At 43.1% G+C, this 116,868-nt stretch overlaps 9 protein-coding genes across 20 annotated transcripts; 7 read left to right on the top strand and 2 right to left on the bottom strand.

Annotated features, from left to right (window-relative positions):
- Positions 1 to 306: 306 nt before the first annotated feature.
- On the top strand, positions 307 to 29,411 carry abca3b (ATP-binding cassette, sub-family A (ABC1), member 3b). Of its 2 annotated transcripts, XM_035947580.2 has the most exons (32): positions 307 to 500; positions 1,033 to 1,059; positions 1,139 to 1,210; positions 2,690 to 2,939; positions 5,591 to 5,718; positions 7,274 to 7,439; positions 8,651 to 8,910; positions 8,981 to 9,097; positions 10,444 to 10,564; positions 11,689 to 11,862; positions 11,939 to 12,120; positions 12,816 to 12,962; positions 13,115 to 13,244; positions 13,321 to 13,475; positions 14,276 to 14,431; positions 15,655 to 15,865; positions 16,582 to 16,732; positions 17,701 to 17,799; positions 18,958 to 19,156; positions 19,233 to 19,539; positions 19,902 to 20,175; positions 20,529 to 20,733; positions 21,827 to 22,046; positions 22,999 to 23,157; positions 23,594 to 23,766; positions 25,210 to 25,344; positions 25,422 to 25,616; positions 26,155 to 26,342; positions 26,418 to 26,588; positions 26,666 to 26,862; positions 27,070 to 27,143; positions 27,995 to 29,411. In XM_035947580.2, exons 3-32 carry the CDS (start codon positions 1,157 to 1,159, stop codon positions 28,124 to 28,126), a joined length of 5,130 nt encoding a protein of 1,709 aa, XP_035803473.2. In that variant the 5' UTR covers positions 307 to 500; positions 1,033 to 1,059; positions 1,139 to 1,156; the 3' UTR covers positions 28,127 to 29,411. The 2 variants fall into 2 exon arrangements, with proteins under 2 accessions (XP_035803473.2, XP_023124745.2); XM_023268977.3 differs by lacking the exon at positions 1,033 to 1,059.
- A 300-nt stretch (positions 29,412 to 29,711) lies between these two features.
- Positions 29,712 to 36,351, top strand: LOC111567713 (cytochrome P450 2K1-like; the record flags this gene model as incomplete). The annotated part of the gene is given in 11 exon segments (XM_023268994.3): positions 29,712 to 29,736; positions 30,763 to 30,842; positions 30,921 to 31,080; positions 31,240 to 31,380; positions 34,310 to 34,357; positions 34,393 to 34,505; positions 34,595 to 34,774; positions 34,869 to 35,010; positions 35,430 to 35,614; positions 35,686 to 35,827; positions 35,907 to 36,351. Coding segments are annotated over 11 exon segments (1,404 nt in total), but the record flags the coding sequence as incomplete, so codon positions are not given.
- A 527-nt stretch (positions 36,352 to 36,878) lies between these two features.
- LOC111567710 (uncharacterized) lies at positions 36,879 to 41,652 on the bottom strand. The gene is made up of 4 exons (XM_023268992.3): positions 41,514 to 41,652; positions 38,605 to 39,238; positions 38,433 to 38,537; positions 36,879 to 38,013 (listed from the first exon to the last, which is right to left on the bottom strand). Exons 2-4 carry the CDS (start codon positions 39,196 to 39,198, stop codon positions 37,144 to 37,146), a joined length of 1,569 nt encoding a protein of 522 aa, XP_023124760.1. The 5' UTR covers positions 39,199 to 39,238; positions 41,514 to 41,652; the 3' UTR covers positions 36,879 to 37,143.
- LOC111567712 (RNA-binding protein with serine-rich domain 1) lies at positions 41,619 to 46,134 on the top strand. The gene is made up of 7 exons (XM_023268993.3): positions 41,619 to 41,758; positions 43,686 to 43,832; positions 43,915 to 44,100; positions 44,192 to 44,297; positions 45,272 to 45,425; positions 45,499 to 45,640; positions 45,731 to 46,134. Coding segments are annotated over exons 1-7 (843 nt in total). The 5' UTR covers positions 41,619 to 41,756; the 3' UTR covers positions 45,837 to 46,134.
- A 2,422-nt stretch (positions 46,135 to 48,556) lies between these two features.
- LOC111567716 (arf-GAP with dual PH domain-containing protein 1) lies at positions 48,557 to 65,286 on the top strand. Of its 4 annotated transcripts, XM_035947578.2 has the most exons (13): positions 48,562 to 48,969; positions 50,108 to 50,238; positions 50,511 to 50,555; positions 51,143 to 51,234; positions 51,899 to 51,981; positions 59,996 to 60,108; positions 60,279 to 60,425; positions 60,590 to 60,673; positions 62,905 to 62,967; positions 63,049 to 63,120; positions 64,704 to 64,932; positions 65,007 to 65,064; positions 65,170 to 65,286. In XM_035947578.2, the coding sequence occupies exons 1-12, from the start codon at positions 48,879 to 48,881 to the stop codon at positions 65,033 to 65,035; spliced, it is 1,179 nt and encodes a 392-aa protein (XP_035803471.1). In that variant the 5' UTR covers positions 48,562 to 48,878; the 3' UTR covers positions 65,036 to 65,064; positions 65,170 to 65,286. The 4 variants fall into 4 exon arrangements, with proteins under 4 accessions (XP_054861311.1, XP_035803471.1, XP_035803470.1 ...); XM_035947577.2 differs by having other exon boundaries at positions 48,564 to 48,969; positions 65,007 to 65,286; XM_023268998.3 differs by lacking the exon at positions 50,511 to 50,555 and having other exon boundaries at positions 48,569 to 48,969; positions 65,007 to 65,286.
- A 1,019-nt stretch (positions 65,287 to 66,305) lies between these two features.
- si:ch211-195b15.7 (synembryn-A) lies at positions 66,306 to 78,971 on the top strand. 2 transcript variants are annotated; one of them, XM_023269016.3, is made up of 14 exons: positions 66,306 to 66,368; positions 66,672 to 66,763; positions 67,979 to 68,026; positions 68,996 to 69,013; positions 70,018 to 70,107; positions 70,245 to 70,675; positions 71,103 to 71,238; positions 71,962 to 72,150; positions 72,992 to 73,086; positions 73,973 to 74,123; positions 74,952 to 75,047; positions 75,362 to 75,506; positions 78,096 to 78,378; positions 78,449 to 78,971. In XM_023269016.3, the coding sequence occupies exons 2-14, from the start codon at positions 66,674 to 66,676 to the stop codon at positions 78,645 to 78,647; spliced, it is 1,971 nt and encodes a 656-aa protein (XP_023124784.2). In that variant the 5' UTR covers positions 66,306 to 66,368; positions 66,672 to 66,673; the 3' UTR covers positions 78,648 to 78,971. The 2 variants fall into 2 exon arrangements, with proteins under 2 accessions (XP_023124784.2, XP_054861309.1); XM_055005334.1 differs by having other exon boundaries at positions 66,330 to 66,368; positions 66,599 to 66,763.
- Positions 78,972 to 79,126: 155 nt separating this feature from the next.
- unc119.2 (unc-119 lipid binding chaperone B homolog 2) lies at positions 79,127 to 89,582 on the top strand. Of its 2 annotated transcripts, XM_023269014.3 has the most exons (7): positions 79,127 to 79,797; positions 80,251 to 80,629; positions 82,132 to 82,245; positions 86,456 to 86,546; positions 88,154 to 88,326; positions 88,539 to 88,672; positions 89,386 to 89,582. In XM_023269014.3, exons 2-6 carry the CDS (start codon positions 80,410 to 80,412, stop codon positions 88,661 to 88,663), a joined length of 723 nt encoding a protein of 240 aa, XP_023124782.2. In that variant the 5' UTR covers positions 79,127 to 79,797; positions 80,251 to 80,409; the 3' UTR covers positions 88,664 to 88,672; positions 89,386 to 89,582. The 2 variants fall into 2 exon arrangements, with proteins under 2 accessions (XP_023124782.2, XP_023124783.2); XM_023269015.3 differs by lacking the exon at positions 88,539 to 88,672.
- Positions 89,583 to 90,699: 1,117 nt separating this feature from the next.
- Positions 90,700 to 98,273, top strand: tspan4b (tetraspanin 4b). 6 transcript variants are annotated; one of them, XM_055005337.1, is made up of 8 exons: positions 90,700 to 91,013; positions 92,599 to 92,668; positions 92,740 to 92,931; positions 93,020 to 93,094; positions 93,613 to 93,708; positions 94,125 to 94,238; positions 94,772 to 94,904; positions 96,263 to 96,967. In XM_055005337.1, exons 2-8 carry the CDS (start codon positions 92,600 to 92,602, stop codon positions 96,484 to 96,486), a joined length of 903 nt encoding a protein of 300 aa, XP_054861312.1. In that variant the 5' UTR covers positions 90,700 to 91,013; position 92,599; the 3' UTR covers positions 96,487 to 96,967. The 6 variants fall into 6 exon arrangements, with proteins under 6 accessions (XP_054861312.1, XP_054861314.1, XP_054861316.1 ...); XM_055005339.1 differs by lacking the exon at positions 96,263 to 96,967 and adding an exon at positions 96,997 to 98,273 and having other exon boundaries at positions 90,706 to 91,013; XM_055005341.1 differs by lacking the exon at positions 96,263 to 96,967 and adding an exon at positions 95,266 to 95,806 and having other exon boundaries at positions 90,706 to 91,013.
- Positions 98,274 to 98,639: 366 nt separating this feature from the next.
- On the bottom strand, positions 98,640 to 107,317 carry bcl2l12 (BCL2 like 12). The gene is made up of 9 exons (XM_035950045.2): positions 107,226 to 107,317; positions 104,887 to 104,937; positions 104,233 to 104,428; positions 103,676 to 103,844; positions 102,688 to 102,907; positions 102,472 to 102,576; positions 100,541 to 100,617; positions 100,144 to 100,407; positions 98,640 to 99,323 (listed from the first exon to the last, which is right to left on the bottom strand). Exons 3-9 carry the CDS (start codon positions 104,415 to 104,417, stop codon positions 99,282 to 99,284), a joined length of 1,062 nt encoding a protein of 353 aa, XP_035805938.1. The 5' UTR covers positions 104,418 to 104,428; positions 104,887 to 104,937; positions 107,226 to 107,317; the 3' UTR covers positions 98,640 to 99,281.
- Positions 107,318 to 116,868: the final 9,551 nt, after the last annotated feature.

Genomic DNA, 116,868 nt, shown 5'->3' on the forward strand with positions numbered 1-116,868 from the left:
GTCTATATATATTATATATATATATGTGTGTGTGTGTGTGTGTGTGTGTATATGTATATATATATTTATATATATATATATATATATGTTTATTTCATTATTTTATTTTATTCTGTGGATATAAACCAGCTAATTTTCTCTTCTGTGTTTCTGAACTCAGTTTTTAATCAGAATTTATTGTTAGTGACCGAATAATGTTTAAATTATATATTAATACTTATTTATAACCGGATAAACCACCGGTCACCTGTCCAGGTAGCTTCCGGTGCGTCCAGATGCGGCGATCATGTGACCCGGACCACGTGACGTGTTGTGTTGACGCTGATTCAGATCCGGATCCTTAACGGCAGCTCACCGAGGAGCAGCTCCGGTACCGGGCCGTCCGTCCTGAACCCGGAGGAAGAGGAGGAACATCTGGAGATGGTTTTATTTCACTAAAAAACAACCAGAAGATCAGCTCGACGGGAGGAAGTTCCGGCACCGAAGCCTTCTAGTTACAGGTAAATCCTCCCGTTTCTGTAGCTAAAGTCTCTCCGGTGGAGGTAGTACCGACACACCGACATTTACCGGACATTTACCGGACATTTACTGGACATTTACCGGGTCGGTCCGGGCAGAATATTCGGTTTTCCAGCTCCGTCCCTCAGATCCATCATTAGCATTCGTTAGACTGCTCGGGGTATGACTGACAGCTGGATCGTCCAATCAGGACGGCGGAAAGCCGAGCTGGACCAATCAGAGGCGGCGGTGTAGAGCGCATTCAGTATTGTTTATTCCTGCCTGATCATGCTAAGAAATGGAGGCTGGAGAGAAAAATCAGTCTGGTATTGATTCTAAATATGAATCAGATTGTTATTGATCCTCTGATTACTTCTGGATGTTTTCTGTCTCATTTATCTGATCCAGGAACTGTTTTAGTTTTTATAGCAGCTGTTAAACTTTGTTCCATTTCCAGATGAACTCAGACATCTGATAATCATCTGCTGCTGATTTCACTTCTCCTTTATGTTTTCTGCTCTTAATGCTGGATAGAAGCTGAGGAACGTGTTTGACCTGAAGGTGACGATGTTTTTAACGTGTTTTTAACGTGTTTTAACATGTTTTAATGTGTTTTTAACATGTTTTTAACATGTTTCAGGATCAGCTGCTGGTTACCATGGCCGTTATCAGACAGTTTGGACTCTTGCTGTGGAAGAACTACCTGCAGCAGGTGAGTTCAGCAGGATTCAGGTTAAATAACGTCCAGTTCTCCTCAACAGGCCTCATAAAGACGGTCCAGGTCCAGATGTTTGTTGTCCTGGTCATCCTGATAGGTCCAGATGTTTGTTGTCCTGATTGGTCCAGGTCCAGATGTTTGTTGTCCTGATTGGTCCAGGTCCAGATGTTTGTCTTCTCTTCTGTCTCCAGGTGGTCCTGATAAGGAGGAAGTCTCTGTAATGTTTGGAATAGTTGTGAAATCGATCATGTGAGCAGAAACATTCCAGTCTGAGGTTTCTTTGTGTGGAGCAGCAGCTATCAACAGCTTCATGTTCTCCTTTACAGAAGACTGAGATGTTTTCCAGCTTCATGTCAGAACGTTCTGTTCTGAATAGTTTTAGTATCAGCAGAGGTTTCTCAACGCTGTGGAGAAATAAAGCTGCCTGTTTGTTCATCTCTCTCTGTCTGGAGGCTCCATGACGTGAAGTCCTGAAGGTTTCATTAAATGTGGTCTCTTCTGAACATCAGGACCTGCTAATGGAAGCTTCTCTCCTGCTTCTGGTTCTTCTTTTTTCTCGGTTCTGTCACAAACTTGGAGAACTTGTTGTCGTATTTCCAGTTGAGCTCTGATAGATTTACGTTTCCTGATGTCCTCTAACAGCAGGAGAACATCACAAAGAACCGGCTGGAGCTGCTGATTAGAGCCAGAAGAAGCTCTGGAATGAAGACGGAATGACTCCAGAGGCTTCAATTAAACAGCAGAACGTTGCAGAACCATAAATCCTTGGACACGGCTGAGTGTTCGACTCAAACCAGAACCTGAAGTTCTGTTTATGAATCGAAACACATTTAAATCAAAGTGAACTGAGCAGCATCCATCAGAACCTCAGGAGAACCTGGTCAGTGTCCAGTAGAAGGTTCAGAAGGCTCCTCACAGATCAGCAGGAAGTCATGAAGAACTTTAGGTCTGAGTCTCTTCATCCGTCATGACTTCTACTTTATTCAGCTTCCTGAGGAACATCTCGGTTCAGAAGAAGTCCAGCCTCAGACCTCGGTTCCACAGCAGAACGTTTGAAGGAGAGGTTGTTCTTTAGCTGCAGGTTAGAAATGCTTCCAGAGCTCTGAGACTTCAGGAGCATCCAGGTATCTGCTCTGGTGTTCCATCCTCCAGGCGTTCCTCATTCCTGCAGCACGTTTCTGTCTTCTGTTGACCGTTTTATACGTTCAGTGAAAATGAGAAGATGACGGACGCTTCAGCAGCTCGGATCATTTTAAACAGAAAGCAGCAGGATTCACAGGAACATCTCAGATCATCTCATCTATAAACCGTCTTCACCGTCTTTTGTGATTTTGTCTTTTGGAGGACTTGCAGGGAGTTTATTTAATTTTTATTGTGGTTGTTTATTCTCAGTACCGACCTGCTGCTGTCTGTGTTTAACCCTCAGTAACAGAATGTTTCTCTGACTGCTTCTCAACCTTCTCTGTCCTCCAGAAACGTCAGATCCTGGTCACTCTGGTGGAGATCCTGCTGCCACTGCTCTTCTCCGGCATCCTCATCGTTCTGCGTCAGAAGGTCTCCTCTAAAGACTTCCCCAACGCCACCTTCTTCGACAGCTACGCCGTGGACCGGCTGCCGTTGATGCTGGAGGTCCAGCATCTCCAGCTGGCCTACGTTCCTGGGAACTCCAGCGTGGTCCGTCAGGTGGCCGAGGACGTCCGGAGCAGCCTCTACCTGTCCTCAGGTGGGTCAGAGGAGGTCAGACGTCCAGAGATGAAGGTTCCTCAGAGGCATTTACACAAGAACTTTTTAGATTTTTGAAGTGTCCATCTTCACACAGATTTGTGTTTTTTATGTTTTTCTGAAGGAATAGTTCAACATCTCAGTGTGTTTATCTGCTGTCCAGCTCCACTCTGGTGACCTTCAGGCTGTTAGCTTAGCATCACAACTTCTCCTGAAGTTAACTCCATTCATTAAACATCTTCAAACACGTGGTTCTGTCCAGAACTCAAAATATTTAAAGAGTTCTAATGGAAGGAAGCAGAAAAGCTGCAGGATTTAATAATAAAGCTGCTGTCAGAGTAGAACCTGAAGTGTTTTCTTGAAGAACATCACTTTGCTGAAGGTCTTGAATTGCTGTAGGTTCTGTCTGAAGGAACCGTTTGGTGCTTTGATGGTACTTTTGGAGGTTCATTTAAGAATGAATGAAGAACCGTTCTGTACAGAAAGTGTTCTCTGGAGCTAGTTGAGATGTTCTAGCTGTTTTTATATAAACTGGAATGTTTCTGATGGTGGAGGAGAAACGGAGGCTCCATGAAGCCATGCTGGTCTTCGTCCTCCTGATTCTGGTGGGTCTTCATGGCTCAGATGTTGGACTGTTGTTGATACCCTCTTCATTTTAGTGTTTGCTGGACACTTCTGACAAAACGTTGGCAGACGAGCTGTTATTAGTCCAGAAAAACAAACAGATCTGGGAAAACTGGTTCCTCCAGAAATGGTCCTCCTGAGGGCCGCACCCACCAAACCTGGATCAGCTGGAGATTAGAACACCTGAGGAGCAGAAAACTCCTCATGTTTACCTCTCACACACCTGGTTTAATCCTGTTTCAGGATCTAAATGTGAGTCTGCAGGTAAATGGATATGTGTCTTTTACTCAGCTCAGCTCTTCATGAATAATTTACCTGGAGTCAGTGTTGGGGGAGGTTTAGCTCCGACAGGTGAACAGAAACCTGCAGTAAACGGTGTTCTAGTCGCAGTAAACGGTGTTCTAGTCGCAGTAAACGGTGTTCTAGTCGCAGTAAACGGTGTTCTAGTCGCAGTAAACGGTGTTCTAGTCGCAGTAAACGGTTTTCTAGTCGCAGTAAACGGTTTTCTAGTCGCAGTAAACGGTGTTCTAGTCGCTGATGGAGGCATTCACTGAGCAGCCCTGTGTTCGATTAGTTGGACTGTTACTGGAGTTTAATGGTTGATGTTGGAGGAGTTTGTTTTTAAAGTGTTTTGAGGAACGTCTGGTCAGATCTCTGCTGGTGTTGAAGAATCTGAAGGGTCACCTTTGATCTGTTAACGTCTGAAATATGAAAATGTTTAACCAGAGGACGGATTAGTTTAAAGACGTCTGTCAGCTGGACCAGAGATTCTCCATTATCACTGATGTCATGTATGTTCACTTCAGTAGGTTTCTTCATGTGTGTTCAGTAGATTTCTTCATGCGTGTTCAGTCTTTCCAGCTGATTATTGATCAGCTTAGATCCTGTTTCTTCTGTCGTGGATTTGAGGTTGGACCGTTTCAGCTTGGTGACTGTTTGAAGGATCTTTAGATGATCATCTAAACTGCTGAAGCTCCAGTAGAAGCTCATTACTGCCTCGGTTTAACTGCAACTCTTTTCTTCTGCAGTCTTTCAGTGTTGGTGTGCACAGATGAATCTCCTTCATGTACGTTCAGTCCTTATGGTGACCAGGAGAGTCTGAACATCAGGGTTTTCCCAGCTCCAGAGCAGGTCCATGAACATCTCAGACCTCCAGTCAGCTGAAGCTCATTCGCTGTGTTTAAATTTTAGAGTACGTTAAAAAGTCTGTAACTGATTAATGAGACTATACAATCATGATAATATAATAATAAATAATGATGATCTTGGTTTTGAAGATGAAACCTGAACAGATCTTTAATATCTGCAGTTTGCTGCGTTAGAACCTGAAGCTGATGTTGAACTTCATTAAGTCCTTCTGGTTAGAGATCATTTCTGACACGGAGGGGCTCGATCAGAGGACTTTCCTTCCTTCACACAGACTTTATCTGTCAGTAAAACTTTAATCTGTTTGTTCTGTTCTTTATGGCGGTTTGTGTTTGTGGAGCTTGAGAACGTGACCTCTGTAATCAGGACGTGTCCTAGAAACACCAGAACACGTTTATGGTCCCAGAAGACTCTGGACTGACATAAAAACATGTTTATGTTCCTCCCAAACCCTAAAGTCGAGACATTTCTGAGTCACTTATTTTTCCAGATTGTTTGAAGGTCCTGGTGGTGAACGTTTGAACCGGCTGCTGGTTGCTTCATTCTGTTTGTTCTGGGAGTGTGACCCAGATTTAACCCTGGAGCTGCTCAGAATACCTTCATGTGTTCCTGATAGAAGGAACCAAATCCAGGGAACTAATTTAACCGATGCCGAGGAGAAACCGGATCTTTATCTGTTATTTATCTGATGTTTATCTGATGTTTACTTTTCGGCCTCACAGCGTCTCTTAGTGTCTTCAGTTCTCCGTTTCCTCGTTTGTGTTTGTTTGTGTTTGTTTGTGTTAATGTTGGTGGTGAACAGCGGTGAGGTTGAATCCTCCGCTAACCTCCGCTAGCGTCGATGAACCCTCTGCTAACATCGTCTCTTGGTTTGTGTTGCAGTTCGAGGCTTTGAGACCGAGGAACAGTTTGAGAACTACGTGAGGACCGACCCTCGGTCAGGGAAGCTGCTAGCTGCCGTGGTGTTCCAGCATCCCTTCAGCCACGACGATGAACCCCTGCCTCTACAGGTAACAAACACACCTGGAGACTCCGTTCCATCTTTAGCAGACATCCAGGCTCAGCGGTGTCCTGACTGCTGCTGGTTCACTTGTTTACAGTCGAGGTTTGACTAGAAGGAAAATGTGAACCAACAGGTTTGTCTGAGTGAGAATGGAGGCTGAAGGAAGCAGAGATTCAGGTCAGACAGTTGGATCCTTCAGGGAAACAAAGAGTCGGTTTTATCGACTCCAGCAGCAGGGAGACGTGTTTTAGATCGAATCATGTTTTTAACCACGTTTCTGCTCAGTAATAAACCAAACCACTAAACCATTCGTTCCTTTCCTTCCATCAGCGCTTCCTTTCTCTGAGTTTTTATTCGTTCTCCTGCTCAGAAAATAGAAATATAGAAAATAAGAATGTAGAAAGTAGGAATTGTTTCACCCTCAGAACCACGAGAAGTTTAGAAGTATCTTTCACATTTTTAGTCACATTTTCCTCATTTCTGGAAACAGAACCAACAAAAACCTCTTTTGTTCTCCTCAACAAACTGTAATGCATAAAAACTGAGAAAGCTGAATCAGTTTCGTCGTTTATTTAACTGACTCTACATGCTGGACATATTTTACTGCTTCCTTTGTTCCATTTATTTCTCCACTCGCCTCTTATCTGCTCTGAGGAAACACTGCCTGCAGTTCAGCTGAAAATTTCCTCAACTTTAATCACAACACTGTTGGTTGCAGTTTTTACGACGTTTGGTACAAACAGTTTGTTGTACAGAATCTAAACTGAGACGTGTAGAATAAAGTGATTTTAATGAAATATGCCAATTTTAAGCTCCACCTGATGGAATGATGTCCAAGGACGGTGGGAAAGGTGAAAACTGACTCAGTATGCATGAGGGTCAGTCCAGAACTGAAGGACATTTTAAAAATCAGCCTTCTCTTTTACAGTTTTCTGCTCCATATTCATCAGTAATAGGTAATAAACTATCAAAGGCTTGATTGGCTCAGCTTCCACATCAATGGTAGCATTTTTATTCCATGTTTTCTGTGTTGTTTGCTAACCCTACTCTAATCACAGTAACAGGGTTGCTAATCCATGCTAATGTGATCTTTTTCTCAGCAGTAGAAGCTAGATATTTAGCTGCTGTTACTGCTGACCAAGAGGACAAACTGACTGATGGAAAACAGTCCAAAGAATTAGTCTGATCCTGATAATATGAGGTAGAGGGAGACATTCAATCAAGGCTGACAATGGGATGGAAAGATGAAAAATAGAAGAGAGGACATAGCTTTGCTCTACACATTCTTTAGGACAACTGTTGGATGATGGAAATGACAAAAATATCATCAACAGGTTCTGCTAACATGTTGTGGGACACGTTCCATCATAATAATTATTATAATTATTATTTAAAATATTATGTTGATTAAAAAATTTTTTCCACAATTACAGAGACATCAATGAAAAAAAAACTACTGCATGTTTTAGGATTTTCTACATGGATTATTGGACATAGAATGTCCTCCAGCTCTGGAATGACTCATGAACTGATGCTGTCCTCTCATTGGTCCTTCTGTCCAGGTGAGTTACCGTCTGCGGTTCACCTTCACCCCTCGTAACGCGCCGCAGAGGGAGAAGTCGGAGCTGAACCCGAACAGTGACCTGGACTGGCACACGCTCAGTCTGTTCCCACTGTTCCAGCTGCCCGGTCCGAGGGAACAGAAGGACAACGAGGGCGGCACACCTGGTGAGGATCTTTCACAGGTCTGGAGTTCAGATCACAGTTTTACTGGGTTAGTGATGCCGGCCGTCTGGAGGATTATTTTAGGTTTTGGCTCTCTTCACGCTGTTTCCATGGCAACTGCATCCCCGTCTCTATCGGTGTTGTCGGCTGTTGGCAGGATGCCGCGGGCCTTCACATCATCTGAGGGCCGTTTATGGCCCAGATTTATTAGAATGACACTCTGTCAGGGGCTGCCAGAGATGTAGTCGAGCTTCAGTCTAAAACCAAGTCCAAAACTGGGCCAAAACCAGTCCAAAACTGGGCCAAAACTGAGCCAAACCAAGTCCAAAACTGGGCCAAAACCAGTCCAAAACTGGGCCAAAACTGAGCCAAACCCAGTCCAAAACTGGGCCAAAACTGAGCCAAAGCAAGTCCAAAACTGGCCCAAAACCAGCCCAGAAACGGTCCAAAACTGGTCCAAAACCAAGTCCAAAACCAGTCTAAAAGTAAGTCCAAAACCGGTCCAAAACCAGTCCAAAACCAGTCCAAAACCAAGTCCTGTTTCTGGATGGTTCCTGGGAGGTTTCTGGGAGGTTCCTGTGAGGTTTTGGGGAAGTTTCTGGGAGGTTTTGGAGGTTTCTGGAAGGTGCCTGGGAGGTTTCTGGAAGGTTCCTGGGAGGTTTCTGGGAGGTTTTGGGGAGGTTTCTGGGAGGTTTTGGAGGTTTCTGGGAGGTTTTGGAGGTTTCTGGGAGGTTTTTGGGAGGTTTCTGGAAGGTTTCTGGGAGGTGTTAGAGGTTTCTGGGAGGTTTTGGGAAGTTTCTGAGAGGTTTTGGAGGTTTCTGGGAGGTTATTGGGAGGTTTTGGAGGTTTCTGGAAGGTTACTGGGAGGTTTTGCAGGTTTCTGGGAGGTTACTGGGAGGTTTTTGGGAGGTTTCTGGGAGGTTATTGGGAGGTTTTTGGGAGGTTTCTGGGAGGTTATTGGGAGGTTTTTGGGAGGTTTCTGGAAGGTTTCTGGGCAGTGTTAGAGGTTTCTGGGAGGTTTCTGGGAGGTTTTGGAGGTTTCTGGGAGGTTCCTGGGAGGTTTGGGAGGTTTCTGGGAGGTTCCTGGGGGGTTCCTTAAGGGTTTCTGGAGGAACAGGTCATGTATAGGTGTCCGTGACTCGCTTCTTCCAGGTGGGTGATGGTTTATTCGTGCTGTCTCCATTTCCTCTTTAATAATGTGCGTCTTCCCTCAGGTTATTTCAGAGAGGGCTTCCTTACCGTGCAGCATGCCGTGGACCGAGCTATCATGCATTCATACAACAGAACTGCTGCTGGTTCTCTACTGCAACGGACCAGAGTGGTTCTGTCCCGGTTTCCTTACCCCGCCTTCATCTCCGACGTCTTCATCCTGGCCATCCAGAACCAGCTGCCCCTGCTGCTGGTGCTCAGCTTCACCTACACCTCCCTGAATATCGCACGAGCTGTGGTGCAGGAGAAGGAGAGGAAGCTCAAGGTTGGTCTCTGAGCCTCAGTATGAGTTGACGGTGATGACGCTGTCCCACTGATCCTTCACCTCTTCTCAGGAGTATATGAGGATGATGGGTCTCAGCAACTGGCTTCACTGGAGCGCCTGGTTCCTCATGTTCTTCCTCTTCCTCTCCATCTCAGTCTTCTTCGTGACTCTGCTGCTCTGCATTCGGGTGAGTCAGTTGTTGTCTTCAGACCTCGTTCCAGTGGTGGACCATTCTTTAATCCAGAACCAAGTGAAGCATTTTATCAGTCAGCAAATGACTGTCGTCCTCGTCTAAAAATCAGCCGTTAACATTGGATAGTTTCTCCCAGTCCTGGACCACAGGATGAGTTCACTTATTATATAGTCCAAAACCAGTCCAAGACACACGCAAAACCAGTCCAAAACAAACCCCAAACCAGTCCAAAACCAGTCCAAGACACACCCCAAATCAGTCCAAGTCAAACCCAAACCAGTCCAAGACAAACCCAAAACCAGTCCAAAACAGCCCAAAGCTAGCCCAAAACCAGTCCAAGACACATGCAAAACCAGTCCAAAACAAACCCCAAACCAGTCCATAACCAGTCCACGACACACCCCAAACCAGTCCAAAACCAATCCAAGACAAACCAAAAACCAGTCCAAGACAAACCCAAAACCAGTCTAAAACCAGTCCAAGACAAACACAAACCAGTCCAAGACAAACCCAAAACCAGTCTAAAACCAGTCTAAAACCAGTCCAAGACAAACCCCAAACCAGCCCAAGACAAACCCCAAACCAGTCTAAAACCAGTCCAAGACAAACCCAAACCAGTCCAAGACAAACCCAAAACCAGTCTAAAACCAGTCTAAAACCAGTCCAAGACAAACCCCAAACCAGCCCAAGACAAACCCCAAACCAGTCCAAAACCAGTCCAAAACCAATCCAAGACAAACCCAAAACCAGTCCAAGACAAACCCCAAACCAGCCCAAGACACATCCAAAACCAGTCCAAGACAAACCCAAAGCCAGTCTAAAACCAGTCCAAAACAAACCCAAAACCAGTCCAAGACAAACCCAAAGCCAGTCTAAAACAAACCCAAAACCAGTCCAAGACAAACCCAAAGCCAGTCTAAAACAAACCCAAAACCAGTCCAAGACAAACCCAAAGCCAGTCTAAAACCAGTCCAAAACAAACCCAAAACCAGTCCAAAACAAACCCAAAACCAGTCCAAGACAAATCCAAAGCCAGTCTAAAACCAGTCCAAAACAAACCCAAAACCAGTCCAAGACAAACCCAAAAACAGTCTAAAATCAGTCCAAAACAAACCCAAAACCAGTCCAAGACAAACCCAAAGCCAGTCTAAAACCAGTCCAAAACAAACCCAAAACCAGTCCAAGACAAACTCAAAGCCAGTCTAAAACCAGTCCAAAACAAACCCAAAACCAGTCTGGAATGAGTCTAAAACCAAGTCCAAAACCAGTCTAAAACCCTGACCAGAAGCCCTCTGTATGAGTTCTCCATCCAGAGGTTCTAACTGTGTCCTGTGCTCCAGGTGAGTCCTAACGGAGCAGTGCTGACCTACAGTGACCCCACGCTGGTCTTCGTCTTCCTGCTCGTCTTCACTGTCGCCACCATCAACTTCAGCTTCATGATCAGTGCCTTCTTCTCCAGAGGTGGGTCTGGTTTCTGGGTCTGCCCTGGAGGTTTGTGGTTGAGATGTTTTCCAGCAGCTCATTTCTGAGATGCAGGTCGAAGTTTTCTGATGTTTGTTTGTTTCAGTGAAAGATGCAGAAATGAGACAGCTGTTTGTAGACGACCAGGTGCGAGGCTCTGAACGTTCACCTGCCGGGTATGAGGCTCTGAACGCTCACCTGCTGCTCACCAAAGACTGCTTTAGTCAGTCTGAGCTGTCTGGAGCCAGAAGAGATGCTCTGTTCAGTTTAAAGGAAATCACTCAGTTCAGGACTCTGAAGCTGGACGACCCGATGAAGGAAACTCAGTGAACTTCTCCCTTCATTCAGAGCTTCTTACTGGACCCAGCCGTCCACAGAAACAGAAGCTCAGATTCCAGATGCTTCCTTTTTTCTAACATTTAGCAGCCAGTCTGTGGTTTCTGTTGTTCTTCAGCGCCAGTCATTAGATTCTGATTCAGCCTCCTGTCCAGCAGCACTGAGTGGAGAAAAAACACTTTAAACCTCCTTTTTTTGTTCATCAGATGGTATTTCTGTTTTCCTGTTGAATCACCTCTTCCTGTCTCTGGTCCATGAATAATAACTGATGATAGTATTTGACTAAAACCACTGAATGAGCTTGAGAAACGTTTCGTCTGTGATTCTGAATATGAAGCTGCTGGAACACAAAGACGTCATTATGTCGTAACCCTTTGATGCGTAGACCACATGAGGAGATACCCATTTTCCATTGGATTTGGGTCACTTTTGACCCAGGTTATGCATCAAAGGGTTAACTGGGTTCCACAGATGGACGATGGAGGAGATGAAAACAGCAGAACGGATCTCTGAGCTGTTTTGTTTTCCTCTTTCCTCCTCCCTTCCTCCCTTCTTATTAACTAATAGTGGATTAATTAATGTTTGAAGCTGCTCAGAGTCATGTTGTCTGCAGGATCTTCATCATCATGCTAAATAACCTGAAAGTCTTCCATCTCTCAGCTTTGTTCCTCCACTCAGCCATCCAGGAAACGGTCACCTGCAGAACTCCCTCATTTGTCTTCGTCCAACCTGCTGTTCTTTGAAGCTTCTTAAAGTCGTGAGTCTCATCATTTCTTGTCTGTCTTCAGCCAATGTGGCGGCAGCAGCGGGCGGCTTCATCTACTTCCTGAGCTACCTGCCGTACCTGTTCCTGTGGCCTCGCTACGACCAGCTGAGCCACGCCCAGAAGACCTCCGCCTGCCTCATCTCCAACGTGGCCATGGCCATGGGCGCTCAGCTCATCGGGATGTTCGAAGGAAAAGGTCCGGAGGCCGGGTTTCTCTCGTTGTTGTGTGTTGGTGTTGAGTGGTGCTTCATGGAGGTTCCTCTGTCCTTTAGGAGCCGGGATCCAGTGGTCCAACCTGTTCGACTCGGTGACGGTGGACGATGACTTCTCTCTGGCTCAGGTTCTGGGTCTGCTGCTGTTGGACTCGCTGCTCTACGGACTGGTGGCCTGGTACATGGAGGCTGTCTTCCCTGGAGAGTACGGAGTGCCTCTGCCGGCATACTTCTTTGTGTTGGTACGCTGTAAACTAACTCCTCCAGACCTTCCTGAAGATGCCACGCAGTAGAACTAGAATCTGTCAAACCATCGCTCTGTTTCAGAGAACAAACTTCATTAGCAGATCAAGTGTTTCCTCAGGCTGGTGACCAGAACCACGTTTCAAACCGTGTTTTATCTCTGAACTGATTCCAGAACATATTTTATTTAATGTTTTCATGATTCCACAGTAACTTCTCTCCAGTGAACACGTGTTGAACCAGAACAGGTTTAAAGAGGCGAATGGTTCATGACTCACAGCTCTGAAAGGTCCAGGTCCAGGTCCGGGTCCAGGTCCGGGTCCGGGTCCAGGTCCAGGTCCAGGTCCAGGTCCAGGTCTAGATCCAGGTCCAGATCCAGGTCCAGAGGAAGTCTTCAGGCTCAGCTGTTAGAATAACAGGAAGTGCCAAAGAAAATAAAGTTTATCTTTATGACAACATTATGGCGTGACGTTACACAACCACTGACACAAAAACACACTGATGTCAGTCCAGGAGGTCAGGAGGATAGATGTTGGTTCGGACTGATGCTGCTTAACGATGGTACATCGACTGTTCTCTGTCTAGTTTTTAGTGAATGATCGGTTCTTCTGCTTCCTGGTTCATCCCAGCGTCCGTTCGGATGTTTCATGTGCAGCTCCTTCATGTTCTTCTGATTCCTCTCCCTGATCTGCAGCCTTCGTACTGGTGCAGCAGCCCTCGCATGGCTCTGGTCAGCGAGAAGGAGGAAGAGGAGGACGCCGAGAAGGCTCTGAAAGGAGAGTTCATCGAGGAGGAGCCGGCTGGCCTCGTTTCCGGGATAAAGATCAAACATCTGTCTAAGGTCAGCAGAACAACAGGAACCATCTGGAGCTCCTCAGGGTTCCTCTGCAGTACTCTGTAGTACTGCCGCCCCCACGGCAGTACTCTGCAGTACTACCACCCCCTACAGGATTCCTCGTGTCGTGCATTTAAACACCTGTTTTTTTTTGACAGGAATTCAAAGTGGGCAACAAAACCCGGCAGGCGGTGCGAGACCTGACCCTGAACATGTTTGAAGGACAGATCACGGTGGTTCTGGGACACAACGGAGCAGGAAAGACCACGACGCTGTCCATGCTGACAGGTGACTGAACACCTGAACACACCTGGAAGGGACCAGCTCCCGTTAAATGACTCTAACTGTCCTGGTTCCTGTCCAGGTTTGTTTCCTCCCAGCAGCGGCCGGGCCTACATCAGTGGCTACGACATCTGTCAGGACATGAACCTGATCCGACGCAGCCTGGGCCTCTGTCCTCAGCACGATGTGTTGTTTGACAACCTGACCGTGAGGGAACACCTGCTGTTCTACGCACAGGTAAACAGGAAGACACAGCAGACAGAACACAGCAGCTTTAGATGATGAGGACAGCTTTGCATCATCCATCCATCCATTATCTATACACCGCTTCATCCTCACTAGGGTCGCGGGGGGGGGCTGGGGGGCGGCTGGGGGGCGGCTGGAGCCTATCCCAGCTGACTCGGGCGAAGGCAGGGGACACCCTAGACAGGTCACCAGTCTGTCGCAGGGCTACATATATAGACAAACAAGCACTCACACTATAGACAAACAAGCACTCACACATTCACACCGACGCAATTTAGAGTAATCAATTAACCTCAGCATATTTTTGGACTGTGGGAGGAAGCCGGAGTACCCGGAGAAAACCCACGCATGCACAGGGAGAACATGCAAACTCCATGCAGAAAGATCCCGGGAAAGCCGGGACGCGAACCAGGGACCTTCTCGCTGCAAGGAGAAAGTGCTAACCACTACGCCACTGTGTAGCCCCGCTTTGCATCATCTCATATTAAACTGTTTAAAACAATAAAGGACAGAATCACTGGTAGTTCAAATGGTGTTTTAGACCCACAGAAGGATCTTAGTTTGAACCGTGTTCATCCAGTCTTTAATTCATCGAATTTTATTTATTTACAGTCTTTTATTACCAGGTTTCTTTTGGTAGCAGGATTCATTTTTCCACTGAATAAACTCTAAAGGTTTGAAAAACCAGCAGCAGGCTCCTTCAGGCTCTGCTCAGATGTTTGTATGACCTGATGCTGTAGATGATGATGGGATGTGTCTCCTCTTACTGTGATCTTCTGTCTCCTCTCCAGCTCAAAGGATTCTCCAAAGACAAGATTCCAGATGAGGTGGACCGGATCATCCGGATCCTGAATCTGGAGGACAAGCGCCGGGCTCGGTCCAAGACGCTGTCCGGTGGCATGAGGAGGAAGCTTTCTATCGGCATCGCCCTCATCGGAGACTCCAAGGTCAGCAGCTTCCTCCTCCTTCCTTCTCCTTCCTCCTTCCTCCTCCCTCCTCCTCCTTCCTCCTCCTTCCTCCTCCTCCTTCCTTCTACCTTCTCCTCCTTCCTCCTTCTTCCTCCTCCTTCATCCTCCTCCTACCTCCTCCTTTCTCCTCCTTCCTCCCTCCTCCTTCCTCTCCTACCTCCTTCCTTCTTCCTCCTTCCTCCTTCCTCCTCCTCCTTCCTCCTCCTCCTACTTCCTCCTTCATCCTCCTCCTTCCTCCTCCTCATCCTCGTTTCTCCTCCTTCCTCCTTCTTCCTCCTCCCTCCTCCTTCCTCCTCCTTCCTCTCCTACCTCCTTCCTCCTGCTCCTTCCTCCTCCTAATTCCTCCTCCTCCTACCTCCTCGTTCCTCTTTCTCATCCTCCTTCCTCCTCCTTCTTCCTCCTCCCTCCTCCTTCCTCCTTCCTCCTTCCTCCTCCTTCCTCCTTCGTCTTCCTCCTTCCTCCGTCTTCCTTCTTCCTCCTCCTTCCTCCTCCTCCTTCCTCCTCCTCCCTCCTCCTTCCTCCTACCTTCTCCTCCTTTCTCCTTCCTCCTTCTTCCTCCTCCTTCCTCCTCGTCCTTCCTTCTACCTTCTCCTCCTTCCTCCTTCTTCCTCCTTCCTCCTCCTTCCTCCTCCTTCCTCCTCCTCCTTCCTCCTCCTTCCTCCTACCTTCTCCTCCTTCCTCCTTCCTCCTTCTTCCTCCTCCTCCTTCCTCCTCCTACCTCCTCCTTTATCCTCCTCCTTCCTCCTTCCTCCTCCTCATCCTCCTTCCTCCTCCTCCTACTTCCTTCTTCATCCTCCTCCTTCCTCCTCCTCATCCTCCTTTCTCCTCCTTCCTCTTCCTTCCTCCTTCCTCTTCCTCATCCTCCTTCTTCCTCCTCCTTCATCCTCCTTCCTCCTTCCTCCTCCTTCTTCCTCCTCCTCGTCCTCCTTTCTCCTCCTTCTTCCTCCTTCCTCCTTCTTCCTCCACCTTTCTTCCTCCTTCTTCCTCTTTCTTCCTCCTCCTTCCTCCTCCTTCCTCCTCCTCCTTCCTCTTCCTTCCACCTTCCTCCTCCTTCCTCTTCCTTCCACCTCCCTCCTCCTTCCTCCTCCTCATCCTCCTTCCTCCTCCTCCTTCCTCCTCCCTCCTCCTTCCTCCTTCTTCCTCCCTCCTCCTCCTTCTTCCTCCTTCCTCCTCCTTCCTCCTCTCACCTCATTTCTCTGCAGGTGGTCATGTTGGATGAGCCCACGTCAGGCATGGATCCGTCGGCCCGACGGGCCACCTGGGACCTTCTGCAGGGAGAGAAACGAGGTCGCACCATCCTGCTGACGACACACTTCATGGACGAGGCCGACCTGCTGGGAGATCGAATCGCCATCATGGCCGGAGGAGAGTTGCAGTGCTGCGGTTCTCCACTGTTCCTGAAGAACAAATACGGTGAGAGAAGTTTAACTGTCAACCTCTCCAGCAGACACAAAACACGACATGCTGGTGGAACCGTAGGAGCTTCAGTAGAAACCAACTGGACTCCTCTGGGAGGTTCTTGGAAATGTTCCACCTTCATCCAAGGTTCTTCTTCTGTTCTGACTAATGAGGAGTTCCAGAGTTTATAGTCCCTCTATAGTCCCTGATCAGTGCAGTGAAGGAAGCCATCCATAACTGGAACATCACTCCACAGATTCTCATCCCTTATTGTGTAAACTGCAGCTCCACCACCATGATTGCTGCCGTTGTTGGTGGACCTCCTGGTTTCACAGCATTCACACCTGGAGACAGGTGAGTCCTGGTGGTTAATGGACCATTAGACAAATGAGCTGGAGGAACTATAAACTCTGGAGCTCCTCATTAGTCTGTTAGAACAGAAGAAGAACCATGGATGAAGGCGGAACATCTCCAGGAACCTACATGAGGAGTCCAGTTGGTTTCTACTGAAGCTCCTATGATTACCATGCCCTGAAGACTGGGGATCTACAGACATGTTGCTGTAATTCCTCCAGTTTCATCTGAACCCTGTAACACTGGTGAAATATGTTCACCTCTGGAGCAGATGATCAGATGCTGCTGGTCATGAAGCAGGTTTCATGTGACGTACCTGGACCTTCAGGTGATCACTGTCATCTGTAATAATCATCCAGGCCTGTTCTGCTCTCCAGGTGCTGGTTACCACATGGTCATAGTTAAAGATGCTCTCTGTAACGTGTCTGAGATCACCCGCCTCGTCCACATGTATGTTCCCAACGCCACGCTGGAGAGCAGCGCTGGAGCCGAGCTCTCCTACATCCTGCCCAAAGAAAGCACCAGCAGGTGAGTCAGCCAGGTGTCCTTTAGAAGGTTAACTCACCGCTGAGCTCCAGGACTGGATCCTAGTTCCTCTGAACAGCCTGAAAGCTGCCAGTAATTATGGAGGATCCCTACATGGATCAGTGGAACTATGAAGTAACACAAATGTGACACATTTATAATCAGTTCAGATCAGCAGCAGCTCAGTGCATCAACAGCAAAACACAGGAAATATCCCATAATTATCATCCATCTGTCTAGTTCTAACCCTGTTCTAGTTTACATACACAACATTCAAAAGTTTGGGTTCACCCAGACATTTCCATGTTTTCCATGAAAACTCCCACTTTTATCCATGTGCTAACATAACTGCACAAAGGTTTTCTAATCATCAATGAGCCTTTCAACACCATTAGCTAACACAATGTAGCATTAGAACACAGGAGTGATGGTTGCTGGAAATGTTCCTCTGTACCCCTATGGAGATATTCCATTAAAAATCAGCTGTTTCCAGCTAGAATAGTCATTTACCACATTGACAATGTCTACACTGGATTCATCATTCATTTCATGTTATCTTCATTTGAAAAAACTGCTTCTCTATCAACAATAAGGGCATTTCTAAGTGATTTTAAACTTTTGAACAGTAGTGTAAATTTATCTCAGTCTTGTTTCAGCTTTTCTTACTTTTTCTTACTTTTTGCATTTTAAGGTCACTGTTTTTTCTGAACAATATCTGGAGCAAGAATTTCTGTCGGTTCTCCTGTTGACTCTTCTGTTGGTTCTCCTGTTGGTTCTCCTGTCGGTTCTGCTGTTGGTTCTCCTGTTGACTCTTCTGTTGGTTCTCCTGTCGTTTCTTCTGTTGATTTTCCTGTTGGTTCTCCTGTTGACTCTCCTGTCGGTTCTCCTGTTGGTTCTCCTGTTGACTCTCCTGTCGGTTCTCCTGTTGGTTCTCCTGTTGACTCTCCTGTTGGTTCTCCTATCGGTTCCAGGTTTGAGCTGCTGTTTGCTGAGCTGGAGATGAACAGGGACGAGCTGGGCATCACCAGCTATGGCGCTTCAGTCACCACCATGGAGGAGGTCTTCCTCAGGTAGGTGTTGATGCTGTGAGGAATGAAGTCTCTGTGATGTGCAGCAGGTTTCATCAGAACCAGATTAAATAGACTTTATAAAATGTTTTCTACAGCAGGTTTCAGTCGTACAACAGCATTTTACTGACTTTAAAGTGGGTTCCTGAACACTGTAGAAGCCTCGGTATGCTTTTAGAGCCTAGAACTGGTTTAGTTTTTATTTGTGGAGCCTCTTATTGAAGATGTTTTCCTCCATTCTCAAACATCTCAGCTCCTTCCTGCTTCCCTGTAGGTCTAACTGGAGCTACCAGCAGAGAGTTCTGGTCTCCAACAGGACTCCATTAGAAGCTGCTGTTTGAACATTTGGTCATTTAGGATCCTTCAGTGAAGCGACTCGTTAGTAACTCTGCTGCCATTAAAGCTGCTGTAGGTGATTCTTCATCCCAGTATTATCGCTGAAAACACATGAAAACATCTGAGGACCAAAAATATTCAAATCCATGCTGTTGCTGTTTAGTTGTTTACATGTTGTTCTGCCTTAAGAACTTTAAACATTTTTATGCTCCATCAGGAGATAGGAGGTGTCTGGAGGACAGACTGAAGGTCTCCAGGATTGTTGGACCTGATCTTCAGCTGCTTTGGTTTCACTTCTAATTGGTCTGAAGTCCCTCAGATATCTTAGTTTACGAGCAGGACTGGATGTTTTCACTGGAAGGAAAGAAAAATGTCAGAATTAGATCCTCTGTTCTCCTCACAGTACATCGGTGTTTAAATTAAATGTGTTTTTTAAAATGGCTGCACAGTGGATCAGTGGTTAGTACTGTCGCCTCACAGCTAGAAGATCCCCGGTTTGTGTCCTGACCTTCCTGGGATCTTTCTGCATGGAGTCTCCATGTTCTCCTGCTGGGTTCTCCAGGTTCTCCAGCTTCCTCCCACAGTGCAGAAACATGCTGAGGTTAACTGGTGATTCTAAACTGTCTGTAGGTGTGAATGTGAGTGTGATTGTCTGATGGACTGTTACCTGTCCAGGTGAACCTGTGATAGGTTGTTACCTGTCCAGGTGAACTTTCACCCTTAGTCAGCTGGGATAGGCCCCGCACCTTCCTCCTCCAGAGGACTGTCTAGATGATGGATGGATGGTGCTACCTGGCTGAAGTCTCGGCTGGTTTGTGGTTTCAGGGTGGGGAAGCTGGTGGATTCCAGTTTGGACATCCAGGCGATCCAGCTGCCGGCTCTCCAGTACCAGCATGAGAGACGTTCCCACGACTGGACCACGGACGACGCCAGCAGCATCAGCGGTCTGACCGACGTCACGGACTTCACCGACAGCGGAACCCTGATCTCAGAGGACTGCTCCAACATCAAGCTGAACACTGGGGTGAGACAGAACAGATAAAGTCTTGGTCCTTTAGCTTCTAGTGCTCAGACTTCAGCTCCTGTTTGTCCTCCACTAGGTGCGCCTCCACCTGCAGCAGTTCTACGCCATGTTCCTGAAGAGGGCGCTGTACAGCTGGAGGAACTGGAAGGTGATGGTGGCCCAGTTCCTGGTCCCTTTGGTCTTCACTATAGTGGCCTTGGTTGTGGCGCGCTCCTTCCCCAGCAGCCTGAAGGCCCCTGAGCTAAGGCTGGCGCTGCACCACTATGGGGCCACCAGGGTCCCGGTGGCCCTGCAGCCAGGAGCCGGACCCCTGGCCTCGGCCCTGGCAGACGCCTACAGCTCCCAGCTGTCCGCCCAGCTGGGCCAACTGCAGAACATCACGGGTAAGAGAGGGGGCACGGACCAGGACCCCGTGGTAGTGATCAGTCTGTAGAGATTCTGTTAGACCCACCCATGGTACCTGCATCAGACAGGTGACCTCCTTTAAATACCTAGATGGACACATTGATAGCGCCCTCTGCTGGCAGGCGGTCAGTGGTTAACCCTAACCCAGAAGGGAGGTAATCGTGTGTGTGTATTTTAGTTTTTTCTATTATTGTATCTTATTTATTTATGGTTCTAGGGTTCTGTGTTCTGTGTTTTTTGTGTTTTATTAGTACCGGGTCTGTCCTATGTGTTGCGGTGCAGCTTGCTTTTTTTCTCCCATTAACGTGAACCTGAGTACTGATGGACCTCTTTGTTCCAGACCTCCCTGACTACGTCCTGACCCACGCCGAGCAGGAAGGAGGCAGCTTTAACGAGCGCTGTGTGGTCGGCGCCGCTTTCCGAGGCGGCAGCAGCCAGATTGCAGAAGCGACGGCGTACTTCAACAACGAGGGCTACCACACCCCGGCCACTGCCCTCATGCTGCTGGACAACGCTCTGTTCAGGCTCCTGGCTGGACCCAACGCCTCCATCCACACAGGAAACTACCCGATGCCCCGAAACCTGTCAGAGACGGCTCTGAGCCAGCTGACCGAGTGAGTGCAGGAAGAGCTGCTTTAGTAGCAGGAACGTAGAACATGGTAGACGTTCTAAAAGAGCGATCAGAAAGATCAGAAGTAAAAGCAGCACAGTGAGAATGACTGAAGGACTGGAGGGTTCCACAGATTCCGACTCTTTGCTGCCGACCGCACCCCAGTAATAACCTGATACCTGTACCTGTGGATCATAGAGAACATATAGAACCTGTAGATCATAGAGAACCCGTAGAACATAGAGAACACGTAGAACCTATAGAACCTGTAAAACATATAGAACCTGTAGAACCTATAGAACATATGATAGGATGTTCATCCATCTCTGCGGTTCTCCTCCTTCTTTTCCTCTCCAGGGGTAAGACCGGCTTCGCCATCGCCATCAACCTCATGTATGGGATGGCGTCTCTGTCCAGCACCTTCGCTCTGCTGCTCGTTACTGAATCCTCCATCAAGTCCAAACATGTGCAGCAGGTGAGCGGCGTCTACCTGTCCAACTTTTGGTTCTCCGCCCTGCTGTGGGACCTGGTCAACTTCCTGCTGCCCTGCCTCCTGATGCTGGTCAGTACCAACCTGGAACCTGGAACCTCTACCACTAGAACCTCTACCACTAGAACCTCTAACACTAGAACCACTGATACTAGAACCTCTAACGCTAGGACCTCTACCAGTAGAATCTCTATCACTAGAACCTCTGCCACTAGAACCTCTACCACTAGAACCACTAATACTAGAACCTCTACCACTAGAACCACTAATACTAGAACCTCTACCAGTAGAACCTCGAAGACTAGAACCTCTAACACTAGGACCTCTACCACTAGACCCTTTAACACTAGAACCACTGATACTAGACCCACTGATACTAGAACCACTAGTACTAGAACCACTGATACTAGAACCTCTAACACTAGGACCTCTACCAGTAGAACCTCTAACACTAGGACCTCTACCAGTAGAACCTCTAACACTAGAACCTCTACCACTAGGAGCTCTACCACTAGAACCTCTACCACTAGAACCACTAATACTAGAACCTCTACCACTAGAACCTCTAACACTAGAACCTCTACCACTAGGACCTCTACCACTAGGACCTCTACCAGTAGAACCTCTACCACTAGGAGCTCTACCACTAGAACCTCTACCACTAGAACCTCTAACACTAGGAGCTCTACCACTAAAACCTCTACCACTAGGACCTCTACCACTAGAATCACTGATATTAGAACCTCTAACACTAGGACCTCTACCAGTAGAACCTCTAACACGAGAACTTCTACCACTAGGAGCTCTACCACTAGAACCTCTACCACTAGAGCCTCTAACACTAGGAGCTCTACCACTAGAACCTCTACCACTAGGACCTCTACCACTAGAACCACTGATACTAGAACCTCTAACACTAGAACCTCTAACACTAGGACCTCTACCAGTAGAACCTCTAACACGAGAACTTCTACCACTAGGAGCTCTACCACTAGAACCTCTAACACTAGGACCTCTACCAGTAAAACCTCTAACACGAGAACTTCTACCACTAGGAGCTCTACCACTAGAACCTCTACCACTAGAACCTCTAGTCCTGAGCATTCTGTGGAACCCGTCCAGTTGTTTGAAGATGTGACGTGTCTCAGTGTGGTTCTGCTCTCAGGTGGTCTTCAAGGCGTTCGGAGCGAAAGCGTTTGTGGAGAACAACCACTTGGTGGATGTTCTGCTGCTGCTGCTGCTGTACGGTTGGGCCGTGGTTCCGCTCATGTACCTTCTCAGCTTCCTGTTCTCCACGGCGGCCAGTGCCTACACCCGCCTCACCATCTTCAACATGATCTCCGGCACCGCCACCTTCCTGGCCGTGACCATCATGACCATCCCAGGTGAGACGGGTTCAGGTGTAGGAGAACACAGATCCAGCAAGTTCTAGTAGAAATGAGAGGTTCTGATCCTTAGAAAGGTGGAACACGAGACGCTCCCTAAAGAACCGTCAGGTTCCACCCCGTACTGTGAATACTTTCAACTGGTTCTGATGTTCTCCTGATGTTCTATGAAGTCTGTTTCCATAGAAACCCCGGGAGAACCTCCAGCAGGTTACACTGCAGGAACTGGTTACTGGTTACTAGTTAACTCGTTTACTGGTTAACTGGTTTAGTGGTTAACTGATTACTAGTTATCTGGTTACTGGTTAACTGGTTAGTTGTTACTAGTTAACAGATTACTGGTTACTAGATAACTGGTTAACTGGTTAACTAGTTAACCGGTTTACTGGTTAACTAGTTAACTGGGTTACTGGTTAACTAGTTTACTGGTTAACTGGTTACTAGAAAACTGGTTTGCTGGCTAACTGGTTACTAGTTAACTGATTACTGTTTTTCTGGTTACTAGTTAACTGGTTACAGACTAACTAGTTAACTGTTAACTGGTTAACTAGTTAACTGGTTTACTGGTTCACTGGTAACTGGTTAATACTTAACTGATTAACCAGTTAACCAGTTTCCTGGTTAACTGGTTAACCGGCTGCCCCAGTCTGAAGCCATCACCTGACAGAGCGGTTTGATCTCAGCCAACGGTCCGTTTTCTGATGGCTGCAGCTGCGGGTGTTCTGATAAACTGAATATTTAAACTCTCCATGTGTGTTTTAAAATAAATGTTCTTTAGAAGTTGAGGAGTTGATGTGTGGAAGCGTTGGAGAACCGTCGGTCTTCAGTAGTACAACATGCAGTATCTGTGTGGAAGCAGGGAGTGATCAGGTTCTAAGGAGAAGGTTCTCCTGATTATTTCTGAATGAGAGGAGGATCCTGATTCCTGTTGAATTTCTAACTTCCTCCTCAGAGCTGAACCTGCAGGACCTGTCTCGGCTGCTGGACAAGGTGTTCCTGATCTTCCCTAACTACTGCCTGGGGATGTCCTTCAGCCAGTTCTACCAGAACTATGAATTCATCTCCTTCTGTACCCCAAACGAAATAACCAAAGAAATCTGCAAAAAATACAGTAAGTCCTGACCAGATGTTTCTCCTGTAGAGGTTTTAAATCTGTTCTAGTAGCTCTAGAACCGTGAACACCTGGCATCATCTGGACAGTCTTCTAGAGATGGAGAAGACCAGGAACCAGTGGAATGCAGGAGCTGCCTCACCTTCAGACTGACTGATGTTTCCTGTAGTTCCAGGTTTTATCAGACTTAAAACTTTATTTTCTCTCTCTATCCCAACACGTTGAACAGATGAAGTTCTTCCATGAAAGGAGGTCTTTCTGGTCCAGCTGATGGAGATCAGGAGATGAATGGAGTACACTCTGGATGACAATTAGGATGCACATTTTGTTGTCATCCTCCAGTTTTCTCAAATCGTTTGGTGTTCTTCATTTCCATTACCCAGATGTTCCCGTGTTGAACCTCCTGATGGTCTGTTGATCTCCATGTTTCCTCCAGACATCACCTACCAGATGAACTACTTCTCCCTGGAGGAGCCTGGAGTCGGCCGCTTCCTGCTGGCCTTCACCCTTCAAGGCGTCGTCTACAATGTCCTGCTGTTTGTCATCGAGCTGCGATGCTTCCACACGGCATGGCGACTCCTGGCCTCGCTGGGCCGGAGACGCAAACAGGTACGCCAAGACTCCGGAGGTTTCCTGTCAAGAACTATTCAGGTGTTTGGATCTTTAAAGGAGAACCAAAACCTTCTGAAGCCAACCTGAGCAAAGACACAAGCTGGATGTGTCGAACTGCTCAGGGAGAAGAAAGAACTGGACCCAGATGTAGGTAGAGACTCTGGTGGTCCGTGTCACGGGAAAACTAATTAACATTTATAAAATAATAAAGTCTATATTTACAGAGAACCTTTAAAACAGACCAAGAAACACGAGAAGAACAAAAGGAGACAAGAGAGACAAAAGTGGAGAAATAAAGATGAAGAAGATTTTCTAAATGAACCCAGACATCAGATAAAAAATAAAAGAACCGGAATGACCACATCCCAACTAGGACAGAAGATAAAACCATAATAATAACGACAGGAAGAGTAAAATAAAATGAAAATAAATGAATAAAATGTCACAATAAATCGATGATGATAGACTGAGTCCAGCAGGGGGCAGCGTTTCATCCAGAATCAGTAAAGATGTCCAGACTTCATTTATCTGTTTAATCAGATTCAGTGAAGCTGAACTTATACCTGATCAGTTTATGGACAGAACATTCATCTGTACGTCTTTAAACCGAAACCTGCTGGCAGATTTAAAGGACTGTTCAGTTTACTAAAGAACCAACATGAAACATTTATTAGAGCAGAAGCTGAAGGAATCTTTGGTTCTCCTCCAAGGAACCTGAGCTGAGAAGTAAAATCTAAAGTTAAAGTAATGAAGTTGATGTAAATGGAAAAATAATCTGGAAACATGAAGAACTGAGCTGCATTTTGGCTGAACTGCATGCAGCGTTTCCATGGAGACGAGGACGGAAACCAGTCAGACTGTCAGAAGTTCATGTCTGGTCTCGGTAGAACCACATTTGTTGGGAACACGTGGGGGAAACATTCTACTGGTTGATTCCAGGATTTTACATTTTCCAGACAATAATGAAAGAAGTGTAACACTCATTTAGTTCCTTCTCTCTGGTTCCATGGTTCTACTGACAGAAGACATCTCTGAGTTGTTCTTCATATTCTTCTGGTTCCTCAGAGCTGCAGGACTTTAAAATGAACCAGAAACAGCCAGAAAAGACTCAGAGGGTTCCTAAAGAAACCATTTAAAACTCTCTTTCAACTGCTTTGGTTGAAGATTCACTGGTTTCTGCTTCAGGCTGGCGTCAGATTGATCTCTGAAGATCTTTAGGTTCTGGAAATGATCCACAGATTCACTAGTAACAAGATGAATAATAGCTGGGACCTGAACCAGTCAGTGGAGTTCTTCCACAGAGTTTGCTTTGTTTTATTCAGGAGTTCTTTGCATAGACCGGTGGAACGTCTGATGATCATGGCTGTTGGAGCTGCTGGTCCTGGTTAGACCTTCTAAGACCTTCTAGCTGTGACGAGGTTAACCCTGATGTTGTTTCAGGTGCCCGTTGTGGACGAAGCAGCGCTGCTTCCAGAGGACAGAGACGTGGCTGAGCAGAGGAAGAGGGTTCTGGAGTGTCAGCCGATGGTGGAGTCCATGGTGGGAAGTCCTCTCATCCTGCAGGAGATCAGCAAGGTGAGGGTTCTTTTGAGCAGACAGCAGCTGAGGTGTGACATGGTGTCAGGTGTGAAGGCTGTTCCCTGTGCTGGCAGGTGTACAGCAGCGGGGAGTCTCTCCTGGCCGTGGACCGGCTTTCCCTCGCTGTGGGGAAAGGAGAATGTTTCGGCCTGCTGGGCTTCAACGGAGCAGGAAAGACCACCACCTTCAAGATGCTGACGGGCGATGAGAGCGTGACCTCTGGAGACGCCTACATCGACGGCTACAGTGTCCGGAGGGACATTAAGAAGGTGAGTTAGCAGAACTGCAGCTCTAGGGTTTAAGTTGAAGACATCTACAGCGTCCACAGGATCCGTTTTTCTCATGGAAACACTTCTGAAAGTCACCTCTTGGTGGATGGTCACTAGTGGGCCACCAGGAGGTCACATGACACCCTTCAGTCCGCTAGAAACGTCGGACCAACACGGCGGCTCGGTTGCAAACTTTCTCTTTAATCATGAAAACAGTTCAGTGAAAAGTGTTTCTGAAAGCTTGTGAGGAGAGAAACAAGCTTCTGGATCTGAAGCTGTCCTGGTTTTAGTTCATTGACGGCTGGTTTAGATGTTTGACCAAAGTTTCGCGATTTTTCGGACCTCCGCACTCCACATCGAATTTGCATAAAGTAGAAATGAAACTACTTTATGCAAATGAGCTGCGGGAGACGCAGCGGATCGCAGCTTGAAATGCAACCAGCATACAACACGGTGCGTTTCACATAGACAATGAATGGGATGCGTGAAACTGAGGGATCCTGTGGACACGAACCCTGAGCTCCATCTCTGCCTGCAGGTGCAGCAGCGGATCGGTTACTGTCCTCAGTTTGATGCCGTTCTGGACCACATGACAGGAAGAGAGACTCTGAGCATGTACGCCCGGCTCCGAGGAATCCCGGAGAAGTACGTGTCCGGCTGTGTGGAGAACGTGTTGAGGTCTCTGCTGCTGGAGCCTCATGCCGACAAACTGGTGCGCAGCTACAGGTAGGAGGTGTTTCAGGTGCTGAGCTGTTGTTGTGTGAACGTCGTGATGCTGATTTAAGATTTGAACTCGTGCAGCGGCGGAAACAAGCGGAAGCTGAGTGCAGGCATGGCTCTGATCGGGGGACCTCCGGTCATCTTTCTGGACGAACCGTCCACTGGCATGGACCCAGTGGCCCGGAGGCTGCTGTGGGACGCCGTGACACGAACACGAGAGTCTGGAAAGGCCATCATCATCACTTCTCACAGGTGAGTTTCTTTGAGGTTTGTGTTGGCCAGAGAGGCTGAGCTGCTCCGTCTGATCTTCTTCTACCTGCTGTTCCCAGCATGGAGGAGTGCGAGGCTCTGTGCACCCGGCTGGCAGTGATGGTCAACGGCCAGTTCAAGTGTCTCGGGAGTCCTCAGCACCTGAAGAGCAAGTTTGGCAGCGGCTACACGCTGCTGGCTAAAGTCCACGTAGAAGCTGAGCTGGAGGACGGCAACCTGCTGCTGTTCAAAGACTTCATAGAGAGCACCTTCCCAGGTAGGATGCTCTGACGGAGCAACAGTCCAGCAGCACCGCACAGAACACAAAGACAAGGTCATACGTGCACATTTACACACGTCACTGTGCACGTCAACAGGGTCAAACGTGCACTTCTTAGTAGAGCTGAATCGTTTTGCTGCTCTGCATGAAACAGTTCATCAAACAGTAACGGAGCAGATCTAATTGTGAATCTTCTCTGTGCAGGAAGTCAGCTGAAGGATGAGCACCAGGGCATGGTGCACTACCACCTGACGGACAGAACACTCACCTGGGCACAGGTACAGCACCTGCTCTCCACCTGAACCAGCTGAGTTAGAGCTCCCTCTGGTGGACAACTCAGAGCAGCTCAGTTATTCAGCGGGGCGTTTTCTTCATCCTCTTCCTGTTGTTTCCACGTCTTGTTCACCCACTTTAGCTGTTTTCATTTCACAGGCGAGTCGGTCAGGATCTGTAAAATAATCACACGTTTTAAAACTGCAAAGACTCAGACTAGTCATGAAGAGATCTTTGATTTCTAAGATTAAAACTCTTCATACCATCTGTTCCTCTGTCACATCTGACAACATGGCTCAGATGACATCAGCTCATTTGAGTTTGGATGCTGCACATTTATAAAACCCTGTCAAAGTCAGAGAGTGAAGACACACTGTGGTGCACAGATGCATTATGGGAAGTGTAGGATTGAGCCTCATATGAGGACTAAACCTTTTGGTATCTCAGCCTCTGCATCATCACTTCTGTTTCCTTTTTCTCTTTACTGAAGTGAACTTTTCATTGTTTCTAATAACCATCCCCAAAAGCTCAGATCTGCACAAATCAGCTGTATATTGTGATAGAAGAGAAAGAACTGGAGCATTTTACGTTAGATCCGTGCTGTTTGAGATCATAGAAGCAAAACTAAACACAGAAACATCCTTTCTAACGGTAATATTGAATTAATGGGAATCCATTCTGGGTGTTTCAGCTAAGTTCAGTTCCAGGAAGCCAAGTTTAGAGGAAATGACTGATGCTTTGGTTTGAAATGCAGCAGCTTTAAGAGGAAGCAGAGGCTGGATGTGCTCCTGATCAGGTGTATTTACTGAGCTCAGGTAGCCTCCAGTCACACCTGTCCTGTCCTGCTGTCCTCCAGGTGTTCGGGACTTTAGAGGCGGCCAAAGAGAAGTACCACATTGAGGACTACTGTGTGAGTCAGATCTCCCTGGAGCAGGTGTTCCTCAGCTTCGCCCAGTTCCAGCACTGCTCCCAGAGCGGCAGGAAGTGAGAGGAGAGGAACATCTTCTGCATGGACCTTCCAGGTGTGAACCAGGCTCCATCTGGGCCAGTCCGGCTCCAGCATCTCCTCGGCTGTCCAGTCATTTGTGCCGTTTGTTGTTGTGTGAATGTTTGAAGCTGATGATTGGTGAAGGTTCAGCGCTGCACTCTGAGGAGGACTCCTCAGTAGCCACCACTACTCTGGACTATGTTCACATCGTCCCTTTATTTATGACTTTTATTACTTTATTGTGCTTTACTTTCTTGGTCACTGAACCACTCCGACTGAATCACCTGAGAGCCTTATCCAGCTCCGAGGGCTCCGCTCTGTTCCTGGTCGGGAGGATTCTGGTGTTTCCAGATGTTCGTAGCCTTCATGGTACTAAAACCGTCTCCTTGTTGCAGACTGAAGGATGAAGCTGGAGATAGAATCCGTCCTTTGTATTCTGTCCTTTTGGTGAGGAAATGATTCTGTTGTTGCTCCAAACAGCAGCTGTTCGGATGTCAGATGTTCCAGTTTAGGAAGAAATCTGACGGAAAATCCTCCAATGTTAAATCAGAATATTTAAAATTCTCAAACTGAAAATCATGACTTCAAATCAGACTTCAGCTGATCGACTCTGACCTAAAAACCCCATTTGTCTTCTTGTTTTAATGCCATAAAGGCCCACCAGGCGGGGGATAATAAACTGATGCCTTGCTTTCATCAGAGCTGTTCTCTGGTTTCATCTGATGCCACTTTATCCCAAAGCCTTGTTCTCGCTTAAAAAAACCTGTAAAAAGATGTTTTCATTCTGTAGAAACACGTAGAATGACGTTTATGTTGATGAGAAATATATCCACAGCCTCCTGCTTTTCATCCAGATGAATATAAAAATGTGGGAGTAGTCATAAGACATTCCTGATCTCCAGAAACCACACAGGTGACATGAATGTATTCCTGTCAGGAAGACAACCTGCTGGATGTGATCTACAGATGTTCCACTGATATGTTGCTTCTTTAACTTTTTCATTTTCACGTTTCTTATTCATGTTTGTTTTTACTGTTTGTATTTTTGCACAATCCATCTTCTAGTACATGTATGACTTGAAATAATTCCAGTGTTAGACGCACAGTTGGAGAATAGTTGAGACGTTTGCTGGGGTTGGAGGTTGGCTGAAATGTTGTGTATCATATTTAAAAAGGGAACTCTGATCATTGTAATCGTGCACTGTACTGTACCCAACCATGGAACTGACCTGTCTACTCTGTATGTGTCCAAGTTCTTTTTAAATTAAATCATGCTCGATGCAAACGGTAGCAGAGTCTGGATTTAACACCTTACCCTGTTCCTGGACTTTAAAGATGCTTTTATTTTGAGTCCATCTGACCCTAAAACACAAACATTAGACTGTCTGACATGTTTAATATTAATCTGCTGACCTGGAGAGCTGCTGGAAGCCTGAAGAAATCAATCACAGACCTGAGGTCGGGTTCACCCGAAGGTTCACCCGAAGGTTCACCTGGTAGTAAAATTCAAACAGTGTGTAGACGAGCAAATCAAGTATAGTGAGGGTGATGCAGAGTAGATTGATGGAAATGGGCAGCTGGAAGCAGTGGGCTGGAGGAAGGTCAGCAGCAGCAGCATCCCACAGATGGAGATTAGGCCAGTTGGTGGGAGAACAACCACAGATCTGAAGCATCCAGCTCTGGGATCAGGGACACTCGGAGAAAGGACACAGGGAGAAACAGAGTGAGTGTAATGCAATAATGGTATATATATTAAAAATAATGGTAGATAGAGAAGGGCTCAGTGCATCCAGAGAGGTCCTCCAGCAGTCTAGGCCTGTAGCAGCAGAACTAGGGGCAGAACTAAGGGACGTCCAAGAGGAAGACTCCAGCTGACCCCCTCAGGGTCCCCCAGTCAGTCCTAACTATAAGATTTGTCAAAAAGGAGGAAAAGAAACTCTTAACTCTTCAATTTCTATGCCATAAGTCAGAACGAGGTCAAGGGTGTGATTAAAACTGTGAGTTGGTTTATTTACATGTTTAGAAAACCCAATTGAGTCTAATATTGAATTAAAAGCAGTCGTAAGGCTGTCACTGTCCACGTCAACATGAATGTTGAAGTCACCCACAATAATGACTTTATCTGAGCTGAGCACTAAATCAGATAAAAAGTCTGAGAATTGACATAAAAACTCAGAGTAAGGAGCAGGAGGACGATATACAACAACAAATAAAACTGGTTTCTGAGAGACTAAAAGACGTTCTAATGAGCTGAAACCAGGTTTAGGTCTGTGGTTCATTATTAAGCTAGAGTGGAAGATCGCTGCCACGGCTCCTCCTTCAGAATAGCAGATTCTTCCTGCTGTCTAACAGAACAAATCAGTCTGGAGATCAGTAATCAGATCATTCACTACCAGATTTAGACCAGAGATCTAATATCTAACAGACCACATTTAATGCTCCTGTTTCTTCGCTCTGATGAAATCGTGGAATTCATTTTTATAAATTTTTTATGGTTACTCTTTCAGGTATTTATTTTTAATTTGTTGAATTTATAGCAGAAGTCAATGCTCTTCTGGAGGACTTCCTCTCCAGGCCCACCACTGGCTGCTGGCTGCTGTTCTGCTGCTTCCAGCTCTAAGGAAGCACTGAAGGAACCTCCGGGCCGAAGCTGCTGCCTCTGGTTGGAAACCTGCTGCAGCTGGACCTCAGGAGGCCTGACAGAAGCCTGTGTGAGGTGAGGCTCAGATTCAAAACACTTTGTGGACTTTATTTCATGACTCCAACAAACTGGCTGCATGTTTTGCTCTTCCAGCTCTCCGAGAAGTATGGATCTGTGTTCATGGTTCACCTGGGACACGAAAAAGTGGTGGTTCTGGCCGGGTACAAGGCATTTAGAGAGGCTCTGGTCGGCTACGCAGAGGAGTTTGGAGAACTATTTATTACTCCTCTATTCAGTGATATGAAGCCAGGAGGTCATGATGAGAGCTGCTCTTTAAAACTCCTTTATCCTGCTGTCAGATAACCTCTGTTGGATCTTCAGGTCTGATCTGTTTCTCAGTCCTGTAAGTCGTGTTCTCAGGTAGAACCTCAGGATTATTGGATGTAATAATAGCATCTGTAGTATTTAACAGGAATCCTGTTTGCAAATGGAGAATCGTGGAAAGAGATGAGACGCTGCACCCTCAAAGACTTTGGGAATGGAAGAAGAATGTATGAGGATAAAATCTTGGAGGAATGTGGATATCTGATGGAAATGTTTGAACAGCATGAAGGTACAGTATTAATATTCTGTAGAATAATGGGATGCACAGGAAGATGTTTGTTTAGTGGACTGTTATTTGAAAGGACAACATTACTGAGTTCTTCACAGAAAACAGTCTGTGGTGAAAATCAGTGATTTAATCAAGTTTTTTGAAGCCAGGTTCCGTTAGGAGGTTTGTTTTATTGTCAGTAGATTCTATTATTTGTAGTAAAATGTTCAGAAATTAGCCTCTTATGGCTGCAACACACCTAACGGTGGAAACTAGACTTTATGATTAAAACTGCACTCATTAATTTAGTGACGGTCATCTGGTGGGTAGAAAGACATTTCCTGACCAGCTAGCAGTTTGGTAGAACCATGTTGGGCTGTTTTTTCTTGGTGGAATGAACGGCTGTCTTGGAGATCTTCAGTTTTTCTGCTACCTGTCTCTCATTCATGATGGCTGCCTTTGTGGCTTCACATAATTCTTTAGTTTTAGGCGTTATGTGAGAGCTGACAGCTTTGGAGTTGTGTTATGGCTTGAATGTCAGCAGGAAACCACTCTAGGCCTTTGGATGTGCTACTGATGACATGAAATGTCCTCTTATAGACCCTGGAATACAATGAAGCTGAAGCAGGTCAGAAAGGACATAAAGTATTATGGAATCAGCTGCATTTTTTGTCATGTTCATTGTATTTGTCAGGTAATGTACCTTTAGTGTTACCAGGTATTAAAATGAAGAAGAAATTGAAGAAAACAAGGGTGGTCTAATAATTTTTTCCATGATTGTATGTACATCCATGTCTAAATAAAACCCTTAAATAACATTTTAATTCTTTACTAAGTTCACAGATAATATTATATTAGCACAATAAGAGGTTATAGGTGGATTTGTAAACTCCATCAGCTTACACGTCAACTCAGTAAGACAAGGAATCTGACGGAGTTGACGTCTGATGGAGTTGACACAAGAACAAGTATTGTCCCTCCAAAACATGTATTGTACACTGCAGCTAGCTGGTTCTCCTCAGTTGCTAGCTGTCACAATAACCTCACTAAAATGCTTGAATTCAATCCACTATGGTTTAATAAAATTTAAAATAACAGAAAGATGGAATTGACATGGTCCAGCTGTGACCATAGGAATATTGACATTGTTTGTCTAAAATATCAAAAAGTTTAAAACTTTGCAGAGTATGTGTGGTAATGTTGCATTTAGCAAGCCAGGAAGACAAAAACAGGTCTTCAGGGATATGCTGACCATGCTATTGCCTGATTTAACGACGTTTATGAAAAAATCTGACAGAGTTGACTGAAACTGAGGACACAACTTTGATCGACAGCTTTTTATGGAAAATATTGTTTGAGTTCAAGTCATGTATTGTTTTACATATTTATAACCCTTCTATTTCATTTGATATATATGGATTCACAATTTTAGAGTTTTTAAATGTTTTTTGGGCAGATCACTATTGTGAACCCTTGCTGAGGACAAATACAATAACATGGACCTTCTAAAGATAGACCATACCATTTAAGAAAATTTCCCAAAAAAGATTAAAATGACTGCTACAAAATAACTAAGGTATACACAGTTCCTTTAGATTTAATTTTGTAAGTATAACAATCATGATAAATTTCTTGATTTTTGATGTAAATTAGACTTTTCTATGTAGGACATGTTTTGTCCCAACTCTCAAGAATTTTATATATATATATATATACACACATACACACACGTATATATGTGTGTGTATGTGTGTGTATTATTATTATTATTATTATTATTATTATTATTATTATTATTATTATTATTATTATTAATAATAATAATAATAATAATAATAATAATAATAATAATAATAATAATAATAATAATAATAATAATAATAATAATAATAATAATAATAATAATAATAATAATAATAATAAAATGGTTCCCGAGATCATAATTAAAGGTGGAAACATCAGAATAAACTTACAGATTGTAGACTTTAGGCTACATGACAGTAAATTCAAAACATGGCTAAAAATACAAGGAAATACTGTAGTGGCTATGTCCTCTACTTAGCCCTACTGGTTGTAGATAGCTGTTCCAGAGTTTTGACCTGTACTCAACCTTAAATAAACAAATGGATTCCTAACAGTCTAAATTATCCCAATCATTTATTATCGATCTTTACCCGTAACTAAAACTTGTTCATAAGCAAAATAATAAAACGCAACAAGTCGAGCACAGTCGAAAACTGTGTGCCTCTGTGTTTCTGTCCAACAACACCTGAACCAAATCATGCAATCACTTAAATACCTTCCTTGAGCCCAGGCCGTCAGCCTCGGGTAAAGAAATACAGCCCCCTGGAGTCTTGGTTGAGAAATTACAAAAACAAAATGAAATATGGCTCCTACAAATACATTCATGAATAAGAAAAATAAGACATGGGAGGTAAATATGCTGAGAGTGAAAACTCTTTAAGACTGTTGTCTGACGGAGAGAAGGAGGTGTTTGTATATCATGTGTGCTTCACAAACACTTCAGATTCCATGTGTGCTTCTTCCATCCTGGTCCTGATCAACCTATGAGTCCAGATCATCTCTCCAGTGATGCTGCATTTCCTTCATGTTCTGATTTAAACTTTTCAGTTCATTCCTGTATAGTAAGTTCTGTGTGTTGGAGATGGAGATCAGAAGGTCAGTGTGGTTTTCCTCACAGCTGACCCTTTATGAGCCTGATCAGGTCCTGGTGGAGGGAGGAGGCCTCCATTAGTGCTCCTTTAGTAGGAAACATCTGATCAGCAGATGTTCCATTTGGAGGTGAATTTTGGGTTAGCTGTCTTCTGGAATGGTGTCTTGTCAGCTTTGTGTTTGGGTCTTTGGATCTCTGTGTTGTTCTGGAATGTTCTGCTCCTCAGTCTGCTGCAGATTCATGTTGCACTAAATATATAAAGTTGTCTCTTTACAGGGAAACCCTTTGACACAGCTCGTCCTGTGAATTACGCAGTATCCAACATCATCTCTTCTATTCCGTGGAGAACATCCACAGATTCATCTCTTCTATTGTGTACAGAAGCAGATTTGAATACGAAGATCCTCGATTCATAAACTTGTCGTCTCGGGCCGCTGACAGCATCTCTGTCGCAGGTTTTGCATCAGTCCAGGTGGGTTCCATGTCGGCTTCTTGACCTTCGTTCAGTTTCACATCCAAGAATTCAGTCTGGGTGGAATAATCTTCTCTGTGCCTCCTCAGCTTTACAACATGTTTCCCAGAGCGTTCTACTGGGTGAAAAACCGTCAGGTGATTTTAAAACATGTTGAAAACAATGGAAGAGATGTGAAGGATTTAGTGAAGCATCTGAAAGAGACGCTGAACCCCAGCATGTGCCGAGGGTTTGTGGACTGTTTTCTGATCCAGCAGCAGAAAGAACAGGTGAGACTTTGATTTTAATGAACAATGAGCTCAATTATGGATTATTGTTGTTCATAATATTGAGTTAATGATAAATGGATGTTCTTTCCTTTAGGACTCAGGTGTTCCAGACTCTCTGTACTCTGTCCAGAACTTGGTGTACTCAGTGACTAACCTGTTTGCTGCTGGAACCGACGCCACATCCTCCACCCTGAGATGAGCTTTACTGGTTATGGCCAAATGTCCACAGATTCAGGGTGAGAGTTCAGAGAGGAGGTCCTCCTGAAGCACAATGTTTGATGAGATAATCTGTAATCTGGGAGCGCTTCACCTTCAATGTGCAGCCAACACTCTGCTACTGTTTCCACGCATCGCTTCATTTCCAGAATGTTCTCGATCTATTTACCTCCCAGATACACTTTGAGTCAGCAAACTGACTGATCTACTGAAGTCCAGCCATACCCCGCTGCACACTGGGAGCTTTGTGGTGAATTTCTAACCAAACTGAAGACACAGTAAGCTTCAATAAGACTCTTTACCAGAGTCTGAACATCCTGTCAGGTTCCTGTTCTCATTCAGACCCAGAAGAACCTCTGGTTTCAGCAGATCTTTGTTTTCAGCAGATCTTTGTTTTCAGCACAAGTAATGAAGGTGAGTTCTGTCTGGTTCTGTCCAGACCAGGTCCAGGAGGAGCTGGACAGGGTGGTTGGAGGTCGTCAGGTCCAGATGGACGACCGCAGGAAGCTGCCGTTTACTGACGCTGTGATTCATGAGACTCAGAGGATGGTGAACATCGTCCCCATGGCCATCCCTCACCAGACCAGCCGGGACGTCACCTTCCAGGGATACTTCATCAGACAGGTCTGCTGATGCTTCTCTGAAAGTTCCTAAAAGTGTTTGTGATGTGAGAGCTGCTCTCCTCCTCCCTGCAGGGAACCACAGTGTTTCCTCTGCTGACTTCTGTCCTGTATGATGACAGTGAATGGGAGAGTCCACACACCTTCAATCACGCTCATTTCCTCAACCAGGAGGGCAAGTTCATCTGGAGAGACGTCTTCATGGTCTTCTCTGCAGGTGAGTCCTGTTTGCTGGAGCTGCTTCTTTGAAGAGTTTGCAGCTGGTGGGATCATGTTGAGATGTTCTGGTCTTGCAGGCTGCAGGGTTTGTGTTGGAGAGAGTATGGTCAGGATGGAGCTCTTCCTCTTCTTCACCTCCCTCCTGCAGCGCTTTCGCTTCACTGCTCCACCTGGAGTTTCAGAAGATCAGCTGGACGTGACTCCAGCTGTAGGATTCACTCTGTCTCCTCCACCTCAGCAGCTGTGTGCTGTCGGCCACCGCTGAAGAACATTCATGGTAGTGGGGGCTGAGCTGAAGAAGAACCAGAACTGCTGGTTTTGGTCTTCAGTGTGGAGAAACATCCAAACCCACCGATGCTGTAATCAGACCTGAGACCTGCTGTAGGTTCAGGTTAGAGTTACATCCTAAAGATGTTTCCACGATTTAACAGAGTTTGCTGTTTTTAACTGAATGTTTTCATGATTTTATGGAACCTCGAGTTCATCTGATCCCCATCAATGTTCAGAATAAAATAAACTGTATGCTCTTCTCCAGGTTTCTGAGAACTCTCCTCATGTCAGAACCAGACATGCTGTTCATTTGTAGTTTTTCTGCCAGTTTATTAGTTTTAAATCAATTTTAAAGTCCTTCCAGACAGTATTTAACCTACAGTTTACATCAGCATAAAGGAGGTTTCGACACATTCATCTCAGGTGGATTAGCAGCTGAGATGTCCTGATCAGAAGAAGGAGAAGGTTGGAGCAGAGATGGAGAGTTTAGACAGAGTAAGTGTTGTTATTCTGTGACTTTACTGGTCAGCTGAGAAACATTTTAAATGGAAAGGTGAATCCCTGGAGGTGAAACAAAGAATCAAACATTGATCAGATGAACAGTGATTCAGCCTGAGTCCTGTTCTTCTAATGCAGCCGCTGATTCTGAGATCTTTAGACTCGTTTTGTTGTGAAAAGCTGCTCCTGTCTCAAACCTCCTCAGTTTAAATCCAGATGATGTTTAGCTCCAGCTCAGATATAAATCATACATCAGTTTTACTCAGTGAAAGGGGAACGTGTTTTAAATCAGCTCTTTATTATGAAATCAGCAGACAGTCTGACACCGTTCTAGGGACAGAAATCTGGAATCACTTTTTATTCTATTGCTTTTCATGTCTGAAAATTCACTGTGGAAATAAATTAGTTAAAAAATGCTACATTATTGGTTAAAAACACGAGCCTTGACAACCACCAGTCCAATGAAGCCGTCTCAGCCCTTCTGGTCCCAGACATCTGGACCTCCTACGGCCCCTCCACCCTTCTGGTCCCAGACATCTGGACCTCCTACGGCCCCTCCACCTTGATGCTGCTGACCTGCTGGTCCTGGGTCGGCTGTGGAGACGTCATCAGGCTCACCGTCGACACGCTGCAGTCCTGGAACCTGCTCCCTGAACAGCTGCTGAAGTCAGACGTCTTGCTGTGAGTTGCTCTGAAGGTCTGGGGCTGGCTGAAGGTGGAGTAGGGCTGGCTGTAGGACATCAGGCTGCTCTGCTGGGAGTAGTACGGCTGAGGCTGGGGGGAGGAGTGGTTGAGGGGGAGGCTCTCAGCGCTGCTACAAGCTGGAAACCCGTTCATGCTGGCGGGACTCAGTCCAGGCAGTTTAAAGCCCTCTGAAGTCTCCAGAGCCTCCAGAGGGCTGAAGGTCTGGCTCTGGGCGTAGGAGCTCTGGCTGAAGCTGAAGGAGTCCTGGCTGAAGGAGGGGGCAGCAGAGGGGGACGGGGTTTTGGTTTGCTGCTGCTGAACGCTGCTACACTGTCCAACTTTGGAGGCCAGGGTCTGGAGGGTGCTGAGGATCTGCTTCTGGACCTGCGTCTGCTGGACCTGCTCCCTCTCCAGCCGGCACTGCTGCTCCACCAGCATCTTCACCGCCAGGCTCAGGCTGCGCACCTCTGAACCCAGCGCCTGGATCTGGTCCGGCAGACCTCTGGCTGCTCCGTCCTGGACCGCCTGCTGAGGACTGGAGTTCCCCTCGCTGCGGCCCGGGGCCTGGAGGCGGATCACGGCGGCTCCAGGACCGGAGGACACCAACGCTGCCAGCGGCCGGTTTGGAAGACGGATCCCAACCCGAGGAGGAGGGTGGAGGGAACGCACAGACAGACCTGGTCTCTGGGTCAGGAAACGTCTGCCACCTCCAGGCTGGGCCTCCACCACCATCTGGAGAACAACAACAGGAATTAAAACCAGAGTCTGGACCAGGACCAGGACAAAACAAACCCAGTTATTGTGGTCCCTCAGAGGCTGAACCAGTCTGCGCTTCATCCTGGTCCATTTAGTCTGTGGCTGTTTGGGCAAATATACATTTTCTAAACACAAAAAATACAAATGCAGAAATAATACGGGCCTCACTAGTAGAGTAATACCGTTGCATCAGGTGGAAAGACAGGAAGTGTTTAATGGAATAAAATAATTCTGGACTAAACAGAGAACCACCAGAGTGTGTCCCCCCCCCCCCCCCCCCGGACGTTATGAAGCGACCAGAATATTCGGATGTTCGTCATTAATTGGGGCCAAATATCCGGAGCCTAGAAACTGCTATTCAGGCCAGCCTTAGAGGTTTGTGATGTTCTGCTCACCTTGTCAGAGGTCAGATCATAGGTTTCAGGCAGAGCAGACCTCAGATCAGAACCCGGGACACTGGACTGATCCCTCCTCAACAAGGACGCCACCTGGTGGAAGGACTGTTCAGCACAACAACATGAGACAAATATTTAAAACTACAAGCAGTGAGATGATGTGAGGAGCTACCTTCATCCGGTGGGACAGAGCTTTATCCAGGAGTCTCTTTCTAGCCGCCAGCATGGAGCTGGTGGCTGGAGAAGGCGTGACTCTCCTCCTCACGGAAGCAGCTCCTGCCTCCAGCCTGGAGGCCTGAGGTCTCTGCTGGGCCAGAGACGTGACGCTGACGATCTGGATGTCGTTCTCCTCCTTGTTTCCTTCATGCTGCTGTTCTGACTGACTGCCTCCGACGTTCTCTGCAGGTCCAGATGAATTTGCACCAGCTTCTGAATTTGTAGAAGTCTGTTTGGGAACGTCTGCAGGTGTGAAGCTGGCGTGGTGAGACGAGTCCCGCAGCAGGTTCTGCAGATGAACGCCGCTCCAGCTCTCCTGCATCGGCCCGGTTCGAGGCTGCATCTGGGCTGGAGATGAGCTGCTTCCAGCCTCCGCAGGCCTCACCCGCCCTGGAGGCCTCCCCTGGAACTCCCTCAGGAACAGGTAGATGGCCTGAGCAGACACCTTGATGTTCTCCAGCTCCAGCACAGCTTTGATCTTACGGAAACTCAGACCAGCCTTCCGCAGCTCCACCACCTTGTGTTTGGCAGCGTCATCCAGCCGGCCCATGGCTCTTAGGGAGGACAAACGTTCTGGTTCTGCTGCTGATCTGAAGGAGAAAAGATCAAAATCAAACTGTTGGGTCTGTTCAACACCAAGAAAGAAATGTTAAAAGTGAACTGTGTGAGTCCAGGTGCTGCTGCTGCAGGTTTTACTACAGAAATATATCACAGAGAGGAAGCAGCACATACAGGAAGGACCTTTATGTTGGTAGATTATTCCTCTGTTGGAACGATGCTTCTTAAACCGTTTGTTGTTTATTTCTCTTCTAAATGCTTCCAGGCTTTGGGACAAGCAGCAGAGGGAGGATGTTTAATCTGACTAACAGCTGATTCTGCTGCTGATGAAACACATCAGCTTCAATCTCCTGTTGCTGCTCATTTTCTCTGACTAACGGCAGACAGCTTACTCTGATTTAAGCTTAAGAGTTTTTATGATTTTATTCAGAAGACACAGATGCTGTTTCCATTCCTCTGCATGAGAACACAGTCAGATATTTCAGCAGCAGCAACGCTCCGTCTGGATGTTTGAATCATTAGAATCAGCTCCACAGAGCTGAACATCCAGAGAACATCCAGAGAACATTCTGCCAGCGTTACATGGAAAAGGAACCAAACTGCTGTTTTCAAGTGTTTTAAACTATTCTTTCCTGTCTGTGCAGATCCAGGTCCCCTAAAAACATCACTGGAATGATTCATTTTTAAAGCGTTATTAAAGGGACCTGGTGAAAATTCCAGCTTTTACACTGCAGGAAAATAAATACTGTGATTCTGAGATTTTCTGATATCATGTAGTCCTACTATAAGAATCTAAATTAGACTACAATCATTATTATTTTATATATTCTAATCTATTTAACTGTATGATGAGTTATTATTGTTTTATATATTCCACTTTATTTAACTGTATGATGAGTTGTTAATATTAGATTATATAGTCTATCATCTTTTTAATTATTATTTTATATATTCTAATCCTATTAACTGTATGATGAGCTGTTTTGAACCCTTCACAGTAGAAATAAAAGCTTTTCTCGTGTAACAAACATTATTTAAACCAAGAAAAGACCAAATCAGTGACTAAACAGGGCAATGCTCTGGTTTATCAGCAGAAGGTCTGGAGGTCAGACAGAATCTGATCCAACGCCAGAAAACATTTTTATTAACATCTAATCCAGGGATGTCCAACACGAGGCCTGCGGGCCAAGAGTGGTCCTCCAGAGGGTCCAATCCGGCCCTCAAAGTGGAAAAATTACAGAGAAGACATTAACTGCAGATTGTAAATTAGTAAAAGTATAAATTTAAAATAATTTCTAGACCATGACAAGTTGTTTGAATCATAAAGTAAAATACTAGATTGTTCTTTTGTCGTTTTGTTTCTCACTTTTGTCATTTTTTGTCTTGTCTCATTTATGTAATTTTTTGTCTCGTCGTTTGTTCATTTTTTTGTTGCTCTCTACCTTTTTTGTCTAATATTTTGTCTCCTTTTTGTTTTGATTTGTGTCGTTTGTCTCATTTTTTTTGTCCTTTTGCGTCTCATTTTTGTAATATTTTGTCTTGTTTTTGTTGGTTTTTATCTTTTTTTTGTCTTTTTGTGTGGACGGCTCCAATGGAGGCGTTTTCTACAATCGTCAGTGCCATGCCATGTCTCCCTACTGTCAGTTGTGGGAGTGTGTGTGTGTGTGTGTGTGTGTGTGTGTGGGCGTATGTGTCTGTGTATGTATGGGTGTGTGTGTGCTTCTGCAGTTGTGTGCATATATGTATATATGGAGGGAGGGAGGGATGGGCTTTCTCATTTTTAATGTTGTAAAGCACTTTGCATTGCATTCTTAACTGTATGAAAAGTGCTCTATAAATAAAGTTTGATTTGATTTTTGTGTGGTTCTGATCCTCCAGTAAATCCTCTATGGTTCAGTTCCAGATGACTAAATGTTGTGTTCCTTTGTCGACACTCTGTGATCTGGAAGTTGTAATGTGGAAATGATAAACTGAGGGTGGATGTTGTTGAAACTGAATTTATTTTTCTTCTTAGATTTCAAGTTGTTCATGATGTTTAGTAAAAAGGTAATTCCTTAAATGTGAACATTTTTCCACTAAGACAAAGTTGTGGTTATTTATATGTTATTATGCTGTGGTTTTACTGGCTTTATTGGTTTTACTGGAGATCAGACTGGGCTGGATGTGGAACCTGAACTAACATGAGTTTGACTCTCCTGGACTAAATAATCATACATCATCCAAACATTTAAACATTTTTATTAAAATCCAAACATTCTGATGCTAACAGGCTAGCAGGCTAACGGCGCTTTAAAGTGATGCTCTCACCTCGTCGGCGGGACGGAAGCTCTGCTGGAGCGTCCTGTCAGGTTAAATCTTTCCGGTCATGATAAAACGGTTCTTCTCTGCTCGGCTTCGCTCCGGTTTCAGCCCAAAAACTCACATTTTACCGAAAACACCGTAAAATAAACAACGACTTGTAAGTGGCGCGCGTGTGTCCACGTAACGTCCGGTTGTCGTCATCACCCCACGACCGTCCCTCAGGCCTTCAGCAGCGCGTCGATTCCAGAAATGTGAGTTTCTGCTTTTTTCTGCTTTCATTCTGCTTTCATTCTGCTTTTATAGGTTTAAATGACCGTAGTTTGTCCTCCAGCGGATACATCAGCCCACAGGGAAGGTTAGAGGGTTCTGTTTGTCCGTTTTTTGAGCAGGAAGTTCAGAATCTGTTGTTTCTGAATGAGAGTCGAAGACGGCGGTTTAGAGCAGAAAAAATACAGTTTAGAGCTTAATGTAAAGAAAATACAGAGTTTAGAGCAAAATAACAGCTTAAAATAAGAGTTTAGCGCAGGAAAAAGCTGCAGCTCGTTGTTTCTGAATGAGAGTCAATGGCGTTAGTTTAGAGCAGAAAAATTGTAAAAAAAATAAAGACTTTAGAGCAGAAAAATAAGAGTTTAGAGCTTAGATTAAGGAGTTTAGAACTTAAAATAAAGAAAATACAGAGTTTAGAGCAAAATAAGAGCTTAAAATAAGAGTTTAGAGCAGAAAAATAAGAGTTTAGAGCTTAAAGTATAGAGGGTATTTTTAAAATAACTATTTTCTGCATATTTTCTCAGTAATTCATAGTTTATGTTCTAATGTTTGTGTCAGGTGAGATCCTCCAGGTTTATAACGGACTCAGGAACCTTTTCTGTAATATAATCTACATTATACCTGTGAAAATACAAACATAAACTATTTAATGACTTAATTAATGAATAGAATGCCATCTTCAGATGCATTTAGAGTGTTTTTACAACAACTCATCTGAAATCAGTGTTCCCTCCAGGATTATTCCAGCAGCAGGAAACAAATGACTGCAGATTTCACTTTACAACTTCATTTTTTATTGAACGGCCTTTTGAAAATGGCTTTTTAAAGGCTGAATGTAAAATAAATAAAATAGTAACTAATGATATGTTGATGGGGCTATAGGATCAGTTTACACCCAGGCTCAGAACTATGAATGTTTCTGGGTTTTATAGAAGAATGAGGATCTGTTGGACTGAAACTCTCCAGTCAGTGTTCACCTACTAATAGAAACAATAATGAGATGATAATGATAATAATAATAATAATAATAATAATAATAATAATAATAATAATAATATGTTTCTCTTCATTTCCTGCATAATTTTAAAATAGTCTCTAGTTTGTGTCTGATGATAGATTATTCAGTGTCTTACTCTGACTAGCTTCATCTTCATCAGGCGTCTTCTTCTTTGAGAAATATTTGAACATGTCCATCTGAAAATCCAGTCAGCGGTTACATCATGGAGATATTACATTAACTTAGAATAACTTTATTGTCTGTTCCAAGTAAAAAGAGAAATTCATCTTTTATCACGGCCGTAAGACAATAATTAAAAACCACACTCAAACATTTAAAACACCCTCACACATTAAAAACACCATCAATAATAGTTAATAATACTTATTATTATTATTAATAATAATCTATTCTGTGGTCTGTTGCTTGGTTTTGGTTGAATCTTTTTCTTGTATTTGTCGTTTCAGGACCTTTTCTGAATCGTTTTGTGTTTCAGATTTATTTAGCTGTAAAATCATAAGTTTATTTATTCCAGCTTCTCTAAAATAAGACCACGGTTTGTTTGGTTAAACTTTGAATATTTTGGACTAGAAATATAAGGTCTTTTTTCATTTTCTAAAATAATTAAACTCTTTGATTTCTAATGAAGATATTTTTTATTATTTGTTGGTGAATTATTCTGGGAGTTGTTTGGTCCAGAAAATGGTGCAAAATGTGAGTAAACTGGATGAATGTCATCAGATGTCTCACAGGTTTCAGTTTGCTGCCACAGAAAAGTAAAACAATCAGAACGTGTTGGAATGAGCAGCTGGACTGGAGGACTGACTCTTCTGCTGGTGTTTTCGCTGATCCTAGAGCTGTTCACACTGTTCTCAGAGTAAATGAACCAGAGTGAGGGTTCTGTGTTTCTTCAGGGCTCCGTCACCCACCAAGCGGAAGGAGGAGGACAAAACCAAAGACAGAGGTAAAGAGAAGACGGGAGTGAAGGACGGGGAGAAGGAGCGAGGACGGGACAAAGTGAAGAAACGTCGCAGCGCCTCCACCGGCAGCAGCAGCAGCAGGTTGGTTCCTCCGTTCCTCTGGAGAGAACATCTGGAACGGTTATCGCTTGCTAACACCTTCTCCTCTGTTTGGACCCACCAGGTCCAGGTCCAGCTCCACCTCCAGCAGCAGCTCTGGTTCCAGCTCCGGTTCCTCCAGTGGATCAAGTTCTTCTGGTTCCAGCCACTCTGGTTCTTCCAGCTCAAGGTCCTCGTCCTCCTCCAGCTCCTCCGGCTCTCCCAGCCCCGGTCGCAGACGCCACGACAACCGGCGCCGCTCCCGCTCAGCGTACGTCTGGTTCCACATCGTTTCTCCGTGTTCCTGTCCTCTGGTGTCTTCAGTCCTCAGGAACTTATCAAGTGTTCTTCTCATCCTGCAGCTCCAAAACACAGAAGAGGAGCGACGACAAGGAGCGCAGGAAGAGAAGCCCGAGTCCCAAACCCACGAAGGTCCACCTGGGACGCCTGACCAGGAACGTGACCAAGGTGAGCTGAGGAACCCCACGGATAACGTTCTACTAATGTTCTCCTAGGGTTAACACCACGGACAATGTTCTCCTAACGTTCTACTAATGGTCTCCTAACGTTAATGCCACGGAAAACGTTCTACTAACGTTCTAAAGTCAACGCCACGGATAACGTTCTACTAATGTTCCCCTAACGTTAACACCACGGATAACGTTCTCCTAACGTTCACGCCACGGATAACATTCTGCTAATGTTCCCCTAACGTTAACACCACAGATAACGTTCTACTAATGTTCTCCTAACGTTAACACCACGGATGACATTCTACTAATGTTCCCCTAACGTTAACACCACGGATAACGTTCTACTAACGTTCTCCTAAGTTTAACACCATGGATAACATTCTACTAATGTTCTCCTAACGTTCTACTAATGTTCTCCTAAGGTTAACACCATGGATGAGCTGAACATGACAGGATATAACCTCAGATTAGAACAGATCTCCTGTCTGCCTCTCAGAGCTCATTTATTGGTGCTGGACCTTCAACAGGAAAACGGAGCAGAACGCTGGAGGAATAAAGTTCATGCTGGTTAGAGTAGAATTAGTCTGCTGTAGGCTGAGCAAATGTCTAGATCCTCGTTCCTCCACAAACATCAGTCTCTTTACTGTCTGGTTGGATTTTATTGTCTGAATACTTTTATTTTGTGCTTTTCTTTTATTCTCTGAATGTTTTTATTGTTTGTCCTGATCAGAGACCGATAGAGAACTCTGACTTGAACCTTAGATCATCGTGAGAAAGTTCCAGATTTTCTGTCAGTTATTAAAAAGTTAAAATCCGTTCAGACTAATTAGACATGGAGTCCGTTTTAAGGTGGACTGAAGTGGAGAAGATGAAGGTATCATTTCTGAGCTGACTAATTTAACGTGTTTCTGGTTGAACGATCGGTTTTAGTCCAGATTGTGATCAGAGAACATCCATGTTGTTCACCAGGACCACATCCAGGAGATCTTCTCTACTTATGGGAAGATAAAGATGGTGGACCTCCCAGTGGACAGGCTCCACCCACACCTGCCCAGAGGCCACGCCTACGTGGAGTTTGAGACCCCTGAGGAGGCCCAGAAGGCCCTGAAGCACATGGATGGAGGTGAGCAGCAGGTTCAGGGCGGTGTGTTCAGACTGGGGTAGAGATGTTGAAGGACTTCCTGTCTGGTCCACAGGTCAGATCGACGGACAGGAAATCACTGCTTCTGCTGTGTTGACTCAACGGATCCGTCCTCCGCCTCGCAGACCTTCTCCTCCTCGCCGGATGCCTCCACCTCCACCCATGTGGCGTCGCAGCCCACCACGCATGAGGAGAAGGTAGAGGAGTGATCGGTACCTTCAGGCAGGAGATATCTCCATCTGTATTTTATGTTGTTCAGCCTGAACCTTCTGTTTGTCCTCCTCCAGGTCTCGTTCTCCCAGGAGGAGGTCTCCGGCTCGCCGTCGCTCTCGCTCCAGGTCTCCTGGTCGCAGACGTCACCGCTCCCGGTCCAGCTCCAACTCCTCCAGATAGATGGTGTGCTACCTCCAGAGACCTTCTGACCTTCTAGACTGTAGTTCCTGCTCCTCCAGACTTTATGGACCCACCATACCTGAACCTGCTCTGTAGCCGACCTGAACATCTGAGTGTAGACAGCAGAGGAGCTTTTTATGGAAATGTTTGTTGTTTTTTTTTCCTGCTTTGTGCTGAGTTGATCTGAGAAGATTCTTAAGTTGTTTCAGAGATCCTCCAAGATTCTGTTTGAACTTCTTCTTTTTACCATTTATTGAACTTTTGGACATTTTGAAAAATAAAAATGCAGAAACATTTAGATTGAGAAAGTTTGTGGGTTCATCGGTTTGTTTGGTGTCTGCTGTGTTTAATGTGTTCATGTGGAACATTCAGAGGAATACTGACTGGACGGAAACTCCTGGAGTCTTTTTTCCTCAAACATCATTACTTTACAATCTCTGGTGAGTTTCTCCTCTGAACATTATTAGTAAGTAAGTAAACTTTCCTTCTATAGCACTTTTCACAGAAAAGATTCACAAAGTGCTTCACAATACAATGCAAAATAACAATAATATAAAACCACACATGACAACATGATACTAAAATAAAGTCACCGACCATTTCATCAACCAATTAGCATCAGCTTCACTGGAAATGGTTTCTGAAGGAGAAATAAAAAATGACATTTAAACCAAAATGGAACCTTCTTATGCACTATGAAGCTTTTAGACTGTTGGTCTTCTAAACTAAGAACCTTAAACTCCTGTAGCTGATGATCAATTTGTGGTTCCACTAAGCTGCTCTACCAGATGTTCTGGTGCCAGCAGATCCTCTGAGGTCATGTCCTCCTATTTCTGTAAACCTGATGGTGTCTCCTAATCCTAAACCCAACCAGAGGAGCTGCAGGTAGAACTGGACAACATCTAGACAGCAGGTAGGTGAAGGTTTACCAGTCAGTCCACATTCCAGCCCTCATCCGTGGTCAGGAGCTCTGGGCAGGAACAGGAACAACAAGATTCCCTTCAGAGATTCATAAAATATTTCTACAACTACTTCGGTAAAAGTTCCTCTGGAGGAAGCTGGGCTCAGAGATGATGAGGAGCTCAGAGTGGATGCTCCTGACCCTGATGCCTCATGGTAGACTTTCTCTGGAGGTTTTCTGAGCAGCTAGGAGGAGACCAGGAGGTAGGTCCAGAACTAGATTATATATCTCATCTGTTCCGGGAATGCCTCAGGAGGAACTGGAAAGGAGAGAAACATCTGGAATGATCTGACTCACCTGCTGCCTCCACGACTCACCAGACCCTGGACAGGTGGAAGAAGATGGATGGATGATAGATGGATGAATGGATGGATGATGGTTAGATGATGGAAGGATGGATGATGGATGGATGGATGATGGATGGAGGTACATCTGTGCTTCTCCTCCTTGCTGTGTGAAACATCTACTTCCTGTGGTTGTCTGTTGGTTTAACCCAGGAGAGTCAAACTCATCTCAGTCCAGGTTCCACATTCAGCCCAGACTGATCTCCAGTGGACCGTACAAGTAAAACCATAACATAATAGCAGATAAATAACCACAACTCCTAATTTTTCCTTTTTCTTTAGTGCAAAACAGTACATGAAGTTTAATGAACTATTTTTTAAACAAAACATGAACAACCTGAAATTTATTTAGCAAAATAAGTGAAATCTCAACAATATTAAGCCTCAGTTTATCATTTGCGGAACACAACTTACAGATCACAGAGTCTACAGACGCACAAAACATTTAGTCACAGGAATCTGGAAACGAACAATATAATATTTTACAACTTGTCAAGGTCTAGAAATGATTTTAAATTCCCATTCATTTCCACATCTGTGTAGTAATCCTGACACACCGCACAAACTGAAGGTTCAGTTGTTCTCCTGCCTCGTAAATGTAGAAGATTTATACATAAAAAATGCATAAAAGTTGTGAGAGTACATCAATAACAGGGTTCCACCAAACCAAACTCAGTCGTACTGAAGCTGCTGACACACAGAGTTCAGCGCCTTTAAATATTTTCACAATAAGGCTGGCTGCAGTAAATTTGGTGACACTACAGTGTATGAAAGTTAAGTAATTGAATATTTGTCTCTCTTCGCTGTTGCAGCGGTTTTGCTATTTGCAGACGGTCCCTGTTCACTCGTTGCACAGCCGGCTGCTCATAGACATCAGTGCTATTTCTGCAACTTGAAAGACAGCGACTTTTGATAAAACTGGCCTCGTAGCACATTGTCTAGTTTACAGCGATTTGAAAGAGGCATTGTTTATGTTTTTACAACGTATATCTCATGAGTTATTGATGCCGGAAGTCCGAATCTGTGAATATCTTGCCAACTTTACCTAACTGGCCGGACTGGACCCTCTGACGGGCCAGTTTTGGTCCGCGGGCCTTATGTTTGAAACCCCTGGTTTAACTGGTGGCTGGATCTGTGTTTTGGAACATCTGGAGGAAGCAGCTGGAGCAGAAGGTCCACAGTGGAAGATGACTGACTACAGGTTCGGATCATTTAGAGGAACTTTATTTACAATAAATAAAATCTGTCATAAAGCAGCAGACCTGAATGGAAAAAACATTTACTCCTTTTAGTTTCAAACCTTTAAGCGTTTTTGGTTTGTTGTGAGATGTTCTGGACCTTCAGCTGTGAGATGTTCTGGACCTTCAGACCTCTCGTTTCCAGTGAGTTCACTTTAAGTCGGTCTGGCTGCTCCGTGGAGGCTGGATGTGGGCGGAGATGTGTTCCTCCTGACTGACCGCTGGGTGTCTCCCTCAAACACTCACAGCTTCAGCGTCTGTCGGGTCGGAACGGGCTCTCCAGAATCAGCTGAACTCAGACTGGAACGCTCCACCATCTGCAGCAACTCCAGAGCCTCCCGAACCTGCAGAACATCCAGAACCTCCAGCAAATGTTTGCGCTTTTACGCACTTTTTACGCGCTGCGGTTCGGCTTTCGATGCTGGAGTTTGAGGATTTACGCCGCTGAGGAAGCAGCAGAACCAGAAGAACCACCAAGACTACCAGGACCATCAGGACCATGGCTTCGGACCCGGACAGGAGCAGACCAGGTGTGAAGCAGCTGCTGGAGAATGCTGGGAACGGAAGCTGTGCGGACTGCGGAGCTGCAGGTGAAACTTTGGATCCTTTTCCTGCTTTAACGTAGATTCTGGTCGCTTCCATCTCAGTCCAGCTCCGGTTCCTGAGCAGATCTTCATCACCTGGACTCCAGGTGTACCAGCAGAGGTCCAGTCTGAGGCCGGTTAGGAGCCATGATGCTGAAGAGCTTCACAGAGCAGAGCAGGATCGATCCAGGAGTTGGATTAGTTTAACCAGTTCTGGCTTTTAGCACTTTTCAAACCTTTAGTTTTAGTTAAAGTCACCTATAGCAGCACTCATACCTGATTGGTTTAAACCTGCTGGGTCACTACCTGATTGGTTCACACCTGATTGGGTCACACTTATGGAGCTGCACCATCAGCACTAAAGCAAACAGATGTGGTTGTGAAATGTTCTTGAGATGTTTCAGAGCTGAGCTGACTCTAGATTCAGGTCTTCAGGTGCTATTAGTCTCCAGGTATTTTATGGTTATAATGTGTAACTGCTTCCATGCAAGTGTGTTTTAAGTCTTTACCTGTCGCTTGTCTCACCTGTCGGACCTTCTGGACCAGACTCCTGGTGACTCCACCGACGACTGCAGAGTTTCATCTGATTCAGGTTTATTTTTATGCTCAAGGAAGTGTGTATGTGAGCTGCTGATAGACTGATCAGACTAAAGATCCTGCAGATTAGAACTTCAGGTGTTCCAGGTTCCGGTGTTCCAGGTTCCGGTGTTCCACTTTCAGGTGTTCCAGTTTCAGGTGTTCCAGTTTCAGGTGTTCCAGGTTCAGGTGTTCCAGGTTCAGGTGCAGTTGGAGCTCCTCTCAGTGGACCATCTGGTCGACTGCAGGACTTGTGAAGACCAGCTGAGCTCTGGACTGGTTCCCGAGCTTCTTGGGAACCAAACGAGGTGGTTCTTCAGCTCACTGCTTCTAACCGGCTTCCTGTCTGGTCTCCAGGGTTGGAGATGATGTCAGTCCTCACCTGTCCTCATTAGAACCAATCAAACAGTGAAAAGTCTTCTCTCTGTTGTTCCATCAGGATGTTCTGGTCCTGTCAGGTTCTCTTCACCAGTTAACTGTCCAGTGCTGGTTTTAGGATGCTGACCTCTGCGCTGGTCTCAGTGGGACCTGGTCTTAATGCGTCTTCATGTCTGTCTCCGTCCTGCAGACCCGGAGTGGGCGTCCTACACGCTGGGTGTGTTCGTGTGCCACAGCTGCTCCGGCCTCCACAGAAACATCGCTCACATCAGCAAGGTTAAGTCTCTGCTGCTGGATCCCTGGAGCTGCTCGGAGCTGGAGGTGAGAACATGTCGTCTGTAGGCCAGGAGGTCCACATTCAGCCCAGTTTATCTGGAGCATGATGGACCAGTAAAACCAACAGCAAAATAACCCATAAATAACCAATAAACTCCTGATCGTTCCTTTGTTTTAGTGAAAAAAGTCCATCCTGTAACATTTCATAAATTCTCTGTTCCTAAACATCATGAACAACCTGAACTTTCTGAAGAAAAATAAGTGAAGTTTCATCAGCATTCAACCTCAGTTCATCATTTCCACATTACAACTTCCAGATCCCAGAGTGTCTACAAAGGAACACAACATTTAGTCACCTGGAGGTGAGGATTTTACGAGTCAAGATCTAAAAATGATTTAAAATTTACATTCATTTCTCCATCTGTGCAGTAATCCTGACCTCCTGAACCGACTCACCAACAAACTAAACTGTTCAGGAAAAGGTTTAATTATCCTCCTGCCTGGTGAATGTAGAAAATATTTACATAAAAATACATAAAGGTTGTGGCAATAAATGAACCACAGAATTCCAAACCAAACTCTGTCTGCTGAAGCTGCTGACTGACATTAGATCACAACGTTCAGCGTCTTTAAATATTTCCACAGTGAGGATTCATCTTCAGCTCTGTAGTTTTAACACTTAGTAAAGTCGTCCTGAGAGCCAGACTGGATCCTCTGGTGTTCTGGTTTTGAACCCTCTGGAGGGCTGGTTTTGGCCTGTGGGCCTTATTTTTGACACCCCTGCTGTAAATAGAAACCCAGAGTTTTCCTGAACAGAACTAAAGGACCAATAATAGTAATAATAATAATAATAATAATTAATTACTTTCCTTCGTTGAATCAGAGCAGATTCTCCTCTGAGCAGCTCACTAACACTGATCCATTCTGAGTTTTCTTGTGTTTTCTGCAGTTTATGGACTCGGTGGGAAACGCCGCTGCTAAAGCCAGATATGAGCAGCTGGTTCCAGCCTTCTACTGCCGGCCGTCGCCCTCAGACTGCATGTAGGTGAAGCTGCTCCTCCCTGCAGAGGACTCATTCTGGTTTTAGTCAGTCAGACCCAATAATATTACGGTAACTATAGGGAGGATACAGGTAATCAAGCTGTCTGTGGGTCGATTAGGATGAGGGAAAAGACAAATTAGTTTAAAGGTGTCGTCAATAAAACTGTTAAATGAAGAGGCAGCTTCCAGAAAGACATTTAGTCTGAGATGTGACTTCCTGCTGCTGGTCATCTCTAATAAATACTGATGGAGGCTTTTATTGGTCAGGACTCTGGTGTGTAAACGATGTTTTCTAAGGATTTAGATGCAGCAGCTGGTCTGGATTTGGTCCTCAGAGATAAGAAGTTCCTGCAGCATGAAGACAACAGTTCAGTTTGAGGTTTTCTTCTTGTGATAGAAATAAACTGACCTGCGTTTAGTTTCTAACAGCTGAAAATGTCGCTTCATTAACTGTGAAGAAGCACAGAACTTTCACTTTACAGAATAAGATTTACTAAAGGAGATGGATTTAATGAGAAGGAAACTGAAGGAACATGAATGTATAAATATGGATAGAAGTGATAGAAGAAGAGCAGGATGATGAACCAAGTAGAGTTTAAAAAGAACTTTACCATGAGGCTATCTGAAGGTCCAGGTGGAACATCTAACTGCTGCTGTCCTGCAGGCTGCTGAGGGATCAGTGGATCCGAGCCAAATACGAGAGGAAGGAGTTCATGTATGTGGAGAGGCAGGAGCCCTACTCAGCAGGTAGGAACATCTACTCCATCCCCAGGAGAACACATGAAACATCCAGAACCTAGGACTGGTTATCAGATGGAGAAACTCCTCAGACCTTCAACGGTTTTGGAGTTTTTCTGGTTTTTAAGGAGTAAAATATGAGCTGGTTGGGTTAGGGTGTTGTAGAAGATCTGCTGTCCTTCCTGGAGATGGTTTCATATGAAGATGATCATCTACAGCTGAACCCCTCCACCATCTAAACACCACTCTATAAGGGTCACAGAGGGCGGAGTCTATCCCAGCCAACCCCGGTTATCCCTGGTAACAGCCTATCACAGGTTCACTTCAGCATGTTTTTAGACTGTGGGAGGAACCTGGAGAACCCAGCAGGGAGAACATGGAGACTCCATGTAGAAAGACCAGAACCAGAACCAGGCCAGGACATAAACTGGGGATCTTCTAGCTGTGAGGCGACAGTGCTAACTGCTGATCCACTGTGCAGCCCTTATCCAGCTACAGAGCTGTGAAGAAGGATGGTCACATTAGATGGTTGTAGATCATGGACTGCCTTTAAAGTCTCACCACAACATCTCAGTTGGATTGAAGTCCAGACTTTGACTCCAGAACCTTCATGTAGTTGAGCTGCTCAGAGGTGGACTGGTTGGAGTGCTTTGGGTCCATTAGTGGTGAGCTTCAGGTCCCAAACTGATGGTGGATGTTCTCCAGGAGGTTCTTCTGATAGAGCAGAATTCATGACTCCATCAGTTCTGACAAGTCTTCATCTCCTTCATGTCTCCTTCATGTCTCTTTCATCTCCATGTCTCCTTCATCTCCTTCATGTCTACTTCATGTCTCCTTCATTTCTCCTTCATGTCTCCTTCACCTCCTTCATGTCTCCTTCATGTCTACTTCATGTCTCCTTCATGTCTCCTTCATGTCTCCTTCATCTCCTTCATCTCCTTCATCTCATTCATGCCTCCTTCATCTCCTTCGTCTCCTTCATGTCTTCTTCATCTCCATGTCTCCTTCATATCTCCTTCATCTCCTTCATGTCTCCTTTATCTCCTTCATGTCTCCTTCATCTCCATGTCTCCTTCATGTCTCCTTTATCTCCTTCATGTCTCCTTCATCTCCTTCATCTCTCCTTCATGTGTCCTTCAGTCCCCTTCATGTGTCCTTCATGTCTCTTTCATCTTCTTCATGTCTCCTTCATGTGTCCTTCATCTCCTGCATGTCTCCTTCATGTCTTCTTCATGTCCCCTTCATGTGTCCTTCATCTCTTGGTAACTCTTAGTTTTGTGCTGAGTCATGCTTCAGTGAGTCTGATTGGAGATAAACGGATCCAGACTGAGCTAGTCGATAGCAGACTGGACGGTTGTTCTATCTTCTGTCTGAAGCTGCTGCTGGTTGCTGGGATTCTAGAACCTTCTTTATGGTGATCAGATGATAGAATTGGTTCATTATGGTCTGTTAATGGAAGAATTTTCTAGAAATGTTCAGGAGACGTAGATTATGAGACTCAGAGACATTTTATGGATCCTGGAGGTGAAGCTGCTGCTGATATTTCTGTTCCCGTTGAAAGGCTTAGAAAGAAGCAAAAAAATATAAGATAAACATAAGTAGAAAAATCTGTCCTCAAACTATAAAGATCAGTAGAAAAGTATGAGTATAAAAATGTTCTATGTGCTGGAAAGTAAGAATAGAAGCCTACAGTGTGATGAGCAGTCATGTAGATATAATATTGTATGTATTTGTTGGACTTTCTGAGACTTCTGTCCTCTATGACCTCCTCCTCTACATTAGCAGTTTGCAGGAGAACATCTCTTCAGTCCTGCTGGGTTTATTGTCTGGTGTCTAGAAAGTAGAGCGTTGCATTGTGGGATTGACAGCAGAAACTCGTGGATTTACTGTACCTCGGTTTGTTCTGCGGAGGTTTTCAGACTCAATAAAACAGTAAATTCACCTGAAACTACCAGAAACTGACTTTAAACTAGAACTGGTCCTGGTTTGACCTGATGGACGGAACCATCAGGATCTCTGTTATCACATTAAAAAATCGTCTTTCTGGTTATTTCTAACAGAACAGACTGAAGCTGCTCAGATGGACGTAGTTTAGCATCTCTTCAGCGGCGTCTGAAGGAAAGGGGAAGCTGTCGAACCGACCAAGTTTCTGCTGATAAACGAGGCTTTTATCTGCTGTAATTCAACGTTTCCCCTCTGTGTCGGAAACAGGATGCTGAAAATAAAGTGGGTTTGACCCGACAGAAGGCTGATTCCTGGCCTAACGGGTAAAAACGTGGCGGCGTTTCTTAACTGCTCTGCTGTGGTGAAGCTGTCAGCTGATTAGGAAACTTCAACTTGAGCAACAATCAGCAGCAGTTGAGTGCAAGAGCAGAGAGGAAATGAGTTAAAGTCTGACTGAATATGTAATATAAGAATGATCTCAGCTGCAGCAGCAGATAAACGCTGCCTTCAGGTCAAAGGCCGGCTGTGTTGTAGACGTTTGGATCATGAGGCTCCGGATGGATGGAGAAAGACTCTTTGTTTAGTAGAACGCTGCTGGGAGGCGTTGGTCCTAAAGTCCTCTGAGTTCTACTGGAATGATTGTCATGAATTATTCATGAAGGGTTTACTGATGGAGGACCAAACTAGACTGGGTTGTGTTTTGTGTTGCAGGTTGTGTTGTTGTGTTGTGTTGCTGCTTGTGTAGCTGCTTGTGTTGTTGTGTTGCAGGTTGTGTTGCTGCTTGTGTTGTTGCATGTTGTGTTGTTGTGTTGCTGCTTGTGTTGTTGTGTTGCTGGTTGTGTAGCTGGTTGTGTTATTGTGTTGTTGCGTTTCAGGTTGTGTTGTGTTGCTGCTTGTGTTGTTGCTTGTGTTGTTGTGTTGCAGGTTGTGTTGTGTTGCTGCTTGTGTTGTTGCACGTTGTGTTGTTGTGTTGCTGCTTGTGTTGTTGTGTTGCTGCTTGTGTAGCTGGTTGTTTTATTGTGTTGTTGTGTTTCTGCTTGTGTTGTTGTGTTGTTGCTGCTTGTGTTGTTGTGTTGCAGGTTGTGTTGTTGCGTTGTGCTGTTCTGGTCGGTCAGCGGCTGAATAAAGTTCCAGCTCTGGTGGCTGTTTGTGAAAATGATTGACTGACAGGAAGTTGAGCATCAGAACCTAAATACAACTCTGTGGTTTGGTGGCTTCAGGTTTGGGCTCTCTGGATTATTTCTGAACATTCGAGGTGTTTCCTCTCAGCTCAGCGTCGCTTCTCGGAACGTTGACCACAGATCAGAAAAGTTCTCACCAGTGTTTCAGACCAGGAGCTGCATGAGCTCAAGCTTCAGACTCTCTGGACCAGCCAGAGACTCTGTTGTACTCTGTAGTACAATATGATGCAGTATTAGACAGAATAATACAGCATCATGCAGTATAATAAGGTGTTCTGCTATCTAGTACTGCATTATACTGCAGTATAATGCAGTACTAGATAGCATAATGAAGTATAATACAGTATAATAAGGTGTTCTGCTATCTAGTACTGTATTGTTCTGGCTCAGCCAAAGTTTGATGAGATCAAATATGAATGAGAAACTTTACAGCATCAGGATTAGTTTGAGTTCAGTCTTTCGGGGGTTTTGGTTGAAGGAGCTGAATGTGTCTGAATGTTTCTGCTGGATGTCTGACTGGTGAACATGAAAAATAATAATGACAATAATAAATTCTATTTATGAAGGACTTTTCATTTAAAGAAATCTCAAAGTGCTGAGACTTTACCGTGCTGAACGGAGACGGTGGGAACTTCATGAAAGTTCATTTACTTTAAACAGTAAACATTCATTTATTCTGTGTTTATTCAATTCAATTCAATTTTATTTATATAGCGCCAATTACAGTCAAATTGTCTCGAGACGCTTTACAGAACCCATATACCTGAACCCCAGAGCAGCCCTAAGGAGACAGTGGCAGGAAAACACCCTTTTAACAGGGAAAAAAACCTCGAGCAGAACCTGGCTCTAATGTGGGGGGAACCATCTGCTGCTGGCCGGGTGGGTTGAGAGGGACAGAAGAGGTAGAGAGGTAGAGATAGAGGGATAGAGGTAGAGGGATGGAGGTAGAGGTAGAGATAGAGAGGTGGGGGGGACACAAGGACCATAAAACACACAGTATAATACATGCATGATAAGACAGATGATACATGCAAAGTACAACTAACATGGAAACTAATTATAGTTTACTGCTATGGTGTACAGCTCTGGCATTAAATATACTACATATATAGCTGGTGGTAAATTCAAAAATATGTAGATGAGCAAATCAAGTATAGTGAGGGTGATGCAGAGTAGATTGATGGAAATGGGCAGCTGGAGGTGGGAGAACAACCACACATCTGAAGCATCCAGCTCTGGGACCAGGGACACTCGGAGAAAGGACACATAAAGAAACAGAGTGAATGTAATGCAATAATGGTATATATAGTAAATACATAGGTAGTTAGAGAAGGGCTCAGTGCATCAAGAGAGGTTCCCCAGCAGCCTAGGCCTATAGCAGCATAACTAGGGGCAAACTAAAGGGACGTCAAGAGGGGAAGTCAGTTGTGCAAATGAAGACTCCAACTGACCCCCCCAGGTCCCCCAGTCAGCCTTAATTATAAGTAAGGTTTTAAGCCTGGTCTTAAAATTAGAGAGGGTGTCCGCCTCCAGAACCCAAACTGGGAGCTGGTTCCACAGGAGAGGAGCTGATAACTGAAGGCTCTGCCTCACATTCTACTTTTAGAGATTCTAGGAACAAGTAAGCCTGCAGTCTGAGAGCGAAGAGTTCTGCTAGGATAATATGGTACTATCAGGTCTTTAAGATATGATGGAGATTGGTTGTTAAGAGCTTTATATGTCAGAAGAAGGATTTTGAATTCTATTCTAGATTTAACAGGAAGCCAATGAAGAGAAACCAATATAGGAGAAATATGATCTCTCTTGCTAACTCCCGTCAGTACTCTGGCTGCAGCATTTTGGATCAGCTGTAGATGTTTCAGAGAGCTATTGGGACAACCTGATAATAAGGAATTACAGTAGTCAAGCCTAGAAGTAACAAATGCATGGACTAGTTTTTCTGCATCACTCTGAGACAGGATGTTCCTGATTTTAACAATATTTCTCAGGTGGAAAAAGGAAGTCCTACAGATTTGTTTTATGTGCGAGTTAAAGGACATGTCCTGGTCAAAGATAACACCAAGGTTCTTCACAGTAGTACTGGAGGCCAATGTAATGCCATCCAGAGTAACTATATGCTTTGAAAGCAATTCTCTAAGATGTTTGGGGCCAAATACAATGACTTCAGTCTTGTCTGAATTTAGTAGTAAGAAATTATAGGTCATCCAGGTCTTTATGTCCTTAAGACAATCTTGCAGTCTGGCTAGCTGATTAGTTTCATCTGACTTCATAGATAAATTGAGTGTCGTCAGCGTAACAATGGAAATTAATACTGTGCTTCCTAATAATATTGCCTAAGGGAAGCATGTATAATGTGAACAGTATTGGTCCTAAGACAGAACCCTGAGGAACTCCATGATTAACCCTAGCATGCTCAGAAGAGTCATTGTTGACATGCACAAACTGGAACCTGTCTGATAAGTAGGATTTAAACCAGTCCAGTGCTGTCCCTTTAATGCCAATAGAATGTTCTAGTCGCTGTAATAAAAGTCTGTGGTCGATTGTATCGAATGCTGCACTAAGGTCCAATAAAATAAGTATAGAGACTAGTCCATTATCTGACGCTATGAGAAGGTCATTAGTAACTTTCACCAGAGCTGTTTCTGTGCTATGATGCACTCTGAAGCCTGACTGAAACTCTTCAAACAAGCTATTCCTTTGTAAATGTTCACACAATTGATTTGCAACTGTTCTTTCCAGAATTTTAGGAGAAATGGGAGGTTGGAAATTGGTCTATAGTTGGCTAAAACATCTGGATCTAGAGTGGGCTTTTTAAGTAAAGGTTTGATTACAGCAACCTTAAAAGCCTGTGGTACATAACCTGTTACTAGAGAGAGATTAATCAGATCTAACATTGAGGAGTTAATTAAAGGTAAAGCCTCCTTGAACAGTCTAGTTGGGATAGGATCTAAAAGACATGTTGATGGTTTGGATGTAGAAACTATTGAAATGAGTTCAGAGAGATGTATGGGAGTGAAAAATTCTAAATATCCATCTGGTCTTACAGCCAATTCTAAAGTATCTGTACTCGATGATACATCTGTGACATTTGCAGGAAGGGCCAGATAAATTTTTTCTCTAATCGTAATAATTTTATTTGTAAAGAAGCTCATGAAGTTGTTACTGCTCAAAGCTAAAGGAATACAAGTTTCAACAGAGCTCTGACTCTTTGTCAGCCTGGCTACAGTGCTGAAGAGAAACCTGGGGTTGTTCTTGTTTTCCTCTATTAAAGATAAATAATATGTTGTCCTGGCATTACGAAGAGCTTTTTCATAAATTACTAGACTATTTTTCCAAGCTACATAAACTTCCTCTAAATTAGTGGAGTACCACTTCCTTTCCAGCTTTCGGGACGCCTGCTTTAAAGTCCACAGCTGGGAATTATACCAAGGAGCAGGTCCTCTCTGAGATAGAACTTTCTTTTTTACAGGTGCAACACTATCAAGTGTTGTACGCAGTGAGGCTGCAGCATTATTAACAATATAATCCACTTCTGTGGGGGTAAAATTATAATATTTCCCCTCCATTATATCAGTAAGTGGTGCTGGACTAAATAGAGAGGGTATTATTTCCTTAAATTTAGTCACCGAATTGTGAGACAGACATCTACTGTAATGATATTTATTCTTAACTCCTATACAATCTATTGTTGTAAATTGAAATGTTATCATAAAATGGTCAGAAAGAAGAGGGTTCTGGGGAAATACTGTTAACTGTTTGATTTCTATGCCATAAGTCAGAACGAGGTCAAGGGTGTGATTAAAACTATGAGTTGGTTTATTTACATGTTGAGAAAACCCAATTGATTCTAATATTGAATTAAAAGCAGTCTTAAGGCTGTCACTGTCCACGTCAACATGAATGTTGAAGTCACCCACAATAATGACTTTATCTGAGCTGAGCACTAAATCAGATAAAAAGTCTGAGAATTGAGATAAAAACTCAGAGTAAGGAGCAGGAGGACGATATACAACAACAAATAAAACTGGTTTCTGAGCTTTTAAATCTGGATGAGAGAGACTGAGAGTAAGATTTTCAAATGAACTGTAACTAGGTTTAGGTCTCTGGTTCATTTTTAAGCTAGAGAGGTAAATTGCTGCCACTCCTCCTCCTCGGCCTGTGACTGGAGGAACATGACAGTTAGTATGACTAGTAGGAGTTGATTCATTTAGACTAACATATTCTTCCTGCTGCAACCAGGTTTCAGTCAAACAGAACAAATCAATCTGGTTATCAGTTATCAAATCATTTACTAACAGATTTAGATGAGAGAGATCTAATATTTAACAGACCACATTTAATTGTCCTGTTTCTTCGCTCAGTTGAAATAGTGGTATTAATTTTTATTAGATTTTTATGGTTACTATGTTTTTTGTTTATTTTTGAATTGTTTAATTTATTGAATTTTGGTGGTCGGGGGACAGACACAGTCTCAATAAAGCTAACTGAATTCCTGGAGGGTGACAGCTGTGAGGAAACTGCAGAGAGGTGTGGAAGACTACAACTGTATTCCATACAGAGTGAAATATTTCAGCCTCTGTGTTTATTTTGATCATTATGGTCTGTAAGTCATGGAAATCAGACATCAGGATCTCACATTATTAGAATATTTTAGATTTAAGTGACAATAACTTTTTCCTGATGTTCTTCTGTTTTGAGCTGCACCTGTCCAGGTGTCAGAGACTCAGGAGATGAAGATCCAGATGTTTCATCATGAGTTCATCATCAGATCCATCTCAGCTGGTTCTCTCTGTCGTCTTTAGTGACGTTTCTCCTGTCACTGTCTGATAATTCTGGGATGTTGTGTTCATCAGTTTGGTAGAAGTTCTGTTTGACTCCTGAGGTTTTCCTCCTGTCAGGATACAGAGAAGGGTTTCTATGGAAACGAGGCCGAGATAACGGACAGTACCTGAGCCGGAAATTCATCCTGTCGGAGCGTGAAGGTGTTCTGAAGTACTTCAACAAGAACGACGTGAGTCCTGATGTTTCTGAGGCTTCTTTCAGGTTCCGGTCTGTGTTTTCAACTGCATGGTTGGTAAATGTTTTCATTTTAAAAACTATAAATGTGAATCAGACTCCTTCCTGTCTGATGGTCTCCGTGGTGTTACCTTCTTGTCTCTGAATATAAATATACTCCTGCAGGCCAGAGAACCCAAAGCCACCATGAAGATCAGCAGTTTGAACGCTACCTTCCAGCCCGGTAAGATGGGAACGGCTCACGGTCTGCAGATCACCTACCTGAAAGACAACAGCACCAGGAACATCTTCGTCTACCACGAGGATGGGAAGGTGAGCAGCTCTCTGGAGCTCCCTCTGCTGGATATGCTCCCTTGTTACAGGCCAGCTGCAGACTCTTATTCTGACAGGATCCTGGTTTCCTGTCAGATCTTTTTAAAAGCCTTTCTGTCCCAGTGAGCTGTGATGTCAGACTGTTGTCACTTCCTGTGTTGAAGGAAATGGTGGACTGGTTCAACGCCATCCGAGCCGCCAGGTTCCACTTCCTGCAGGTGGCCTTTCCTGGAGCTCCGGAGTCCGAGGTGAGGAACGTCCAGGAATGATCTGTGAGGAGAGGTAGTTATACAGATGAAAAAATCTATTATTATTATTATTATTATTATTATTATTGTTGTTGTTGTTGTTGTGTAGCTGATTCCAGTGTGTTGAGATAAATGTGGCTCAGAATCACCTCAGCCTCAGTTTAAACCAGGAGAGTCAAACTCATCTTAGTCCAGGTTCCACATTCAGCCCAGTTTGATCTCCAGTGGGCCGGACCAGTAAAACCAGTAAAACCACAGCATAGTAGAGAAACAAAATGATAAAAAATGAGACAAACGACACAAGACAAAACAAAATGGCAAAAAAGACAAAAAAAAATCATATAAATGACACGAACAAGACAAAAATGACAAAAAACCCCCACAAAAAATAATCAAGCTACACAAGTGAAACAAAAGGAAACACAAAACAACAAAAACGAGAAACGAAATGAAAAAAAACACCAAACGACAAAAGTCAGATGAAAAAAACTACAAAAACAAGATAAAATATCACAAAAATGAGACACAAAAGAACAATGAACAATCTAGTACTTTACTTTATGATCTAAACAACTTGTCATGGTCTAGAAATTATTTAAAATGTATAGTTTTACTAATTTATAATCTGCAGTTAATATCTTCTCTGTAATTTTTACAGTTTACTAAGTTGTCCCGCATGTTGGACACCCTGCTTTAAAGTGTTTCATCTGAATGAAAAAGAGAAGCCAGCAGACATATGGACGTTCAGCAGCAGCATGAGCTCCCCTTAATGTAGTCATCATTAATGCATTCATACATGAACACGTTAATATACACTGCTCAAAAAATTTAAAGGAACACTTTGAAAATACATCATACTTTAATGGAGGGAAAAACAAACTGGATATTTACATTGATATGGACTGGATAATGTGTTAGGAATGAAAAGATGCCACATCGCTTGATGGAAATGAAAATGATCAACCTACAGAGGGCTGAATTCAAGACAAAAGTCAAAGTGAAGAACTGATGGTGCAGGCTGGTCCATCTTTCTGAAATTCCTTGGCAGCAACTCAGAATGGTACCCAGTAGTTGGTGTTTCCTCCATGTGCTTGTATGCAGCCTCATGATGTCGGGGCTCTGAATGAGACGATGGATGGTGTCTTGAGGTATCTCCTCCTAGATCTGGACCAGGGCATCACTGAGCTCCTGGACAGTCTGAGGAGCAACCTGGTGGTGTTGGATGGACCAAAACATAATGTTCCAAAGGTGTTCTATTGGATTCAGGTCAGGTGAGCGTGGGGGCCAGTTAATGGTATCACTTCCTTCATCCTCCAGGAACTGCCTGCATACTCTTGCCACATGATTCACTGACTAAAAACCACCTCTTTTGCTTACTTGACCAGATCAGTAACCCAGAAGTTTAACTGTCTTGATGCAATACTTAGATTAAAAAGTGTTCCTTTAATTTTTTTTTGAGCAGCGTATTTACCCTGTGGAGCCCAGCGTAGATTCATGTCTGATCGGTGGTAGATGTGAAACCAGATCAGATCCATCATTCTGTCTGCAGATAAATCTGGCAGTCAGATGAACATTTCTCATATTCACCAGGTCTCAGAGCTTTCTGATGCAGTGATGGTTTGTAAAAATACACAATAAAATGCACAGAACATCAAAAATCTATATAAACCAAACCACAGAATGTTGAGCAGCTTTTTCTTTTACTAATCTGAGGGATACAGCAATGATATTTCTGTATTGTGAAATAAATGTGAAAACAACAAAAATGTCATTTTTTTTAGGTTATTGCACTTTTATGTAATTTATTGTAGTTAAGACATAAGTCTGTAAATATTATTAAAACTTGGGATATAAGAGTTATATTGATGTAAAGCCGATAAAAATACTCCAAAAAATGGTACTACAGGATTTAAAAATGTAAGAATATGTTCTGGTGCACACTGGTAGGTCTGAAAGGGTTAAAACATTAATGTATGAACATGTTAATATATTAATACATGAACATGTTAATATGTTCATACATGAACATGTTAATATATTAATATATTCATACATGAATGCTCCTGTCCTTTCTTTGCTGCAGCAACTCATATCTCCTGGCTGGTTTCCATCAGTAGAAACATAAACTGCTTCCCAACCAAACACCTTTATGACCTAAAAACTGCAATCAGCAGTTAGATCAACCTCCGTGTTTCTACTTAAACTGCTGTATTTTTCTGTTTGTTGTCCAGTTGTTGCCGAAGCTGACCAGGAACTATATAAAGGAGGGTTACATGGAGAAGACTGGCCCAAAGGTTCCTGTGTTGATCTGATTCCAACAATAACGTTAGCAGAGCTCATGTTGTCAGCTGAAGTGACCTGGTGTCTTTCTGCAGCAAACCGAAGGCTTCAGGAAGAGATGGTTCACCATGGACGACCGCAGGCTGCTGTACTTCAAAGACCCGCTGGTAGGAACGCTGCGTGACGTGAGCAGACTGTGGCCAGCAGAAGGCGCTGTGTTAGTCCTACTGTGACCAGCAGGAGGCGCTGTGTTAGTCCTACTGTGACCAGCAGGAGGGGCTTTGTTAGTCCTACTGTGACCAGCAGGAGGCACTGTGTTAGTCCTACTGTAGCCACCAGGAGGCGCTGTGGTAGTCCTACTGTGACCAGCAGGAGGCGCTGTGGTAGTCCTGCTGTGACCAGCAGGAGGTGCTGTGTTAGCCCTACTGTGACCAGCAGGAGGCGCTGTGTTAGTCCCGCTGTGACCAGCAGGAGGCGCTGTGGTAGTCCCACTGTGACCTGCGGGAGGCGCTGTGTTAGTCCCGCTGTGACTAGCAGGAGGCACTGTGTTAATCCTACTGTGGCCAGCAGGAGGCGCTGTGGTAGTTCTACTGTGACCAGCAGAAGGCGCTGTGTTAGTCCTACTGTAGCCACCAGCAGGCGCTGTGGTAGTCCTGCTGTGACCAGCAGGAGGCGCTGTGTTAGTCCTGCTGTGACCAGCAGGAGGCGCTGTGGTAGTCCTAGTGCGACCAGCAGGAGGATGCTGTTAGTCCTACTGTAGCTACCCGGAGGCGCTGTGTTAGTCCTATTATGGCCAGCAGGAGGTGCTGTGTTAGTCCTATTATGGCCAGCAGGAGGTGCTGTGTTAGTCCTATTATGGCCAGCAGGAGGTGCTGTGTTAGTCCTATTATGGCTAGCAAGAGGTGCTGTGTTAGCCCTACTGTGACCAGCAGGAGGTGCTGTGTTAGTCTTCTACTGTAACCAGCAGGAGGTGCTGTGTTAGTTCTCTACTGTAGCCACCAGCAGGCGCTGTGGTAGTCCTGCTGTGACCAGCAGGAGGCGCTGTGTTAGTCCTCTACTATGGCCAGCAGGAGGCAATAAAACCACCAAAACACCTGAACATGACCTCAGAGTAAACAAAAAAAGTAGAGAACCAATAGGTCTGTGCTGATGGAGAAATCCCTCGTAGATTTTTTAAAAATACTAGAACTTTGAAATTTTGCCTAAATGAAAGGTACATCACAAATAGAATTTATTATTATTATTATTATTATTATTATTATTATTATTATTATTACTATTGGACTGAAACCAGGCGCTGATTATAAACTGCCTCTAGAATCACCAAGATCAAACGTTTTGCAGATGCTGTCAGAATATATGTTTTTAACATCGATCATGAAGTCAGATTATATCAGATTATCTGTGTTTTTTTTCAGTGATACAGCTGAAAGACGCAGCTGTAGGTCATTAAAATTTCACGTTGTTGTTGTTCTTCTGGATAAATGTCTGATAATCATGTTCTGTCCGATCAGAGAAAAGCTGAAGATAGTCTAAAAAACACAACCAGGACTTTAAAAGCTCCGATTCTCTTCTCGTTTCTCTGCATAAACCACTTGGAGGACTACAGGGACGATAACAGAACTAGAGAGCTTTTTGGATTCATGAATTCAGAGTTTATCAGCGTTTTATTCTGATTCCGTCTCCGCTTCATTTCTCCATTTTTAAAAAAATATTTCTATAAACTCAGGCTGAATGTCTCTGTCTACAGGACGCTTATGCTCGAGGTGAGGTGTTCATCGGCAGTCAGGAAAACAGATACTCGGTTCTCGCCGGTCTGCCACCCAACACGCAGGGCTCCCATTGGCCGTTTGGAATCACTATAGCGACCCCAGACAGGAAGTTCGTGTTTGCGTGTGAGACGGAGGAGGACCAGAGAGGCTGGATGTCAGCGTTTCAGATGGTTGTCAGCAGACCCATGCTGCCTCAGGACTTCGCAGGTAAACTGAAGACCAGAATCAGGTCAGATGTTTCCTCTCAGCGCCTCTGATCTAGTCTCTGTCTTCTTCTGCAGTCGAGGCGTATTTTAAACACAAGCCCTGATGGAGGACATTCCATAATAGATGGTGCAGGTATGAGTGAATCCTCCAGGAATCAGAACCATTCCTTCTGTTCTCCAGCAGCTTTCATTGGAACCTGGACTGGAAAACGTTTTATTCTCAGTGTATTTATTGTAGTGACCAGCAGCAGAGAGGAGAACATCTGGAGGTTCATCAGAAGATCTCTGGTTCTAACCTGAAACACTGGATATGTCTGAGTATTACATGTGTTGCTAATAAAAGGCTAAAGCTTCATTATTGGCTCTATTCTTACTGTGGTTGATTTTCACTTAGAAGAAAGAAGAAAGAAGCATTTTAAACATCTGATGGTCTGTTGGTCCAGCTGATTTAGTACTGTTCAGATATCAGGAGAACACGGACAACATGTAGAACATGGCGCTATAGAACCCATTTATATACTAATGGATCATTCAAACAGCAGCAGTTATTAAACTGCAGCTGAAAGCAGTAAAACAGGAAGTAAACATGTTTATTTCTGATCTGATCACCAGATAAAAACGATATCTGATTCACAGATTTAATGAAGACCAACTTTTAAACAAAATCTGCAGCTTGAGAGATAAATCTATAAACTGCAAACTCACATTCACACATTCAACAGGAAAATAACAATAATAATATAACAATATTAATAACAGTATTATTATTATTGTTATTATTAACAATAATATAACAATAATAGTAATAATAGTAATATTATTAACAATATTATTATGATTGTTGTTGTTAAAATAAAATAATAATAATAATGTTAATAATAATTCCATCCCACAATAACAGAATCATATTTATGATCCAACCTGCTGAATGGATCAATAACAGAATTCCTATTAAAACCAGTTTAAGAGGCAGCAGGAAGGTTTATTTAGTTCTATTTAGTTTTTTTTTTTTTTAAAGGTTCTTTTCATTGTTTTGTTGTGACAATTATCTCATATAGAATCTGGTAGAATCCAAAGATGGTTCCAGAAATCTAAGTTTCTCCAAATGTCAAACAAGCGACACCTTAGAAATCAACCGATGTGTACTGATGGCAGAGATAATAATGGATATATAATAATAATTGATATACAACAACAATAATAATAATAATAGATTATTATTATTATTATTATTATTATTATTATTATTATTATTATTAGATGTATACTGGAGGTGGAACCCTGCAGGAGTCGGACGTTCTCCAGCTGTTGCAGGTGAACATAGCAGTAATTCCAGAGCTTAGGGAGGAGGAGAGGACTACAGACGGATTACTGAGGTTTATTTCATTGCTGAGCAGAAGCAGAAGCTGCTGGAGAGTTTTCCCTTCCTGACTACAGGTGAGTGAAATCTGAATTATGGATCAGTTAAAATGCTGTTAATGAAGCTGGTTAATAATTAATGACAGTTATAAAGTTATAAAGTCAGATATTTTAATTCTCTTTTAATCCAGTAATTCAGCTCATATGAAGATAAAAACAGGAAACTTTGTCAAATATGTTTGATTTCTTTTTCTAAGATAATATAAATATAATTCTGATTTAATCATTATTATTTCATTTATCTTTAGTAGATAAATACAGAATAATCCTCCAAACGATGTCATTTCCTTCCTTCCTCTTCTCTGGGATCTTCTGGTCCAGACATGGTGCTGGACATGGAGCAGATCATTGAGAACGTTCTCCAAGGAAACCAGGATGCCGTGCAGCTGCTCCTGGACGACTACAACACCCAGGTCTGCTTTACTGCACCTGCCGTTACCATGGAGACAGCAGTCAGTTGGATAAGTTAACGAGGTTCCGTCTCCTCTTGTCCACCTGCCGTTACCATGGACACGGCAGTCAGTTGACTGACTTAACGAGGTTCTGTCTCCGGTTCTCCACTGAAGCTCCTCCAGCTCACAGCGTTCAAACAAACTTTATCAGCAGGAACAGAAGCAACAGAACCAGATCAGTCATTAATGATCATATTTTAACAACCAGGAACAGGACCTTCTACAGCCCAGACTGAGGTTCCTTCAGGTTCTGTCCAGTGATAAGAAGAACTCGAGATGGTTCCAGAAGTTGTGAACTGACAGTAGTTACTTTAGTTCTAAGGTGTTTTCTGGAGGGTTCTGTAGTTCCACCTTTCTCTGGAAAATCCCACAAAGGTTCTGTTGGCTTCAGGACTCTGTTCAGGTCCTGGTTCCTCTTGGTTCTAGTGGAGAAGCTCTGCTGTGATGTTGTTCTTTAATGGTTCTCTGGTGGTGTTCTCAGTTGTCTTCATCTATCTACCCTAAACTATCTTCTCCAAGATCCATCAGGGTTCTGTTCATGTTCTGTAGCAAACGTTCCTCTGGACGTTTGGTTCCAAACAGTAATCTGGTGTTCTCATTCTGTGAAGTCACCCGCAGAGGAGGACTTTATGGAACGTTCCTCCATCTCAGAAGCTCTGATTTCCAGATATAACAGCTGTATCTGAACATTTGTTTTAGAACAAGATGGTGGAAATGAGGTTAAATATTGATGCGACTGCTTCACTGATGGTTTTTATCTCTGTGAAGACTCTCCATCAGATCCTTCAAGTTCTCTGATGGTTCTTCACCATGATGTAGATGGACTCAGTCCAGAAAGTTCTGCTGTCCACAGCTCGTTGTAGAACCATGTTTGGTTGGAATCACAGTTTATTGATCACAGCTGGATTCACTTTGGTTCTCTGAGGTTCTGCGTTGAGGAACTTTGGTTGTTCCGACTCTCCTGAGCTCAGACGTAGAACCTTTACTGAGAGCTGCTGCAGTTAGAGATCCTCTACCAGATATTAGAGTATCTACTGTCACCACTGGAGTATCTCTGCTGTTATCACTACGACATGATGAAACATTCTGTTGGTTCTTTCATTCCAGATGTTTGATCCTCAGCCTTCTTATTGTCCAGTAATTAAATGTTGACCTGGTTTGTCCTCCATCCTCCAGAATGCAGAAAGTTTCTTCTTCAACACTAAAGAACAGGACAGGAAGAAGGTCAGTACCCTAAAGATCTGACATTTTACCTCCAGATGTGTCTGTTTTTCTTCTGCTGTTTTTATGCTAAACTCCTCCATTAATTCATCTGAAGCTAAAGACATCTGAGAAACATGTTTATGTAATGATTATGTAATGATCCTATAATGATCGTCTAATCTTCTCTGAGGTAATCGGCTTGTCAGTGAGTCTCAGTCGAACCTTCCAGCTGCTCTGAACTTTATTATTATCCTCCGTCCTAACGTTTCTGAATCACATCCTGTTCCACTGTTTCTCACTTTTAGTTCCAAATTAATGCAGTTCTTTTCTCATGCTGGAAGTCTAAAGCATTTATAGAACACTGAGAGGCCTTACAGAGGTTATTTATTACACTGCAGCATCTGTTCATATCTTAGCATTAGCATTAGCAGCCAGTAATAGTGCTTCATTAATACCATCTGTTCATAGCTTAGCATTAGCATTAGCATCACTAGCCCTAACATAGCCCATCTGTTTATGTGTCTCCTTCAGACTATTGATCGATCTCTCAATAATCATGTAATCAATAAAAGAACGTTAAAGTTCTGCTAACAGACAGGAAGTAGTGAACACATTTCTGACATTTCTTTAGTGTTTTTTAAAATAAATTCATATTTATTCTGGTCTCTAAAGCAGCTGTTCGGAGTTTCTGGTCGCTGAATGTTTCCTGATAATTAACATAATTAATGATGTTTAGTCCTGAATGTTTCCTGATAATTAACATAAATAATCATGTTAAGTCCTGAATGAATCCTGATAATTAATTAACATAATTAATCATGTTTAGTCCTGAATAAATCCTGATAATTAATTAACATAATTAATCATGTTTAGTTCTGAATGAATCCCATTAGGAACCAGATGAGTTCTGTGGATGTTCTAAACTGTTCTGTGTTTCTGCTGATGTTCCTCCTGAATCTCTGCTGCTGTTTCTGGATGAACCATCTGCAGCAGCAACAGCTGGAGGAGGTAAAGAACTATAAATAAATATTATTATAATGTTTAATAATTTTATGATTATAAATAATAATGAAGGTAAAGTACTATGAATAAATATTATTATAATGTTTAATAATTTTATGATTATAAATAATAATGAAGGTAAAGAACTATGAATAAATATTATTATAGTGATAAATAGTTTATAATATTGGAAATCGATAACTATATATAAATATTATTGTAGTGTTAAATAGTTTTATATTAATAAACAATGGAAGTAAAGAATTATATATAAATATTATCATAGTGTTAAATGGTTTATAATATTGGAAATAAATAACTATAAATAATAATTATTATACCGTTAAATAGTTTATAATAATGGAAGTGAATAACTATATATAAATATTATTATAGTGTTAAATAGTTTATAATAATGGAAGTAAATAACTATATTAAATATTATTATAGTGTTAAATAGTTTATAATAATGGAAGTAAATAACTGTATGAATATTATTATAGTGTTAAATAGTTTATAATAATGGAAGTAAATAACTGTATATAAATATTATTGTGGTGTTAAATAGTTTTATATTAATAAATATTGGAGGTAAATAACCAGAAGCTGCTGAGTTCACACTTCAAGAGGATTTATTCATCTGAATCACTCCAGTTTCCAGACAGACGCGAATCTTTCAAAGCTGCTTGGACTCTTCATGACTCAGGAACAGAAAATAATTCTACTGATTAATTCAATGCTTGCATTATATGAAATAATGCATAAAAGTAAAGTTCTAGTTCTGAATTAAAGCCTAAAAAATATACTATTTCTTTAAGTTGTCTTTCATCATAAATACAATACATAAAACCATGACAGTGTTTAATCATCTATAATAACTATGATGATGTTAAATAGTTTTATATTAACTATGATCATGTGAAATGTTTAAACATTTCTCTGCTCCATGAAGTGATGTTCTCTGATGTTCTTCAGGTCTTCGTTCTAACCCTCCTTGTTTCTGTCGACAGTTCAGGAAGAACAAAGTGAGGGATTATGATCCAGACTCTGGTTCTGATTCCGACTCAGAAAACGACCAACCTGACCTGGTCCTGCGGCAGGTAAACCTGATCCAGGTCCAGTCCGTTAGATCTGTGGTGTTCTCCGGTGTTTTATTCTGGAGTTTAGTTCCTTTCTCCTCCATCTGGACCTTCTCAGTCTCCTCCTCTCTAACTTCTCCCTCTTCATTCTTCTGCAGCGTCTGGCTGCGGCGCTGCTGAGCTTCATCAGTAATCAGCTCCAGCCCGCAGTTTTACAGGTTTGCCTTCACACTCTGCGGATCCTGTCCCGGGATCGGAGGGCCCTGGGGCCCCTGGTCTCTGACGAGGCCCTCTTCATCCTGGCTCAGCTGGGAGGCATCGGCCTGCAGGGAGGAGCTGAAGACTGGTCGGCTAGAGGAGCAGCGAGCGGCTGGATGGATGCTCCTGTCGAGATTTCTGCCTCCAGCGGCTCCATCCATCGCTGTGGAGGAGGTCCGGTGGTGCTGCTCCGAGGAAAGAAGGATTCCTGGACGGGAAGCAGCGAGGAGCCAGAGGAGGACTGGGAGGTGTCCAGGAAGGAGGCCATCAAAATCCTGTGTAACGTTGTCTACAACAGCTCTCAAGCTCAGGAGAGAGCCAGCGCCCTCAGGTGGCTGGAAGATGACAACCAGAAGAAAACTCAGCTGATGAGCCTTTTAGCCAACCCAAACCCAAATCCTAACCCTAACCCAACCCTAACCCTAACGTTAACCTTAACCTTAACCCTAACTCTGACCTTAACTCTAACCCCAATCCTGAAGTCTCACAGCTACTGAACCTCTCTAACCTTAACCCTAACTTTGACCCTAACCTCGGCAGACACCACCAGGGCTGGACTCAAACAGCTGAACCAGTTTCAGTTTATTGCAGTTCACCAGTAAACTCTTGATAAAATAAGCAGAGTTTAAATGTCCTAGAATCATTCCTTTCCTCATAGTTCAGAATATTCTCCATTAACTGCACGCATCAAAGTTTACCTCCAAGTGTCCACTGATGTTAGAATCCTGGTCTGTAACATCTATTGCTGTTCCTTGAAGGCTTCTGCAGGGTTTGTGGGAGAACCTGAAGCAGGAGATCTGCAGCAGCGAGCCGCCTGGTGGACAGTTTTACCGGCTGAGACTCCTCTTCCTTCTGACGGCACTGAGGCCAGAGCTCAGGATGCAGCTCAACCAGGTAGGACAGGAAGTAATTATTACCTGAAACTCAACCAGGTAGGACAGGAAGTAACTATTATCTGGAGCTCAACCAGGTAGGACAGGAAGTAATTATTACCTGGAGCTCAACCAGGTAGGACAGGAAGTAATTATTATCTGCAGCTCAACCCAAATGAATCTCAGGAAGTCACTAAATTAGACCAAAGTCTCCATATTTTCCTCTAATTTGACCATAGAGCTGAAGTTACTTCACTCTGTAGAGACCTGACAGTAGTAGCGCTGCCTCTGATCCCATTAGCATTAGCATTACAACATCAGAATAATTAGAATAGAATAGAATAGAATAGAATAGAATAGAATAGAATAGAATAGAATAGAATAGAATAGAATAGAATAGAATAGAATAGAATAGAATAGCCACTTTACTGTCAACCAGAACATACACTAGTTGGTGCACATTATGACTGAAATTTCAATGCAAAAAGCTTGCCATTGGACTGATAAAAAACAAAAACAAAAAAATGATTCTAAATATATCTAAATAGTCCCTATATATTAGAATAATTAGACTAATCATTATATATTAGAATAATTACAACAATAATTAGCACTAGAATAATCAGAATAATCACGGTATATTAGAATAACTAGAATAATCACCAGATATTCTAATAATGACAGTAATTATGAGATGTTCTAATAATTAGAACCATCATTGTCTCGGTAACGCTGCCCCCTGCAGGATCGAGGTGTGCTGGTGCTGACCAGAGCTCTAGAGCGCCTCCTGGCTGTCAGGTTTGCTGACCGATACGAGGTTCTGACCGACGTCTCACTTCCTCCCGTCTCCAAGAAAACGTCCCAGGAAGTCATCGAGATCCTCAAAACCCTGTTCAACATTGCCCAAACGTTCCACAGGCAGGAACCAGACGAGGTGAGAACATCAGAACCTATCAGGTGGTTTAGGGTTCTTCAGGAGAACTTCACTATGTTTAATTCCTGATATTTCATCTGTAGCTGTGGTTCTCCTGGACATCAGTAGGACTCACTAATGTGTGAACATATCCAGAACCCACTGGTCCACCTCCAGGCTCCTGCTGGGAGATCTGAGGAGCTTCAAGGACAGATTTAGGTCTCCTCATAGGAGACATTAATGGATTCTAGGAGGTTCTAAGGAGACATTCATGGCATCTCAGAACCTCCTGACTCCTACCAGCTGTGAGAGCAGAACAACTCATCCTGGTTGGTTGTCTTCAGGACCTTACTGTTAGTCAGACCTGGAGGGGAAAGTCCTCCAATGTCCTCAGATGAACAACCTGCTGGTGCTCTGGTCCATCACTGATCAGCCAAACTCTACACCTCCACAGCAGGTAGAACATCAAGCTGATACCTGAGGTACCTGCTTCACTCAGGATTTAACAGAGGAAACCACAGGACATCCCATAATACCCAGAGCTCTCCTGATGTCCATGAGGATCTGTTCTGTGGAGCTTTTAGTTTTCCAGCTCTTCCTCCACATTCCGCAGCTCAGAACTGATTTAAACTCTCCATGTCTGCTCACATCTTTCATCCACTACACCTTTAACAGTCTGTGTTTTATTACTATTATTATTATTGTTATATTAGAATATAGTTTAGTACAGTGTATTCTATTCTATTCTATTCTATTCTATTCTATTCTATTCTATTCTATTCTATTCTATTCTATTCTAGTACAGTACAGTATAGCATAGAACAGTATAGTATAGAATGTAAAGCAGCTTTGTGTTTCTCAGGAGGAAGCTGCTCTCTATCGCCACCTGGCTGCTGTTCTCCGTCACTGCCTGCTGCTGTCCTGTGAAGGAGACGATGTGAAGGAGGAGCTCCAAAGGTCAGACTGCTCTATGAAGCTCTATGAATATTTATGAAGCTCCATGATGTTCTATGAAACTTTATGAAGCTCTATGAATCTTTATGAAGCTCTATGAAGCTTTATGAATATTTATGAAGCTCTGTGAAGCTCTGTGAAGCTTTATGAAAGTCTACGAAGCTCTATGAAACTATGAAGCTCTATGAAACTATGAAGTTCTATGAAGCTCTGTGAACCTTTATGAAGGTCTATGAAGCTCTATGAAACTATGAAGTTCTATGAAGCTCTATGAAGCTTTATGAAGGTCTATGAAGCACTATGAAACTATGAAACTATGAAGCTCTATGAAACTATGAAGTTCTATGAAGCTCTATGAAGCTTTATGAAGGTCTATGAAGCACTATGAAACTATGAAACTATGAAGCTCTATGAAACTATGAAGCTCTATGAATATTTATGAAGCTCTATGAAGCTCTATGAATATTTATGAAGCTCTATGGATATTTATGAATATTTATGAAGCTCTGTGAAGCTTTATGAAGGTCTATAAAGCTCTATGAAACTATGAAGTTCTATGAAGCTCTGTGAAGCTTTAGGAAGGTCTGTGAAGCTCTATGAAACTATGAAGCTCTATGAAACTATGAAGTTCTATGAAGCTCTGTTAAGCTTTATGAAGGTCTATGAAGCTCCATGAAACTATGAAGTTCTGTGAAGCTCTGTGAAGCTGTATGAAGGTCTATGAAGCTCTATGAAACTATGAAGCTCTATGAAGTTCTATGAAGCTCTATGAAGCTCTGTGAAGTTCTATGAAGCTCTATGAAGCTCTGTGAAGCTCTGTGAATTACATGAAACAGGAGGAGGTTTATCTGGACGAGCTTCTAACATGATGATGCTTTGTGGCCCTCAGACACACCATCAACCTGCTGTCAGCACTGCCTCTCACCTGTCTGGACGTCCTGCTGTCCGTCCGGCCCGAGCAGACATCTCACCAGTGGGGGGGAGTCAACATGGACTGTGTCCACTCACTGCTGCTGTTTATGGACCACCGGCTGACCAGGGTGGGTGATTAAACTTGACCAGAACCAGCTGCTTCATCAAACCACTGAATAAAATCCTTCCTCTATCAGCTGATGAATAAAACATGACGGATCTCCTCCATCTGCTCCTGATGCTCCTGAACATCATCCTTCTCCTCTGCAGTAGAACAACCAGAACCTGTCCTGGTGATGCTGAGGCTTTAATTCCTGCAGGACTCCAGCTGTTTCTGGGGTTTTCTCCTCGTTTAAATGATTTTTCCTGCTTCTGTCCTGGTACCACAGGATGTTGTTAGATCTTCAGAAAGACTGGAAGGAAGGACAGCTGATAGTTTACTGGTTCAGGTTTTAATGTGTTAAAGTAACTTCTGGTCTCCTTCATGATTTGGAACAAACAGGACATACAGAAACAGTCCTGTCTGTCTGGTAAATATGTCCTGAACTCCTGGAAAATAAGCAGCTGAATTTTTCTCTTTTGGTTCAATTTGTTCTGTATTTATTAAGGCTGATGGTTTATTCTGTATTTATTAAGGCTGATAGTTTATTCTATATTTATTAAGGCTGATGGTTTATTCTATATTTATTAAGGCTGATGGTTTATTCTATATTTATTAAGGCTGATAGTTTATTCTATATTTAAGCTGCTGGTTGGTTTGCTGACAGTGATGATGATCAGTCTGGATAGAATCTAATCTTTGTCACTGAGAGATGTCACATGTTTGGTCTTTAAACCTTCTTCAGTTCTGGAATGAGTATGAATTGCCTTAATATAATAATAATATCTGAATAATATGTAATTACTAAGTTAAATAATATATTTAATATTTACCTGTAATGTTTTTCTGTCCTCAGGGTCAGAAGCTGAAGGAGAAACTGATTCCTGTCCTGACCCTGCTGACTGAAAGTTCTCGAGTTCACCGGGAGACGCGCCACTTTTTACGGCAGAAGGTGAAACATCTCCTCACGTTTAATATCTGAGTGTCTCTGGAACCTCCTCTGGCCGTCTGCTGACAGGATTTAAGGTCTCACACAGCGTTTCCATTAATGTCATGATGAAAGTTCTTCAACATTTTGGTGATTTTTCCAAACTCAGCTGTGAATCAGAACCTGGACCTGATCTTCTGTGATGCTGTTCTGAGATCAGTTCCAGTGTTGAACCAGAATCCAGCTCTCAGTAGATGCTGTCAGCAGCAGATGACCTCAGTGAGGGTTAGGGTTAGAACCCCTGATCTTCAGACTAAAGGGTTCTTCTCACCTCCCAGATCTTACCTCCTCTGAGGGACGTTGGCGTCCGACCTGAGCAGGACGGTTCTCTGAGAGGACAGCTGGTCCGACTCATGACCCACGTGGATACAGATGTGAAGCATTGTGCTGCTGAGCTGCTGTTTGTTCTGTGCAAAGAGAACGGTACGATTCAGACCAGCTCTGTCCTTGAGAACAAAAGGTTTATAATCAGTGCAGCTGATGATGGATGATTCTAGGTCCTGCTGAGGATAGATGATTCTAAGTCCTACCGATGATAGATGATTCTAAGTCCTACTGATGATGGATGATTCTAAGTCCTACTGATGATGGATGATTCTAAGTCCAACTGATGATGGATGATTCTAAGTCCTACCGATGATAGATGATTCTAAGTCTTACTGATGATAGATGATTCTAAGTCCTACCGATGATAGATGATTCTAAGTCCTACTGATGATGGATGATTCTAAGTCCAACTGATGATGGATGATTCTAAGTCCTACCGATGATAGATGATTCTAAGTCCAACTGATGATGGATGATTCTAAGTCCTACTGATGATAGATGATTCTAAGTCCTACTGATGATGGATGATTCTAAGTCCAACTGATGATAGATGATTCTCAGTCCTACCGATGATAGATGATTCTAAGTCCTACTGATGATGGATGATTCTAAGTCCAACTGATGATAGATGATTCTAAGTCCTACCGATGATAGATGATTCTAAGTCCTACTGATGATGGATGATTCTAAGTGCTACTGATGATAGATGATTCTAAGTCCTACTGATGATGGATGATTCTAAGTCCAACTGATGATAGATGATTCTAAGACCTGCTGATGATTGATGATTTTAAGTCCTACTGATGATGGATGATTCTAAGACCTGCTGATGGTTCTGTCTGACAGGTGAAACTCTGAACACGTTAGTTTTAAACAGAGGCAATGAACACAGACTGAATGTTTGGCTGAAACCCAGTTCCTCCTGATAACCTGCAGCAGTGTTTATTCCTGATCAGTTTAATGGACCGGCTGGAACAGAACATCTGATCAGCTGATTGATTATTTATTTATTTGTTTGTTTGGTAGGGACCGTGCACATTAATGAATGCCCATTTATTCAGCAATGAGTGTAAATATGGCGGATTATAGCACAATGCTAATTTACATCCGCAGTCCCCAAGAAAAAATACGACATATCAATGATACATAAAACAATAAGTCACAATAAAAGCACATTGCAAAAAGAAAACATAACAGTGAAACATACAATAAAACATAGGAAAATAGGTCACAATAAAAAGACAATAGTTGACAATAAAAGGCAATAGGTCAAAATAAAAAGACAATAGTTCACAGTAAAAAGGCAATAGGTCACAATAAAAAGACAATAGTTCACAATAAAAAGGCAATAGGTCAGAATAAAAAGACAATAGTTCACAATAAAAAGGCAATAGTTCACAATAAAAAGACAATAGTTCACAATAAAAAGGTAATAGGTCAAAATAAAAAGACAATAGTTCACAATAAAAAGGCAATAGGTCAAAATAAAAAGACAATAGGTCACAATAAAAAGACAATAGGTCACAATAAAAAGACAATAGTTCACAATAAAAAGGCAATAGGTCAGAATAAAAAGACAATAGTTCACAATAAAAAGGCAATAGTTCACAATAAAAAGACAACAGTTCACAATAAAAAGGCAATAGGTCAAAATAAAAAGACAATAGTTCACAATAAAAAGGCAATAGGTCAAAATAAAAAGACAATAGGTCACAATAAAAAGACAATAGGTCACAATAAAAAGGCAATAGTTCACAATAAAAAGACAATAGTTCACAATAAAAAGACAATAGGTCAAAATAAAAAGACAATAGGTCACAATAAAAAGGCAATAGTTCACAATAAAAAGGCAATAGGTCAAAATAAAAAGACAACAGTTCACAATAAAAAGGCAATAGTTCACAATAAAAGGTCAGTAGATCGCAATAAAAGGACATTACAAAGTGTACACAAAGAAGTTATAGGTCAGTGGTTACAGCATTGGTTCACTTTCATCCACTGTTTAAGGTGAGATTTGAAAGTTGCTAACGTGGGACGCTCCCTAATGGAGAGTGGAAGACTGTTCCAGATCTTGCTGGCTTCACAGAAAGAACGTTTTGTCCAAAGGCTGTTTTTGTGTGTGGGACGTCCTAGTCCCCTGGAGGTCCTGGTCCTCAAACCGCTATGAGTCCTTCTTTTCATGAAGTCAGACATGGGGGGCGGGGGAGTCCATGGAACATCTTGTAGATCAAACAAGCACATTTAAAATTTTAAATTCTCAAAGCTCAATAGGTTGTGCTTCTCTAAGATATTACAGACATGATATGACATTGGTTTTCTGTGGAATTCTTTTAATGATTTTTTAAAAAGCGATGTATCATGTATTTACACCTGTCAGCCACCAACATGGTCTGCAGTATTCAATGTGTGATAATATCATGGAATTAGAAACATGTCAGCAGCACCAAGTGTTATGAAAGGTCTAATTTGTCTAAAATTGTTCATGTTGAATTTCACTGTATTAGATATTCTTTTAATGTGACTCTTGAAACACAGGGTGGAGTCAAGAGTCACAACAAGATATTTGAATTCAGGGACAATTTCTAGTTCCTGTCCTCCCAAATTAGAGCCTGTCCTGGTCATAGCAGCGTTTTAGACTCTTCTCAGTGAGATCAGAGGTGATGAATCTGTCCTGTACCTCCACAGTCAGCCGGTTCGTTAAATATACGGGTTATGGAAATGCTGCCGGGTTGCTGGCGGCTCGAGGCCTGTTGAATGGCCGGCGGGCTTCAGGAGACGGCCTCTACGCTGCTCGCTACTCCAGCGACTCGGACTCAGACACGGAGGAATACCGGGAGGCCAGAGCCAGGATCAACCTGGTGACGGGTCGGGTGGAGGCGGAGCAGCCGGACCCGATGGAGGGGATGACGGAGGAGGAGAAGGAGCAGGAGGCCCGATACCTGATCAGCATGATCAACCGGCTGTCACGGTCAGAGCTCAGCAAACATCACGGCTCTCTGGTGCTCAGTCCTGCTTTAATCACTGCTTCTCTGCTGCAGGGAGCAGATCATCCAACCCATGGGCGTCACCGCTGAGGGCAGACTGGCTCCGCTGTGGGCTCCGATGAGAGGAAGCCCTCTGGAGGACGAAGAGGAGGAGGAGGAGGAGGAGGAGGAGGAGGAGGAGGAGGAGGAGGAGGAGGAGGAGGAGGAGGAGGACTGGGAGCCGGAGGGGAGGAAGGACCAGCCAGTAGAGTAGAAGCATGGAAACAGGATGTCATGTAGTCCTGCTATTCCTACAACACTGGTTCTAGCTGGAATCCCTTCAGTTTTAATCAACGATATAAACGAGACGATCTGAAATAAACACTTCAGAGGATCCATCCAATCACAGCTGTTAGTTAGAAATAGAACCAGTTCAGATCTTTTCCTCCAGCTTCACAGTGAGCTGCTTTCATCTCATTTTTTAGTAAAACTCTGAGCACTTTTTAGGAGGAATCTGTTGTTTCACAGAAATCTCTGCTTTGTAAACTTCTAGATTTCATCTCATCAAACAAATTAAAATGAAACCTGCTAAAAATGAGCATTGCAACTTATTCTATCATATTCTACATGTCAGTAACAGATATAAGAACATAAACGAATATAATATCATTCTATCATATTCTTTATTTCTCTAACAGCTACATGTAGATCCTGAGATCAGTTCCAGTTCATTGTTTGTGAATATGAGGGATAATAATCTACACTGATGTGTGATCAGACTGTTTCTATGGTGATATGGGTACAGATGCATTAATTCTGCCCTACAGACGTCAAAAAGCTTCGCTGCTTTGGTTTTGTGGCTGAGAAGGATTCCTGAATCAGTGTGAAGAGCTTCTGATCTGAGCTCCGCTGAGGTTTGCAGATGTTTAAAATAAATGAAGCTGATTTACTCAGACTGAAGGAAACAGAAGTGTTCATGTCAGACGAAGTCAAGGGGAAACCATGAAATCTGGTCTCCTTTGGACTGGAGTCTGGGAAGTTAGAGAGATGAAGTAGAACAGGAAAGTTTAATAAAAATCTGTGAAGACAAAGTAAAACAAAACAGAAACCAGACTAACAAGGGGAACACAAAGAACTCAGATAAAACCCGATGAACTGTTGGAGAACAAACAGAAGCAGCAGAATGATCAGAGGAACAGATGAAAGAACGAGAGGATTAGATCAGACAGAAATGAACAATCAACGATGTAAAGAGTCTGAGCTTTCTCCGGATCAACACATGAACCTGGATGCAGCAACTCAGAGCTTCAGCTACAAGATGGTCAGAAAGATGAGAACAAACGAGGAACTTCAGGAGTGAAGCAACCTGCACGATTCCAGAGATGTTTGAAGGAAAGTCTGATGACAGAGGTTTTATCCTGGAGGTAAGAATGTCCTCTCACTACCAAGCCCACAGGAAGAAACTGGACCAGAGAATTAACATTTATCCACTGGAGAAGTTTAGCATTTATCCACTGGAATAAACTGTTAGCACTTTGTTAAAGCAGCTGTCAGATCCTGTTTTTATTCAGTGAAGAGCTTTGGTCTTTGGTTTGACAGGTCTTTGGTTTATCAGGTCTTCGGTTGGTTTGAGGCCGACCGCAGCATCTTTACATCAGCTCTAATGTTCTGAGGTCTTTATGTTTATTAAAGGTTTGATTGTTGCATTAAAGTTTTATATTTGGTCAAAAATACTGAAATGATTTCACAGGTTTTTATCTGTTAAAAACTCTGTTGTTCTTCTGTTCCTAATGTGCCTTTCCTGTGTTTCCTAATGAATAGAAGAACTATTCGGCTCTCCACGTATAAAACCATTATTTTCCTTCTGCACTGCTTAGTTCTTGGACCATCCTGTGACGCTGTATGAGAGCAGATTAATCACCAAATCCAGACTGACATAATCAGTCCAGACACCAGCCGACCCGTGGATTATTTCCTCTGCAGCTTTATTTGACTCACTTTGCAAACAGACCTTGAAAAACTGAACCTGGAGCTTCATGATGGAGAATCTGGAGGAGGAACCGGCAGAAACCTGGGACAGCAGAGCAGAGCAGGAAGAGGAGATGTTGGTCGGTGAAGGTCTGGAGGACTGGAATGGATTTATCTCAGGAGGAACCGGTGGAGGTGAAGCAGAGGAAGAAGATCTGGTTACTGAATGGAGACCTGGAGAACCTGTCCGTCCACAACATGTCCTAAAGCTGAACAGCTACACTAAAGGTGAGTCTCAGACCGGTTTACTGTCGTCTGGAACATAGAAATAAGAAGCATGATGTGACTAGACACATCTGTACAGTTTACTGGTACATACCTCCTCACATTAGTGATCTACATACCAGATACATGCTGACTACATGCTACATGCTAATCTTAACATCTACATACCAGATACATGCTGATTACATGCTACATGCTAACCCTAGCCATTTACATACCAGATACATGCTGACTACATGCTACATGCTAACCCTAACATCTACATACCAGATACATGCTGACTACATGCTACATGCTAACCCTATCCATTTACATACCAGATACATGCTGACTACATGCTACATGCTAATCTTAACATCTACATACCAGATACATGCTGACTACATGCTACATGCTAACCCTAGCCATTTACATACCAGATACATGCTGACTACATGCTACATGCTAACCCTAACATCTACATACCAGATACATGCTGACTACATGCTACATGCTAACCCTATCCATTTACATACCAGATACATGCTGACTACATGCTACATGCTACATGCTTGAGGTGGTTGAGATGGAAGACTTCAACTATAAAACTCTTCAATCACGTTTCATATAAACTGCAGATTTTTAGATTAACAGTAATAGCAAAGATTAAAACGCTTTAATGAAGAATTGAGCTGCAACACTGGAAAGGAGTTCCAGAGGATTAAAGCTCACGTTGATTAAACACGTTAGGTTTTAACCATGAAAATATCATCTTCATGTCCTTAAATGTCCCAGATCTGCTGTCAGCCTTTAGGATCAATTCATGCTTTCTGCCTCCACAAGCTTCAGGCGATGTCATCACACCTGAACTCACCTGGAAAACCCTCCACAGAGCTTTGGTACGAGGAGATTCTCAGAAGGAGATTCTCTGGCAGAAACACTTTCAGTGTTAATAGAGTTACAGAAGCTGCTGTTTAGTTTGAACCTGATTCTGTTGATGGACTTCAAACATGGTGGGAAATGAAAAATGTGCTCACTGAGCTCGACACGCTTTGGTAATATGTGGTAATATTTGGTCAAATCTGGTCATATGTGTTAATATTTACTATCTGTCCTGTCAGTAGCTGCTGTGTTTTTCTATGTTCTGTAGAACTCTGACCCGTCTGCTGTAGTTTTAACAAAATGTACAGATAAATAATCAGCTCCCATAAAACCAAACTCTCCTCACAGCCACCAGAATATTAGAGGAGAAGTCAAAGTCTTTCTGCCAGGATTAATGGATTTAGAGACACCTACTGAAAGAACCAGGAAGCAGAAATAAAGATGTTAGAAGCGTCTGGTTTGCATTAAATGTCACATTAATCGGCATATTATTCATGTTGGCTGAGCCTGACTTTAAATCCTGAAGATATCCCCATAAAAGCCTCCAGAGATGACAGTCCTTCAGCTTCACCAGCTTCAGTATGTAGATTTACTGCTGTAGTTCCACTGATAGACTTCATTCCTGTGCTGTTGCTGTGTGACAGACTACCTGTGCTCACCTGAGGACAACGTCTACAATGTCAGCTTCTCTCGCTTCAAGATCAGAGATGTGGTCAGCGGAGCCGTCATCCTGGACATCAAAAAACTCCAACCAACTGGTACTTTTACCTTGATTCATCAAAAAGATGTAAAGTTCAACATCCCAGCAGTAGTACTAGCAGTACTAGTAGTATTAATACTAGTTCTGCTAGTAGTATTACTGCTGGGATGTAAAGTACTAGTAGTATTAATACTAGTACTACTAGTAGTATTACTGCTGGGATGTTAAGTACTAGTAGTATTAATACTAGTACTACTAGTAGTATTACTGCTGGGATGTAAAGTACTAATAGTATTACTGCTGGGATGTTAAGTACTAGTAATATTTCTGCTGGAATGTAGTACAACGGTAATCCTCAGAGAATCAATCAATCAATCAATCAATCAATCAATCAAAAATTTATTTGTAGAGCACTTTCCAACAACATAGAAGAAGACCAAAGTGCTTTCCAGACAGAATAATAAACAAAACAATGCAGTTTTTGATTACTATAAAACCATAAAACCCATAAAAACACAAAACTAAGAAAAGCATAAAACCATAAAAACCATAAAACAGTCCTAAGATTCAACAGCACGTCTAAATAAATAGGTTTTCAATCTAGACTTAAAAAGCTGCAGGTTGGTAATAACGCGGAGCTCCAGTGGGAGTGCATTCCAGAGTCTTGGGGCGGCTACAGCAAAGCATCGATCATCCCACTGCTTATATCAGGACCTGGGCACGTCCAGCACCATCTGCGTGGACGACCGGAGGGCTCTACTGGGGCGGTGGATGGTTAAAAGCTCCGATATATATAAAGGAGCTAGGCCATGAAGGGCTTTAAAAACAAATGTTAAAATTTTAAACTCGATACGATGATGGACCGGGAGCCAATGGAGGGTGGAGAGGATGGGGGTGATGTGAGTGTGTCTGGATGTGCGGGTTAACAGACGGGCAGCTGCATTCTGAACCAGTTGTAGTCGACGGAGTGAAGATTGTGTGACACCAAAATAGAGAGCATTACAATAATCGATACGAGAACTGATAAAAGCGTGTATGGCTTTCTCCAGGTCATGCTTAGAAAGGAAGGACTTCACCTTGGTGAGGAGACGTAGCTGGAAGAAGCTAGCCTTGACAACGGAAGCAATCTGTCTGCCAAATCTCAACTCGCTATTGAAAATGACTCCAAGGTTTTTTACTGTATTACTGACGGGGAAACTCAGCGGTGAACCGGACAGTATGTTGAGGTGCAGATCGGAGGGGGCAAAGAGGATATATTCAGTTTTACTTTTGTTCAGATGAAGAAAGTTCTGGGCCAGCCAGTGTTTAATATCCGATAAGCAGCTATGTAGAGAGTCCAGAGCAGATGCAGCATTGGGGAGCACAGGCAGATAGAGCTGGATGTCATCAGCATATAGGTGGGGAAAAAAAAGCATATAGGTGGAAAGATAGGCTATGCTTAGCGATGATGGCTCCAAGCGGCAGCATATATAATGAAAACAGAACTGGTCCAAGGATGGACCCTTGTGGCACCCCGGATGACAGCGAGGCAGGCAGAGATGAGTGATCATCAAGCATCACAGAGAAAGTCCTGTCTGTCAGGTAGGAGCTGAACCACTGGAGAACAGAACCCTGCAGACCAACATGACGAGCTAAACGAGAAATTAGTATGGAGTGGTCCACGGTGTCGAAAGCTGCTGTAAGGTCCAACATCACCAGGAGTACTGGCTTTTTAGTGTCCAGAGATTGTAAAATGTCATTGTGCACCTTAAGGAGAGCTGATTCTGTGCTGTGACGCGTTCTAAAACCAGACTGAAAATTTTCTAAAATACTGTTAGATTCCAGAAAAGGTTGCAACTGAATAAAAACAATCCTTTCTAAAACCTTAGATAAAAACGGCAAATGAGAGACCGGTCTAAAATTAGATAAAACAGCAGGATCAAGGTTGGCTTTTTTAAGAAGTGGTCTGACCACGGCATGTTTAAAGACAGCAGGGACAGATCCAGCACTAAGGCAGCTATTTATCAGGGCAAGCAGACAGGGGGCCACTGTATTAAAGACCTGTTTGAGCAGTTTAGCTGGAATAATGTCTAGGGGACAGTTAGTGGGTCTCACCCCCGAACCACTTCAGAAAATGCAGACAGGGACACAGGTTCAAACATATCAAAAACAGCAGAGGGTGCAGGAGGAATGTATGTATCAGCACCATGAGCATTACTGTCAATGCCCATCCTGACTGCAGCCACCTTGTCCACAAAATGTTGTAAAAACCTTTCACATGTAGATGCTGACACATTCATCAAAGCGCTTCCAGGGGGGCTGATTACAGACTGAATTTTGCTAAATAACACTCTGGGGTTGTTAGAGCTGGTAGAGATTATGTTAGACAGATATCCAGTTTTGGCCTCTTTCACTGCCTTTTGATAGTTAGCCCAACTCTCCCTCAGTATCTGCTGAGACACAAGAAGTTTATCTTTCCTGTACCGGCGCTCTGCCTGCCTACAGCACTGTCTGAGGGCTCGGGTGGTCTCATTGAGCCAGGGATCTGATCTGACTTTAGCAGATTTAGTCCTAAAAGGTGTAATAATGTCCAAAATGTCAGAGCAGGTGGAGTGAAAAAAGGAAATTAAATCATCTGAGTGAGGTGTAGAGGCCATACCAGCCTCTGTGTATAGGATGCTGTTCATAAAAGCAGTAGCAAACTGCTCAGCCATGGAGGAGGTGATGATCCGACGTTGACGGGCTGAAGCAGTAGGTCTAGGTGCAGGTGCAGGAGCTAAGAAATCCAACAGGATGGGGAGGTGATCCGAGATGCAGGTCTGGGATATTTCCCTGAGAGTAACAGAGTCCACAGGAGATCATAAGGTCCAGAGTGTGACCATCTGGTGTGTGGGGCCATTTACTGATTGTACCAGGTCAAAAGAGCTTAGGAGACCAAGAAATTCAGATGCAAATTGACTGGACGGACAACAAACATGAATATTGAAGTCTCCACAAATCAGCAGCTAGTCATATGCTGGTACGAACTCAGCTAGGAATTCAGAAAACTCCTGAATGAAATCCTTATTGGATTTTGGTGGTCGGTAGACAACAGCACATAGTACAGGGAAGGACAGCTCAAACCTAAATAACTGTAGCTCAAAGCTGGTGTAATGCTTTGGAGACATTGGGTGACAGATAAGAGTGTGTTTATACACAGTGGCCAGGCCTCCACCATGACCAGAGAGCCGTGGCGAGCTGAGATAGGAATAACCGGGGGGGAGGAGCTCAGAGAAGGTGCTGTTATCACCTGGTTTCAGCCAAGTCTCTGTCAGGAAACAAAAATCCAGATCGTGCGTGGAGATGAAGTCATTCACAACAAGTCTTATTTGCAAGCGATCGTGCGTTGAGCAGCTCTGTACGGACGGCCACGGGGCTCTCAGGCAGCAGGACAGCACGATGCAGTGGGCGGAGATTCCCTCGTGTGAATCCCCGGCTCCGGACTCTGACAGGCCGGCAACACGGAAGCGGGTGACCAACAGCGGGGTTAGCAGGACGCAGCCACCGGTAGCGAAACTGCAGAGAGCGCTGGATGTCGTAAACCGCACGATGACGTAACAAACTACTCCAGAGATGCCCAGGGTAATCCAAAGAACAGGTAGCCAGGTAAGCCCTGAATTTGACAGAGATCCCTCCTCTCTTTCCGCGTCTCCTGTCTCTCTTTTTGCGAAACAACACGCATTCAGGACGCCACAGGTACGGTGGTACAGATGTCAGGACAGGTGGAGGTGTCTTTGAATGTCCACTGCTGACAACGACAGGTAGATTATTCAGAGTCTCGGATCGTCAGCAGTGACAGGCGATCATAAATCAACAGCGACGTAGTAATTCGAGGGACAAGCAGTATAACCAGGAGAATCATTAACAAACTCAGCAGGGGTGGACGGCGAGCCATACACAGCGGCGCCATCTTGAATCTTCTGCTGCAGGATCCTTTCACCTGTCTCTGATGTGTTGAAGGTCTGAGGAACACCTGTAGAGTTGATTCTGCTGAAGCTATAAATGACTACAGAAGATTTGATGAAAATGTTCCTGAGTTCTCTCTGGATCTAAGGGTTGTTGTTGAACAGGAATGTTTCATTTCAGTCTGTTAACAGGTTAAATATTATCTGTAACTAACGTAAAACATGTCCTGGTACTGACTAAATACTGGACACGGACCAGAGCTGCATATTAAACATTTCAAAGAATCACTTTGTTCTTTTATCTTTTCCACATTTGTTCTGAAAGTTTCTCTTTATTTTTTCCAGAAATTCAGGACAGCATAGAACATGAAACCAACAGATTCATCCGGTATCACTTCTCTCCGGCGTTTCTGACCCTCAGAGAAATCGGAGCTACGTGAGTCTGACTTTACTCTAAGAAAAACTAATAAAATAAAATGATGTCTTTGCTTTCCACACCTATCCACACTTCCATGAAGGTTTTAACTTCACACTAACAAGTTGGTAAAAGAAGAAATCATCAGTTTATTTAAATGTTTTAAAGACATCTGGAGCTTTGATGACGAACACAGTTAAACACAAAGTCCGGATAAAGATGACCAATGTGACTCTAATATTCACAGAAAAGGTTCTACTTTGGTTCTCTCAGGGTTCAGTTTAAGCAGAGCAGCACTACAAGATATATATAGATTCAGGATGGATGGATGGATGATGGATGGATGGTTGATGGATGGTTGATGGGTGAATGATGATGGATGGATGGATGGATGGACGGACGGACGGATGGATGGAAGGATGGACGGATTGATGACGGATTGATGTTTGGACTTCATTGTCTGGCTTCCTGGCTGCGTGGGGCCGTTGGCCCCCTCGGGGGAGGGGGGGAGGGGGGGCGGGTCGGGTGGTGGGGTGGGGGGTACGGTGGGGGCTGGGGTGGGCGGGGTTGGGGTTTGGGTGGCGGGTGGGTCCTCGTGCCCCGGGCCGCCTGGGTCGGTCTTGGTGCGCTGGGGGTGTCGGTAGCTGCTCCCTCTTGTTCTCCGGGTTTGCGTCGTTCACGGTGGCCCCGGTGGCTCTCTGGGGGTGCCGCCCTGTGGCTCCTACGGCCCGGGGGGAGGGGTGCCCTGTTGGCTTGGCCCTGCCTTGCCGTGATTGCTGTTCTGGGCTTCGGGGTTCTTCACACTTGCTTGTTTGATCAGGTCTCGCCAGCTACTGCCGAGTCCCATTTCAGTGAATGATGGGACCCACCAGAATGTGCTGAGAATCTCTCCAGAGTCTCTACCCTAAACTCATTCTCTCCTTCACTGGTATCCTCTTCTGGCCTATTCTATTCTATACCATCAAGACATCCACAATTATGGTGCTCAGTACCGTTTGTTTAATTATTTATTTATTGAATCTCTTTTTCTTTTGTGTTGGTTTGGTTTTCTTTTCTTTTTTCAAAATTTTTTTTTATTTTTATTGATGGACAGTTAGTAGTTGGGAATAACACACCACCTTACAATCTTTAATTGCAATAGCACCGCCTGTTAATTTCTATCCCTGTTCGTCCTGTTCGTCCTGTCCAGCACTGCCCTCCCTGGCTCATAATAGGGAATTCTAATAAAGAATGTCTGCTTAGCTTTCAGGGAGGGCTGGTGATGGTCACACACATGCACTAAATATTAAAATATTTGGCTGCAAGACTAAAATATGCATCAATCTCATACAATGTTGACACCTCTTTTGTGGAGCTAAACAATGAGAACAAATGCAGACAAAAAAAGGATGGATGAATGGATGATGGATGGATGGTTGATGGATGGTTGATGGGTGAATGATGGATGGATGGATGGATGGATGGATGGATGGATGGATGATGGATGGATGAATGCATGGACGGACGGACGGACGGATGGATGGATGGATGGAAGGATGGACGGATTGATGACAGATTGATGTTTGGACTTCATGTTCTGGACGTTGAAGTGTGAGTCTCTCTGAGCTGATCAGGTGATCTTCTCCCAGGTTGGAGTTCACGGTCGGCAGCAAAGCTCTGAGCCGCTTCCATCTCATCGAGAGGCATTTCTACAGAAACCTGCTGCTGAAAACCTTTGACTTTGAGATTGGATTCTGCATCCCACACAGCAGAAACACCTGCGAGCACATCTACTGCTTACCGGACCTGGACTCAAACATCGGTACCGTTAAACTGTCCTTAAAGTCTCCTCATGGTCTGCTGTCTGCTCTGTCTGAGAGCTGAAAACCTCCACATATCAGCTAGATATGACTTTAGAAGTCTCAGTCTAGAACTCCAGCTTTAAAAGAACCAAACCAAAATAAAGTTTAGTTTGTCATTGTCTGGAGTTTCATTGTGACTACTGCTGGACTCTTTGCTGTTTGTTCTCGTCAGTTGAGGAGATGATTAGAAACCCGTTTGAGACGCATTCGGACAGTTTTTACTTCGTCAACAACAAGCTGATGATGCATCACAAAGCCGAGTATTCGTTCACTGGAACCGACTCGTCCAGAGAATAGGAGCTGAAGGTAACCGGGTCGGATTTTAACATGGACGCAAACTCAGTAATCACATTACAGCTATTAACTACCTCCACAGTCTGCTACCCTAACCCTATCCCCCTAAACCCTAGCCCTAACCCTAACCCTAAAACCCTTACTAACTGCACCCTAACCCCAACCATATCCCCACCCCCTAAATCCAACCCTAACCCTAAAACTCTAAACCTTTACTAACCCCAACCATACCCCCACCCCCAAACCCTTGCCCTAAAGCCAACCCTAACCCTAAACCCTTACTAACCCCAGCCATACCCCCTAAACCCTAGCCCTAACCCTAAAACCCTTACTAACCATACCCTAACCCCAACCGTACCCCCACCCCCTAAACCCTTGCCTTAAATGCAATCCTAGCCCTAAAATCCTAACCCTAAACCCTTACTAACCCCAATTATACCCCCTAAACCCTAAACCCTGACTGGGAGGTCATGTGGATGTAAAGGAACTCTTTATTGATTACTGTTTGTAAGAAACTTTCTCATAACTGATGCTTTCGGTTGTAAAATGATCAATGTGAAACAAAAGAGAGACAAACAACAAAGTGAGTCAGATTCAGATCAGTGCTGTCATCTAACATCTGATAAGGATTGAAGAATCACACAAGAAAATTTCTGCAGATGAAATAAACCAAACATGAAACTATCGTCCATCAAATCACTTCCTGTTTCTGCTTCTTCCTGCAGACGATCAGTTTAACCTGAACAGGACTAGTTATGACACTAGAGCCGGTTAACCAGCTGCATGTTTGGACCATTTGAGAAGAACCACCAGGAACATGGAGAACATCCCAGAACCTTCCTGCTGTTAAACACTGGATTTAATTAAACTTCCACCCAAACACATGTGCAATGAAAAGTGAAATTAAAGGTGCTAAAGCCATCAGGAGGGTAATTATTTTATTCTCTATAGACTTTTACCTTAGAATGGTCAATTAGGAACCAATAAAGCAGAACAGGAACCGACAGCACCAGATGGAAATCAGAGGTTCTTCTTGTGCTTTAGAGACCAGAGCTTAGTATTTCAGAATATATATGATTGGATCACAATAAAACTAAACAACAGCAGTCAGAAGATATTAGAGACCAGAACGTCTCTCTAGCGCCACCAGCAGGTTCAACTGAGGCCTATATGTGGAGCTGAGGACGTTTCATTGAACTGACTTTCTTCATGCAGCTCATTTCTCTTTAGTATTTTTGGATCCTACTGTAGTCTTAATAACTGATTCTTATAAGTAAAGATCAGAATCAGAGAAACTAAACCGAGTTTTAAGACTTTAAACGGCATCAGGCTGAGAGGAAGCTGCTTCTCTCTCCTCCTGTCCTCTGACTGGTCCCTTCAGTCCCACCTGCTCCTCTGGTCTGACGCCTGATTGGACCAGAACCCAGATGTCCAATCAGAAGTGCTGCTGGTTTTAGTGTATTATCTCACCTGTGTGTCTGAGGTACTGATTTTGAAGCCTTTATTTTGGAAACGCAGCTTTGAACTTCCTGTTTCTAAGTTTATTTCAGGACTAAACCTGGAAACAGATTTCTGCTTTTCCTTTATTGTCATTTCACAGTGTTCAGCATACAGACATGTTTAAAGCAGTCAGAGATGTTTAAATATAAAATAAAAACGTGCAACTGAGGGACAGATTATTATTGGATGTATTAGAACTATAAAAACAGTAACTGATGTTGTACAAAGCTGAAGATAAATGAAAAATAATGAGTTAAAGTGCATATATTATAAATATGTATAAGAATAAATAACAGAACTGAATTTGAACACAGACTTATTAAATAATAGAAGCAGATATTTAGAGTTTCTCTAAACTTCACAGTGAGTAAATTAAATGAAGTTTCTGGTTGATAAATGCTGATCTTATTTTTTAAAGCTGTGAAGGTTTTAAGGTTCTACTTCCTGCAGTTGTTCTTCTTTAAAGGAATCCCTGAAAAAAAGAGGACAGGAAAGAAGTGCATGCTGGGAAGAATTCCTGATGCTGGTCAGAAGTTTTTAGAGCCGGTTGCAGAAGAAGGACCTGCTGAGCTTCAGTCTGAGGAAAAACAGGAAGAGGAGGAGCAACAGAACATCTGGAGATAATTAAGGAGTCAGACGGCAGACAAAGACTTGGTTCTAGAAGAAGGAACAAAACTAAAGCTAGAACTCAACATGGAAACCACAGAATCCTGAGGAACCATTGGAAATGCAGTGAGGAAGAGGAAAGAATAAAGAGTCTGGATCTGATCCGAACACCACTGAAAAGGAAAACCAAGAGGAGGAATCGGATTAAAGCTGAGAAAAGATCTGACAGAAGGAAACTCATCTACAGGTAACAGATCATCTGAAGTAAAGAGGAAAGTCTGCTTTAATGAACCAGAGTCACATTAAACGGATCATTTTAGTCCTAAAAATCACCAGCAGCACTCAAATATCATCAGATTTATTCTAATTAATTCATTTATCAGAACACTGAAAGGATGGAAACCTTAAACTTTATCTTCTGTCACTGTGGAGCAGTGAGAGGAAGACCAGGAAATCAGGTCAAAAGCTCCTGAACTAGTGAGTAGATCCACCTCAGAGTTCTCATCTGCTGATATCTTCTCTACCAGTTTAAAATTTAAAAAAAAAAAAACAGAGAGGAAACATCAGAGATCTGAAGATCTAAATATTATAAAAATAGATTCAGAATAAATGTCCTGAAGCCTGATTTAAGATGAATATTAGTGAATAAAATCCCAACACTGCTCTTCTGGGAATCAACAGTCCATAATAATAAGAATAAGAATAAGAATAATAACAGCAACAACAACAATAATAATAATAATCAGAACAAATGTTATTTATCTGTGAGGAGCAGTTAGGTAAAATAATAATAATAATAGATTCATTTCCTTAAATTCAAATATTATTAAAACTGATCAGCCAAAGAGACTTTTGGGTAAAAACAGTTGAATTTCTTCCAGTTGGAGGCTGAAACTGTTTAGATAAAAACCAATGAATCTAATGAACATTGAACTAAATCAGTGGTTCCCAATCTGTTTGGCTTGGAGCCCCCCATATAAGCTGCACCCCAGAAGGGGGGTGTGGACCCCAGGTTGGGAAACACTGAACTAAATCATGTCTGTGGACGTTAGAGTCACATTCTAATGACTCTATCTGGGAATTAATCAGAGTTCAGAGAAAAACATGTCTGCTTTCAGAGACTTTACTTGAATCAAAGTGAGTTTTGGTGTTTGGTTGCTGCTTCCTGCTCTTTAATTATCAGATCATCTTTTATTCACTGATTCAGACACGGAGTCTTCAGAAAGTCCTCATGATGATCATCTGGATGTTTTTAATCATCTCAGCTTGAATTAATGTGAATTCTGAGAGTTTCTGGTTTCCAGTTAATAGGAATAAAAACAAGAACAGCTGGAGAAGTTCCATGAAGTGTTTCTGTGTTTAATCGGTTAGATCTACATGAGAGCTCAGTCTGCTGGTGGAACTCTGGTTCTACTAAACTCTGAGTCCAGCGGCTCGGGGAGGGAACTTCCTTCCTGTCAACGGCTCCACTTCCTGTGTGGGTCAGTGGTCACTTCCAGACTTCAGCTTGAATCCAAACTGAAATAACAGCATCGATGCTGGAGACAGCTGCTCGTTACACATCCTGGTTTAAATAGGAGAAGACATCTTTAGGGCCTGAAGCTGAACAATCGACAGAAACAGTCATAGAAAGACGTAAAGATGAAGAAAACAGGAAGAAAATATCAGAATAATCTACAAACCTTCTGAGTTCTGCTGCTCCTCAAACACCAAGAACGCCTCCTTAAGCCCCACAGCAGCACAGCAGGTGGAGGACCAGAACCAGGTCCATCAGGTTTTGGACTCTAGAACGGTCTGTTGAAGCTCACTTCTTCTGCTCTTCTGTCCTGCAGGATGTCGGCATCCCAGACGTGTTTGTGCTGCGTCAAATACTTGATGTTTGTCTTTAACCTCATCTTCTGGGTCAGTATTTCTGGTTCTTCAGGTTTCTTTGTCCAGTCTGGACAGATCTAAAGTCTGACGTTTGCTTTCAGCTGGGAGGATGTGGTCTGTTTGGAGTTGGGGTCTGGTTGTCCTTCACCCAGGCTGAGTTCTCATCTCTTCCTCTGTCGTTTCCGTCACTGTCGGCCGCCAACCTGCTGCTGGTGGCCGGTGGGATCACCATGGTGACGGGTTTCCTGGGATGTCTGGGAGCCCTGAAGGAGCAGCGCTGCCTTCTGTTCATGGTGATTCAGGGCTCAGATGTTCTACTGCAGCAGCTTCTCACTGGAGAACATGATCTCTGATAATAATTATTTGATCTGAACTCTGCAGTTCTTCGCCATCCTGCTGCTCCTGGTCCTGACCGAGGTCACCCTGGTGCTGGTCATCCACATCTTCCATGACAAGGTGAGTTTGCACCTGCACAGTTCATCTACTAACGCCAACCTTCAGTCTACAAGGTCTCAGGAGTCTAAGAGTGGCCTCCTGGAAGAACTAATCAGCTCTTAGGAGGTTTGCAGGTTAAATTACCTCTAAACCAGCATCACTCCATTAGCCTCCACCAGCCTCCAGCTGTTCCTCCAGCTGTTCCTCCAGATGATCCTCCATCAGCCTCCAGATGATCCTCCAGATGATTCTCCAGATGATCATCCTCCAGATGTTCCTCCAGATGATCCTCCATCAGCCTCCAGATGATCCTCCAGATGATTCTCCAGATGATCATCCTCCAGATGTTCCTCCAGATGATCCTCCATCAGCCTCCAGATGATCCTCCAGATGATTCTCCAGATGATCATCCTCCAGATGTTCCTCCAGATGATCCTCCATCAGCCTCCAGATGATCCTCCAGATGATTCTCCAGGACCAGAAGATGCAGACAGAACCAATAGTGGATTATTTAAATGACTGTGTTTTTCTTTTGTCAGCTGGATTCTAAAGCTCAGGATGAGTTGAAGGAAGGTATGAAGATCTACGAGTCAGAACCTGGACTGAAGAAATCCTGGGACAACGTGCAGAAGATGGTGAGAAGTCACCTTCTAATCAATATTTATGTGATTATAGAAGAACCCAGAAGATGTAGGTCAGATATTAATATTAGTTTTAATAACTCATTTATTTTAACTAACATCAGTCCTGATCAATAATCAATAGTTTGACTGATCAATTGGATAAAACAACTATTGATCCTTCATCATGGAAGAAACAGGAAAAGAAACACAACAAAAGGAAGATGTTTGTGTTTTATATGAACAGATATGAAGATTTATACACAAGAACATGTACATAAGTACTGGTACTAAGTACTTAGTAGGTAGTAAAAGTACTGCAGTACTGTTACTAAGTACTTAGTAGTTAGTATTTGTACTGCAGTACTGTTACTAAGTACTTAGTAGGTAGTATTTGTACTACAGTACTGGTATTTATGTACTTCTTCCAGTTTAAATGCTGTGGCGTCTCCAATAAGACCGACTGGTTCGACGTTCTCAACGGAACGCTGCCGTCGTCCTGCTGCTCTGTGGGAACCCAGCGCTGTGAGGACGGCTGGTCTGAGGTCAGTTTCTCTGGTCTGAGGTCTGAATGTTCTTCATCTGATCGGTTCTTCATTTCCAGTAGAAGTTGTTCAGATGAATCTGATGCTTCATGAAAACAGAAACTAAGATCTGATCTGTTTAGAATCACTCTGTTGGAGTTCAGGTTCAGTTTCATCAGAACATTGTTCTGTTTACAGGATCAATAATTATTAGAATCATCATAGAATAACCTCATATATTCATTATTATAAACTAATAAAATAATTATTATAAACTAATAATAACCTCATATATTCATTATTATAAACTAATAAAATAATTATTATAAACTAATAATAACCTCATATCTTCATTATTATAAACTAATAATAACCTCATATATTCATTATAATAAACTAATAATAACCTCATATATTCATGATAATAAACTCTTGTATTCAGTTTGATCTAATAAGGAGAGAAACTGCCTCAGATGATCAGATAATTAATAAATCAGGTGAGTTTGTCCAGTTTAAAGTATTTGGTGACTTTTCTTCTACATGTTGAGGAGCAGATCCAGGATCAGTGTGAGGGATCTCTAACCATCTGGTGTTCTTCTGCAGCCGTGCTACCAGAAGGCCAGGCAGTGGCTGCTGGACAACATCCCGTCAGTGCTGGTGTTTGGAGTCTGCATCGGAGTCGTTCAGGTTTTATTCTTCTTCTATATTCATGTTAGATTTATATTCCTGCTGCTTTCAGATCTTTGACCGTTTCCTCGTGTCTTCAGCTGGTTGATGCAGAAACATTTGGTTCCTTTATTAGGAAGATATTCAATTATTATTATTATTATTATTATTATTATTATTATTATTATTATTATTATTATTATTATTATTATTATTATTATTATTATTATTATCTTGTCTCTATATAGTCCTGTGATAGACTGTTACCTGTCCAGGTGAACCTGTGATAGACTGTTACCTGTCCAGGTGAACCTGTGATAGACTGTTACCTGTCCAGGTGAACCTGTGATAGACTGTTACCACTCCCTCCCTCCAACCAAAGGTTCCTGATCCAACACCAGTGCTGGTCCAGAGCTGGTCTCCTCTGTGGTTCCCGGTGGTGGAACCAGTTACCAAACTCTGTTCAGTCTTTAAGAGAAGACTAAACCCAGATCTTCACTGAACACCTTTATCTTGACAGACTTCCTGTTGACACGACGGTCCTGTCATCACTAGAACCTGTTAATGGATCTTCTCCAGGTTGTTTTCTCCTGACTAGATCCCTGCTGGCGGATCTGCTCTCAGATGGACGTCACTGTGGATAAATAAAACTGTTGAACTCTAGAAGATCAGCCTTTATGAATCCCACAATGAGGGAAAATGCAACGTTAGAGCAACCAACCAAAATATACTTCAGTATTACTTATAGAAAACAAAGTATTACGCAGATTCTTTCATGAATATAAATACTGAACGAAGTATTAATATCGCACAGATTTTATACAAGAAACACACCTGTGTAGTAAAAGTTCTAGTACATGTAGAAAAAACAGATGTTGGATCAATGAAGCCTCTAAAATAATAAATCAATGATAATAAGTTGATCAGAGGATTCTGTTCATGTGGGTCCTGGTTCTGGTTTGAGGTTCTGGTTCTGGTCTGAGGCTCAGGTTCTGGTTCTGGTTCTGATCACCAGTATCTTCTCTCCTCAGATCCTGGCTCTGGTCTGAGGTTCAGGTTCTGGTTCTGGTTTTGATCATGTGTATCTCCTCCTCTCTCCTCAGATCCTAGCTCTGATCTTAGGTTCTGGTTCTGGTTCAGGTTCTGGTTCTGATCACGTGTATCTACTCCTCTCTTCTCAGATCCTGGCTCTGGTCTTAGGTTCTGGTTCTGGTCTGAGTTCTGGTTTCAGGTTCAGATCCTGGTTCTGGTCTCAGATTCAGGTTCAGATCCTGGTTCTGGTCTCAGATTAAGGTTCTGATTCTGGTCTCATGTTCAGATCCTGGTTCTGGTCTGAGGTTCAGGTTCTGGTTCTGATCACCGGTATCTTCTCTCCTCAGATCCTGGCCCTGGTCTTAGATTCAGGTTTCAGGTTCAGATCCTGGTTCTGATCACCGGTATCTTCTCTCCTCAGATCCTGGCTCTGGTCTTAGGTTCTGGTTCTGGTCTGAGTTCTGGTTTCAGGTACAGATCCTGGTTCTGGTCTCAGATTCAGGTTCTGATTCTGGTCTCAGGTTCAGATCCTGGTTCTGGTCTGAGGTTCAGGTTCAGGTTCTGGTTCTGATCACCGGTATCTTCTCTCCTCAGATCCTGGCCCTGGTGTTGGATTCAGGTTCTGGTTCAAGTTCTGGTTCTGGTTCTGATCACGTGTATGTCCTCCTCTCTCCTTAAATCCTGGCTCTGGTCTTAGGTTCTGGTTCTGGTCTTAGGTTCTGGTTTCAGGTTCAGATCCTGGTTCTGGTCTTAGGTTCTGGTTCTGGTTCTGGTTGTGATCATCAGTATCTTCTCTCCTCAGATCCTGGCGCTGGTCTTAGATTCAGGTTCTGTTTCTGGTTCTGATTCCGGTATCTTCTCTCCTCAGATCCTGGCCCTGGTCTTAGATTCAGGTCCTGGTTCTGGTTCTGGTTCTGATCACCGGTATCTTCTCTCCTCAGATTCTGGTCCTGGTCTTAGATACAGGTCCTGGTTCTGGTTCTGATCACCGGTATCATCTCTCCTCAGATCCTGGCCCTGGTCTTAGATTCAGGTCCTGGTTCTGGTTCTGGTTCTGATCACCGGTATCATCTCTCCTCAGATCCTGGCCCTGGTCTTCTCCATGGTGATGTACTGCCAGATTCTCTGCACTGAGAAACATTTGGACTGACTTCATTTCTCTGGTTCTCATCCGGACTGGAGCTGTTCAAGGTGTCGGGTTCTAAATTCTCCTTAAACCGGATCAGAACAGAATCAGACTTCACATGCTGGAACCTGAGGATGAATCTGGAGATAAAACATGAAACCAGTTTAAATAAATCTGTTCCACCCTAAACCTGAACACCTAAAGCTCAATAAAAGCTCCACAGTTTAAATCCAGCAGCTCAGTTTATTAACGTCTGTTCTCCAGCAGGACTTATTCCACTTTCTATGTTTATTAATAATCCCAACTAAAGGAGTCCAGACTCTTAAAAACCTGCTGGTTCAATTTGAGTTCAGATTCTGATAGAAATATTTTTTATGTAGCACTGAGTTCACTTTGTTCCATCTTTGTACTTTATTAATATCTGATTTACAGACGTGTTCATCTGTTTTATATCATCTAAACTATTCCTTCAGTATTTCTGTAATTATTAACCACTAGTTCCTCTTTTGACTTATTCTGGAGACAGCATCCTGTAACTGGACATGAAATAAGAAAAAAGGATTTATAAATATTAATATTATTATTATGATTTCTTCTCAGTTCTGCACTAATAAATACATAAATAAAAGAATAAACCAGTTAAATCATGTTAGAGGTAATTTAAAACCAGAGCAGAAACTGAACCTGGAAGCTTGAATACAAACAGAATCCAAATAAAGAGTTTGGGTTCTTTAATCAACCAGCTCTACTCTTTATGAAGCTGGTGGTTCTTCATGATTCTGTAAATCTGTAGACTTCCTTCGTATCGACGCCGGGATGATTCAGACCGAACAGAAAGCTGTTCTGGTTCTTTTTATTCTCTAACCCTAAACAACACTTTGACTGTAAACTAGAAAAACCTCTAAATGCTCCTGAAACATCGACCAAAGTTAACCTCTGAATAAAACGGAGGTTAGATACATACAACTTAAACGTTTTCTGTAAAATCTAGTCAGGTTCTTGTGACTGAATCGGGTTAACGTGTCATCTGAAGCTAATCACAGAAATGACGTCTTTATGTTCCACGTCTGCAGGAAATCAGGTTCAGGTTCTTTAATGAACTATTGAAGCCTTCAGCAGGATGTAGAGCATTCATGCATGCTTGGTCTCTTCAGGTTTAGTCCACGTTCTGAGCTCTGGTCTTTATTTGTTCTCTTTGCTGTAAATAAATCCAGTTTGCATTGAGGACTTGATATCTTCTGTTGTCTGTCTCATATGTCAAAGAGAAACTAAAAAACCAAATAAAACTAAAACACTAAAACTAAAAACAGCAGCTTCCTGTTTACTCTCAGAACAAAGCAGGTTTATAGCGACTGCACAAGGAAAACAGGTTACTAAACCTAAAACAGTTAACTAACCTTAAAATAGTTTACTAACTCTAACCCTACTGACCACACAAGAAAAACAATTTAATAACCCTAACTCTAGCTCTAACCCTCCTGACCCTTCCTTAACCCTAACAGTATCTGACCACAGCTTCATGTTCTCTAAAACATACCTTAAAAATGCACATTTGTTCACGTTGCTGATGATGTAAAGATGAGAAAAAAGACAGAAGCTTCTTAAAATTAGTGTTTATTGTTCATGTTGTACCAATGACGTGCCGATGGAGGCGATACTGATAGAAGATGGAGTTCTGGTGGCTCAGATGATCAGACAGATCAGGTCTACAACAACTCAACAGCTTAAAAACATGGCAGGATGGTACCGAATGCAGCAGTAGAAGAAGAACTGACATGTTTAAACATCAGCGGTCAACAGTTTAAAGAACCCAAAGTTTAAAATCCAGTCAGCAAACTGGACCACAGAACAATCTGCCATAAATATTGGGTTTAGTTTACAACATCTTAAAGCCAGGAGGGAAAGCAGTGAAGGATTTAAACTTTCACTGTTTTAATACCAGTGTTCTGATTTGAGCACCGCAGTTTACTGGAATTACTGAACCGAACCACAGCTGGACCCGGTGGAACCATTCACTGGAAGGAACCAGAGATGAAACAGAGAACACAGGTAGAACCGGATCTAAAATAACTTACACAACAACAAATAGCTTCTTCTGTAAAACAAAGTCCAAGTCCAAGGATCCTCTGATGCCCAGATTCATAAAAATCAAAGAACCTTCTAGAATGTCAGTCCAGATGAGAGGAACATTCTGTTCTGTCTTCACGTTTCAGCGGTTCTCTTCAGCTTGAATAAACCGGTCAGTCGTACTCTAAAGGCTCCTCCAGAACCACCACGTTCTCCTGGAGATGGAAGGAAAGCCTGTTAGATGATATGAGGAAGGTTCTCTAAACATTCTGTACGGTGAAAATCTGATTTTCTGGTTTTATGGTTCTTATAAAGTTCGAGATGCTAAAACTAAAAAGCTGGCAGCCAATCAAAATCTGACCTGACTGTGACCTCACAGCTAACTGGCCAATAGTCATCCAGCTCTGTATAGCCCCGCCCCCTCACTGCTGCCAGGTGAGCCAATCAGAATGAGCTGCTGTCTGTCAGTCCACCAGGTTTCCTAACATGTCTGAACAGAACCCAGCAGAGGTTCTGCTGTTAGAGGGAACACCAGAGTCCTCTTGCTCTGACAGCGTCTGAGGAGGATCAGGTTTTTATGGTAATGTCCCCACAACTATAGGAGAATCCTGAGTGTTAGCGCATTATGCAGCTAACACGGCTAACATTAGCATTGACGGTCAAAGCTCTGTGGAACTGGAACTGATTTGAAAGTGAAACTGTTGTTCTTATTCACGTTTTTCAGTTTCTGCCGTCAGACAGCAACTGAAGCATGAACACTTCATTACCCACAAACCACTGCTGATCTTATAAGACGTCATCAGTAAATATCTGTTCTGTGACTTCAGTGATGTTTTCATGTGAAATGATCACTCAGAGAACAGAGTTTTCTTCCTGTAGGGGGCGTGGCCAGCCTGCAGCACTGCAGGGAGGTTTACTTTAAATTCTTTTAAAGTTATGACTGATCTGTTAGATATGAACCACGAGTCCTCCCTGATTTATGACGCTGCTGTTCTGGAACCATGAACTGATTCAGGATCAGCCGGAACCACTCACCCATCCTCCGTGTTTCTTCACCCACGGGGCAAAGTTCTCCATGTAGCACTCAGCATATCCCTGCATTCGCTGGGTTCCGGTGGCCGTTACGATCCGCCGGGACACCTCCATGCTGACTGCCATGCGGCGCAGCGTTGGACTAGCGGTGGGCGGCAGCGGTGGAGCCTCCGACACCTCGGTGCTGCTGAAAGTGTCCAGAAGTTTGGCAAACGATGGGTAAGAAAGACGAGCCAGGCTGGAGCGCAGGAAGGGGTCCGACTCGATCTGGAAAGATGGATAGTTAGGAGGAGGACTTCTGCTTATCTGAGGTTTTGTTGCTGCAGGAAGCTAAAGTGCCATCAAAACCTTCTGTCTAGAACATCTCAGAGCTTTATGGACATTATGCCGAACCACCTACCTTAGTGTTGATAGAATCTCCCTCCAGAGAAAGAACCTGAACCAGCTGCTGCACCACCAGCTCTTTATCACAGACTGCTGGAAAACAGCAAATGGAAGAAGGTCAGTGATTTACAGCCGGTTTCAGACTGACAGGAGCTGTGGTCTGTGCAGTCTGGTCCCAGGAGTCCTTCAGGGGACAAACCTGCCTCCTACTGGTAGGACCAGTACAACCAGTACTACCAGTAGGACCAGTAGTACCAGTAGTACCAGTAGTACCACAATTGTAATTCTGGTTGTCCCAATAGCTCTCTGAAACATCTACAGCTGATCCAAAATGCTGCAGCCAGAGTACTGACGATAGTTAGCAAGAGAGATCATATTTCTCCTATGCTGGTTTCTCTTCATTGGCTTCCTGTGAAATCTAGAATAGAATTCAAAATCCTTCTTCTGACATATAAAACTCTTAACAACCAATCTCCATCATATCTTAAAGACCTGATAGTACCATATTATCCTAGCAGAACTCTTTGCTCTCAGACTGCAGGCTTACTTGGAGAAGTGACCTGTAACTTCTCTCTAAAAGTAGAATGTGAGGCAGAGCCTTCAGTTATCAGCTCCTCTCCTGTGGAACCAGCTCCCAGTTTGGGTTCTGGAGGCGGACACCCTCTCTAATTTTAAGACCAGGCTTAAAACCTTCCTTTTTGACAAATCTTATAGTTAGGACTGACTGGGGGACCCTGAGGGGGTCAGCTGGAGTCTTCCTCTTGGACGTCCCTTAGTTCTGCCCCTAGTTCTGCTGCTACAGGCCTAGGCTGCTGGAGGACCTCTCTGGATGCACTGAGCCCTTCTCTATCTACCATTATATTTAATATACAGTATATATACCATTATTGCATTACACTCACTCTGTTTCTTCCCTGTGTCCTTTCTCCGAGTGTCCCTGATCCCAGAGCTGGATGCTTCAGATCTGTGGTGGTTCTCCCACCAACTGGCCTAATCTCCATCTGTGGGATGCTGCTGCTGACCTTCCTCCAGCCCACTGCTTCCAGCTGCCCATTTCCATCAATCTACTCTGCATCACCCTCACTATACTGGATATGCTCATCTACTTACTGTTTGAATTTTACTGCCAGCTATATATGTAGTATACTTATGCTAGAGCCGTACATCATAACAGTAAACTATGAATCAGTTTACATGTTAGCTTCTACTTTGTATGTATCATCTATCTGATCATACATGTATCCAACTGTGTGTTATATATTCCTTGTTCCCCCCCCCTTCCCCATCCCTCCCCCTCTCTACCTCTATCCCTCTATCTCTATCCCTCTATCTCTATCTCTCTACCTCTTCTGTCCCTCTCAACCCGTCCGGCCAGCAGCAGATGGGTCCCCCACATAAAAAGTCGGGTTCTGTTCAAGGTTTTTTTCCCTGTTAAAAGGGTGTTTTCCTTGCCACTGTCTCCTTAGAGCTGCTTTGGGGGCTCATATGGGTTCTGGAAAGCGTCTTGAGACAATTTGACTGTAATTGGTGCTATATAAATAAAACTGAATTGAACTGAATTGAATTGAATTGTACCAGTAAGACCAGTAGGACCACTAGTACCAGTAGTACCAGAAGGGCCAGTACCAACAGTACCAGTAGTACCAGTCGTACCAATAGGACAGCTACTGGTTCCAGACCTCAGCTGTGTAAACTGTGTTTCAGTTTCCTTCTCAGAGATGTTAGAACTTCCTGTCTGGTTGGGCTGTAGTTCAGGAACACTGAGGAGGACAACTGCTGCTTTAAAATCAGATCCAATCCAACAGAACTTCCATAACTTGTGAGTCCTGTGATGTCAGAAATACTGCCGTGTAATTCACGCTGTACTCCATGTACTTGTGGACCAGTACTATGTTCTGTGGGTTCTGGTTCTGTCCACAGCAGAGTTTAGGTTCTGTGATGTGTTACCTGGTAGTGATGGAGCTGCAGGACTCGGTCTCTTGATGCTGGTGGACTTCTGGGCGATCTGGTCCAGCTTCTCTGCTACCTGACTGTAGAACTCAGGAGGATGGTCTGAAGACACACAGCAGAGGAGATGTTCTCATTTAGTGACCTTCTGATTCTGAGCTGGAACATCAGTATCAGTAAAACGGTTGAGATTTCTAGAGGAACTGGAGAACTCACTGGGAGAGATGATGTCTGCTGGAGCTTCTGCTTCTTTGTCTATCGGTAAAGTTAAAGGTCTCTGAGGATGAGACACATTCTCCTCTTTGGTCTTCTCCTTCTCCAACTTTAACTTGAAGAACTTGGAGAGCCTTTTTCTAATCCGGTGGTTCAGCTTCTTCTGTGGTTTCTTCTCACCATCTTCTTCTTCAGATGAAGATGATGGAGATATGACGTCATCCTGTGGAAACAGGGTTGTAGGGATCTGTTAGATGTTCAGCTTTGACCGCAGTCACATTCTATTAATGCTGCACAGCTTCATCTTCAGGAAGCTTCAGGAACCTTTAATCTTCTGATTGTCAGGAATCTGAAGGGGAAAGTTGACACCTGACATCCTTCCACTGTACCTGAGCTTCAGGCTTCAGTTCTACTGGACGACTATAGAAACTAAAAACTCATTTCAGGGAAACAATTTCAGTCAGCAGAATCAGAAGATGTTTGAGATGAAGTTATCAGGTTTGGAAATAAAATGGTCACTCTGAGTTCTTCTCTCTCTTTAATACAATAAACAGAGTTCTTTCTGTGAAAACTTGTTGAGCTGCAGGAAGTTAGAAGGTTTTCTTCCTGAGCTGCTGCTTCAACACCTTCAGTAGTATTTCTTTAGAATCTGGGTGCTGGTTCTGGAGACCTCCATTCATTCTTCCTGATCGTACTGAAGGCCTGAAAGCTGACTCAGACAGATGATCTTTGATATGAATTCTCAGCTGAATCAACAGTTTCTTCTTCTGTCTGTTGCTGACCAACCAACTGCCTGTTTTAATCTAAATCATGGAAATGAGGACATTTTTGAGCCGTGGATTTCAGTATCTCACCTTCTAGTGTCGACACCTGAAGGATTAGATGTTGTTTAATGTGTTGAGATTCCACAGTTCTGTTCAGTTGATTTCATCGCTGCTCTGATGCTTTAATACTGAAATAAACTAGAGATAACCTTTATTCAGCTCCGTACCTCTGCTTTGGCCTTGTTGTCTCTGTGGTCTTTGGCAGAACGCCGTGCGATGTTTCTACGAGGAAGCTGCTTGATGAGGTCCTTAAATCCAATCTTCTTCTCATCTGCTGAGCTGATGTCTTCAGCCTGAGAATCCCTCTCATCCTTTGCTCGTAGTTGTGGTTTGTAGCTGGAGGGAAAGAACCGAAGTTTAGTAAAGAACCGTTCAGGATTCACCAGCGACACAACTTCAGTTAGTCTCAAGGTCTGATTCATTTGGACTTTTCTTCTTCTGTAGAAACATCTGCTGTATCCCAACACTAAAACACACCAAAGGAGAACTAGAGGCTCCTGGAACTGAATGAACGACTATTTAGTCCCCAAACAATCCAGAGCCTCTTTAAAACACTCTGTTAACTGTAGAGGATCAAACATTCAGTCGATGGTTCCTCAGACTTCCTGCTTAAAGTCACAGAGGAAGAAGCTGAAAAGTCTCAGAGCAACGGGACAGTTTGAATAAAAACACACAACAACAACACAACACAACAACACAACAGCCCAGAGGTGTGTGGTCTCACCTGTACTTGTGGTAATCATTGTAGGCTCCGCCCACCCGGCCAGGTCGTTCTCTTGGGGGGACAGAAAGCGTCCGATGGAGGAACGCCTGAAGAACCAGGTGAGTCTCAGCTTTGACCTCCACCAGAGAGACGGAGGAGATGGAGGAGACGGAGGAACGTCCTGCAGATGCCGACATCTCTAACATCTGGAGCTCAGCTGGAGGTAGAGATCAGATGTAGGTTAGATAATACGTATATAGATTATAGATCATATCTAGATTAGTTATTGATCATATATAGATTATTGATCATATATAGATTAGTTATAGATAATATATTGATTAGTTATTGATCATGTATAGAGTAGTTATAGTTTTAGTCAAGTTTTTCTAGCTCTGCTGCTCTGAATGAAGTGTTGAAGCAGATTTTTATTCTGGACTAAAATAATCAGAAATCAGCGACTCTGAGCTGAAAAACCACCAACAGGTGAGTCTTTAAAGCTGTCCACAGTAAATATATTAAAGCAAATAAACCAGTCAATAATACCATCATATACTGTCTTAATCTATGGGTTAAAGAGAGTTTAGAAATGTAATAAATGTGCAGATCAGAATGACTTTAACTCTGAAATTAAAGCTTCACACAGTTGAAGGAAAGTGAAACAAACCAACAGACCTGGAGCATCCAGTCTGGCAGCATTCTTCTCTGTAGACCTTCTGAAGGAACCTGGAACACAAAGAGCTCCTCACTATCACTCTGGAAACCAATCACAGTCCACCTGGGCAGAGCTAGGAGAAGGATGCAGCTCAGGGGGTCTATTTAAAATGGTGATGGGGAACTGTTGAGGGGGGAACTGTTGAGGGGGGAACTGTTGAGGGGGAACTGTTGAGGGGGGAACTGTTGAGGGGGGAACTGTTGAGGGGGGAACTGTTGAGGGGGGAACTGTTGAGGGGGAACTGTTGAGGGGGAACTGTTTCATGCAGTCAGTGGGACTGAAGCTTTGCTGGATCTGAGGAATTAAATAACTGAACTGAACTCTTCGACCCTCCAGGCAGCACATTCCTGTCTGTAATATTCAGAACTCATGATGTGATTTCGTTTAAATTAAAGTCCTGATGTTTGTCACCGTGGAAACTAAACCTGACTTTATAAAAACGTCTTCATTCTAATAACGAGCACGTTTATTCTGTGTATCGTGAACTTTTCTGAGCAGGTTGTCAGTAGAAGAACTTTAAACTGAACATTAACGTCTGCTGTGTTTAATTAATGATTCATTCTTTATTTTTAGGATAAGTTTCTATTGTAGGTTAATCTGGATAAAAACAGAATATTTTCAGGTCTGAACACCTTTGATTGATTTATGCATAAATACACTACTGTTCAACTGTTTAAAATCACTTAGAAATGTCCTTATTGTTGAAAGAAAAGCAGTTTTTTTCAATGAAGATAACATTAAATGAATGATAAATCCAGTGTAGACATTGTTAATGTGGTAAATGACTATTGTAGCTGGAAACGGCTGATTTTTAATGGAATATCTCCATAGAGGTACAGAGGAACATTTCCAGCAACCATCACTCCTGTGTTCTAATGCTACATTGTGTTAGCTAATGGTGTTGAAAGGCTCATTGATGATTAGAAAACCCTTGTGCAGTTATGTTAGCACATGAATAAAAGTGGGAGTTTTCATGGAAAACATGGAATTGTCTGGATGACCCCAACTTCTGAACAGTAGTGTAGATATGTAGACTGTAGATTCTCAGTAAAGTTGAGGGCTGCAAAACACTAGAAAGAGTGTTTGGCAGCCCTCAGCTTCACTAAGAATCTGCAGTCTACTATCCTGAACTTTACCAAGAATCTACAGTCTACTATTCTGAACTTCACCAAGAATCTACAGTCTACTATTCTGAACTTCACCAAGAATCTACAGTCTATTATCCTGAACTTCACCAAGAATCTACAGTCTACTATCCTGAACTTCACCAAGAATCTACAGTCTATTATCCTGAACTTCACCAAGAATCTACAGTCTATTATCCGGAATTTTACCAAGAATCTACAGTCTACTATCCTGAACTTTACCAAGAATCTACAGTCTATTATCCTGAACTTTACCAAGAATCTACAGTCTATTATCCTGAACTTTACCAAGAATCTACAGTCTACTATCCTGAACTTTACCAAGAATCTACAGTCTACTATCCTGAACTTTACCAAGAATCTACAGTTTTGTTAGCACATGAATAAAAATGGGAGTTCTCATGAAAAATAAGGAATTGTCTGGATGACCCCGAACTATTGAACAGTTTTTTCATTTATTACCTCCTACTCTGCCTGTAGACACCCGGTTCTGTCATCACTAGAACTAGTTTATGGATCTTCTCCAGGTATTTTCTCCTGACCAGATCATTGCTGCTGGATCTACCAGATCTCTGGATAAAAGCTTCTGATCAATGAAACTTTAGAATATTTAATATTCTTCTATGATGGTGCTCTTCACTTTGCTCTTTCTGCTGCTGTAACTATAAGGATCAATAAATCATCCTGTCCTAAAGACCTGAACAACCAAGATCAAATCTGGTACTATTATTATTAACAACAACAACAATAACAGTATTTCTGTGGATCGTGTCTCTACATCACCTCGTTCCTTAGAACCCTGAATGAAGAGAACCAGACCTCCGACCCTCCGCCGACATGAGGAGCCTCTCCTGCAGCTTTGTACCCTCCAAACCTCCGGGACTCTACAGACCGGGACTCTACAGACCGGGACTTCAGAAACCGGGACCTTACAGACCGGGACTCTACAGACCGGGACTTCAGAAACCGGCACTCTACAGACTGGGACTTCAGAAAGCGGGACTTGTTTCTTTGAAGCCCTGAAACCTTCCAGCTCTAAAGTTCACCTGAACCGAAATTCTGACGGAACTTCTCCTCCGCCACACTGACGTCATGGTAACTTCATTAAAGTTTTCGGTTAAAACGGAGCTTTTAAACGAACCGGTTCTTCTTACCTGCTCGGGTTTCACCGCGTCGAGCCGCCGGACTCAGATTTACCGACTTCTTCCCGGTTCCAGCGGAGGAGGAGCCGGTGGCCTGCCAAATAGTGATCCCCTATTTAGAGAATGGTCCTCTGCCAAATAGTGAGCCTCTGTAAAAATAGTGATCCCCTGCCAAATAGTGATCCTCTGCCAAATAGTGATCCTCTGTTTAAAGGCTGATCCTTTGCCAAATAGTGATCCTCTGCCAAATAGTGATCTTCTGGTCTACCAGTAACCAGTGACCCCTGCTAAATAGTGAGCCCTGCCTGCAGCTTTAAACATTTAAACCTGAAATAAACTGAACTTCAATCTATTAAATTTTCCTCTGACTGAATATATATATATATATATATATATATATATATATATATATATATATATATATATATATATATATATATATATATATATATATATATATATATATATATATATATATATATATATATTTATATATATATAGTACAGTACTGTATATACACTCCCCTGGAGTGGGGAGAAATAAAGAACTTTATCTTATCTTATCTTTATCTTATCTTAGTATATATACAGTATATATACAGTATATATACGAATGGAGTAAGTCGCACCCTTGAGCACTCCTGCAGAATCCTAAATAATTTGATAATTAAACGACGTTCCCATCTGAAATAACTCACAGAACTCTTAAAATATAGTGCAATAAACTAGAGTATGACAAAAGCTCGGCGAAATTGGCATGGATGGCGGCGAACCTTCGAAAATATAAGTATGACGGATCGTCCAACACAAGGCCCAACACATCCTCGTCAAAGACTTCACACAGCCCGGATAAGGCCACACCCGCACCTGCGGAAAGGTCGACGATGGATATTGCATCCGTCAAAGCTGACATCCTCTCATCCTTGAGAAAAGAAATATCCCCCGTTATAAGAGAAGAGCTGAAGAGTACCCTGGCAGAGGAATTCAACTCCCTGACGAAGGAAATAAAGGCCGTGAAAACTGAAATTGTGAACAACAGCCGCAATACGCACGGAAATCGAGCAGGTGAAGGCCCATGTAAAAACTGTGGAAGCGGGGCTGTCAACATGATCTGATGAAGTTGTGTCGATACAAGAGACCGTGCAAGACCTCAATAAACAAATGAAAGATCTACAAGAAAAGTGTGAGGACTTGGAGGGCAGGATGCGGGGAGGGAATATACGGACTACTGGTGTACCGGAACACCCAGGATCAAGCTCTCCCACAGCTGTTTCCAAACTTATCCAGGAAGTGCTGCAGATGGAGAAAGAGGTACGGGTGGAGTGCTCACACCGCAGCCTAATGCAGAGAAGACCGGGGGACACACCACGTGTAATAATCGCAAGACTGCACAACGAGGGAGATGTTATGGACATTCTGAGGAGAGCCCGTGACCGTGCAGGACAACTCAAATACAAAGGAAATCCGATCGCCATGTTCCCGGACTACACACAGCAAATGTCGCTAAAGCTAGAGCGGCTTTCACGGAGGTCAGGAGGATGCTACGGGGGAGACAGGGAATCCGCTATGGACTTTTCTACCCAGCCAAGTTTCGCATCTCCCACAACAACGTGGAAAAGGAGTTCGTTGATGCTACTAAAGCTTTGGATTATGTTAAGAAAAACGTAATCCCCGCCGATGAAACTGAGCACTGATCGGAGCTGATAACTGTATAAATTCCCCACATCTGCATACATGAGTATATCACTATGATGTCACCACCGGCGGTGGTGACACGCCAGCTATTATATGTTGCAGGTGGGATAAAGACACAAGAAGGAGGGAATTTATAGCTCTAATAATAATCTCTCTATAAAATATATTCCCATATCAGTATTAAGATGTCGTTATGTTCATAAATTATATGATTAGGATGTGCAGGAGCCTGAGCGTTTTGTTATAATTTTTCTGTTTGGTTTTTCATCCAAGCAAAGGCGAGCTACCTCAAACTTTGCTCGCACAGCTGCCTGTTCTGACCTGCAGCCAGGGACCTGGTCCCAAAGGACTGACCAGACTCTAATGTTGGTTGAGTTCATTGTTTTTCATGCCCTGTTCTGTTCTATTTGTTCAGATCCCACTGTTCCCTGGGGATCCCAAAGTAATTTTGGTAATACAGCTGTACATTTAGTTCTAAAGGATTCTGAGTACAAGATTATTACTACATGTTTGTATTTTTTAGATAGGCACTTGTTTTTCTACATATATATATGTATATATCCCTGTTATCTCTCTATTCATAGATCTGGCTCCCTTCTCAATACATATTACCACAATACATTTCCTACCCCTCATTTATCTCAGCAAACTTGCGCATCCACACCCATACACAAACCCACACATTTATTAAACGTCACATCCTACTCTCATCTTGCCATTTAAGCCATGGGATCACTTAAGGTCATAAGTTACAATGTCAAAGGGCTTCATAGCCCCATAAAGAGGAAGAAAATCCTCAACCAATTAAGAAAGATTAATTGTCAGATTGCATTCCTACAAGAGACCCACCTATCAGATATAGAACATGACAAACTGAAAAAATCATGGGCTGATAAAGTGTTTTACTCATCGCACCAGTCAGGCAGAAGGAGGGGGGTTTCTATTCTAATACATAGACAGGTTAATTTTTCATCAAGTCTTGTTCATAAAGACTCTGAGGGAAGATTTATCTTAGTGAATGGGTCTATTGATGGAACACAAGTTTCTCTCATGAATATATATGCTCCAAATGAGGATATACCTGGTTTTATAAGTAAAATATTTACTACAATACTACAACACAGTACAGGTATCCTTCTGCTGGGAGGAGACTTTAACTGCACCATGTCTCAATTCACAGATAGACAACCTCCCTCCAAGGCCTCTACACCAAAAATGAGCAAATTGCTAAAATACCTATCCACAGAGTCAGGCCTGGTAGATGTCTGGAGAAGTAAACATCCCAAAGGCAGAGACTTCACGTTTTACTCCCACAGACACTCATCCTATTCAAGAATTGATCTCTTTTTTTACTGAGATGCACAGGATAGAAGGTATAAAGATTCTACCAATTACTCTATCTGACCATGCACCACTTGAGCTAATATGGGATTTGGGCCACAGATCTAAAACCAAAAAGGGGAGATTGAATGCTTCACTTCTAAATGATAAAGATTTCCTTACACTTATAAAAACTGAACTGAAAAATTACTTAGATATAAATACCTCACCTGAAATATCACCTCTTACTCTGTGGGACTGTGCAAAGGCATATATTAGAGGATGCATTATCTCATTTGCAAGTGCAAAAAAGAAGAGAAGGGAAGCAAAACAAACTGAATTAGAGGATAAAATTAAAAAATTGGAGCAACAACATAAGAGAACACCAACCTCTTGTCTACTTGATACCCTTAAACAAGCTCACAGAGACTTAAACATCTTATTAACAGAAAAGATTGAGGCCAACTTAAGGTTTACTAATCAAAAATATTATGAAAATGGTAACAGGGCAAGCAGATTGTTAGCATTAAGACTAAAAAAAAACAGCAGTCATCTAATATTGTACATAAGTTACAGTGCAATAATTCAATAATCACAAGACCAGACGAAATCTCACAGGAGTTTGCAGGCTTTTACAAATCCATATATAGTAATACAGATACTTGCACTGATGATGAGGAGTTGGCCAAATTCTTGAAAGATATCGAATTACAGGCGCTATCTGAGAAAAGAGCTAGACGAACCAATCAGAGAATCAGAAATACAACAGGTAATCTCCACTCTGAAAAATAATAAAAGTCCTGGCCCGGATGGATATATTAACGAATTTTATAAAACATTTAAAGAGATGATATCACCCTTGCTATTAAAAGCCTATCATTATGCACTGCAGTCGGGGACTATGGCTCCCTCCTGGAGGGAGGCAACCATAGTTGTCATACATAAGGAAGGCAAGGATCCCACTAAATGTGAATCGTATAGACCTATATCATTGCTGAATACAGACCTACGTATACTAATAGCTATTTTAGCAAGACACGTCAATAGAGTTATAACACAAATTATCCATCCGGATCAGACCGGGTTTATTACAGGGAGGAATTATCGAGACAATATTAGAAGACTGTTGAACCTTGTAACCCACACAGGAACACAGAAGGAGGGAGCCATGATATTATCACTTGATGCCCAAAAAGCATTCGACCGAGTATCCTGGAAATACTTATTCCAATTATTAAAACGTCTTAAGTTTGGCCCAAGTTTCATTAAGTGGATACAAACACTATACTCTGATCCGCAAGCTGCTGTTAAAGTTAATGGGTTCCTTTCAGATCGCTTTGTCCTTGAACGTGAATGCAGACAGGGCTGTTCCCTATCACCTTTATTGTTTCATATTTGTATTGAACCACTAGCTCAACTGATTAGAGATAATATTAACATAAAGGGACTAACAATAAATGGAGAACTTCACAAGTTATCGCTGTACGCAGATGACGTTCTTTTATATTTAACTGAACCTGCAACTACAATCCCTCACCTAAAAGATCTAATTTCAACATATGGGTTCTTCTCAGGCTATAAAGTAAATGTAGACAAAACCATAGCTATGGATATAAGTGGTAATATCTCACAGTCAGTCAAACTTCAGATTGGATTTAAATGGCCAAAAAATGGTATTAGATATCTTGGCATTCAAATTCCACCAACATTAAAAAACTCATATAATACAAACTACAAACCTATAACTCAGAAAATTAGCAGGGATCTAGACCGATGATCAACTCTTCCATTATCTCTGTTGGGCCGTATAGAAAGTTTACAGATGAATATACTTCCTAAGCTTCTATACCTATTTCAGATGTTGCCGACTGATATTCCTAAATCCACATTTGATAAATTAGATGGACTTTTCTCAAAGTTCATTTGGCAAGGGCGACGGCCAAGAGTCAGACTGAAAACACTACAGCTTCCTAAATCCCATGGAGGCCTCAAACTCCCACATCTCAGGCACTATTTCTGGGCTGCACAGTTAAGGTCCTTAACAATATGGATTCAGGATCTCCCAGATACACGCTGGCTAAATATAGAGAAAAGTCTGTGTGCTACTCCCCTACATGCTTTACCATTCATAGACATCTCATCTGGGGACATTCAAATGGGTGAATGGACCAGAGTCACTTTAAATATCTGGAGGAAAATAAAAGTATCATTTGGATTACCTAAAACAATCTCAGCATTAACCGATATTGGATTTATGAAGGATTTTGCTCCCTCCCATATGGATGCAGGGTTTAGGAAGTGGTCAGAACATGGACTCAGTAAACTATATCAACTATATCAACTTCATATAGGAGCCTAAAATCATTTGAACAACTGAAAGAGGAATTCAAACTCCCTAACACTGACTTCTTTAGATATTTACAATTAAGGACATTTTTAACTAAACATAAAGAATGGAATAAAGTTTTGGAGCCCACCCTAATTGAGGAGTTTTTGTTAAAATTACTAACTGGAAATGAGGATAAGAAGATTTTAGGCTGTTTTTACCATATATTTTTGGGTATGACCTTGAATAATACATTGCAGATAAAAAGAAGATGGGAAACTGAAATGATTGCAGATATACCAGAGGATACATGGGACGAAATATGTACTGAAGCCCATCTTGTAACCAATTCCAATTCATGGAGGGAATTCAAGTGGAAGGTAATAATGAGATTCTTCAGGACGCCAGCCATACTGTCAAAAATGGGCCCAGTACATTCTAGTACATGTTGGAGAAACTGTGGTACACAAATTGGCAACCATACCCATATATTCTGGACATGTACAAAATTAAAAACATTTTGGGAGGATGTTTTTAAAGCTCTTGAAATGATATTTCATCAAAAGTTTACAAAAGATCCAACTGTGGCACTACTGGGCCTAACACCAGTAGGCATTGATGGTAGAGCTAAAAAATACCTTTTACAAATACTTATTACAGCAGCCCTCAAATGTATAACAATTAAATGGCTAAAACCTGACCCTCCAACATACAGTAGTTGGACTGAGAAAGTATTGGAAATTTACCACATGGAACGCATAACATATACCCTGAGACTACAGAAAGAGAAATTTATGAAAAGATGGAATCCTGCCATTACCATACTGCTCCTAAGCTGATGCTACCATATACTTACACACACACGTACATACACACACACACACACACATATATATATACATGAATTCTCTTTCTGACTCTTGCCCCCCCCCCCCCCCTTTTTTTCTCTCTTTCTTCTCCCCATGATAGAGTTAAGCTATATCCGTCTCGTTGGGTCTCTTTTTTAATTTATTTCATTACTGTGCCTATCCTTGTACACGTATAGATACAGCTGTAAACAAAAAAGGAAAATTGAAGAATTGTGAATATTTATGTATAAATTGTTGAATTTGAAATAAAAACTAAGTTAAAAAAAAAAGAACCAGCTGTTGGGTTTTTCTGGGTTCTGATTTATTCTCACAGTGGAAACTTTATTCATCATTTAGTTCTGCTTGTTGGACTCCAGAAGAACCGAATCAGAAGAACTTCACCAAACCTGGTTCATCTCATAAGAAGAACCAGAACCAGTCCAGGTTCAATGTTCTGGACCAGAACTGGCATCAGAACCAGAACCAGACTCTGCTTTAATTAGCAGCAACACATCTGTTAGAACAATCAGAACCAGAAACCGTTCTCTAAAAACCCTCCAGAACCAGTTCTTTCCTTTAACATTCTGTCTGCAGAGTTTCCTGACCTTCTGTTCTGTTCTGATAGAAAACTTAGAACTCTTGGTGTTTTTTTCTAACTTAATGGTTTTTTTTATATTGTAAAGTCCAGAATAAAACATTTGAATGAGTTCCTGAAGAATGTGTTTTAGAACCTCTAGAGAACCTGACAGTTTTCTGACTTCCACTGAATGAACTCTTTGTGGTTTTTCTACTTTTGCTTCCTGTTGTTGAGTTTTTCTGACAGAGAATTCCAGTAAAGATGAACAAACTGAGCTGTAATCTGCTGAATAATAACGTTAGAATAAACAGATTTTACATCTATTCAAACCTTAATAAACATTTTCTCACCTGGCAGGTATCAATATTAATATTCATATCTTCTAACTCCGTCTTAATGAGGATCAGCAGCTTTGCTTTTAAACTGAACAACAAAGAGCAGGAAAATGTTCTCATGAAGGATTCATGTTGGTTTTATTCAGAAACACACAGAAGCTTCACAGATAAGAGGATCAGAATGAGAAGCTACAGAGACTCTACTTCACAGATAACAACAACAACAACAACAACAATAATAATAATAACCTGATGGAAGATCTCGGCACGGCCCCCCCCAAACCAGTCCAGCGTCACTGGGACCAGACACTGGTACAAGGATTGGGAGTGACCAGACCAAGGAACATTCAGAGCTTCAGGCTCAGATCAACTCTCTACAGTCAGACTAACATCTAGAACATGGTCCAGACCTGCTTCAAAGACATGAAGAACCTCCTGACAGAAGAAACGGTTCAGTAAAGAAAGTAAGACTGAAACCATGAGACGTTCTCCAGCAGGTTTCTCTGGTGGTTCCTCTGATGTTCTCCTCCTGCTTCATGAAGGCTTTCCTCCAGCTGCTTCTTCTGGACTCTGATGGATCTTCTGCTGCTCTGTCCTCAGTCCTTCCATCTGTCCTCCGCCCTCCCGTCTGTCTCCTCTCGCCCCAAAAAATCCGTGTTGATCCGAGCTGCAGCCAATCAGGAGGCAGCAGCAGGGTGAGGCACTTCCTCTGAGACAGGAAACCAACAACAAACACCCCGAGAGCCGAGGGAGGTGATGAGAGATAACGAGATGCTGGAGTCTGATGGCTCCACTCCAGTCTGGAAGGTCAGAAGGAGGTCAGCTGCTTCCTGAAGGAAACCATGAACACGTTCACCTTCAGCTGGAGGAACGTCTGTCTGCTCACCTGAAGCTTCACCTTCAGCTGGAGGAACATCTGTCTGCTCACCTGAAGCTGAACGTCCAGAGAAGCTACAGCTGGTCTGGGTCCAGGTGGCAGCAGATGAAACCTTCAGATAAACTCTGAAGATGAAACCTTCACTGAGGAGCAGGAACCACAGGAGAACTCTGTTCCTTCAGCCTGTAGAACCGTTCTCCTTCTGGAGGAACCACAGCAGAAGCATGTTAGATCTGCAGCAATGTTTGAATCAGTGTCCTGAGCTTCAGTTTCAGAGTCATGAGTGATATTTTATTTTCATGTCTGATGTTCTTTATCACCTTGTTGTGTTTCCCAGCATCACTGCTCCTGTTCTACTCTGATTTCAGTGTGTTTTTAAATAAATTCCATATTGTACTTTTATCTTCTTGTCCTTCTGTCTTTTTCTTCTCTGCATGGATCCATCAGCAGGTGTTTCCTGTTGACCACCTCAGACAGGTGACACACAGTTCAGCAGCTGCAGCTGAATATCTAGTCCTCAGGTTATTTTCTGCACACAGATGTTCATATTTCTGCCCCAACATCATCCATCTGACTGATAACAGCATCCATGGAGTGAAATATTCCCCTCATATTAACATCTAATAGGTTTTTATAACACGCTGCTGTTCCTATTATTGTGGTGCTTCAGTGGGAGATGCTAACGCAGATTAATAAGGAGGATCCTGATATTTTACTTTATTTATTTTTATCTGGTATTTTAGGGTTTGGTCAGTGTGGATGTGAAGCTGCAGATTAGTAAAGATGATCCTGATGTTTTATTTTATTTTGTTTTATGTTATTTTATTTATTTATTTTATTTTTATCTGGTATTTTAGGGTTTGGTCAGAGAGCAGCATTGATATAAAAGCTGCAGATAAAGAGGTTGTTGTGGATAAATGCAGGGTGGAGGGTCTACAGGGGACAGATGTTTATGGAACACCACTAATCTGTCTTATTATCTGCAGCACCACTCCTCACCACACCATTAACTCAAACTGCGTCGTCATAGCAACCAGCCGACCTGGATGGATGTGACCTTATATGGTCCATTCTGACTGCTTCTTTCAGCTTATCACGCTCCCTGTCTCACACATTTAGGTAATGAAAAAATATTTTAATTTCCCTTTTTCTGGACCAGCTTAAACTCCGATATCAGAGAATGAAGCGTTTCCTGGTCTGTGACTGAACCGACTGGTTTTAAATTCCAGTTTAATGAAAGTATGAGCGCTTCATGTTGTTCTTTCCTCCAGTCTGTCAGTAACTGGAGCTTTATTTCTGATGGGTGTTGATCTGCAAACAGGAAGTCACTCTGGCAGGAAATGCTGCAGCTCAACACGACGTTTGACGGAAATTCAGCCCCGAAAATCATTTCAGAGCGTCCTGGTTTCCTCAGCTTCTCTACAAACTCTATTTACCATCATATTTACTGAACAGATGAGGTTGAATCCTCCAGATAAAACACAGGACGGCTGTAATGGAACTAAACTCAATAAATCATTTGTGATCTTTGAACATTTCTTGGACAGACCTTCATGCACAGAAACATTCAGATCTAAGGTTCATTTTATTTCCAGCATTAAATGGATAATAAAAGGACAGACCAGCAGCTGGTTTATGCTTCTTTAAGCATTAAAAACATGAAAACAGATTTAAACC

Source organism: Amphiprion ocellaris, chromosome 19, assembly GCF_022539595.1.
Source record: "Amphiprion ocellaris isolate individual 3 ecotype Okinawa chromosome 19, ASM2253959v1, whole genome shotgun sequence".
NCBI lineage: Eukaryota > Metazoa > Chordata > Actinopteri > Pomacentridae > Amphiprion > Amphiprion ocellaris.

Excerpts from the sequence above, each read along its gene's own strand:
- bcl2l12 (XM_035950045.2), bottom strand. The coding sequence starts at position 104,417 with ATGTTAGAGATGTCGGCATCTGCAGGACGTTCCTCCGTCTCCTCCATC. Across the intron at positions 100,408-100,540 it reads GAGATTCTATCAACACTAAG|ATCGAGTCGGACCCCTTCCT; the intron begins GTAGGTGGTTCG and ends CCATCTTTCCAG. Across the intron at positions 99,324-100,143 it reads TGAAGAAACACGGAGGATGG|GAGAACGTGGTGGTTCTGGA; the intron begins GTGAGTGGTTCC and ends TTCCATCTCCAG.
- abca3b (XM_035947580.2), top strand. The coding sequence starts at position 1,157 with ATGGCCGTTATCAGACAGTTTGGACTCTTGCTGTGGAAGAACTACCTG. Across the intron at positions 15,866-16,581 it reads GTTCCTGAAGAACAAATACG|GTGCTGGTTACCACATGGTC; the intron begins GTGAGAGAAGTT and ends TCTGCTCTCCAG. Across the intron at positions 23,158-23,593 it reads AGAAATCTGCAAAAAATACA|ACATCACCTACCAGATGAAC; the intron begins GTAAGTCCTGAC and ends TGTTTCCTCCAG.
- LOC111567716 (XM_035947578.2), top strand. The coding sequence starts at position 48,879 with ATGGCTTCGGACCCGGACAGGAGCAGACCAGGTGTGAAGCAGCTGCTG. Across the intron at positions 60,109-60,278 it reads AGTACTTCAACAAGAACGAC|GCCAGAGAACCCAAAGCCAC; the intron begins GTGAGTCCTGAT and ends ATACTCCTGCAG. Across the intron at positions 60,674-62,904 it reads CTGGAGCTCCGGAGTCCGAG|TTGTTGCCGAAGCTGACCAG; the intron begins GTGAGGAACGTC and ends TTTGTTGTCCAG.
- unc119.2 (XM_023269014.3), top strand. The coding sequence starts at position 80,410 with ATGATGGAGAATCTGGAGGAGGAACCGGCAGAAACCTGGGACAGCAGA. Across the intron at positions 82,246-86,455 it reads CAAAAAACTCCAACCAACTG|AAATTCAGGACAGCATAGAA; the intron begins GTACTTTTACCT and ends TATTTTTTCCAG. Across the intron at positions 86,547-88,153 it reads CTCAGAGAAATCGGAGCTAC|GTTGGAGTTCACGGTCGGCA; the intron begins GTGAGTCTGACT and ends ATCTTCTCCCAG.
- LOC111567710 (XM_023268992.3), bottom strand. The coding sequence starts at position 39,198 with ATGGGCCGGCTGGATGACGCTGCCAAACACAAGGTGGTGGAGCTGCGG. Across the intron at positions 38,538-38,604 it reads CTCTGTCCCACCGGATGAAG|TCCTTCCACCAGGTGGCGTC; the intron begins GTAGCTCCTCAC and ends TGTGCTGAACAG. Across the intron at positions 38,014-38,432 it reads ATGATCTGACCTCTGACAAG|ATGGTGGTGGAGGCCCAGCC; the intron begins GTGAGCAGAACA and ends GTTGTTCTCCAG.
- tspan4b (XM_055005337.1), top strand. The coding sequence starts at position 92,600 with ATGTCGGCATCCCAGACGTGTTTGTGCTGCGTCAAATACTTGATGTTT. Across the intron at positions 94,239-94,771 it reads GTGAGGACGGCTGGTCTGAG|ATCCAGGATCAGTGTGAGGG; the intron begins GTCAGTTTCTCT and ends GTTGAGGAGCAG. Across the intron at positions 94,905-96,262 it reads TCTGCATCGGAGTCGTTCAG|ATCCTGGCCCTGGTCTTAGA; the intron begins GTTTTATTCTTC and ends TTCTCTCCTCAG.
- LOC111567712 (XM_023268993.3), top strand. Across the intron at positions 44,101-44,191 it reads CGGCGCCGCTCCCGCTCAGC|CTCCAAAACACAGAAGAGGA; the intron begins GTACGTCTGGTT and ends CTCATCCTGCAG. Across the intron at positions 45,426-45,498 it reads CCTGAAGCACATGGATGGAG|GTCAGATCGACGGACAGGAA; the intron begins GTGAGCAGCAGG and ends TCTGGTCCACAG.
- si:ch211-195b15.7 (XM_023269016.3), top strand. The coding sequence starts at position 66,674 with ATGGTGCTGGACATGGAGCAGATCATTGAGAACGTTCTCCAAGGAAAC. Across the intron at positions 75,048-75,361 it reads GCCACTTTTTACGGCAGAAG|ATCTTACCTCCTCTGAGGGA; the intron begins GTGAAACATCTC and ends CTCACCTCCCAG. Across the intron at positions 75,507-78,095 it reads TGTTCTGTGCAAAGAGAACG|TCAGCCGGTTCGTTAAATAT; the intron begins GTACGATTCAGA and ends GTACCTCCACAG.